We start from the raw sequence: 111,093 nt of genomic DNA, 5'->3' as shown, positions 1-111,093 counted from the left end.
TTCTAATTTCGAATTAATTTTACTTATTTTACCCCTTTCCACTAATGATTCCACTTGTTCCTATCAAAAACGGTCTTAAGCATTGGACCGACAGACGGACAACAAAGTGATCCGACATGGATTTCGTTGAGGTACGAAATCCTAAAAAAAACTTTTCTCCTCTAAATGTTGCCATATTCTGTAATAAAACAAAAAAAACCTAAAGGAAATTTATTGAAAGACAGCAATAAGTGTTCTCTTTAAATTAAGCTTTTATTTTAACTAGTGGCCCCGCAGTAGTCAAAATACGACTATAATTAATTGAAACTATAAGTTTAGATATTATTATAGTTCTATTGTCAAGCATAATTCGATAATATAATTGCAGTATAAGCCAAAAATGCACTATGGATCAATAATATTAATAACAATAATAATATTAAAGACAAACAATATTAATTTATTTTCGATTTGACCACAGACTTTAAACAATAAAAAAACTTGAGAGGCGTCAAGGCTTAGGGACACCCGGACGGAACGAAGTTCCTTTCGATTAATTAGTGAAGGAATTGTAATAAAAAATATTATTATTTATTATGTACAAAAAACCTGTATACACTCAACAAAAATAATCGTTGCGACACCATACTGTTCAATGCGAAATAGAAAGACGAAACGAAAAGTCGTCGTGGCCTAAGGGATAAGACGTCCGGTGCATTCGTGTTGAGCGATGCACCGGTGTTCGAATCCCGCAGGCGGGTACCAATTTTTGTAATAAAATACGTACTGTTATACGGAATTAACAAATTATCTTTTTAAAAAAAGATTTTATTGACGAAAATGAATATATAAAGATTTCACGACAATAATTGACGGCAACCGTGCCGTGTGGAGTTAGGAATAGGACTGACTGGATAGGGAGGGGATTGTTCTCTAATAAAGGATCATAACTGCTGATGCTGTTCGGGAAAGGTGATGATGAAAGGAAAGCTAGGAACCAGAGGGCATCATAACAGCCCCCCGACCAGGACTAAACTTACACCCTTAATGGTGAAGTTTATGTATGGATGCGGATTCTAGGATTACTAGAGATAGGAGGTGATTCTGGATCTGGAGAGGCGTTCGAGTTATGGGAAGGGTTGGATCTAGAAGGGATGCAACGGTTGCTGATCTTATAAAGTTTATAAACTAAAGCTAGACTTAAAACTATTACAATAGTGTATACAATTAGAGATAATGAATTATAATGATTATCGTCACTTATAAGTACTTGAGGTTTTTCAATGATCTTGTTAGGCTTAGTGTTAAGGGTTTCAAAGTTGTCTTTATAGGTAATTAATGAATCGAGGCTAGTATGTTTGAGATGAGTTCTAGGTAAGGGCACGGCTGAATTAGAATTATTTAGGAGGTTTGAATGGTATCTGATAATGTCGAAGTCGCTGGTAATGTGACTTATTTTTATTTTAACATTCTTTCTAGATGGTATTTGGATACCATTGCAATATCCTATACAGCCGTGCGGGATCTCAGCAATTCCGGTGCCACAAATATTAATTTCGTAAATATTTTTATCAGGACAATCGATTGACAACTTTGCAGCCCTTGACATTACAAATATCCATTTGTTTCCGCTTAGTTCCTGCCATACTTCAATATCTCTTTTGATTGTTTTAATCGAACAACTATCAGGCATGGATATTGGTGTCTTTGTAACAATTTCGCTTTCACATATAGGGTAGGTTATGCTAGACAGGATGTTAACATTTTTACAAATATAATTTTGAGATATTGATTTACATTTACTTAAATCATTAAAATGACAATATTGACTTCTGTCTCTTGAAAACGCAATATAATTAGTAGTAGGGATAATAGTAATGTAAGATTCATTTTTAAATGACAATGGGTAAGGTAATACGCGATACATACTAAATTCTAAGGAGTTAACTAAAGGTATTTTGACAACAAATATGATCTTGTTATTCTCATAAAATGTACTTAAGCTAGATACATCCATTAATATATGAATATTACTTGGGTTTAAATGTATTGGAAGTTCTCTAGAACTGGGAAGGAATCTATAATTATCCACTAAATCGTTATATAGTTGTTGAGGAGAACATATAGCAGGGTAAAGCACGTTATTCTTACTGAACATTAAACCGTTAGCAATGTCTTCTAGTTTAAATGATAAAGTGATTATATTATTTTCTAACATATAAACAACTTCCATTATTTTAATTCTAATATTTAATTCAGAAGACTCTTTAGTCAAGTTTTTTGATGTTTCCAATAACCAGTTGACAGCGCTGTTCAAAGATTTTTCGTTGGCTACGAGGTTTTTGATAGTTTCATTGAATACTTTAAGAGTGGAAGTAGAAATGACAATGTTTTGTTTCATAAGGTTTGCTAGTTCTTTTTGGTCCTTTTGTAGGGTTTGAACAGCGTTGTCGTAACGAATAGCGTCGTCTTCATCCATGGTGCCGAATAAATGCTTTAACCCGGTTCCAACAATATTAAACCATGCGGACCTTTTAGTTTTATGATTGAGGAGATGAGAAAATGAGTCGAAATCTCTGAGCATGTCTGCATATCTGACTTCAAGGGGTTGAATAATAGTTTCGCATTCATTTTGTACAAATGTTTGACTCTTGTTACATAGAGTACGTGTCAGACTTAGGAACGCGTTTATATTGTCTAGGTGAGGCTTTATAAAAGATATGTCTACAGGTATCATTATACTTAGATGTTCGTTAGTTATTTTTATTGAACCGACCGGATCAAAATATAGGCCGATGCTTGAGTTGACCCTTTTCACAAAATCGGGATCACCGTATACAAGTACGCTGCAACCAAAACATAGAAATTAAACTAACGTTTATCATTATATTTACATTCAGTTAGATGATATTGCAGGTTTAATTTGATCGAAATGGTGTGTAACATGTCTTCTGTTGATGAGTAAGGTTACAGTATTATTATTATGTATTTGTAGAATTTTATACGGGCCTTTCCATGTTGGTGAGAGTGCTTTCCTAAGGCGTAAGTGGTTCCTGAGATAGACTAGATCTCCTACTTTGTATTTCATAGGTCGTGAGTGATTATCATAATATACTTTCGATCTTTCTTTAGAAGTCTGTATGTTTTTAATCGCTTTCTCTCTTGAAAATTTTAGTCTGTGAGTTAGCATTTTGAGATACTCTGGGTATGTTGGATCGGGAGTAGATTCATAGATGGAATCAGGTAAGTAAGGTTTGTGACCGAATAACAATTCGTAAGGGGTGTTGGTAGGGGGGGGGGTGTAACAAGTTTGTCGTACTATGAACACTAGTGTTATAAGATAGCATGGCGGTGTAGACGTAGCGATGCCAGTTATCTTGATCTTCATTAACAAATGATTTCAGGTACTCCTTTAAAGTTGAATGGCTGCGTTCTAACGCGCCCTGAGTTTGTGGGTGATATGGACTCGACCAAAGCTGTTTGATTTTTAAAAAGTTGCAGGTTTTCTTGAAGAGTTCTGATGTGAAATTAGTCCCTTGGTCTGTTAAAATTGCCTTTGGTATGCCAAAGAGTGAAATAAAATGTAAGAGGCACTCACAAGTTTCCTCTGCTGTAGTGGAACGGGTCGGATAAGCTATAGAATACTTAGTGAGGTCATCTTGTAAGGTTAGAATATATTTAAGTCTCGCAGGGCCGGAATCTGGTAAGGGACCAACTATGTCCAGAGCTAGTCTTTGAAATGGAGTTGATGACGTAGTTGTGATTCGCATCGGTGCACGTGAGATTTTGCGCAGCGCCTTGTTTTCTTGGCACAATTTACACGATTTGACGTAATTTTCGACGTCACTACGCATGCCCTTCCAATAATATTTTTCTTGAATCCTTTTAAGCATTCTAGTACCGCCTAGATGACCAGCAATGGGTAAGTCGTGATTATCTTTCAAAATTTGTTTTATTTCGCGTAGAGTCGGATATCGTATATTATTATGATAAATGTGTATTTCGATGTTAGTGTTGTTAAAGAGATAAAGAATCATGTTGTAAATTTTAATGAAATGATGTTTGTCAAAGGGGGTCTTAAAATCGGAAATAGAGATAGCATTATCACTTTCGCTCAATAAGAGGATAAGTTCATTTCTGAGCGCTTTCAAGCTCTCGAATATGTCTGTGTATGAAGATTGGTCAAAATGATAAACTTTCGTAAACAAGAAATAGTAAGTTTTTTGTTGTTTAGGGTGTGTTAAAAATGAGTTTAATGTTCTTTCTTTTCTTAGAAATTGTTCTTTGTCTTCAAAGCTATCGATAATGTTTTCTGTATAAGGTATTGATTCGTCGAAGTCTATGGATGTAGGAATAATTATATGTTTGTGCGGCGAGTCTAGTAAATTTCCATTGTGTTCTATAATTTTGGTGTTAGGGTGGTAATTCCTATCAGTTATGATTTTAAGGAATTCTGAATATGTTTCTGACCTCAAGTTGGGACTATTCAGAGGATCGATTATGTCATTCGAAATATTAGGAGGGTTAGGGTCAGGTGTCGGAGGAAGATTAGGAGTTGGATTTTCATTAGGTTGATCTGGAGCATCGAGTCCTTCGAGGTTCAGATCTCTGAGGTCATCTGGTAAATCAAGTGGGTCTCCTGGATTTCCGATTAGAGAGGGTATGGCATCTGGGTTTAGGAGGTGATCGCAGTCAGGTGAATTTCCAGACTCTGGAAACAAGGGACTGTTGTCGTCGGTCACTGAGGGTCCTGGAGTAGGTTCAGGATTTATAGGGTTTACTAGTACCGCTTTTTCAGTCGGGTAACGTGAAAGAGCATCTGCAGCATTAAATTTTCCTTTCCTATATATTATTTCATACTCATATTCCTCGAGTTTCAGTCTCCATCTTTGTAACTTACTACTCGGGTCTTTGTGATTAAAAAGCCATTTTAAGGGTCGATGATCGGTTACTATTTGAAAGTGTCTGCCGTACAGGTATGGTCGAAACGTTTTGCAACCGAATAAGATGGCGAGTAATTCCTTTTCTGTAGTATTATAGTTACACTCGCTTTTATTCAGGGTTCTCGAAGCGTAGGCTATAGGTCTATCCTTGCCTAGTTCGCCCTGTGACAGAATAGCGCCGATGGCGTAATTAGATGCGTCTGTAGTTAAAATGAATGTCTTTGAGAAATCGGGGTATGCTAACAGAGGGGCTGAGATCAATTTTTGTTTTAGGGCGTCGAATGCGAGTTGTTGTTCATTTTCCCATAAGAAGGGAGTGTCCTTTTTTAGAAGGTTTGTCAAGGGTTTTGCTAACTTAGAGAAGTCTGAAATGAATCTACGATAATAAGAAACGAATCCCAAGAAGGATTTGATGTCTTTTGGAGTCTTCGGAGTGGGGAAACGTTCTACCGCTTCAATTTTATCGGGGTTTGGTTTAACACCTTGGTCAGTTATAATATGTCCTAGATAAGATACTTCTTTTCGTAAAAACTCGCATTTATCGGGTTGTAGTTTAAGGTTATACTGGCGGAGTCGTTTGAAAACATTTGATAGGTTGTAGATGTGATCATCGAGATCGACAGAATAGATAACAATGTCATCCAGATAGACGAAACATTGCATTCCTTGCAGACCCGAAAGTGCCGAATTCATTAGTCTTTGAAATGTAGATGGTGCATTTTTAAGACCAAAAGGCATACGACTGAATTCGAATTGACCTTGGGGAACAGTAAAAGCTGTCTTCGCAGAATCCTCAGGGTTCATTTGAATTTGATGAAATCCGGAAGCAAGGTCTAACGTGCTAAAGTATTTACTCTTACCAAGTTGGTCTAATATTTCAGATATGTTTGGAATGGGGTATGAGTCTCCGATGGTGATATCATTAAGTTTTCGGTAGTCTATGACTACCCTCCACTTCTTTTCACCAGAAGCGTCAGCCTTTTTAGGTACGACCCAGATTGGAGACGACCAGGGGGATGCTGAAGGTTTAATGATACCTTGTTCTAACATTTTGTGGATTTGTGTGTTGACTTCCTTCTTGTGGCACTCTGGGAAACGATACGTTTTAACGTGGATGGGAGTTGATGTTGTCGTTTTTATTTCATGTTTTATTTCATTTGTATATGTCAATAGATCGCCAGGGAGATGGAAAATATCTGAGAATTGTTCGCATACTTCGAAAAGCTGTGATTTTTCTTCGTAGTTTAGATGGGCGATACGAATTTGTTCAAGAACCCTTTTTGTTCTAAGGTATGCATTGTGATCATTAGGGTTGTTAGAATTATGTGGGTTATCCGAATCAATATTGTATATTTTTTGTATTTGTTCTATGTTATCGAGTGGTGTCAATTTTAGTTTTAGATCGGAGCTAAAAGATAGGGGTTGTTCGGATGTATTTACAACGGATATGTTGACTCTTGAATTTTCTTTGATTTTGACGATGCAGTTGGCAATGAGTAGGTTTTCAATTGGACGTTGATCTAAAATGAGGCCTTCATGGATTTCAGGGTTTAATACGGTGCATTCAATTATGGTTTCGGATCTTGGAGGAATTACGCATATAGGCTCGTTAAATTGTAGCTTAAATGGAATTTTATTTAATATTAATTGATGTTTGGTGTAATCGATTTTTCCGTGCATTACATTAAAAATGTCGTTCCCGATTATACCATCGTAAGGTAAATTCACTCCATCGACAATGTGAAAGTTGTATTTTAGTGCGTCAAATTGAACAGGGATATGCCCGAGGGTCGATTTTGTACCTGATGAGTCAATACCTTTGAATTTAATAATATGTTGAGTGATTTCAGGTAACGTTTCGATTGATGATTTTGATATTAGACTAATAGATGCACCTGTGTCGATTAGTAATGATAGTGGTTTCGAAGAAATAGAGGTAATTGTTTTTATATAAGGCAAGTATTTATGGGAGATATTTGTGCTATAATTATAAATTTTAGAATCATGTGTCGATTCATTGATAGTAATCGTTTTAGTTAGGATCTTGGGTAAGTGATGTGTGCTTAAATTTTCAGGGTCGCGACGAGACCATGTAGCGGACGTCACTGTAGGCGATGTTTGTAGGAAATTGGATTCGCAAGATTTGGTATTTTGATTTTTAAATGATTTTGTGTCGGATTTTTGAATAGGGCGGCCCGACCGACACGATCGCGGGCCTCTACTTAGTTTAAAAACGAAGGGTCACACTCGTTGACGTTGTCAACCGTGTCTTCCCCTTCTTCCACGAAATTGACACGGTTTTCATTTGGCTTGTTTTGTGGAAAATCGTACCGTTTACTGTTATTGTACTCCCTTTTTCGGCAGTTTTCGATTACATGTCCATTAATTTTACAATATCGACAGAACAGGGGATAAGTGCGTGGTTTATTTTGATAGCCGAAGTTTGGTCTAAAGTCTGGAGTTTCGTTTTTGGCCTTATAAAACGTTTTAGGCCTTGAAGTACTTGGCTCGTTAATAGCAATAGGTCTCCGATTCATGAATTGCAGAATCTTTTCTTCGGAAACTGCAGTGTTGACGGCTTCGTTAAGGTTTAGGGGATTTTTACACCGAACTATATTTGAAATGTTCGGCTTCAATCCGATTAAAAAGGTATGAAGGGCTAGGTCTTCCATAGCTGCTAAGCGACCGACTAGTTCGTTATCTTTTTTATTGCATAGCGTTATTTCCGTTAATAGTTTGGAAAGGCATGTTTCTAAGCGTAACGCGAATTGCGTAACTGATTCGTTTAATTGTTGGCGACATTCTTGTAAATCGGTTAAAAGGTGTGTGTAATGTTTTCGTTCTCCGAATTGTGTCTTGAGGAAGTCGTTTAATTGATCCCATGAGTCAAAGTCTTTAATAGAGCACGCAATTTCAGCTTTTCCCTCAAGTTGGGATAGAATAAATTTTAGTAGTATATGTTTTTGTGACTCGGAAGCAAGATCGATTGCGTTTTCGCAGTTTGTTAAAAAGGGTGTTAGTTTGTCACGTGATCCGTCAAAGGGCTTTATAAATTTGAACAATGTCCCTATTTGTATACATTCTCCCTTTTCGGTTTTTGTGGTTTGCGTTTCTTTTTTGGACATGGTTGTTAAAGTTCGAGAAATATTTAAGCAACAATGAAATTACGACACGGTGTAATAGTCGGACCAACAAGTAATTCGATAACGCTACTGTCTCGACGAGATAAGCACCGGATGGTTGACGAAGCTATTCGATGGTCTCAAGGACTAAAATTGTAACTTAAGTTATTAAAATTATATCGATGTAATTTATATAATTTGATATACGGTTTTTGAACAATTTTCTTTGCTGATTATATTAATTTATTAATAAGGAGATATCATATGCTATTATCTAATTGTGTAATGTCTATAAATTTGCAATTTCTTGACTCGAGATAGCACTGTTTCACTTACTACATAGATGAACACCACCATAGGAGGAATTTCAGGAGCATGATGCTGTGTCTTCTGTTGCTTGGCCTTGGTGTGATGGATTGTGTAGTCTCAGGATGGAGATATAGTAGGGGCTCGGCTTCACCCAATTTGAGTAGACGAACAAAAGTAGACGGGCTCGAACAGGCGAACTTGAATTTTATTTTTTATGGTAAACAAAAGTTCTCTTGTTTTCAAAGTTCACACTTTTATTTCCACTTTTCACACTTTTATTTCCACTTTTAGTATTTGTTTTGCACTTTCGTTTTGATGATTTCTGGTTTGGAGGATACCGAGGACCTTTTGTTTTGATCCCTTTACGCTGCCACCAATTTGTTATACGGAATTAACAAATTATCTTTTTAAAAAAAGATTTTATTGACGAAAATGAATATATAAAGATTTCACGACAATAATTGACGGCAACCGTGCCGTGTGGAGTTAGGAATAGGACTGACTGGATAGGGAGGGGATTGTTCTCTAATAAAGGATCATAACTGCTGATGCTGTTCGGGAAAGGTGATGATGAAAGGAAAGCTAGGAACCAGAGGGCATCATAACAGTACTAAACAAATGTTCACGATTGACTTTCACGGTGAAGGAATAACATCGTGTAATAAAAGTGAAACCCGCAAAATTATAATTTGCGTAATTAGGTACCTACCTACTGGTGGTAGGACCTCTTGTGAGTCCGCGCGGGTAGGTTCCACCGCCCTGCCTATTTCTGCCGTGAAGCAGTAATGCGTTTCGGTTTGAAGGGTGGGGCAGCCGTTGTAACTATACTGAGATCTTAGAACTTATATCTCAAGGTGGGTGGCGCATTTACGTTGTAGATGTCCATGGGCTCCAGTAACCACATAACACCAGGTGGGCTGTGAGCTCGTCCACCAATCTAAGCAATAAAAATAAAAAAAAAACACTTGCTTTCTACGAGTTTTTTTTTTCCCTACCTAAGCTGATAGCCTTGAGAGACTATTTCAGCGTAACCGTGGCTAGTAGGTGAGCTCACGGGGCTCAAACCTGATGACGTTGCTAACACGAACCCTAGCAAGAGCAGTGCTTCGCAGAAACTACCACCGGATCGGAAACGCAACTCAGTGAGAAGATCCGGCGAGAAACTCAGTGGGCTATGAGAGAGAGAGACAGACCGAGAAACACTCGCACGCCGCACGGCTTACAGCTATAGCAAAAAGTGTCGTTACAGCTTTTTGTCTTATTTTTTCCGTCTAGCCCCCTTTCGCAACGCGCATTAAGGAACTTCGTTCCAACAAAAGTTTCCCAATTGACAGTAAACAAAGAGTATATTTTTATGTATGTCTTGTGTCAAATACATGGTAGTGTGGGTAATGCTTTTTTATTTATTTAATGTGTTTTTTATGCACAATAAAAAAACAAAAATAGCATTCTGCACTTCTTCTCTATGTTTCATAAGTACAGGAAATTTCATACTCCTCGGTCCGGGCAATTTTCGTAAAAAGGGGTACAAACTTTTTGCTTCACGTATTAATATATATATTACTTGCATATGAATTTATTAGTATTCTGACAGTAATATTTTCTTTAAGGTCATTGTTAAGAGAAAGGTCCACAGTTATGAGTACTATGTTAATGACACATCGCTGAACGAGTCTACGTGTTGTCGTCGACGAATACACGAGCCATAAGTACCTAATCGAGTTTCCACGTGTTATTTATATCATACTAGCTGACCCGGCAAACGTTGTGTTGCCTTAAATAAGATTTCTAGGGTAATTCTACTGTAGAAAAAAATCCTCATTTAACAACATAATACCTCATTATAAACAAAAAAAATATATCCAAAAAATTAAAATAAAAAATAAATGTTTGGGGTGGACAACCCTTTTCACTTAGGGGTATGAAAAATAGATAGTAGCCGATTCTCAGACCTATTAACATACTATTGATACACAAATAAAACCAAAAAAACATGGCTGAAAAAGGTATAGTATTGTATAGCTCTCAAATATATTAAGTGTATAATCTATGATGAATAGTGAGTAAGTAAGACAGGAGACCGGCTTCGTCCTCATCCCTACTACGTGATGTTTGCTGGATGAGTGGTGACACCTGGCGGGGATAGCTGATCGATTGATAGTTGATCAGAAGTGGACCGGCGAGGGCGGGAGATCAAATTCAATTTAAAAAAAATCATAATTAAAGGAACTTGAAATTATAAACTCTGAATAAGAATTTATCGTACTACAATTATAATATTTGATTGCCATCTTGCAACCTTATTGCGGATCTGTGCAAAGAATAAAAAATATATTAATCGGGATGGAAAAATAGGGGTTGATCGTATAAGAGTGAAAATTGAGAGTAATATGATTTTTTTTATTTTAAGTCATGACAAAACAAAATAAAGACTTGCCAAAAAAATTAAAGTTTATAATTAACAAATAAAAAATAGGGGTTGATCATAGAGGGATGAAAAATTGAGAGTAACATCAGATTTTTTATTTTAACTCATGACAAAATAAAAATAAAAATGAAAATCTTGCCAAAAAAATTAAAGTTTATAATTAACCAATAAAAAATAGGGGTTGATCGTAGAGGGGTGAAAATTTCAGAATAATATTAATTTTTTTATTCTTCGTCATGAAAAAATAAAAACAAAATTCTCGCAAAAAAAATTTAAAGTTTTTAATTAGCAAATAAAAAATAAGGGTTGATCGTAGAAGGGTGAAAATTGAGGATTGTATGTATTTTTGTATGTTGTATCATAAAAAAATAGAAATTAAAAATTTTGTCTAAAAAATAAATAAAAAAATTTAGGGGTGGACTACCCCTAACATTTAGGGGGATGAAAAATAGATGTTGGCCGATACTCATAGATACCGGATAAGCACAAAAAATTTCATCAAAATCGGTCAAGCCGTTTCGGAGGAGTATGGCAACGAAAACTGTGACACGAGAATTTTATATATTAGATTATAATAATATATCGGCGCAACCTTGATATTTAGTTAACTAAGATTTGTGAGAGTTAACTGTTTCCTCAATGTTAAAGTTGTTGGTTACCGCTTACAGGTCTAACGGAAGTCAACAATTGTTTATTAAGACGGTACTCAGGAAAATTAGTGAACAAACTAACCTATTCTACTATATATTCTACTATATATGAGTTACTTTTGTCGCACAACACGTCACGTCATTTTGGATCCTCCCGATCCACTATCGGTGCTTTTAGGTATCTCAAGCACCGGTCACTGTTCTTGTCGAACCCGTCGCTTGCGACGAAGGAAGAACGAACCCACAGACACAGCCCATTGAGTTTCTTGCCGGATCTTCTCAATGGGTAGCGTTCCGATTCTGAGGTAGATTCTACGAAGCAATGCTCTCGTAAGGGTTAGTGCTAGCAACGTCCTCAGGTTAGAGCCCCATGAGCTCACCTACTCGGTCAGTAACGCTGTCATAGCCTAAGGCTAAGCTTAGAGCCCACTGAGCCCATGAGAGGGTTTTCGGGTCGCGCAGCTTTGTCGAAGTAGCGTTCTGACTGAATAAATAAGTAAATAAATCTTTGTAATTACGTTTTTCGAGGGTTTAGAAATGCGCTGGTTGAGTTATGTCTATGGGGAAGGCGGATCGGACTCTCCGAAGCCGCTGTCGGCATCGGGAGCGACGCGCGACCGCAGCACCGGGCGCAGCGCGCGGGGGTGGTCCCGCAAGTAGCGCGCCACCTCGCCCGCCGCCGGCCGCTCGCACGCCGCTCGGCGCCAGCATGCGCTCGCCACGCCGCGCGCCTCCGCCGCCGCGCCGAACGGCAGCTCGGGTCGTCCGCCGCTCGACACGTGTTGCAGCACGCGCAGTGGGGACCACGAGCCGTAGGGCCGATCGCCCAGCGTCACTGTCTCCAACATCAGCACTCCCAGTGACCACACGTCCGAGGCCGACGAGAACGCGCCGCGGCTCAGGCTCTCTGGCGCCATCCACAGCACCGGGAACAGGCCGCGTCGCCGGCACGCGTACTCGGCCGCTCCGTCTGCGCCCGTCGCATCGGTCTTTCGCGCCATGCCGAAGTCGCCGAGCTTCAGTCGTCGTCTAGAGTCCACTAGGCAGTTGGAGGCGCGGACGTCTCGGTGGACGACGCCGCGTCGCGCAAGGTGCTCCAGGGCGAGGGCCGCCTCCGAAGCGAGCTGGGTCAGCGCCTCGGCCGACACGTGTTCGCTCTCTTCGAAATCTTTCGAGTCTTGTGAAAGATGGTCAGATTGCTCGGCGAAGTGCCGCCTCTCGCGCAAGTATCTTCGGAGATCTCCGAAAAAGGCGTGCTCCATTAACACGAGTGGCGGCCCCTTCGCGACGCACGCGCCCACGAAGCGTATAATGTGCTCGTGATCGAGTGCCGCCATAATAACGGCTTCATTCAGAAATTCAGTTTCTTCGGCCGGAGCGGCGCCTTTCCGGAGGGACTTGACGGCGACAGGGCGAGGTGCTTTTCCTGGAACCTGTAATACGCCCAGGTGAACACGGCCGAATCTACCGGTTCCGAGGATGTCGTACGTCACGAGATGAGCGGGATCGACCAGGAAACGTGTTAGCTCCTGAGTGACGGGTGGTAGCTTAGCGGGCCGAATAACAGAAGCCAGGTGACGGTGTGCCATCAGCAACAACGGAACAGCGAGACTTAGAAGAATGCCGACCACGACGCAGAGTGCGTCCAGGCAATGCGGATGGAACGGGTCGCCTATCGGCATGCTGCACCTGCTGCGTCCGTCGTAGGGAGCCTCACCATCCCGCCCGTACGGTTCCATTTCGTTTGGTTCAGAACTGACTCGGCCGTCACGCACGATCAATATGCCTAATGTTGAATTCCCGTCGACTGAAAGCTTGTCCACGAGCACGGTCGACTTCGCCAATGCTGCCGCCTCATATTTAATACTTTCACAGAGGCCATCGACGCTGATCCTGTCCGAAATCTGCCAGAAGCGCCTGTGTGCAGAAAAACATCAATACTTTCACTTCACAGAAAATAGGAAACTAATTGATTGCTAATTTATAGGACTTGTGCATAGTATTACTCACTCCAGATTTCTTCCCGCTGGATCATCTCGAACCGAGTAATCCTGCATCAAACCAGCAGTGAATCCGTACCCAAGGGTCAGCACCGCGTCTGCGAGCGAAGCGGCGTTCGGGTGGTTAAACTGGTTTTCCGCCTTTCGACATCCGCATCTTAGATAGAACAGTGGAATGGGTGTAGGGTTCGCGGGGGCCCAGGCGCGCACCAGCCACGCCATCCCTCGCCGCTCGTCCAAGCTGCGCTGCGCGGCTTCGCGCACCACTGCCGCCGTCAGATCGGCGCCCGCGTTCACTATTATGACACGCCCGTCTAGTTCTTCCACCGTATTCAGCGCTTCGGTCACATTCTCGGTCAAGTCTATGTCTTTCGTTATCAAACTTACACTCGACCTTAGAGCCAAGACGAAAGCTTCCGCAAACTCTGTTCGCTCGGATAAGGTTACTATTCGTCGCCAACCGGTTTTGACGATGAAGTGCTCGATGGCAGTGACGAGGTCAGCGAGGCTGCAGGCGGACGAGCGCGTGCCGGGCGGGACCCGGGCCGGCGTGTCGTACAGCACGAGCGGCAGCGCGGCGTCACGGGCGACCCGCGCCACCGTCGCCGCGTCCGCCGCGCCCGCCGCCACGCCGATGCAGCGGTATATTCTGGACATGCGCGTCTTGTTGTTTAAAACTTGGTGCGGATCGTCCGCATTCGAACAGTTCACTAACTCATCTTTTATTAGTATATTGATTTTTAATTGCCCCGTATATTGTTGAAGTTTGTGTATGACAAATTGGAAGAGCGGTGTGTAATTGTAATTGTCGCGTTCATTGCACAGCAATACTAAGACATGATGGTCGTCGTCGTATTGAGGAATCCAAGACTGAAATCTGATGGGATATTCTGCAGCCCACTGACACGCCGCCTCCTCGACGTCGCCGTCGCCCCGCCGCGCGGCCATGTCTAGCACTGCGCGCACTTCCCGCGGCGTCGGGTCGAACCTTTCGGCGGCGCTGTAGAGTATCGGAGCGTACGCTTCGAGCTCTTCGTGAATGACGAACTCCGTCCGGGTACTCTCCACGTCTTCTCCGCAACTTCGGGCCGGAAAACTAACGGGGACCAGAAGTTCGTGATCGTCCCACAGCTTGTAGTCTAAGATCAGAAAAGAAGCGTTGTCGGTGGCGATGCGGTGATGCAGCTCGGCGCGGGACAGCACGTGCAGCACGCCGCGCAGCTCGGCCGCCGCGGCGCGCTGCACCACGCTGCTCAGCTCAGCGGCGTCGCGCACCTCGGCGGTCGTGTATATGTCTATTCGACCCGATCTGTCGATGAGAAACATCATGTCGTTGCCTTAGATAGGGGGTTCGGTTGGCTGACTCACGAGAAAAGGACAGCCCTGATTCGTACTTCCATCAAGTCTTTTAAGAGTTCATTTGTATCTTAGTGGTATGATCTTACTCAAATTAAATTAACTGCTTGGTACAGGATCTCATAGTTATATAACATAGGTACTAGCGGCCCGTTTCGGCTCCGCTCGGGTCTTTAACAAAAATTTCAACGATATTTGACGTTGTTTTATTTTTTTAAATAAAAGAACACTTATTGCGGCATAACTATAGTAGTTTGACATATGCTGTCGCGACATTTTTTGTAAATAATAATGTGTTCTACAAAGTCGTAGTACATTATTTTATTTTATCATCAATAGTTTAAGCAGGGCATGCGATGTAAAGAATATTTTAGGTAATTTTTTTACACCTTGAGTTACATTATTGGAGCTATAGTAACGATCCCTAATTTTTTTCAAAAAAGATTATAGCCGATGTCACTCGAGAGTAGTGTTGCTTCCAAACGGTGAAAGAATTTTTCAAATCGGCTTAGTAGTTTCGGAGCCTATTCAATACAAACAAACAAACAAATCTTTCCTCTTTATAATATTACTAGCGACCCGCCCTCGCTTCGCTTCGGAAACATTAAAACACATGAAAGCAAAAAAATAAATAAAAAAAAATTAAAAAAAGTAGCCAATGTTCATCAGGGACAATGTCGGCTTCTAATGGAAAAAGAATTTTTCAAATCGGTCCAGTAGTTTCGGAGCCTATTCGAAACAAACAAACAAACAAATCTTTCCTCTTTATAATATTAGTATAGATAGATATAGGTACTGAGCACGGTTTAACTGTCGTGTGTGGTTAATGTAGCTCATATAATATAGGTACCTATTTAGTATGGCCATAAATACTGTTACAATTAAAAATAAAAATAAATCTATTGCAAATAACATTTATTGCTTTTACAGTGTGTTAGTTTAATACATAAATATAAAACAATTTAAAGTATAAAAAGCTTATTCGAAGTGGTCTCTATTGGCTGCAATACAGTCCTTTAAACGTCGAGGCCAGTTATCAGTAGAAGCACGCACTCTTTCCAGGGGAAATTTTTTCACTGCCAATTGTACGGATTGTTTTAGGGACTCCAAATTATCATGGCGTTTAGAACAAGCCGTACTCTCTAAAACTGACCATAAATCATCATCCAGCGGATTAAGATCGGGACTAGACGACGGCCAGTCTTCAGCTCTGATGAAGTCCGAAACGTTCGTTTCCAACCAAGACTGCGTAGACTGAGCTTTATGACCTGGCGCCGAGTCTTGCTGGAAGGACGATTCTTGATTATTGAACATGGTGTTGTTAAGGGGCTTCACTACCATCTCAAGAATGGTATCTTGATACACTTGTGCGGATGTTTTGATACCTTTTTCACAAAAGTACGAGGGCTGCACTAAAAGTATCGGGAATGGAATATTTCCACTGTTCCTGTCATATTAAAATCTTTTTAATTGAAAACTCCTTGGTTTTAAAAATCGAATACCATTTATTTATTTAAAAAAAAGATTCTCGGTCTTGTCACGAGGTTTTGTCAAACTTGTTTAGTCGTTGAAACAGTGTGTTGACCGGATGATTTCTGCATTTGGTGATGAAGCCCATCCAAAACCACAATTTATCGCTGGTTTGCTGAGTTTCAACGTGGACGTGTCAAGCTCAGTGATGATCCCCGTCAAGGTCGTCCAAAAATGCAGTCACCCAAGAAAACGTTGATGCTGTGCGTAAGCTGATTGAGGAAGATCGACATGTGACATACCGCGAAATTCAGGCAACTTTAGACATTGGCATGAGTCAAATACAAATAATCTTGCATGAACAATTAGGTGTAAAAAAGTTGTTTTCCCGATGGATACCGCATTTGCTCTGTGAAGAGCAAAAAGCGCCTCGCGTTACTTGGTGCGTCAGAACTCTCGAAAGATTCCACGCAGGATCCTCAAATGCTGTACCTATACAACATTGTATCAGGTGACGAATCCTGGATATACGCGTACGAACCCGAAACAAAAAACCAGTCACGAGTTTGGGTGTTCGAAAATGAGTTAAAGCCAACAAAAATTGTTCGTTCACGGAGTGTTGCAAAAAAAATGGTGGCCACGTTTGTCTCCAAAACCGGCCATGTTACGACTATTCCTCTTGAGGGACAAAGAACGGTTAATGCAGAATGGTATGCTAGCATTTGTTTGCCACAGGACGTTTCTGAACTCCGTAAAGAGAACTGCAACCGCCGCATCATCCTCCATCACGACAATGCGAGTTCTCACACCGCCCACAGAACAAAAGAGTTTTTAGAGCAAGAAAACATAGAATTATTAGACCATCCGCCGTACAGCCCCGACCTTTTTTTTTTTATGATTGAAAGTTTACTGGTGGCCCGAAGGCCTTTCCAGTTTCACCAGGACAGGTGGGCGAGCAAAGGCTCAGCCAAGAGGGGTGGGATTTGCTAACAACTGCCCGAGCGCCTCCGAAGGAGACCTAACAACTCAAGAGCAATTGTTTCGCGAATGAATCTACTACCGGATCGGAATCGCGACCCGCTGAGAAGATCCGGCGAGAAACTCAGCGGGCTGATGCATGGGTTAAGTTGCACGTCGACCTCTTTGTCGAGTTCGACGAGTACGGTTACCGGGGTCCCTAAGCCTGCCCCTAGTATTAGAGCTGAAGGCATCTAATGCAAAGGTTATTGGATCTGATGGATCCGTAAGGACGTGTCTAGGGCGTCGACGGTGACTGGCTCCTGTATGATCAGGATTCGGGGAGTAGTCAGCGGCGGCAACGATAAGGCGATTATCATGACGCATAGCCTTATCGAAGTACCGTTCCGACGCTGACTTCATGTATTTCTGTATAGATTCGAGGCCCAGGTCGTCGTGTAGGTCAACGTTCCTCACGAACCACGGAGCTCCGACGGCTAACCTGCAAAAGCGGGATTGTAGAGATTGAAGGGTGTCTATGTGTGTGCGGGCCGCGTGAGCGAACACCACACTCGCGTAAGTCATGACGGGCCTTATGCAAGTTTTGTAAAGTGTCACCTTGTTCCGAAGGGACATTTTACTCCGCTTACAGATCATGGGGTAGAGTCTACCGAGAATAAACGCGGCACGGTCACGGACTGATTTTATATGCGGGCGGAATGTCATCGATGCATCCAGGGTAACGCCCAGGTACTTGACCTTCCTGGCCCAGGGTATGGGTTGTCTAAAGAGAGTAATCGGGGGTGTGAGATTCCTCCTCCTAATCCGGGAGGAAATCCGTGTGGAGCTTCCCCTCTGAAATAGCACCGCAGTACTTTTCGCTGGGTTGATGTCTATGCGCCATTTTCGGAACCACTGTCCTAGGGCTAGGGCTGCGCTCTGAAGCTTCTTCGCGATTAGGGACTTATTTCTACTAGAATAGTAAACAGTCGTGTCGTCGGCGAATAAAGCTAAATGGGTCGGCGGCGACCGGGGAATATCGTTGACGAATAAGCTAAATAGGAGGGGTGAGAGGACAGAGCCTTGCGGGACTCCAGCTGTGAGAGGTCGTGGGGAGGAGCGGGTTCCCTCGACTCGATATCGAAAAGAGCGGTTCGACAAAAAGTCCCGTATGATGAGCACGAGACTATCCGGCACGCCCATGTTGAATAGTTTGAAAATCAAACCGTTGTGCCAGACTTTGTCGAACGCTTTTGCGACGTCGAAGAAGAGAGCTCCCGTGTATAACGGTTTTGGTCGATTAAGCCCCACAAGAATGTGCTCCGTGAGGCGGTGCACCTGTTGAACGCATGAGTGATTTGTACGGAATCCGAATTGTTCATCGATGAGAATGCCCTTGGATGAGACGAAGTCTCTGAGGCGTTTGTAGAGCAGACGCTCATACAGCTTGCCTAGAGACATGAGGAGGCTAATCGGGCGGTAACTCGTCGGATGATTTTTTGGTTTACCGGGTTTATGTATGCCGATAACGTCCGCTTCTTTCCACACCGCGGGAAAGATACAGTTCGCCATAGCGGCATTGAAAATAGATGCCAACATCACGATGAGTTGGACGGGTAGAAGTTTAATAACGCGGTTAGATATACCGTCGGAACCGGGAGCCTTGCGAGGACGTAGGTCTTTGATCAAGTCTTTAACTTCCATCGGGGTGACGGGTGGTAACGCATCCGAGGGTGGCAAGGAGGCTCTGCGTTCTACCTCACTGTCTACTAATTCTACATGAACAGAGTCCACGGATTGAGTGCTGGGCGTGCACTGGGTTTGCAATGTATCGGCCAGCAGCTCTGCTTTTTCGTCATCATCAAAGGCCGCGAGTCGGCCTGAGGGGCCTACGAGGGGGGGCATAGTTACTACCGTATCCGATTTGAGAGTACGAGCTAAGCGGTAGTAAGATCTTTGGGAGGGCGCGAGTCCTTCTAAGAAATCAGACCATCTGGCATCTCGGACTTCGGCGATGCGAGACTTTACGTCGCGTTGTAGGGCACGCATTCGAATACGATTTTCCGCGGTAGGATACCTGTCGTAGGCGCGTATCGAGGCGTTCTTAGCTCTAAGGAGTTCCCTAATATCGTCGGACAATTTGAAGCGGTGAAGGAAGTCCTCCGCTACAACTTGTTTCAATGACCTATCTAATGTCGAGGTGATGTGTGATGTTAAGATGTCTATGGCTTCAGCGGTATCCTGAGGAGACGGGGTAGAGTCCGGGTTAAACGGGAGCGATGGTGGATCAGATTCAGCCAGGCTGATGCCCAGCGTGTGCCAATCCACCACAGTCCTCGTGACGGGAACGGAATCGGGAGCGCAACCGAGCTTCATAACGACGGGACGGTGGTCTGAATCTAACTCTGAAACTACTTCGATCGAGTGTAAGCGCAGAGTTACGTTTTTTAATAACGCTATGTCAAGTATATCCGGGCGATGCGCGATATTTAGCGGGTAGTGAGTCGGGGTTAACGGAGCGACGATATCGAAGGCGAGATCATCGACTAACGCGTCAAGCCGCCTGCCATTCGGGGTTGTGGTGTGTGAGTTCCACCTGATGTGTTTACAATTTAGGTCGCCCGCCAGAATGACAGAGCTCCCCATACCGAGCAGCGCCTCGATATCACTGCTTAGAACGATCTTATCCGGTGGAAGATAAACGGACGCGATAACGATCGGCGCGTGTCCCGTCAGTGAGATTCGGCACACTGATGCTTCGATATTAGCGAGCGCGGGAGGATCGAGCGGGACGCAATGCAGGGCTCTTCTATAGTAAATGACGGTACCACCACCACGGGCAGAGAGCCTGTCGTTCCTGACCATGTTATAGTTCGCGATTTTAGGGTCACGGCGCGCGGGCTTAAGTAGGGTCTCCTGCACTAAAAAGATATCAATTTGATGGTCACGCAAAAAGTCAGAAACCTGATCACGTTGATTTGCGAGACCGTAAGCGTTAAAAAATCCTATCGTCACGGATAGTGGCTTTATTCTACTTATATACGCCATTGATTACCGGCGGAGTGAGGGGAGGACGTACGTATTTAATGACGCGTATACGTCGGCGTATTCCTGCACAACGGCGATAAAGTGTTGTGCAGTGGAGGCAGCGCGAATGGCGTCGCCCAAAGCGTTAACGCGCTCAAAGTTGATCGACTGAAAGAAGTCGATCGCTAAAGCGAGATTTTCGGACGCGGTCGGAGGGCAAGTCGCGGGAGAGGGACGAGTCGCGGGGGCAGGACGAATCGCGGAGGAGGGAGTTGTAGCCGTGTTCGTGTACGGCAGCGGTTTCGCCCAGGCCGAGACACTGGGCACCGCCGCCGGAACGAACGCTGGCTTAGCCTGCGACGCAGAGGGTGCCGAGGCTTTGATGTCTGGGCCGGAAGCTCGGAGGCGGTTTTGGCGGGCGACGCGGCGATTTATTTTCGGGGCTCGGGGGCATCCGCGGTAATTTGCGGGGTGACCCTGTGTTCGACACAGGACGCAGCTAGGCGGTTCCGTCGCGGTTTTTTGATCGCGAGTGCATAGGGCCGTGGCGTGATCGCCTAAACATTTGACGCATCGGGGGCGCGCGTGACAGTTACGGGAAGAGTGCCCATACAATTGACAGTTATGGCACTGGCTAGGAGTGCCTTTTTTATGGGGGGCTTCGACAGCGATACCAGAGAGCCTACAGACGGTCTGTGTGTTAAAGATTTTCTTACCCTCGGGGGTAGGCTGGAGAGCGACTAGAACCATATTATATGGCTCCCTACCGCGACCGGTGTGCATACGGTGCACAGAATTCACTGGTAGGCCTTGTTCTAACAGGTCGGCTTTTACGAGCTCTACATCTAACTCTTTAGGGATTCCGCGTATTACAACGCGGAGTTCGCGCTCCTCCTGAAGCGTATAAGTGTGGAAGCTTATACGCTCCTTACGGAGATAAGAGGTGAGGGCCCTATGGTCATCAGATGAATGCACCTTTATTTGGATGCCGTTCGCGAGGTTACGGGCATTCGTGAAATTGATATTTTTGGCCTTAAGGGCCAGGGAAACTCGATCCCAAGCTGCCTTCTCTTGAAGGATTACCGGAGGAGGGGACTGGGTTTTATTTTGTGCCACCGGACGCGGCGACGGACTGGCACGGGCTGGAGGCGCAACGGGAGTCTGGGGGCGGGGGTGCGACGCGTTCGCGGCTTTGCTAATTTTAGCGGCCGCGGGAGCTCGAGACTCCGCGGCACGCTTCTTACCCTTTTGTACCAGGGTAAATCCATCCGTCGATGAGGCGGGGGCGAGGTCGACCTCCATCTCCGAGTCAGAGTCGGAGGACGAGGAGGCGGGCGCCGGTGACCTACGAGCAGGTGTTTTGGAGGGCGCGACGGAGGCCGCGGATGATCGCACAGCTGGAACGGTGGCCACGGCGGACGACGCAGCAGTTTTACTCGCCAGTATAGGCGACGCGGGAACGGCAGGCACGACGGAGGTTGCGGTGCTCGATGTAGAAGCTATGCACGCAGGTACAGGCGACGCAGGAGCAGCGAGCACGGCGGAGTCTTCGAGAGAGCTCGCAGTGTGATTGGCTTTGAAAGCCAGAAACTCTGAGGCGAGCTGTGGATGACGAAGTCGGAGGAATTCCGCGAACACAGCGTCCATGATCGCTGAGTGCCCAGGTGGGGCGGCCCCGGGTCTTGAAGACACTCGCCTTGCGGCGAGGCCCCAACTTCTCGGACCTGAGCGGTTCTATTGAACACAGGTGGCGATGCGGCACGATTACTACAGGACAAAGAAAAAACACAACAAAACGGAAATAACAAAAAGAAACAGAACAATTAAACACTTCCAGGAAAGCAGTTTGTCGGCAGATGTACCACGAACACAGAAATAACGAAAGGAAACAAAACAAATAAAAACTTCCAGGAAAAAACACTTGGTCGGCAGATGTACCACGAACACAGGCCGCGCGAACAATGGCCGCTCTAACAAAAGCCGGGCGAACAAAGGCCGGGCGATCGAGTGGTCGATGGGCACGTCCGCACGTGACGGGTGCCTCTATCGGAATGAGCCCCGACCTAAGCCCTAATGATTTCTATACTTTCCCTAAAATAAAGAATAAATTGCGTGGACAGAGATTTTCATCACCTGAAGAAGCTGTGGACGCCTACAAAACCGCCATTTTGGAGACCCCAACTTCCGAATGGAATGGTTGCTTCAATGATTGGTTCCATCGTATGGAAAAATTTGTCAAATTTCGCGGAGAATACTTCGAAAAGCAATAAATACATTTTTAAATAGTAATGTTGTGTCACTTCGTTAATTCCCGAAATTTTCAGTGCCGCCTAGGTATGGCTCAGTCACTCCTTCATAGCTAATACCCCACCAAACCATCACTGAAGTCGGATAGTCCCCACGTTGCACTCTGTCGACTAATTAGGAAGCTTCCTTAGAGCTTTGAGCATAAATAGGGTCATTTTGTTTGTTAAAATGTTGTCAATTGTAAAAATTTTCTCATCTGTAAACAAAAATTTTCTATGACCTCCCTTTGCGTACCGCTTCAGTAGTTGTTTCGATTTTACCACCCTATTCTCTTTTAAATTATCAGTTAAGAAATTACCAGTACGTCTCTTATAGGCTGCAAGTCCTAAGTCATCTTTTAAAATACGCGACATGGTTCTAGGTGCTATCTTCATCTCCCGAGATAAAATCTTTTGATTTCGGACAGGATTTCTTCGAATTCTTTCCCTTACTGCTTTGACCACCTTTTTCGTACGAACACTACGTGGACGGCCAGATCTTTTTCTGTCACAAACAGAGGAGGTCTCATTGCACCTATTAATAGCAGTGTACACAAACATTTTACTAATACCTACCAAGCGTATGGAGAGTTTTAAAAATTGCATTCGGCTCCATACCTACTTTGTGTAATGCAATCACAGCGATTCGGTTCCCTTTATCACCCCACTCCATTTTAATATCGCAAAATATTGTACAATGTATTGGCGCCAAAATGAGAAAACTCAATGAGCAATCATATTATAAAAATGACAGATTCCAAATTCAAATTTGTTTGTTTGTCCAATATTTTGTTTATTTTTAATTGTAACAGTATTTATGGCCAGACTAAGTATATAATAATAGGTATATACTAGGCGCCAGGTCATAAAGCTCGGTCTACGCAGTCTTGGACTTCATCAGAGCTGAAGACTGGCCGTCGTCTAGTCCCAATCTTAATCCGCTGGATTATGATTTATGGTCAGTTTTAGAGAGTACGGCTTGCTCTAAACGCCATGATAATTTGGAGTCCCTAAAATAATTCGTACGATTGGCAGTGAAAAATTTTCTTATGGAAAGAGTGCGTGCTTCTACTGATAACTGGCCTCAACGTTTAAAGGACTGTATTGCAGCCAATGGAGACCACTTCGAATAAGCTTTTTATATTTTAAATTGTTTTATATTTATGTAACACATTGTAAAAGTAATAAATGTTATTTGCTATAGATTTTTTTTTGTTTTTCTTTGTAACAGTATTTATGGCCAGACTAAGTATATGTATAGGTGGTGTGTTCCATAACTACCTATATATCTCTGCGATTATTTCTGTCTTGGTATCCTGAAACACAGGTTTAACACGTTCACGCTCGCGTGACCCACTGGTGGGGAACACTTGACTATTCTGTGGGGCGGCGTGCATCACAGGTGAGTCATTTGTTTTCCGACAATAAGTTAAAAACAAAAAATAAGTTTATTTCATTTTGATGTAAGAAATGTGTGCTAAAAATCACTATATCAGAACTATAGCAATCTTGCATTAAGCTCATTCGAACTCGCAACAGTGTCGCCCCGCCCCACGCAGCGTAAGGAGATACGACAGTCCCGCCTTAGACGAAAAAACGTAGATATTCGCCCCGGCGTGAACGTGTTAAATACTGGGCACATGTTCCTTTATAATACGACTACTCAGTTTCATTTTTCTCCGAAAATATGTGTCGAATAGAGGCGTGACTCACGTAAGTAGAAATTGACAAGATACAGCTTGAGCGGGGTCCGAGTAGGCAGTCCACAGACGAGCGTCGCGACACGCGGGGTCAGCGCGCGCCGCGCCGCTGAGCCGCGCGTACAGCGACGCGGAGAGCGGCGCGGTAGCGCGGCCCACGGACAGCAGCGCTCGCCGCCGCCGACACTCTGCGCCCGACGTCGCGGCGGGGACCACCTGCAAACTGCGCCCGCCTGCCGGTCTACATGTCTATTGCTCGCGAAAACTTCTGAGAGTACCTATGACACTACGGAGGGCCTTCGGTTCTCTCTGTGTTGTTTTCTACCATATAATTATGTTGTGCTCTGAGGAATTGTTTGAGATAATCTCATCATCTCGTTGATTACTGTGGCACCGCTCGCTACCGCACAGAGTTTATCCACAGTGCATTTCCATAAATATTTTTTAGCACGTAGCATCCAGCTCCGGAACGAACTTCTCCCTACTGTTTCCTGAGCGCTATGACATGTCTTTCTGCTGTTATTGTATCGCATCGATATAAGATTTTTTAATACGAAATTTCGATTTCAGGAGATAGTCATGCCAAATACAAAAGTTCTAAAACTCATAAAAATGCATTATACGTTGCCATACCTACACAGGCCAAAGAGAAAGTGTGTGTTATGTGTAGCGATCACAGACTGTGGCATTGGAAGAGTTTTGAGAAAATAAAACGAAGGGTCTTTAATTGTTCAGCACCAGGAGATTCCGTATCGAGATGCAAATCAAAAATGTCCTGGTGGTTGTGTCACCGACGTAATTATTCTCTTCCACAGAACAACAGTATCGAACCTGCGGCTACCTCGAGCAATCACAACCGCGGGCTCCCAATCATGTACAAAGAGAAGAGAAACAAGTACAAGCATTAAAATTGTAGCGTCACACTTTACAGCTAGACGAGGATAAGCCTTATTAACACCACTTCGATAAAGCGGCACGACATAGCGACACGAGAATCCTCCATCCTGCGGACCGACCGCTGCTCACCTACACGCTAGGATAACGCTGATATAGCCTCTCTAGGCTATCAGCATAGGTAGGGGGAAAAAAACAAAAAACAACACATTCCGGCTCAAACAGCCGAACGGTGTGGAGCTCTCTGTTGTTATTGTTGTAGACTTGAAATCAACAAGAGGAATTGTGTGGAAAAGTAAGTTTCCATTACTGTCACTGGAAGGCAATGACAATGATGAAAAGAATGACGACCACGTCACTGACGTCATCGTTTGTAAAAACAACACGGCACCATTCGCTCCGGAATATTTATAAAATACCAGAAAAAAATTACGAGCCTTCGCAGACTAAGCCTATGATTATGAATGTGCAGTCAAATATTTATTTATTTATTTATATTTTTTGTTTCATAACAGCAAAGTCAAAGTTCAAGTCAAGCGAGTCTACATTTTCTTTTTAATCCACACTAGCTGCGCTTGCGCCTTCGCCTGCAGCAAATTTATATTTATGTTTTTTATTTTAATTTTATGATGTAGAAAGATAACCACATAAGATAATTTAAAGTATATTCACCTTAAATTCTCACAAGGTTCTCGTGAAGAAATATGACAGAACTGGAAAGAGGCAAACTTACAGTTCAATGGAGATATAGCTGAATTACTCGCTACCGACGCGACGGAACACAATCACATTTTATTCCCACCTACAGTCTCACCTTCAGTGGACTTTGGGAAGTACATGTAAATCAATAAAATAGCATCTTTGAAAAATTTTCTCAACGAACTTTTAAAGTAAAGTAAACACTTTACTTTTTATTTACGAATAAATTATGTTACAGGATAAAATAGACCAAGTAAGGCGCGAATGTGAGTTAACATATCTGTACTGAACACTTGGGACGATTTATAGAGTAAGTAGGCCCTCGAAGCCGGGACTGACCGGTCGGGGGCGGCGTGCTGCCGACACTCGAGCTCGCACAGCGCGGGCGACGAGCGGGCCAGCCGCACGCGTCGGTAGCCCAGCGCGTGGCGCAGCACGGCGCCCAGCAGCGCGCCCGCCGCACGCGCCGGCTCCGCGCTCCACACTACCGAGACGTTCTTCAGCTGACCGACCACGCTCACCACCCGAGGGGTACGCATTGCGCCTGAAATTATATACGGGTCATTGTTTTTTTATTTTTATTTTCTTCGATACAGTTACCAGACACAGAAACTCACGGTCCATAAAAATAACCTTACTAGTGCAGTACCTACTGTAGGGCTTTGTTTTATCATTCATCATCATAATCATTCTCGCAAATTATTTTCCAAATAAAACACTGATATTCAGGCAACCTCGCGTTAGGGTTACGCGTGAACGTCTAGGGGACGTGCCAAACAACAATTAAATAAAAAGTCTTAAGTACGAATTCAAAACTATTACATTTACATTACTCTACTACATTACATTACATTTTCGACGAAGATAATTAGTAGATAAGAATGGACCTAATGCTTTTATTAGAATAGCGCGAGGGTTAAGGTCAGTAAGCTCATACCGTTGACGTACTCCGCGGCGAGGGCATCGCAGCTGCTGCCGGCGGCGGCGGGCCCCGCGCACAGCCACACTAGTAGCAGCATACGCGTCTGCATAGCGCCTTCCGTCGCTGGCAACTGCGGAGCGGGAGTAGCGGGCGAGGCCGCCGCTCCGATGGTGTGCGGTGTGCGGTGTGCAGTGTGCGGTTACAGTTCTAACTGGATGGTTTTCCTTCCTTGTAATGTTATCGTTAAAAATTATAGTGTTCTTATTATTTATAGCGTTTCGTTTTATACCTACTAGTTGAAATGTAGGGACCCATATGATTTGTAGGGACACAGCTTGTTATGTAAACAATGGGAATTCCAGATTTGGAGATGGAATTTCTGATTTTCATGTTTTGTTCTTTTTTGGAAAGTGGGATAGGGTGAGGTAGGATGTTGGAAGTGAAATCATGACAACACCTGAATAAAGCGCGGAACATAGTGTGTGGTCGATCACGGGTTGCGTGAGAGACCGACGCAGGGCATGGAAGGGTCCCCAGTCCAACCTGTGTACGATCGCCGGGATCCACTGCGGTCTCTGACTCCGGCACGACGACCGCACGACAGGATTTTACACTGGTTGGCGGGACAGCTACCCGGGGCGGAGTTTAGTAGTGACACCCAGGTTCAGGTCCCCTACTGGCCGGCGGGCGGCGGCGAAAACCGTTTCACTGGGTCTTCCTATACCCCCGTCAAACAATCACGTCCCGCAAGCTCGCACACACGTCTGCTCCACATGTTCCAGGTATCATCAAGACTCACTCCCAACAAGGAAGAGGAAAGGGAGGGAATAGAACTGGCTCTCCAACCCACACGCCGGAACACAGCTAGGCTATTTAGCGGCGGACTCTAGTTGGAGGGTGGTTGCTTGCCATTCGGACAAGTCCTACCACCGATTATGTATTCGGCTCCCGTTTAGCACCACCCAGGGGTCAATTGTAGGGAATCGCGGGTTAAACCTACGGAAGTGGGAAGTAATCAACCCCCCAATTCAGTCGCGAATAAACGCTCTCATTAACCTCTTGTGTTATTTAATTATCTCACTTCCGACAACGCTCTGAACCATTTATTGACCACTACTAAAATAATTCCTAAAGATTAAAGTTGCGTCATTCGTGGTGTGGTTTCCCGGTTTAGCGAACCCGTCGGCCGGTTTTCGGACCGTCGAAGTGATGCGCCCGGTCGCGCCTGAGGGTGTCTCACCTTCCGGTTGACGCAAGTGCTCACCATGCCATGCCATGGGTGTTCCGGCCGGTACCTGCGTTGCGTGGCCCTGAGGGAGCTGAAGATGATTTGCCACCACTGTGGCTACGATGAGGACACAGCCGAGCACACGCTCACGCACATGGCTGGGGTGGTAGAAGGCGTCCTCTCCCTCGGTGAATGTTACGGGGCGACCTAATGTGACGAGGCCGCTCGGCACGCTACCTGCCCTCTGCGCTGCATGGAAGCAGTTCTACGGAACTGCTGCGTAAGAACAGCTGGTTGGCGGTGTATCGCGTTCTGACCTGGCAGGCTGGATTTGGTCTAGAGGGGCATTACCGTATACCAGTGGTACCCCGGCTAAAAATATCTTGGACCCGCCGTCTGCTCCATGCCTCTGTAGACCCTCAAGTCCCACATACCCTGCGTGTCTCCTAGGTGTGGACACTCGTATGAGTAAAAGCGGCTACTGGAATCCCGTTTATAAACGAATTTTGTGTGCATGCGATGTTGCTTTGCTCTGTTGAACTTTTTTTATGATTTAAGGATTTCTGGTGGCCCGGAGGCTTTTTCAGTTTCACCAGGACAGGTGAGCGAGCAAAGGCTCAGCCAGTAGGGGTAGGATTCGCTAACAGCTGTCCGAGCGCCTCCGAACCCAACAACTTAAGAGCAGCTGCTTCGCGAATGAATCTACTACCGGATCGGAATCGCGATCCTCTGAGACGATCCGGCGAGAAACTCAGTGGACCGATGCATAGGTTAGGTTGCACGTCGAACTCTTTGACGAGTACGGTTACCGGGGTCCTTTAGCCTGCTCCTAGTGTTAGAGCTGAAGACATCTAATGCAAGAGTTATTGGATCTGATGGATCCGACTCTACCCCTGGCATTGCTGAAGTCCATGGGTGACGGTAACCACTTACCATCAGGTGGGCCGTGCGCTCGTCTGCCTACAAGGGCAATAAAAAAAAATATGCGTTCTTAGTACATACTGACACTACGCAATCGGCCACATTTTGTTCGTCAGAAAATACGTGACGTCTAGTGGCCCTGGGATCTTACTCTATTACCTCACTGTCTGTCTATCAATGGCATAAAACTCTCATCAACAATAAAGATTATTGGATGTATCGTTTACGATTTTATTATTGTATCGTCGACTTGATATAATAATAAAATCGTTAACTTTATAGGGTGATGCTTCAAAATAAAACTAATCAAAACTTTTAAAACAAATAGGTTTTATTTTTTATTTATAACTATTATTACTTACTTACGTAAAAATAAATGATACTAAAGTTAGACCAGAAGGTTTGACAAACCTCGTGCTGTGACTTTGAGGGCGCAGGTCAGCGCTGAGGTAGGTAGTGTGGCCCGAGAGCTTCGCGCGCGCCACCCATCCTCCAGGGACGAAGAGTCGAGGGCGGAGAGAGCGTCAGGATGGCAGGAAGGCGTCGGTATCGCGCGGCAGGTCGGCGCTGAGGTAGGTGGTGTCGGTGAGCGGTGTGGCCCACGAGCCCCGCGCGCGCCACTCGCCGTCGAAGGACAGGGCGTCGAGAGGCGCGTCGGTGCAGGGCGTCAGCAGCCGGCCCCAGTCCGCGAGGAAGGCGGCGACCTCGGCCGCGCTGGGCCGGGCGCGCCTCTCTCGCTGCCAGCACGACTTCATCAGGCCCTCCCTGCGGAATCGACTGATATTATCGATCTACTTAGTTTTTGCTAACTTAACTACTTTATAAAACTGCTGTCTGTAGTAGTCCTTTGTGATCCGTTCGTAGAGATCGTGCTACCTCGTCTTATTTATCAGTACAATTCCTATATTGTGTCCTGGATGTACTGGCGGCGAGGATTGTTATATAGTCGACGAGGCCTAAAATGGAGCCAGATTTTCTACCTACACTAATTAAAAAAAAATGGCGCATACAGGTACGACGAAAAATGAAATTGTAAGCGACCACCTCAGTGAACAAAAACAAAGCCACAAGCGAAGTATAGTTACACACACCCTTCAAACCGAAACGCATTACTGCTTCACGGCAGAAATAGGCAGGGTGGTGGTACCGACCCGTGCAGACACACAAGAGGTCCTATCACCACTAAAAATATGTATAAAATTAATAAATATAGTATATAATAGCATAGTGAATATGTATATTATATACATACTTAGTCTGGCCATAAATACTGTTACAAAGGAAAAAAAAATCTATTGCAAATAACATTTATTACTTTTACAGTGTGTTAGTTTAATACATAAATATAAAGCAATTTAAAGTATAAAAAGCTTATTCGAAGGTCTCCATTGGCTGCAATACAGTCCTTTAAACGTTGAGGCTAGTTATCAATAGAAGCACGCACTCTTTCCAGGGGAAAATTTTTCACTGCCAATCGTACGGATTGTTTTAGGGACTCCAAATTATCATGGCGTTTAGAGCAAGCCGTACTCTCTAAAACTGACCATAAATCATAATCCAGCGGATTAAGATTGGGACTAGACGACGGCCAGTCTTCAGCTCTGATGAAGTCCGAAACGTTCGTTTCCAACCAAGACTGCATAGACCGAGCTTTATGACCTGGCGCCGAGTCTTGCTGGAAGGACCATTTTTGATACATGGTGTTGTTAAGGGGCTTCACTACCTTCTCAAGAATGGTATCTTGATACACTTGTGCCGATGTTTTGATACCTTTTTTACAAAAGTATGGCTCAGTCACTCCTTCATAGCTAATACCACACCAAACCATCACTGAAGTCGGATAGTGCCCACGTTGCACTCTGTCGACTAATTAGGAAGCTTCCTTAGAGCTTTGAACATAAATACGGTCATTTTGTTTGTTAAAATGTTGTCAATTGTAAAAAGATTCTCATCCGTAAACAAAATTTTTCTATGACCTCCTTTTGCGTACCGTTTCAGTAGTTGTTTCGATTTTACCACCCTATTCTCTTTTAAATTATCAGTTAAGAAATGACCAGTACGTCTCTTATAGGCTGCAAGTCCTAAGTCATCTTTTAAAATACGCGACATGGTTCTAGGTGCTATCTTCATCTCCGGAGATAAAATCTTTTGCTTTCGGACAGGATTTCTTCGAATTCTTTCCCTTACTGCTTTGACCACCTTTTTCGTACGAACACTACGTGGACGGCCAGATCTTTTTCTGTCACAAACAGAGGAAGTCTCATTACACCTATTAATAGCCCGGTACACAAACATTTTACTAATACCAAGCGTATGAAGAGTTTTAAAAATTGCATTCGGCTCCATACCTACTTTGTGTAATGCAATCACAGCGATTCGGTTCCCTTTATCACCCCACTCCATTTTAATATCGCAAAATATTGTACAATGTATTGGCGCCAAAATGAGAAAACTCAATGAGCAATCATATAAAAATGACAGATTCCAAATTCAAATGTAATATTTTGTTTATTTTTAATTGTAACAGTATTTATGGCCAGACTAAGTATAGTATACAAAATGAATATAGTATGTGTATGTCGGATGACTAAGAATAGGTATTTATTACATATAAAGTTGCCGTATTACATTATTGGTTATTTGAAATGTAGTTTATGTAGGGCTGGCAAAACATTCAAAATTCAAATGAGTTTTATTTTCAAAATCTACTCATTAGTTTACTGACTAGTGTTTGTTTTCACTGCATGTGTATCATTTTGATCATTATGGACACGATAAAAATACTATTAATTAAGGAGTCCGCGCGGGTGGGTACCACCACCCTGGCTATTTCTGCCGTGAAGCAGTAATGCGTCTCGGTTTGAAGGGTGGGGCAGCCGTTATAACTATACTTGAGACCTTAGAACTTGTATCTCAAGGTGGGTGGCGCATTTACGTTGTGGATGTCTATGGGCTCCAGTAACCACTTAACACCAGGTGGGCTGTGAGCTCGTCCACCCATCTAAGCAATAAAAAAAAATGTTCATATGGCTTGGATTGATTATAAGAAAGCGTATGACTCTGTGCCTCATACATGGCTAATGAGAGTTTTAGAGCTATATAAAATAAATCCCATACTATGCTTCTTTCTTAGCTCATGCATGGGTCAATGGTTTACGTTTCTTAGTCAACCAGGTCAGATGACTTCTTCTGCTGCCTCGAATTTAATAAGGATTAAGCGGAGTATCTTTCAGGGCGACAGTCTGAGTCCTTTGTGGTTTTGTTTGGCGCTTAATCCTTTAAGTACATTACTTAAAGATTCTACGCTAGGCTATCGACTTCGCAGAGGAGCTGAGCTTATATCACATCTCTTGTTCATGGATGATCTCAAATTATTTGCTTCTCAAAAAACCAGACATAATGAGTTTACTTAAAATAACCGACAGTTTTAGTAAAGCCATTGGGATGGAATTTGGTGTTGATAAATGTGCGTTCATAGATGTACAGAGAGGTAAAGTTGTAAGCTCAGATTGCTTACTACTTAACCATACTACTTAACCAGGCTTTAACGGCCGTCTGGTGTAGTGGTAAGTGACATGGTCACTACACAAGGGGGTCGCGGTTTCGAATCCCGCCAAGGAAAGATATTTGTATGATAAATATAAATGTCTTTCCAGGGTTATGGATGTATATAAAATATATTATGTATGTGTATAATAAAAATCTTACAATTATTTCCGTTAGCTGGTACCTGTAACACAAGTTCTTTACGAACTTATCACGGGACCAGTTAACATGGCGTGATTGTTAGTAAATATTTATATTTATTTATTTATTTATAGTGTGGTCCTCAAGTCTCTTTGTGAATCGGAAACTTACAAGTACCTTGGTATGTTTGAAGTGCTGAATATTGTTGACGCAGATATGAAACAATCGTTTAGAGATCGGTTCTTTGGTCGTCTTATAAAGGTCTTAAAAAGCCATTTAACAGGCGGAAACAAAATCCGAACGTTTAATGGTTGGGTCATGCCTATGTTAACATATTCCTTTGGCATATTAAGGTGGACGCAATCAGCTGGACGTACTGGACAGAAAAGTCAGGCGATTCTTAACGGCATGTAATGAGGTTGTATATTCCTCGGAAATGTGGGGGTCGTGGTATTTTGAATGCCAAGGATCTACATAACCGAGAGATATACAACCTTAGGGAATATTTCGCTAAGATGAACGTGAATATGTATCGGGATGTGGTTGCAGTCGATAAGGGGCTAACTACACTATCCTTAGCTAACGGGAATTGGAAGAGACCGAAGGTAGAGAGTATGTCAGATCGCATAACCGTATGGAGGAGCAAGGAGTTACACGGTAGGTTCTACCGGGCTTTTACAGGGCCTGATGTAGACCAATTAGCTTCCGTGGCCTGGTTACGATTCAGTACCCTTTTTGGGGAAACTGAAGGTTTTATCTTTGCAATTATGGACGGAGTTATCATGACGAACAACTACCGGAAATATATACTAAAGGATGGGACGGCCGACATTTGTCGGGCATGCCACCGTCCGGGAGAGTCTATTAGACATATTGTTTCTGGCTGTTCTCGGTTTACCAACGGCGAGTACTTGCAGAGACAACCAAGTGGCTAGGATTATCCATCAACAACTTGCTCTTAAATATGGTTTTCTTGATTCTGCTGTACCTTAATACCAATTCCAACCTCAAACAGTTCTTGATAAAGGTCATGTTACGCTCTACTGGGACCGATCTATTATCACGGATAGGTATATTGTTGCCAATAAGCCTGATATTGTGATAATAGATCGATCTGCGCGTCGAGCAGTGTTGGTTGATGTCACCGTTCCTCATGACGAGAACCTCGTGAAAGCAGAAAAGGACAAATTAATAACATATTTAGACCTGGCCCACAAGACTACCGCCATGTGGCATGTTGATTCAACCATCATTGTTCCAATAGTTGTGTCGGTACACGGCTTGATAGCGAAAAGTTTCGATCAACATCTTAAGAAACTTTCGTTATCCAGCTGGGTTAAGGGCCTAATACAGAAAGCAGTTATCCTTGATACTGCACGCATTGTGAGGAGGTTTCTCACTCTGGAGTCCTAACTACTGATGGCTTGTGTCGTAGACACCGCCATCAGCGGCAATCTATTTTTATAGTGATTTTTAAAATTGTATTTTTAATATCTTTTTAAAAAATATGATGTATTTAATAAGATTTTAAATAAATAGTAATATAAGAGTACATACTTTACTTTCAAATATGAGTCGACTATTATCAAAGCCGGCAATCTGACTTTTGGATAATTATTGGTAAATCAGAAAAACGAATTATTGACTTTGTATTCCATTGGCAGTCACAAAACTCTTCGGAACGACATCTTAGATAAATAACAGGTTAACTATTAACCTTTATTTAATGCAGGTTTTGAACCGTATTCTTTAAAGGAGACGATTATATTCAAATAAATCTGTATTGACATATCAATAATTTTTTTTTGTACAAATACACAGATTGCCACCTTTGATAATAGACGACTCATATAACGTTTACTCCTAGTTCTAATTTACAAAAACAGCTTCATGCTGGCATAGCATCTCAATGCTACCAGCTTAGGTAGGATAAAAAAAACTTAAGTTGTAATACAGTTCATTAATTTTAATTTAAGCGCCATCTATAAAATCGATCGGTAACTATATTATTATGTAGACAAACTTAATAGATGGCCTTGATTTATTAGTTGCTAAAATTAAAATACGGCGTTTTATTTAAGCAAAGCAAAGACAATTAGTTTTTATTTTTTGTATTCACCATAGACAGCACAGTGAATGTCTTCTTACGGTAGGCAGAGGATTGCTCTGCCCCTGGCATTGCTGGAGTCCTCGGGCGATGGTAACCTCTCACCATCAGGTGGGCCGTATGCTCATTTACCTAGAGGGGCAATAAAAATTTAAGGGCTTGCTTCGGGATTTGAGCAAACACACCGCTAACAACAGAAGCGGTGCCTCCTCTACGACGACGCGGGACCCGCGTGCGCCTAGTGCTGCCAACTCAGTGGAATTTCCATTAGATTTAGTGGTTTGGACTTGCCTTTCAGCGGACAAATTTTGATTTTAGTGGCGAGACTTTTTTTGTTGGTGAGGTACGAACATCAACCACTAGGACAATTTAAATATTAATTCAGAAATCTCGAATTCATTGTTAAAGAAACATATGACTGTTTCAGCCGTTCTTCTTGAAGACAAGCTGACGGTCATGATCCGTTAAAAATTGTGCAATCTTGCCAAACATATAATAATATACATAATGGTCGGAGCTGAAAATACACTTCAATGACGCCGAATTAAAAGAAAGATGTTACACAACAGAATTGCTGCATGGAATGTATTCAGATGACGTCAATTATGCATTTATGTATCTGATGTTAACAGAGTTCATAAATTATTTGAGTCAAAAGAAACAGATTATTCAAAACCATATGATGAATTGATAAATTTGATTGATACACTTAGTGCCAAAATAATATTGCCTACGCAGAAAGTAGATATTTTTACGCCAAATATTCAAGATTTTGTAAGCAATAAATTTTATTTGGGGTACAGATTCGAGTCTCATGTGCTAACGATCAAAGAAAAAGGGCTTCTACCGAATGAAGAGTAGGTGTATCTAGTTCATTGTACATTTGATTCGTGAACTGAAAAACAGGTTATCCGAAAACTTGAAGCTCATGAAAGATATTCAAATAATTAGTATAGATTATAGATCATGCACTATGCGCTATCTCACAATCAAGAGCCGATCGCTGACCTGATGCTGTATTTTAATAAAAAGTAAGATGTCGCGAAAGTTGACGAGCAGTGGCGTCAAATCCTAAAATTTACTCACTTGGAAAAATATAATACCCAAAAGACAAAGGAATTTTGGTACGAGGTACTGAATTTCAAAGATACGGCTGGAGAAAACCGATTTCAAGATTTAGACACATTTCATTCTAACGTTGACGTAGAGGGATTATTTAGCATGATGAACGTGTTCAAGACAAATCACAGAAACCGAATGAAGTTAGTTTTCTTATCTTCAATTCTATTTAATTAATTGTCTTTATTATTAATATTGTAATATTGATAATTGTCTTTATTAATTTAGTACTTCATGTATTATCTGTCTGGTAAAATATGTTATTGTTTTTGTGGTGGTTTGAGGGTTGGTTTGTAACATTAAGAAGCCTCGTCAACACACATGTCAGTTTTTATCAGGTTTTTCATTATGTCGATGGTGTAGTTACGGAAACCTTCACTACAGTTACATGTTGCACCACAAATATTTCACAAAAAAAAAAAAAACAAAATAATATAGCACTAACTAGGTTCCGTGTTCGTGGAAGACCGCTTTCCACCCAATCCCCAAGAAGGGTGACCGGTCGAACTCCTCGAGTTGCCGATCTATCGCGATAACTTCCTTGCTCTCCAAGGTGTATCTTTAGAATCGCCAGCTGATCAGTGACCGTCAGTACGGTTTCTGACCATGAGCACTGGCGCTCCACAAGACTTTGTGCTCTCCCCCACGCTCTCATCCTTTATATCGATGACATGGCATGCATTGTTATGCGGATGACGGCACAGGGAATCCGCGATATATCGGCCATCAGTCTTTCTCGGAGCGTCGTCCAGGAGTGACGATCAAAGATATTGCAAAGAGTACGTTGATGTTATGAAGTCTTTGTGGCCTAAAGGATAAGAGGTCGGTGCATTCGTATCTTGCAATGCACCGGTGTTCGAATCTCGCAGGCAAGTACCAATTTTGGTAATGAAATACGTACTTAACAAATGTTCACGATGGACTTCCACGGTGAAGGCATAACATCGTGTAATAAAAAAGAAACCCGCAAAATTACAATTTGCGTAATTACTGGTGATAGGACGTCCTGTGAGTCCGCACGGGTAGGTACCCCCACCCCGCCTATTTCTGCCGTGAAGCAGGAATGCGTTTCGGTCTGAAGGGTGAGGCAGCCGTTGTATTGCAAAAACAGACCTTAGAACTCACATCTTCATGAACGACGGTAACCACTTACCATCAGTTGGGCCGCATGCTTGTCTGTCTACCAGGGCCATTAAAAACGAAAAAACGGCGACTTAATGAGCACGAGTAAATAAATTTACGTAATTTGAGTTCACAACAGCGCTGACTTCATCTGGTCGCCGTCAGCTAGTTGGGTTATTCCATGGTCATCGCAGCCGGTTGGACAGTCTGCTACCTGAATACTTACAGCTGCGGCTTCAGTCCCGCGGGGAGGTCGAGCGTATGGCCCGCCTTCACGCGCGCCAGCACCTCTGAGTTGCTGAGCCCTTGGAACGGCAGCGCGCCGAAAGTCACTATTTCGTAGAGCAGAACGCCGAATGACCACACGTCAGAGGCGGGGGAGAACACGCCCAGCGCGAGACTCTCCGGCGCCATCCAGCGCACCGGCAGCATCCCCTTGCGGCTGAACCTGTAGTAGTCGTTCTCGAACACAAGTCGAGTCATTCCAAAATCTGCCAGCTTCACGACGCGGTTAGCGCTGATGAGACAGTTCCTGGCGGCGACGTCGCGGTGCACATAGCGCAGCTGCGCCAGGTACGACAGCGCGCGAGCCACGTCCAGCGCCATCGCAGTGAGGCGCTGCGGGGACACCTCCTCGGCCGCCGCGCCGCCCGCGCCCGCCAGGTGGCGCCGCGCCAACAAGTAGTTCTTCAGGTCCCCGTATAGCATGAATTCCATCACTGTGCACACGGGTTCCGTTTTCGTGACGACACCGAGGAGACGGACCACATTCTTATGTTCGAACCGTTTCATAGCCTCCGCTTCCGAGAGGAAGTCTAGTTTTTCTTCCGTTGTCGCACCCGCTTTCAAGGTTTTTACGGCAACCGCGCTCCATCCTCTATCTTCGGCGAGCAGCGCGTGACCTCCGTAGACCATGCCGAAGGCACCAGTTCCAAGCTTCCTGTTAATTACGACACGTTCGCGGGGAACTTCCCACTTGTCGAGGCCGCCCGGCTCGGGCACCAGCGCACGCAGGCCTAACTCGGCGAGGCGGGCGCGGTATTCCCGCTCGGCGCGTCGCTTGCAGAGCCAGGCACCAGCCGCCAGCGCGCTCACCGCCAGCGCGAGGGCGAGCGTGGCCACGGTCACGAAAGCCACGCGACAGTCAGCCCGCAGGAGGTCCGCGAGCGGCTGCAGCGCGCATCGCTCGGCGCCGTCGTCGGGCGCGCGGCCGTCTGTCGTGTTCCACCGTATCGCACCGTCGTCGAGCACGAGGACGCCGTCGTGCCAGCGCCCTACGCGACGTGCTGTCCCGTTGTTCCACTGAAGCAATAACAAATCCGCGACGCGGGCTTTCGACTCATCTGCTGTCGTCCACTTGAATACCCCAGTGAGTCCACTGTAATTGGCTTTCGTTGCGTCTTCGACGAGAAACCTGTTATGAAAACGAAATACAACAATATTTTTGCCAATGTGAAATAAAATATTCTATACCATACATTTTGTGCCAAAAATGCGCTTACTCACTGAACTATATCTTTGCGGTGCAGATCGTCGAGGGAGGCCGGGCGCGAGGTTAGCAGTCGGCGCAACGCGGCCGCCCAGAGCTGAAGCACATCGTACAGCAAGGCCGCGGTCGCCGGTGGAGAGAGGCACGCGCCGCCACCCCTCGGGCCCCGCGCACATAGCTCGTTCCAACGCGACGTCCATCGGCGACGCTCAGTCGTAGAGTCCGGTTTCCAGTCGAGGAACCAGCTTGGGACGAAGCTGAAATGTCCGTCGGCGAGCGACCCGAGCGGCTCCAGCGCGGGCAGCAGCCACACGCAGGCCGCGAGCCCGGCGCGCCGTCCCGCGGTCAGCGCCGCCCGCACCACGCGCGCGTCCTCTGCACTCACCAGCAGCACGCGCGCGTTCTCTCGTGCTGCTCGCTCCGCCCACTGTGAACAGACAAGCAGATCAACTTGAACCTTCATGGTAATTAATGTGTGTGACTCATGACAATCACGCCTGTGCTCTTTTAGATTAAAAGTTTAAAATTATAATATTTACAGGTTTTGTTTGTGTTTTTTATTTATTTATTACTAAGATATTGCCATTTCGTACAAACCTGAATTTTTGGGAAGTTATATGGATAGTTATAGGTACATATCTACTCGACAAACCGCGGAAAACCTAGAAATATATCCTAGGGCTAGATCGGCTCGAAACTGTACTGAAGATATCCCGGGCGCCAATTTGTGCGAGTTTAAAATGGCTTTCAAACAGCTTAAGAACAACAGATCACTGGGTAATGATGGAATGTACCCCAGACATGGACCAGAAATGTCGTAAAACTATTCTTTAAAAAAGACTGATAATACCCGTTTGAAGAATTGTTTGTTATTTGAATAACTGAAGACCAAACTCACTTCTGAGCCATGTATATAAATTATCCTCGGGAGTCATTAGAACCCGTCTCGCGCTTTGGTTTGAGAATTGTTAGTCACCCGAACTAGCCGGATTCCGAAAAGGCTACAGTACCGTAGACCACATTTATTTGCTGGGGCAGGTTGTACAAAAGACCGGAGAATATAACAAGCTGCTTTGCTTAGCATTTGTGGACTTGAAAAAGCCTTCCATTCGATCGAGACCTGGGCTGTAGTGCAGTCTCTCCAACGATGCCAAGTTCATCTCCGGCACATCGAAATGTTGAAGTGTTTGTTCAAAATGCCATTTTGTTAGTCCGATTACAGGACCGGGCTTCGGAACCCATCCTATTGCAGTGTGGCGTAAAGCAGGGAGATGTTATTTCTCCTAAACTGTTCACCGCTGCATTAGAGGATGTTTCAAGCCCTTGGACTGGGAAAGGCCCAGGTGGCTGTGCTGTTGTGCTTTCCTACATCAGCTTTTTGGTCTTATTTATTAGTGTGAGTAGTTGCAGGGGTTAGTCATCTAGAAAACACAATGCGAATGCTATCCTTTTGGTATCGCCGATCGTCAATAGACGAGCATGCGTCCTACTCGATGGTGAGTGATCACCGGCTCATGGACATCGGTATTCCCAGGGGCACAGCCATGACAATTTCTACCATGAGACCTGAGGCCCAACTCTCAATCAATACAGGAAGGCGGAAGATATGTCTGCTTTGAGATACAAGTAGGCAGCATGATTTTGTAGAAATTGTTATCACTTGGTTTTGAAACTTCAAGAATATAGTCGATAGGAATACGTACTATAAATAGGTACTGCAATCAGCGGGCGTTTATTTTTTGGAATAGGTATTTCGTTTAGATTATTATTTATAAACTCACGCCGTTGATAAGTTCCAAGTTCACTTCTTCTGCGTCTGTGGTGAGTTCGACGTGCACCAATATGTTGTCGACGCGCAGACGTGAAACTTCAAGTGCAGGTCGCATAGAAAGCTCGCTGAGAACTGCTAGTCGCCGCCACCCGAAGTGATTCAGTAGAGTCGCCCAGGCGTCCGTGTAGAGCCGCGCGTCGCCCCCCGTTAGGAGCGCCAGGTGCCCCCCCCCGTCCGATGGAGGAGCTTGTGGTGTGTACGCGAGCAACGGCAAGGCCAGCGTTGGACTTTGCCGAGCAACGTCCGCGAATGCGGCCCCGCACGCCGGTCCAGCCACGGCTGACAGAGCGCCGTACTCCGTGCCCAGCGCGTCTGTGAGGTATTTAAAAGCAGGCGTTGCGGCGCATCCGCCATCGACGAGTTCTACTTTGAAACGCAGCGTTCCCTTGGTCTCAAGGATGTCCTTCTCCGCGAGCTCGGCGGCGGCTCGCAGGGCACGCGCGTCCTGCACCTGGCGGGGCGAGGTGGCGGGCACGATCACGGCGACGCGCACCTCGGCCGGGGGCGATGCCCAGCGCGGCCGAGACTCCACGAATTCACGAGCCGCCATCTCAGGCCCGACCGTATGGGATCGTTCGGCGAGCTCGACCAATTCCTGTTCCTCAAAAACGATCCGACCTAGGATCCTGTAAGCGCTGGGTGAGCGAGTCAGCTGGCGAGCGTTGACGAGTTTGACGAGTCGCCGTGACTCGAAGGGACAGTGAGTCTCAGTGCAAGGCGGCGGTGCCAGAGGTCTATAGCCGGCGGTAGTGAAGTGACGGAGACGGCGTAGGGCGGTGGTGGTGCAGCGCAGGGCGGGAGGAGGCAGAGCGGTGTTGTGAGCGTTGCTGGTTACCACTCGTGCCCTCAGTCCCCACTGGGCCACCACTTCAGTCAACAGCGCCGCTTCGTCAGGGTCGTCTGAGAGAATAGTTGCAAAGCCGGTTTCTTGAGTGCAGCTCTGGTTAGCATTGGAACGAGTTCCGATCTTGCAAGTTGAACTGTGGACATGATAGTTAGTGTACATGAGTTTTTTTAGTATAAACTTAATGTTGATTGGTTTTGCGTACACAGTACTAATATACTCGTAATATGACTAATAAATAAAATGGTATAGTTCGAGACAAAGTAGTAGGCAACGAAATGATCTCACTTTATCCATTTCAAGGGCCACTGGAAACTGCGCTATTTTAATTAAAGAAAAATTGAAATTGTGAAAAGTTAATTTCATATGGAGTTGTAAAATAGTGCTTAATTTACAAATGATTATGGATGTCCTTGGTGCCAATATACAAAGCTTGCCAGTTTTTTAACGTATATAAATGAAATGTGGCGCACTCACTTAGGAAACGTTAACACCCTGGTATAATTGTGTTCGCCCAGGACGTCGGGCGCGACGTAGTAGAGACGAGCGATTTCCTCGTCGGCGAGGTCGAGCAGGGATCGGGCAGGAGGGGAGGAGAGGCAGGTGCGTCGGGAGGGGGAGGCCGCATCGCCTAGCTCTTCTAGCCCCGCGTCTCGCAGCTGCAGCGCGGGCGGGAGCTGCGCGCCCACGGGCAGCAATGCCGCCGTCACCGAGCCGCGCACGAGGTCTCGCAGCGTAGCGTATAGGCAGGCGCTGGAGTCAGGCCGCGAGCAGACGGGCGCCGGCGGAGACACCCGGGCGTGGACTCCGGCTCGGCTGAGGGCGGCGCGGACCACCTCCGCCAGCACCGCTCCGTCTCTCTCCAGCGTCACAGCACTCACTACTACTTCGGGGACGTCATCACTGTCTACACGATACATACATTATAAGTTTTCACGCGTTGATCCATACCTACTGATAGGATACATTTGAAAGTGTGTTTGTTTGTGCTTCTTTCATGTTGAACCGAAGCAACGGACTGACTGACATGACATCAAGTGACAGTATTAAGTGAGGAGAGTGACATAGACCACCTTTTATCTCAAAAACCTATTTTATTCACACGGACACTTTCCGTCAATCACGCGAAGCGAAATCGTGGATAACAGCTAGTAATTTGTAATGCTGATTTATAATTTATAATACTTTACTGGTGGCAGGACGTTTTGTGAGTCCTCACGGGTATGTACCCTCCCCATTTCTGCCGTGAAGCAGTAATGCGATTCGGTTTGAAGGGCAGGGCTGCCATTGTACTGTTAAAAGTGAGACTCTTACAGCTCATGTCTCGAGGTTGGTGGCGACATTTCCGTTGTAGTTGTCTATGGGCCCGTCCACACATCTAAGCCATAAAAAAACTTAAAAAAATACGGCGTATGTTTCAAATGGTTGAATAAGTAGAATAAGTACCTGTGTGTGCGATCACAGCCAGCAAACTCAGCGCGCTCCAGAGACAGAGCGCCCTCGGCCACCACCTGTCGGACGCCGGACCGGAATTAGATATTATAGATAGGTATTATTGTTAGTAGCCCGCCGTTCGGACCGGTTGCGGGGTCGCTCTGCCATTACACACGATGCATTAGAGACTTCCACATCGTTTCTCAGGGTGGCTGGTGGCATTCACCTTGCGATGTCTATGGCTCCGGTAATGACAGCACCAGGCGGTGGACCTAGCTCTGGGAGAGTAAGCTCGCCCATTAATGATGTAAAAAGTGGTGTTGCTGACCACCAGCATATCCTTCGGAGTCTTCTGGAGGAATTATGTAATATCAAAATGCCTATTCACTAAACCATATAATATCTTTAGCATCATCATCCCATAAGCCTACGTTCTGATTATGTAGATATGTCTTTTTTTTATTCCTGTGGATAAAGTCAAACAATATCTGAAATCTCTTGATATTCGTAGGGTTCTGGCTGGGATGGTATTTCAGCTGTTTCTCTGCGACAATGTTACGTTCACTTCTGTTATCCACTGCACTCTCTTTTCAATCTCTCGCTATCAACTGTCTGTATGCCCCTTATTTGGAGAGGATCATTCGTTGTACCAGTATTAAAAAAATTAGATAAACATAATGCAGCGAGCAAACTAAAGGGCGATATCTAGAACTAATGCGATATCTAGAACTAATGCCATTCCTGTTAACGTTTGTACGCATAATTTACAATTTCTTATTTCCGATGATAAGGGTTCATTATATAGAGCAACAGCATGGGCTTATAAGCTAGGAGCAATCTCTGGTGCGTTATTCGATTATATATTAAACACCACGGAGGATGGTCATAAGGTTGACGTGATCTGGTACACCGATTATTCTTGATTTAAATTTTTATATTTCAATTGAGAAGCTGCGCAAACTTGAAGTCCAGGGTGATTTGCTGCGATATCTCTGTGATAGCTCACGTGGATCGTAGCTATCACATAGATTGTAGTTAGGGTGTCACAGATAAAGGTTTTCGTTCATTTGTACTTGTCCCTTCAGGAGGTTGAAAGGGTTCTTATCTCGGTCCTATGCTATTTAATATAGATATATTACGGGGTTGTGATCATCAGATATTCCGCCATCTTCATTTATTTTGTTGAGATGTAAAATAATACCACAGGTAGCAAATCAATAGTGTTTTAATGATTTTATGACAACAAATTACAACTAATCACATATGAATAGGATGGGGACGGATGTCTGTTGTGAGATGAGTCCCCCTGCTCATACCCATTCAATGGAGTTTATCAACATTGTCTCCCCGCGTGACAATGACGACAACAAATAGCAACCTTCATTGACTTTGATATTCGATTCATGTAATATTTTACTATGTAGGTACATAGGTGGCGCGTCGCGACATATACCATAATGATGTTTCACATGTTGAAAAAAAAAAGGATGCGTGTACTTACTTACGCGCGTAAGAAGTTATACTTTATTTTTATTAAATTTATATATTTATTTTTTATTTAAATTTTAATCAATTTCAAAAAAAAAACGATTATACAACATCCTCAAACACGCACATTGGACATCCCTTTTCTTGACATCGTATAAATTCGATAATTCTCGGTACGGTTCGGAAAGTTCACCTGCGGCTATATTCAGACTCGCCAAGCTACGTCGGTCGTATTGTAATGAGCGATTTAGTGGGCAACTTCATTCTGTTCTTTTTGTGTCACGGTCAACGCGCCTAAAGAAGTACCTATAACTTCAAAAATCGAAATTCATTATATTGTATGCTCATGATAAGAGTGTCGTAAAGTACTTTGACGACGGTTTAGAGCTGCAGGATCTGAATGATTTATTTATTTGTTGACCATTAATACTAAATACTATCTATATATTAATACGTGATATAGAACGTATATAGAATATACAGAAGGAGTGCAGAATGTTAATATTTTTTTAAATTATGCATAAAAAACACTATAAATCAATAAAAAAAACATTACACACACTGCCATCTATTTGACAAACACACACTTAAATATGACGGCGTTAACGATATTTATGTTATATAGCACGTGCAATAGGAGTGACTCACACAAGCCAGGTGCGCCGGCCGTGTCGTTCCACTCGTAAACAACAGCTGCAACAGAAGTGACTCATAAGCCAGCTGCGCCGGCTAGTATAAAAAGGCGGAACGTGCCTTGAAATGAACATTCGTTGGACTGCGCTTGCCTGGTGCACTTACTATATCCTTGTTACGTTGTGAGATTCAGTGACTGTTGTACGTACTGGTTAAAGTTGGACAAGTGTTAAAGTGAATTGTTAAGATAACATATTGTTGATTAAATCAGGAATCAAAAGTGACATCGTTTTACTTGGTGTTCAACAAGATAATGTCTACCCTCAAGCTTACATCAGAAGTGGGATCAGGACTCTACTCTCACTGGCGTGACGTGTTTGAACATGTTCGAAGTACAGCAAAAAAAACATGATGCAGATCAGAATACTAGTAGTGGTACGCCACAAGAGCGTGAATGCAGCATACGTAAGTCGTGTAATAACGTCTCTGTTACCTCGATGGAAGATCTGAGCCACGAAGAAATCGTCACATCTTACGTTCTGGCTCATGTTGCCCAGTTTGACTGTCGACTTCATCACATGGCATTTACTAACGGAAATACAACACGTAACAAGCTATTGCAAGAAATTAAGGCAAGTGCAAATCTCAAGTGAAACTTCGATCGCAATAATGGATCTGTCATGACGAGTGGGTAGTTCCGACACGAATCGTTTTTAAGCCAATGACTACTGCTAGAGTTACATGGCACTAGTACAGTAAACCAGGACATGAGACTGTGAATTGTCGCTGAAATTTTGGAATCTACTCGATTCAATACCAATAACACTACACGTTCGATGACTTCGGGCTCCAGCAAGCAAGCAAACAAGAAAGCAAGGAAGTTTCCGTGGGGAAGAAAAATTGACACATCTGAAGTCGTCGTGACCTGTAAGATAAGACGTCCGGTGCGTTCGTGTCTGGCGATGCGGCGGTGTTCGGGTTCCGCTGGCGGATGCAGGTTTTTCCGGTGAAGTGCGTGCTTGTGCGTGCTTGACAAGTGTTCGCGGTTGGCTTCCTCAGTGTGGGAGTAACATCGTGTAAGAGAGGTGGAACCCGTAAAATTGTAGTTTGCGTGGTGGCTGGTAAGATTTGTTGCGGTAAGAAGTTTGCATGGTGGTAAAATGTCTTGTGAGTCTGCACAGGTAGCCGGAGGTGAGACTTCCGCGGTCGCGGCCCACCCAGTCCGCGAGAACCGGGCAGATCGCCTCGACGGTACGGAGGCCGGCCGACGGGTCCGCCAAACGACGAGACCACGCCTCCAGCATGGACTGCCGATATTGGAGCCCCCGCGCTCCGGCTGCACTTGCGCTAGAGCGCGCCGCCTCGTAGGAGACTGTGAGGTATCATTGAATAACTCTGACTGCGATCGCGCGCTGCCGGCGTCGCAGCGCGGCGACGTTCTCGTGGGTAAGGACGTGGCACCAGACGGGTGCTCCGTATAGTGCCATCGACCGCACGGGTACCATCACCCTGCCTATTTCTGCCGTGAAGCAGTGGTGTATTTCGGTTTGAAGAGTGGGGCAGCGGTTGTAACTATACTGAGACCTTAGAACTTCTATCTCAAGGTGTGTGGTGCGTTTACGCTGTGGATGTCTATGGGTTCCAGTAACCACTTAACACAAGGTGGGCTGTGAGCTCGTCCACACATTAATACGAAGAGCATAATCAAACGAAATTAGATACGAAGCTTAAAGGGCCGTTTAAAGTAGTTGAAGTATTGGATGGTGTCGATTTAATTTTGACTCTCACACATTCGCTTAAGGCTCGAGCTGCTACTTGCCTCACAAAAATACAGCCTGGTAAGATATCCTGGCCTACTATTAAAGAGATGCTGACAAAATTATCTAATGATGCAAGACCACTTCAACCTGGTTATTAAATTTGAAATGGAAAGCAAAAAGGGACCAGCTGAAGCCGGTATCCGGCTATGGCAACTTATAAAGAAGATTCCCGACGCTAATGTGCCAGAACAAATAGCCACCGGATTTGTTATATCAATACTGTCGCAGTGTGATGAAAGAATCCGTCGGGAATTGAACTCTGTCGTTATTACCACAAAAAATCGTCTATTTCACACATTACGTGGCTTTACCCTCAAAAGAAAAAACGAAGATCCTGATAAAGAACCAAAACGCTCTCGAAGTTTTTTTCCGTGGAAGCTCCCATTTCTGCGGAAAACCTGGGCATCGTGCCGAAGGGTGTTGCGACAGATACTGCTCTCAAACTTTTTTCGATATTCCAGCAAAACCTGAACAACCTCCTCATCCGTGGGCGCCCGGCTCTCGCCTGCAAGTCAGCTGTTACGTGTGCGGTGATGCGAGTCATGTAGCTTCTGGGTGTTCCATGCGCTACAAGAAGAAAAACGACACTGCTCCAGGTGCTGTGGCAGGTGCAACCAGAGACGTCAACGTGTGTTCCAGAGCTTCAGATAAGTGGTTTTGGCTTCCCCTTTATGTTCCATTCAGGGTCAGAAGGTAGTCTTATAAAACAAAGTCATAGTAATTTATTCAATGGTAAGCGGTTTCATGAACAAGTCACTCTTTGATCTGAAAGTAACTTAGATCAATCATGATGGCAAGAGCACTTAGGGGATATTCAACTTGCCCTTAATAGTGCACGTTGTCGAGTAACAGGGTTTACTCCAATAGAATAGACGTTTGCCGTTCAGGGTAGTTCACTTGAAATATCTTAAAGTTTCAACAAAGTGATAATCCCTCTAGATTAGATCTTGATTTAGCACGGTCGAAGGCCAGCGAAAACATAAAAAAAAAAGGGCACAAACAGAAGCTTGATTTAGTCGAGGCAAAGCTAAAGTCAAACTCTTTTCCGCTGGGGATTTTGTTTTCGTAAGTTGACCGAAAATGTAAAGGTCCCTTCAACATTACTGCAGTTTTGGAAAACGATAGGTATAAATTGAGACATGTAAATGGTTCTAATAGAGTGTACAAATTTCCCCATGAAAACTTACGTGAAATACCTCGAGGCCCGTCAGGCCTACTAGAAATTTCTGAAAATTATAGTGACGATGACGTGACGGCGTACACAGATGGGTTAATTAATCTCGTTCATGAAACTGATCTTAATGATGAGACGACTCTATCACTGACAATAGAAGCGACATTTTTGTCCGCAAATAGCGATACAGCAAACATAGTCTTTGGGTAGTGATACAATGTCTGTAAGCTCAGGCACCTCAGGTGCAGGTGTTGGAAATGTAGAAAACGATGGTCGGTCTCGCACTATTTCTGAAGAAATTCCGTATAAATGTCCTGGTTTAAGAAATGTTTTAACAAAGGCTACCGTACACGCAGATTAAAAAAAAAAGAAAAAAAAAAGAGAATTGTATGTGGCTAGAGAGATGTTAATCCGGACTAGCAAAAAAAAAGAGAAAAAAAAAAAAAAAAAAGAAAGTGTGAAGTCATTGAAGGGTCTGTCCGGTCCAATGGCTTGGCTATAGGGATTTTCATCCAGATTAGCCACAACAATTAGCTACAGGGATTGCGATTCGGTCTAGCATTATCCGGTCCAGTTCGAAAAACTGAAGGGATAACAATTCCGGTTTAAGTTAAAAGGGACATACTTACATACCTGAAGAGTTTTAAATGAACTGGCCCAGGTATGTAAGCAGTCTGAAGGTTATTTATAGCCAGTATAGGATTTTCTGAAGAATTATGCGAACCGAACCGTACTAGATTGTTAATATCATAGACCACGTTTTAAGTTGCATCCGTTAATGTCAGGATGAACGAACACGTTTGTTGTTCACAGACATACCATAAGAATGCGCGCACGAGGACGAGCGCACGTCAGTATGGCCGTGACGGCGTTAACGATATTTATGTTATATAGCACGTGCAATAGGAGTGACTCACACAAGCCAGGTGCGCCGGCCGTGTCGTTCCACTCGTAAACAACAGCTGCAACAGAAGTGACTCATAAGCCAGCTGCGCCGGCTAGTATAAAAAGGCGGAACGTGCCTTGAAATGAACATTCGTTGGACTGCGCTTGCCTGGTGCACTTACTATATCCTTGTTACGTTGTGAGATTCAGTGACTGTTGTACGTACTGGTTAAAGTTGGACAAGTGTTAAAGTGAATTGTTAAGATAACATATTGTTGATTAAATCAGGAATCAAAAGTGACATCGTTTTACTTGGTGTTCAACAAGATAATGTCTACCCTCAAGCTTACAAATACATGTATACTTTGTTTGTTGTTAAACTTTTATTATTTTAAAGTCTGTGGTCAAATAGAGAATAGATTAGTATTGTTTGTCTTTAATAATATTTGTCTATTATATGTCTTGGCGAAATCTGTGAATAATTATGTATAAGTCTTTGAGAATAGAACCATAATAATGTTCAAATTTATAATTTAAATTAATTATAGTCGAATTTCGACAATTGCGGGAGCACTAGTACACTATTAATGAATATATTACTAAACAGTGTAATATTGTTATAGCTTTCTCGCTTAGAAAGATCCAATATTTAGTATAATGACTATTAGGTAAATTTTGAAATGTTGTTGTTTTTTTTTTATTGCTTAGATGGTTGGACGAGCTCACAGCCCACCTGGTGTTAAGTGGTTACTGGAGCCCATAGACATTTACCACGTGAATGCGCCACCCACCTTGAGATATAAGTTCTAAGATGTCAGTATAGTTACAACGGTGTATATGTTTATTTGTATTCGAGATTGATCGAAAAAACGTGAATAATATTTGTGTGATTTCTAATGTAGTAATAAATACGCAAGAAGTATCCGAAAGCAATGAATGAGTGATTGAAGTCATTTGTGATGCGCAGGCGTACCTGCATAATACGTGTAGATACTAAAACGATTGAAGGAATCAGTGGTGCGAGACGTGGGTGATTTAAATATCGGAGAACGTTGGGCTGGACGACGCCGCGACGGGCCAGGGACGGAGACGCATGAGACAGAAATAAAAGCTCCGTATTAGTTAGGAATTCCGTTTCCGGTACTCGTGTCGTAAACATCGCTGTGTATCTGTTCGTTATTAACAACATAAAAGTGTATACTTGGAGGTGAAATCCCGCAGGCAAGCTGCATCCCAGTATTAAGGAAAGTGACACTGAGTATTTCTAAACTAAATTCGTGGCACAAAACCTGGAATTAACGATATTGTGAACAAAACCTAGATATTTAGAGGGTTTTTTTTTTTCTCCCATTTCTTGGCCTGCACGGTTTGTGCGTCAGCCATGCAAAAAGGTTAGGAAGTGTGTTAATGGATTTATTTTTTGGATTTGAAATTGGAACGGAATTTGGAAAAAAGATCAGGTATATATATTATATAAACTAAGTACATAAATGGTTACAATTTTATATTATTATGAAAAATGAAACTAGCTAAAATTCTATGTACATCAATATTGATATTAGATAAAAGGATAGAAATTGAAGTAGGAAAAGGAATTTTAATAGACAAAAGTGAGGAAATAAAAGCGGAACGGTCATTTCGAGGACAGGCAAAGAATATATGATTAAAATCCCCAACGTCATTGCCACACTCACATATATCGCTAGGCAAAAGGTTAAGCCTTGCCAAATGCAAGGGAATGCATGCATGGCCCAACCTCATGCGAATAAGGGTCGATGTGATAGCTTTACCAAACGTTAGATTTGAATACCACGGTTTAGGAAGTATATCCACCTGGATCGTGCTGTAATATCGACCTTTAGTCTGACTTGAAGAACGCCAAATGTGTGTCCAAGAATTCAATAACTGGGATTTAGGAAGCAGAGCCAAATCACAACAAAAGTTTTTGTACGGAACCAAATCTCCATCATTGACCGCAGCTTTGGCAAGGCTATCGGCCTTGGCATTGCCAAAGATACCCGAGTGCCCCGGAATCCAAGCAAAAGAAACTGTGTAATTTTTGATGCAACATTGATACAATAAATCACGACATGCAATAATCACAGGATGATTATTTCGGTTACTGTTAAAAGGAAAACTTTCCAAGGCTTGGAGGGCACTTTTAGCGTCAGTTAAAATTATTGACTTTTTAAGCTTCATCATTAAAATGTACTCCAGAGAGAGACTTCAGCAGACCAAAATATTCTCCAGTAAATACTGAAGTCTCTGGAGGCAATTTTATTTTCAGAACAATGCCAAACTGTTGATGGAAAATGCCGACCCCCACACACTCCTCGGGATCAGGTTTGGAGGAATCGCTAAAAATTAAATGACAATTTTTCCATCGGCTGTCACTGTCAATAATATCAACAAATTTGGCTAATTAGAAAGATCTTGTTTACTTAGGCCGAAATCAAACATAATAGATGGATTTAAAGTTAGGGCATCATAGTTAACACAAAATATTGGAAGGAATTGTGATCTATGTGTAGGAGCTTGAAGAGCTAAGTACTTTTGGAGACTAACAATAAGGCATGGCGGCGATTTATGAGCCCAGTACGGATAATCCATACATTCCAGCAGAGACCGTAACTTAGTGTAAAGAGGATGATTATAAACTTGGAATGCTCTGAACAGAAACCGGTCACAAAGAAATTGTCGTCTGAGGTGCAGGGGGGCTTCAGAACATTCGACCTGCAAAGCGTTAATAGGGCTCGAACGCATAGCCCCAGCAATTATTCTCAGAGCCTTAGACTGGATAATGTCTAACTTATGGAGGGCTACTGCATTACAGGGTTCAAGTATAAATGTTCCATAGTCTAAAATACTCCTTATTAGGGCATTATACAAAAGCTTTAGAGAGAAAGGGTGGGCTCCCCACCAAACTCCAGAGAGGCAACGCAATATATTTAGAATCTTCACACATTTAGCACTTATATAGTAGCAATGAGGGCTTCCTGTAAGTCTTGAGTCTAAAATTACCCCAAGAAATGTTGCTTCACTTTTAACGGGAACTCTAATGTTATTATAAAATACAGACACTGATGGAGGAAGCCTCATACGTGAAAATAAGACTATAATACTTTTAGGAACTGAAAGGCTTAGAGAGTTATTGTCAAGCCAAACTTTTAGCAACTTAAGAGAATATGTGACAGTATCAGACATGTTGTCAACAGAATCACCAGAGACATAGAGGAGTAAATCATCTGCATATTGGAGTGTGTTAACTTTACCCCTAAGGGAGGCTTCCAGATCATGAGAATATATATTGTAAAGTAAGGGACTTAAAACTGAGCCCTGGGGTAAACCTTTCCAGGCAATACGGGATTGATAAGAGTCTTCTGATATTACTTTAAGCATTCTACCAGAGAGAAGATTGATTATGAAACTTATGAAAATTTGTGGGATATTCAAATTAATAATTTTTTGTTTCAGAATCTAAAGGTTGACATTATCATAGGCTGCAGACACATCTAAGAATGCTGCTAACACAGACTTATTGTATGAAATGAAATCTTATGTCTGTCATAAAAATGCTGAGACTATCCATCGTACTCCTACCTTTCCTAAATTCAAACTGGTTAGGAGATAGTAACCCCTTACTCTCAATAAATCATTCTAGTCTATTTTTAACTAGATGTTCGCAAATTTTGGAAATCACTGAAGCTAATGCAATTGGTCTGTATGATGATGGATTATTAATGGGTTTGTTGGGTTTATGTATTGGGATAACTTCATGGATTTTCCATGATGGAGGAATATTACCTGATGTTAAGATTGAATTAATTAAACTGAGAAAATAAGAAAGGCAGGAGTCGTTCAGGTTTTGAAGAAAAGAATATGGAATTCCATCACAACCCGGGGCTGAGTCCCTAAGCCCTGAAAGAACCCCTTTGAGTTCTGAAAGGCTAAAGGAAATGAATGAATCGCTACTATCATGCTGGGAGAGGAGAGAAGGCTGTGAGTCAGAAGAAATATTATCTATAGACGGGACAAATGGTGGAGCTAATTTGTCCAGAAATAAATCAACTGTACTACTATCCATGAAAGGAGACCTTTTTTTTTTTTTTTTTTCGCGTAGATGGCCGAACCTCCTACGAGGTCGCCGCGCAAAAGGGGCACGCGGGGTATGTGAGACTCAACGATCTGCATGGTGTTGTGAGCAGACCGCGGGCCCAAGGATTTTAGGACCCACCCACTAAACGACTCCCCTGCACTCTTACACCCGACGTCCGATCCCCTCCGAGGTCAGAACGCGGATGAGGTAGGGGGGCTACCGCGGTCAACACTACAACCAGACGGCGCGGCTCACCCCAAGGACGCCCAGCCGACGGAGCCTTCGAGGCGAATCGAAGGCTCTGAAACGTCAGCCGTCTCGGTACGGCTGCCCGTCGGGCCGCCCAGACGGTGCCGCTGGTGTCCCGGAATACCCCGCTGGACCAGAACCAGCCTGCCGGGTCGGGACGCGATACACCGTTGACCGGTCGCTCTATTCACTCCACGGCAGCGCGCTAGAGTGCTGGTAGCGCGCCGCGCGGCTTCACCCCCTCAGGTCGCCCCTTGACCTTCACCGAGGGGAGGCCGCTACCTACAGGGGCCGGGACGTACGGGCGTATTCCCGCCTCCGGCCCCCGGCTCGACGGCGACGGATCGGTGCGGAAAGGGAAGAGCTCTCCCTCTCTCGCTCCGCCGCCTCCTTCTGCGATATGGTGGACTCGCAGAAGTCGAGCATCGCCTTCCAGGACGCGTCGCTGCCGAGCATCGTAACCACGACGCGCGGCAGCGAGAGGTCCTCTCTTATGACCACGACGAGGGCGGCGCGTTGCTCATGGAATCCAGAGCAACGCGCCAATGTATGTTCCGCTGTGTCTTCCTCGTCGCGGTCCGCGCAGTGGTGGCACTGCGCCGTCGGTTCCCTTCCGGCTTTCTTGAAGAGGTACCGGCCAAAAAAAGGAGGTTTGAAAGCGAATCTGAATCTACGAATATTTTGCCAAACTTGAGATGGAGTAATTTTGGTGAAATTGAGGCACAAAAAGATTTCCAGCTATTGAATCTTTTTTGTTTTAATAATTTACGAGTTTTAGTTATAAGATTACTAAGAATATTAAAATTTTGTGTAGAATTTTCTCTGTAATTTTCTTCAGATATCTTTCTCTCAGCTATCGCAGCAGAACACTCACTGTCCCACCAAGGAGGTGATGAAATATACCCATTTCCACTATTGTTTTTTATAGGAAAAACTTCCTCAGCAGCTTGTAGTAGAGCCCGTGTAAAAGCTTCAGCACAAAGATCATTACTGCTGTCATTTAGTGGAGGTATGGTTGATAAATTTTGTTGAACTTTATCTCCAAATAATGGCCAGTTGGCATCCTTAAGTCTATATTTTAGCCGGGGAGGGGCCTTTGATGTCTTTTCACCAATTTTTTGAGGAAATGATACCATTAGCGGAAAGCGATCGCTTCCATATGAAGACGATAGAGGCCACCAGTTTAATGTAGGAGCAAGTGAGGGACTACAAAGGGTAAGATCTGGTGCACTAATACCCTCATGGGGCTGTGTTCTTCTAGTAGGACAACCAGAGTTTAAAAGACATAAATTATTATCATCTAAGATATCTAAGATTCTAGCCCCATAATGATCAGACTTAGAACTTCCCCACATAGAATGATGTGCATTGAAATCTCCCATAACCAAAATAGGGCGCGGGAGGGAAGATAGGATGCTACGAATATCGTCAAAGACTTCATTGGAAGGGTGAGGTATATACATATTTACAAAACAGATATTATTTACACTAGCAGCAATAATAGAAAATTTATCACTGTGATTAGGGATGGGTATGTGGACAAAGGGCACACCTCCCCTAAGAATTAGTGCCACTCCTCCATACCCATCTGTTCTGTCTTCTCTAAGAGAGACATGTCCTGGAATTCTAAAATTGAATCCGGGACGAAGCCAAGTCTCTTGAAGAGAGACTGCAAATGGTTTGTAACTATTCAATAAAAAAATTAAGTCACTTTTTTTACTATTAATACTCCGGCAATTCCATTGAATCACCAGAGACAGGTTTCGTGGATGGTCCTGACTGTCCATTAGTTACAAAACTTTTTGAAGAAACGGCATCGTTGGACGGTATTTTAATTATGTTCGATTGTGAAAGGTACTGAATTATAGAAATGATGAGATCATTTGTTATTATTTCTGACAAATCATTGTAATTTTTGAGACAACCTGTAGAAAAGGAAGGAATGTTGCTGTAATCTTGGATAAGCTCTGCATGCGCTTTTTGATCATATCCCTTACTAGAATTTCTGGGACGAGCTTTGGGTTTCAAGAATACTGTTTTCTTATATGATTGAGTCGGACTCTTAAAAGGGCTTGTTAAATTATAGGGACTTGAATAAGTCATAGTTGGACCAGAAGGGGCTGATGAAGCAGAAGCAACAATGTCAGCATAAGATTTTGAAACTGGTGGATAGACTTTACTTGCTTCTGAATAGGATATAGAGTTTCTAGCCATTGTTTCTTTTATAGCTTTCTGCCTAGCATACTCCGGGCATTTTTTATCTGTTGCGAAATGGGAACCAGAACATAAAATACACACAGCATCATCTCTTTCCGTCTCGCAACTTATACCTGAATGGTTGTCACCACATTTGTAACACCTTGGAGTGCCTCTGCATTGCATTTTGGTGTGGCCAAAACGGCAGCAATTAAAGCATTGCAGCGTGGGGTAAATATAAAGCTCTACAGGTAGGGAGTTGAAACATATAAAGACCTTGGGAGGTAACACCTTCCCATCAAAGGTCAAAACTACGGTCTCAGTTGGAACAAACTTGGGTGTCTCGCCGTCATATACATTTCTGTTTAGTCTCCGAACTTTCAGAATGCTTCCACAGTTCTGCGGAAGCTCTATATTTTCTATAACATCTTTCTCGTCCCAGTCACATGGAACACCTCTCACTATTCCCATGCGGGTGATAGTGAAGGCCGGAATAAATGCTTTGTATTTATTAGCATCAAGCGATTTGTGATTTAGAAATGTGTTAGCGTCCTGGAATGTTTTAAATTGTAAGGACAACCTATTCCTTCAAATTTTTTTATGCCTCCCTCTACAATGCTTTTTATTGATTTTTTTTTAAGAAAAAAATCCAAATTGTCCTGGATGAATAGATCCGGTTTGATTAGGTTGTAAAATTTTTCGAATATGTACATCATAAGGTGCAGGGTCTGACGCCTGGTAAAGCAGCCTAGCAGTGCGAGGGTTACTCGTAATGTTTTTAGAGAGAGCAACCTCATTATGATGGATTTCAGTGATTTTGTCATCTGACTCAAGCACTTTAGGTATAACATTATCCTTTATATCATTAGGGGAAAGTTGGCAATCTGGTAGATCTGTATGTTTGTGATTCCTTCTCTTTTTTTGGTTTCTAGTTGAGATTCTCTTTCTTTTAACGGATTTAATGTTTTCCGAACAGTCTGTATCTATAATGGAACCTTCCGTTTCCATTCCCGAAGCATCTATTGTAACTACATGAGACACCTGGAGGGATGTCCCTCCAGGGTCTTCGGGCTCCAACATGGAGGCCAAGAGAAAAATACTATTTACATATAATACAATAAGATGACTTACCAGGCGAAGAAAACAAACTAAAACTATAAATAATCAATACTACTAATATATATACACTTTACAACTTAACTGATCCTGTAATATTAAATTAATTTAATTTTCAAAAGTTTAGCCAAAAAAAGACGCCCGCCTAATTCAACACTTCCCGCGCTTTCTCTATTTAGAGGTTAAAACTTATAAAGATTTTATGTTGGCACTACAGATTTCGTTGTCAAACTGTCTGCTGTCAAATACGAAATTCGATAGTGACAGTTAGTATAGAGTTGCCAGGATATCATTTTGATTGTAAAAGTTTACGTTAATTCCATTACGTTCCATTACACGTATAAATATGGAAGAACAATTTCAACTCTTATTCGATAAAATGAAAATTGAGATGAAAAATCAATCTGAATCCATAACCAAAACCATAATGAACAAAATGGATGAGAAATTAAAACCTATTTTAGAGGAAAATAAACACTTAAAACTAAAAGTAGAGAACCTGGAAAAGAAAATCGAAATTTTAGAGAGAGATAAGAAAACTAACAATATAATAATCCATGGATTGACAGAAGACGAGAAATCGACACCCAAGCTTATCGACAAGGTCAAAGATACAACAACAAAAGAATTAGGCATAGTAATCAAAAGTAATGAATTCAACAAAATATATCGTATTGGTAAAACAAACAAAGGTAATCCGACCTATACTATATACTTTACTACTAGATAGTAAAAAGCGGAAATATTGAAAAATAAGAGAAAGTTACAAGACCTGCATATCACGGAAGATTACTCTAAAGAAACCTTAGAAAAACGTAAGGCTTTACTACCACAACTCATGGAAGAACGGAGAAAAGGTAATTTCGCCTATTTAAAATATGATAAACTAATAATTAAAGAAAATAAATACGCCAAGGACTCGAGGAAGAGAGAACTCTTAATTTCGCCACAAACAAACTCTCAATCCAAAAAAGTTCAAACTTCAACTTCAGCCAAGAATAACAGAACGAATGCATTCGATTTGATGAGAGGTCGATCTAACTCTTTCACAACATTGACGACAGGTCAAAAACAATAGCAACGAATTATCGACGGACGGAAAAAGGAACTAACACATGAATATAAAAGAAAAACAATAGAAACAAAAACAACTCTCCCAAGCCGATTGGTCTTCGTGGGGGAGAATGACCAACACCCTCTAATGGAAAAGAAGAGATTTTTAGATATACACATAGCCACTTTTAACGCAAGATCATTAAGAACTCCTGAAAAACTTCAAGAACTTGAATTAACTTTATTAGATATAAAATGGGATATAATAGGAATAAGTGAAATGAGAAGATATGGAGAAGGAATTGAAGACTATGAAAACTTTATTTTACACTATAAAGGCGAGACCCCAGGGCTCTACGGAGTCGGCTTTCTTGTAAAAAAAGGACTTGCCGAGAAAATAGGAGAAATCAAAGGTGTCTCAGAGTGAATAGCAGTTTTAAACATTGAGTTACCAGTCAAAAATGCTGAAAAATGGTCTATAATTCAAGCTTATTCTCCAACAGAATCAAACACGAAAGATGACATAAGGAAAATAGAAAAATTCTATGAAGATAGATATCTTACCATTGAAAATTCGCATAAAAATATAATTGTCATGGGAGATTTTAACGGTCAGATAGGAAAGCGCAATAACATTGGAGAAGAATACACTATAGAACTGTATGGCTCAGGCAAAATAACTAATAACGGAGAGAGATTAGTGACTTTTGCCTTACAACATAAACTCAGTATTCTTATAAGTTTTTTCAAAAAGAAGGAAAACAAAAAATGGACTTGGACATCCCCAAATGGCATTCATAAAAACGAAATCGATTTTGTCATGTCAAATAATCCTAAGTTTTTCAAGGATGTGTCAATTATCCACAACTTAAATTTCCACTCTGATCATAAAATGGTCCGTGCTGTATTGACTGGGAAACCTATGAAAAGGACAAGGAAGTATCATAACAATAATTCAAGGGTAGTGTGTACGGGAGAAAACGAAGCACTCTCAGCTAATCTCAAATTATTGGCAAAGAAACAACACTTGGATAAAGATTTATCCATTGAAGAAAAATACAATAAGTTCATACAAATATTAAAAGAAGCGACAAGAAAGACTAATACAGAAGATAATAGAGCGATTTCAAAACAAACACAGGAACTACTTCAAGAAAGGAAAAACCTCATTAAAGGAAAGGAGGATAAATATAAAATATCAGAAATTAGTAAGAAGATAAATGAACAAATTAGAAAAGATAGAAAAATTAAACGGAACAGCACTATGGAAAAACACATAGAGAAGACAGGTGGAATTAAAAAGGCTATAAAAGAACTAACAGTAAAAAAGGACTGGATGCCAAAAGTAAAGACTGACAAAAATAACTACACCTGTAAACGACCAGAAATACTGGAGTTGGCTACAGATTATTACAAGAAACTATATAAAAGCAACAAGAGTGGAAGAGCTCAAATAAATGAACTAGAATCTGTAGGAACTAATATCACACCTACAATTTTGACGGAGGAAACATGTATAGCTGCTGGTCGGTAAAATGTTGTTGTATCGTGTTGAATATCTGCGAGCGGCGGAGCGCGGAGCGACGTGCGTTCGTCTTGGTGTGGTTGCCTCGACTGGCGACCGGTTTCGGTCACCGCAGCATTCACTGTACATTCGTTTGAATGGCGAGATGTACAGAGCTGCACTAAGGAGACGCTGCCATCCCGGGATTCTGCGATTGTGTTTCACATAGGGCAGCACGCCACATCACCCCCCTCCAGAGACCGAGTAGGGCGATTAAGTTTGGAGGTCCCAGAGATGTGCAGGAAATCTAACAGATCTTCTTTCAGGAAGTGTGTATGCTGGCTTAAGGCGATCAGCAGTTACTGTCACCGTTTTGCCTTTTATCAGTAGTTTAAAATATTTATCATTTCTTTCTATAACAGGATGTGGTCCAGTGTACGCTGGCTGTAAAGAGGCTCTCAGCGCATCTTCTCTCAAGAACACATGACTGGTGGTAGCTAGATCTTTATAGACGAAGATGGATTGTCGTGTGTGTCTTGAAGCAGGTACTGGTTTAAGGTTGTTGGCGAATTGACGAAGGCGTGCTGTATATTCCGTGACGTCGGTTGTTCCTGCAGTACCCGGATCGAAAAATTCACCAGGTAGCCGAAGTGGCTCTCCATATACTAGTTCGGCTGCACTTGTTTTCAAGTCATCTTTGTAGGCACTTCTTATCCCGAGTAGGACGAATGGCAGCACTTCCATCCAGTTTTCATTACCGTGACAAGTGATAGCGGTTTTTAGTTGACGATGGAATCTTTCTATGGCGCCATTACATTGCGGGTGGTAAGCAGTGGTCTTCTTATGATGGAATCCTATTGATTTCGACAGGTGTTGGAAGAGAGCGGACTCAAATTGACGGCCGCGGTCGGTGACTATTGAAGACGGACATCCAAACCGCGATACCCAGCCAGTGAGTAAAGCTTTTGCTACTGTTTCAGCTGTAGCATTAGGTATGGGTATAACCTCAGGCCATCTCGTGAAACGATCGATTGCTGTTAGGCAAAAACGGTTTCCTCCGCATATGGGTAGCGGTCCGATGAGGTCGATGTGAATATCCATGAAGCGTGCATTTGGAAGCTTGTACGTTCCAAGAGGAGTAGAAACGTGTCGGTTTATCTTAGACCGTTGGCATGCTAGACAAGCTCTTGTCCATTCTCTGCAGTCTTTGTTGATTCCGGGCCAAATGTACCTTTCAGTTATCAGTTTGATCGTGGCATTAGTACCAGGGTGACTGAGTCCATGCAGGTTTTCGAAAACTTGTTTTCGCATCATTGGCGTAATGTAAGGCCTTGGAGTCTGGGTGCTGGTATCGCAGTAGAGCTCTGTTCGACATTCCCGTATCTTGATCTTTTCTAAGCGTAGTGATGTGCCATTGTCTAATAGCTGTTTTAGTTCTGGATCAGTGTTTTGGGATTGGGCTAACCTTGCGAAGTCTAAGGAAAACTCTACTTCTTCTACTCGTGAGAGTGCGTCTGCAACCACGTTGTCCTTACCAGCAATGTGCTGTATGTCTGTGGTAAATTGTGATATAAGATCGAGGTGTCGGAATTGTCTGGGTGAACATTTGTCTTTGCGAGTGTGGAAGGCGAAGCATAACGGTTTATGATCTGTGTAGATAGTAAAATCCTTGGCCTCTAACATGTGTCTAAAATATTTGATAGCTTCGTATATAGCCAGTAGCTCTCTGTCATAGGGCGAGTATTTCATCTGAGCTGGAGAAAGTTTCCGGGAGAAGAATGCAAGTGGCTGCCACGCAGAGTTCTTCTGCTGTTGTAGAGCGGCTCCGATCGCAGTATCTGATGCGTCAGTGACTAGGGCCAGCTTGCATTGGCTGTCAGGGTGCGCAAGGAGTGTGGCGCGACATAAGCTATCTTTGCATTCTTGAAAAGCTTTCAAGGTGTCACCCGATAGGTGCACTGGGTGAGACCCTTTAACAGATCCCGTCAGAAGAGCATTTAGGGGAGTCTGATATTTAGCGGCGCCTGGTATGAACCTACGGTAGAAGTTGATCATTCCTAAGAATCTTCGCAGTGATCTGATGGTCTTTGGTTCTGGAAATGACTTTATGGCTTCTACCTTTGTATCCAGTGGCTTTACTCCTTTGGCTGAGATGGAATAGCCGAGAAATGAGACTTCAGATACCCCGAAGCGACATTTGGCGGTGTTGATGATGACACCGTAGTCTCTGAGTCTGCTAAATAGTTGTCGGAGATGGTCTTCGTGTTCCTCTTCGTTTCTAGAAAAGCACAGAAAGTCGTCGACGTAAGGATAAACAAAGTCTAGTCCACGTGTCATTTCATCGACGAAGCGTTGAAACGTCTGGCAAGCGTTGCGAAGTCCAAACGTCATATGTGGGAACTCATATAAGCCGAACGGGGTAATTATGGCACTCTTCTGTATGTCCTCGTGAAAGATAGGAATCTGGTTAAAAGCTTTTACCAAATCAATGGTGGAAAAAATTTTGCAACCAGTTATATTGTAGGTGCAGTCGTGCACATGTCTCACTGGATATTTGTCCGGAATAGTCCTGGCGTTCAGAGAGCGATAATCGCCGCAAGGCCTCCACTCGTTGTCCTTTTTCGGGGCTAGATGGAGTGGAGAGGCCCAAGGGCTTTCAGATGGGCGGGCAGTTCCTGATGCAAGCATCGACTCAAATTCCTTTTTGGCTATCTGTAGTTTGTCAGGTGCAAGTCGACGGGGAGAAGATGAGACTGGTGGGCCTGGCGTTGTCCTGATGTAATGAACTGTATTGTGCTTGATTTCTTGATGGTGTCCGGATGGGTGTGCTACTTCTGGGAACTCGGTGAGTAACTTGTGGTATCTGCTGGACCCGCCGAGTGGTATCTTTATAGATGATATCGTGTTCGACGAGTTTACAGGTTTACCTATAGCATACAGTGTTGTAAGGCTATCCAGAAGACACTTGTTGCGGATGTCGACTATTAGGCCGTAATGTTTGAGGAAATCGGCTCCAATGATGGCTCTGGTTACATCTCCGACGATGAACCGCCAGGGAAAATCGCGTCGTAATCCTAGGTCTAACTCTAGATTGGCATATCCGTACGTGTTGATTGGTGTACCATTAGCGGCGGATAGCTGGAAGTTTGTTTTAGGACGTCGCCCCGATAAAGCGGATCGTGGATACACGCAGACGTCGCTTCCCGTATCTACGAGGAATTGTACCTTGGTCCGACGATCTACTACGAACAGGCGACCAGAGGAGCGAGGGCAGTCGTCAGTCGCCATTACTGACCACCCCTGGAGTTTTCCGAATTTTTCCCGGGATCCCGGGATTTTCCCGGGATTCTTCTTGGACTACTATCTCGAGATTCCGGCTCGAAGTCGCATGGTTTTATGCAGTTTCTTGCGTTGCTACCGAATTTGAAATGATAATAACATTCCGGGAATCTGCGGTAGTTGGATACGGACCTGGTCATTGATCGGCTACGGTCACGGCGTTGTGTGGAGCGAGACCGCCGGTCCTGCGAGTTTAACTGCGATGATAAATTTTGTAACTGTTTACGTAACTCAGCGATTTCTCGTGCCATAGCGTCCATGGTGGACCCGGGTCCTGCTTGAGCTGCTGCGACTTGAGGTGCAGGAGTGGCGATGTCTTGTATCTTGTCGGCCAAATCAGCAAGTACCTCTAGCGACGAGGTAGGTTGAGCGGCGATCACGGTCTGGATGTTGCGCGGCAGACGGCTGGTCCAGATAGTCTTCACAAACTCTTCGGGCACAGTGGGCCCAGCTAAGCTTTGTAGGTGGCGAAGGAACTGTGATGGCCTTCGTTCGCCTAACTCTTCGTGCATTAGCAGCTGTTTCACCTTCTTGTCGTGCGAAGCGCTAAGCCGTTTGATAAGTTCTAACTTTAGCTTCTCGTACTTATCTGTGGCTGGTGGTGAGATGATAATGTCTTTCACTTCCTTCGAGAACTGATGGTCAAGTTGTCCAATCACGTAGTTGAACTTCGTGGTGTCTGATGTAATGCCGGATATCGCGAATTGTCCTTCTACTTGCGCGAACCATATCTCCGGCTCCTCGGGCCAAAATGGCGGCACTCTAACTCCGACCCGAAACAACTCTGCAGGCCTCTGATCTTCTACGTGCTCTTTCTCCGTTACGGTTGTCATCGTGCGTGTTCAAATCACGTCGGGGTCACCAATATAGCTGCTGGTCGGTAAAATGTTGTTGTATCGTGTTGAATATCTGCGAGCGGCGGAGCGCGGAGCGACGTGCGTTCGTCTCGGTGTGGTTGCCTCGACTGGCGACCGGTTTCGGTCACCGCAGCATTCACTGTACATTCGTTTGAATGGCGAGATGTACAGAGCTGCACTAAGGAGACGCTGCCATCCCGGGATTCTGCGATTGTGTTTCACATAGGGCAGCACGCCACACATGAAAGCAATCAATTCTCGAAAAATAGACAAAACTCCTGGATCTGACCAAATAGCCAACGAACTACTAAAATCGGTTGCATCGACCATTGCCCCGATATTGACTGAACTATTTAGTGAAATTATTGAGACTGAAGATATGCCCACCGATTGGACAAAATCAACTATAATTTTATTACACAAAAAGGGAGACAAAGGAGACATTGGGAATTATCGCCCAATTAGTTTGATGTCCAATGTGTATAAAGTATTTTCTAAAATTATACTCTCGCGAATTACAACTACACTTGATGAAAACCAACCAAAGGAACAAGCCGGCTTTAGAAGCAAATTTTCAACGATAGATCACATACACGTTGTAAGACAAATCATACAAAAATACAAAGAATACAATAAATCCTTTTATATAGGATTCGTTGATTTTAATAAAGCCGATTCTCTAGAACATTCATATATTTGGCAAGCACTACAGAGTCAAGGAGTGGAGGCCAAATTCATAAAAATTCTTCAAAACATATATTGTGGAAGTGTAGCACAAGTGCGGCTTGAAAAGATTGGTAGACAATTCCCAATAGAACGAGGGGTTCGTCAAGGAGACCCTATATCGCCTAAGCTATTTACGGCTGTTTTGGAGAACATATTCCGGAATATAAATTGGGAAAAAAATGGCATTAACATAAACGGTGAAAATCTCAACCACTTAAGATTTGCGGACGATCTGGTCCTCTTTTCTGAATGCCCAGAAAAACTGCAGCATATGCTACAAGAACTGTCAGATCAAAGTGCAAAAGCAGGGCTATCGATGAATACCTCTAAGACCAAAATTATTACCAATTCTACGAAGACCTATAATATCACCGTTAACAATGAAAAAATCGGATATGTGGAAGAGTATGTTTACCTGGGGCAGTTAATATCGCCAAGTGACACTATGCAAAAAGAGATCGATCGGAGAATAGCCAATACTTGGAAGAGATGCTGGTCCCTCAGTGAAATAATGAAAAATAAAGATATGCCTATGAAAGACAAACGAAAAGTATATAATACGTGCATTCTACCATGCCTGATCTATGGATGCCAAAACTGGGCATTGACAAAAAAACAATTAAATAAAATAAACATATGTCAGAACAATATAGAAAGAAGTATCACTGGAATTAAGAGAAAAGATAAAATTAGACTAACATACGTTAAAAATATAACAAAATTAAAAAGCGTCGAAAAGGTTCATAAAATTCAAAAGTGGAGATGGGCAGGACATATGTTAAGAGAGACACAAGACAAGTGGACAAAGAATGTAACGGAATGGTACCCAAGAGATGGCCATAGAAGTAAAGGCAGAAAAAATCAAAGATGGGAAGATGATTTCAAAAGAATAGCTGGCGGAGAGTGGCTGAGAAAGTCAAAGGACAGGACCTTGTGGAAAATATTAGAGGAGGCCTATGTCGAGAGATAAGCTGTTTCCTAGCATTAAAATATATATATAATATTTGGATATAAGCATTGTAAATTTTTAACAGCAATAAAGGCTTATTATTATTATATTAGTTTGATTCGCACTCCCCTGGATTCCTACAGCCTTATTTTAATTAGCTTTATCAAACGTTAGGTTTCACGCTTATAGGTAGTTGGTAACTGATTTAAAGGCTGTCCGCTCTCCACCTCTTGGAATTGGAATATGGCTCGGTCGCTTGGAATCCCGAATATTGTATTTATATTGAGCCACTGGAAAATAGTTAAAAAAAGGTTTTGAAACTTCTTCTGTATCGTTGTCGTCATTTGATTTCACCGAACCGATCACGATTATCTCTCTGCTCGATCGCAGACCACTGACGAATCTAATGTTTTTATATAAGACTAGCGACCTGCCCTAGCTTCGCTTCGGAAACATTAAAACACACATGAAACCAAAAAAAAAAAAAAGTAGCCTATGTTCATCAGGGACAATGTCGGCTTCTAATGGAAAAAGAATTTTTCAAATCGGTCCAGTAGTTTCGGAGCCTATTCGAAACAAACAAACAAACAAATCTTTCCTCTTTATAATATTAGTATAGACTAGCGGGCCGCCCTCGCCTCGCTTTGGAACTGTAATTTATTATTGATACTCTTATTGAATATTCTATTATACAAATCTGGTCCTGACAGTAAAAACACAATAAAAGAACACAACAAACAAAAAATCTTGTCTTTCCTCTTATTATATTAATGGTTCACTATTTTGGTGATAATGCAAATTACAAATAAAAGATATATATATGCTGTCATGGGCTTTTTTGTAGCACCATTTGAGATAAAGATTTCCATTTTACATTATATACCTGTAAACCCAACGGTTTTTGCGGAGCGCACGCAACAACAGCTCGCAGATACCATAATTTTTTCCTTCTTACACTAACACTTACTTTATACTTATCTTTATATTTTGGGTAATTCACATTTCAGCCTGTGTGTTATTCTGATGTATAAAATTAGTGTCATATTTATTTATATCGAATCCACAGCCAAAAAAATTAGTTTCAAGCTTTTAGACGATACTTTCATACAACTTTTCATCCCCCTTTTAATCCTTTATAATCCTTTTTTCACATTAAAATGTAACCTATGTCCTTTCTCAGACTCTAGACTATCTGCGTACCATTTCATTTAAATCGGTTCAGTAATGTTGGAGTGAAAGTGCGACAGACAAACAAACACACAGAGCTACTTTCGCATTTATAGTATTAGTATAGATTGTATTGATAACAAATAGTGAGATTGAATTTAGTTATCTTCTTATCAAACTCTCGTTTAAATGTTGTTATATTGCAGAACTTCCCGCTGTCGACGGATGCAACGGAATATGATTCCTACATATTTGTCTTTAGATAATGTACAATTTTCAGGCTTTAAAATAATTAATTCTATGTTGACAGAAACTTATTTCTTACAAGAGGGGCAATTTTTTAATTCTTCAAATCTATGTTTTTAGATGCCAAGAGAAATATTCTAAAGCTTTGCAAGCTAAAGGAAGCGTTGTGATACTTACTTCATCTGTGGCGAGCGCTACATCCCGGCGCGACTCCCTCGTCTCCTGCACAGAGCAGCCGTCATTACCGAACTGTGGGAGTTGTTCTAGACCGTTAATAGACGCCATATTTTTTTTAATTTTTACATTACATTACATCATAATTTAATTAAGAATTAATATAAATTATTGTAGTTTAGTTTGAAGTCGTCGTGGCTTAAAGGATAAAGCGCCCGATTCAGTGGTACCACGCGATGCAACGGAACGTTGTTCGGATCCCGCAGGCAGGTCGCAATTTTGCTAATGAAATAGGTTCTTAACAAATTTTGCGTAATTACTGGTGGTAGGATGTTTTGTGAGATCGCACGGGTAGTTAGTTATCTGTCAGATTCATCTTGAATGAGTTAAGTGAAGAGAATTAGTTAAGTGAATGGAATTCTGTCATTTATTTTTATTACTTAGATGGGTGGAAGGGCTCATGTCCCACCTGGGGTTAAGTGATTACGTGAATCCATAGACATCGATAACACAAATGCTGCCAGCCACCTCGAGACATCAGTTCTTAGTCTCATGTTTACAGTACAACGGCTGCTTCACTCTTCAAGCCGAAACGCATTCCTGCTTCACGGCAGAAATAGGCAAGTTGGGGGAACCTGCCTTACAGGCTCATAGGAGTCTCTAGCAGTTCTAGCACCAGTCAACAGTCACAGCTTAATCTCGCGTATATTTTTTCATCATACTATTTCCGACATTGGGATTACTTTACAGTTGTTTGGGCGTGACCACGAGACCTGCAGAGTATTCGAAACGTCGAAATAACAGTTTGAATGATATCTGCAGTCGCGAAAACCTAAGACAATACTATAAAAAGATAATCAAAATGATAACAATAATGAGAATTCGGATCTCAGCAAACAAATGAAAACAATCACTGAGATTTATTGTGTTTATGAATAGTGTACCTAGTCAGGTCATAAATTCTGTCACATGTTTAATGTAAAATAATTGAAACAAGTTTATTCATTATGTAACCATTCATATACCAAAATGAACTTAACAAAATATAGATTCTTATGACACTAAAGTTTATTCAAAATGACCTCCGTGATTTTGAATACAGGCCTTCAATCTGCGCGGCCAGTCGTCTATCGCAGCACGAACGAGGTCCATGTCAATATCGGCGGCTGCCTTAATCAAGGATGTCTTGAGTGACTCCAAATTGGGATGAGGCTTTGAGCACGCCTTTTCCTCCAAGTGTTGCCATATCTTGTAATCTAACGGATTCAAATCTGGACTGGAGGAGGGCCAGTCTTCGTGCCGGATGAAGTCGATTTCACGCGCCGCCAGCCAGTCTTGTGTGCTCTTCGCTCTATGAGCTGGCGCCGAATCTTGTTGGAATACCCAGTGCCTGTTATTGAACATGCTATGAGAAACAGGTTCCACAAGGTTCGTCAGGACTGTATTTTGATACACAACTGCATTCGTTTTTACACCTTTCTCACAAAAATGTACCTCTGTTAAGCCCCAATAAGAAACTCCCAACCATACCATGAGCGAAGATGGAAAATGACCTCGTTGGACACGCGGAATACGGTTGCTCGCTTCTTCACTACTGTGTGCGTACACCTTATCATTTTGTTTGTTGTAGCTCTCTTCTACGGTAAAAATTTTTTCATCCGAAAAAAGTATTTCCCGATATTTTTTTCCCGCGTACCGCTTCAACAAAGCGCGGCATCTCTTCAGTCTCAGGTCCATTAGACGAGCATTCAAACGATGTCCTGTTTTTCTTCGATATGCCCGAAGCCCTAAGTCTTCATTTAAAACCCTTTTCACCGTGGTTCTGCTTAACCACATCTGAAGGGCCAACAGTTTCTGCTTACGTTTGGGATTTCTTTGAATTCGCGCCTTCACAGCTTTATCACTGCTGGAGTCCTAACAGACCGAGGGCGACCACTTCTTGACCTGTCATCTATACTAGAGTCTTCATTGTATCGTTTGATGGTACGATAAACGAATCTTTTGGTTATATTCAAATTTTTCAGTATGTTAAAAATTTGAATTGGCGCGTAACCGCAACGATGCAACGCAATAACTGCAACACGGTCTTCTTTAAGCGTCCACTCCGTATTTAAAAATCAGTAAAATTCTAAAAGTATACATTTTTATTTTCATGAACAATTCGAAATTCGAATTCAATAAACTTTTTTGTGGCCAGCATTCTAAAAGAAGAGTTTTTACTGTGTGACAATACTTATGACCTGACTAGGTATATACGTCGTAATCTGCTCTCAGACCAACTAGGTATTTTCTATTTGTATTCGATCGATATTTATTAACATTGCATAATAATTAAAACGCAGTAATGTAAGTAAGTCGCTTACTGTCAAGCTCTGGCCTGTTTCAAGTCTTTCCAATAGCTAGTTCGTTTGAACTCATATTGTTGAGACGCACGTCGGCGCGGTGGCGGGGCGGCGGCGGCTCACGAACTTGTTGACTTTTCTGTATTGTAAATAAACAAACGAGTGGCGAATAGTGAGGATACTCGACGACACTGACACGACAGTCCACGGGCCTCTGTCACACCACACTATCACTTGTTGTTGTTCGCACGAATGTGTATATTATGAATATTATTATAAATTATATGAATATTAGACCATAGACGGTCCCAAAGTTCTTTCACTAAATGTTTATACGTGGAAGTTACGGCACGATGTCAGGGACAGCGCACCGCGAGGTTCGAGTCTGGTTATATTTTGTAATGAAAGTCGCTGGAAGCACTACGAGTACATTATCTATCGTAAACACGTACGTATTTCGTAATCAGCTTGTTTTGATCGCGTCGTGAACTGTTGTGCGCCTCTATGTGTCCACGCACACACGACAACGCACACCGCGGCCCGGGACCATACTGATACGAACTGTGTTATCTATGGCGCATCGCGCGCCGCCTCACTCGCACTCACCCGGTACATACACATCACTACTGGCCCCCAGGGATACAACACTACACTATACCCTAGTCTGTACTTACTGCACACATTTCGACTGTGTGTTCGTTGCTGGTGTCCATGGGCGGCAGAAACGAGTGTCTTCATGAGTACCGTATGCTGCTCTCTCTCAGGGAACAACATATATAATTTCTAGGTAATTTTGGGGTATGTCAGGTGACTACAAGAGTGCGAGTAGGTATATCGAGTGTGCTCTTGTGCTAACAAATTGTTTTCATTATAGTTGTTCATCATAAGGAACGAAATTCTTGATAAAACAGTTTGATGAAAAAGTTATAAATTGAAAATAAATGTACGACATTTGCATCGTCAACGTCGAGGACACGTCCGCGCGTCCCCCTAAGCTTGTTGCATCGCAGGCGCGGTGTGTGCCGGGCGAGGAGCGTACATTGGTGATGTGTCCATCACTGGTCCAGGCACAAGACGTGACCCCGCATCGGCCGGGCCTGAATCGTCACGAGACGTGGACACTGAATTAATCGTTTGCACCATGTATTATCGGGTTCAAGTATGAAATTATCGATTTGTACTAAAAAATAGATTTTTTTTTCATTTAACACATTTATTTTATCAAAATATCTACTATTATTATCTATACATTGCTGCCATATAATAGGAAGGTTATTTATGCCTTTGCGATAGAACTCTGGTGATCTAGATTCTACAAGCTGTGTGAAAGCATTTTATCACGTAGAAAATTATCCAAATCACGAAAGAAATGGTAGTCCGCTGGAGCAAGGTCTGGCAAATACGGAGGGTGACGAATAGTTTCTAATTGCATTTCCTGTAGAGTTAAAACGGTTTCTCGTGCTGTATGAGGTCTCGCGTTATCATGGAGCAATAATTTATGATTATTATGATTTATGAGTCGGGGCTGTTTCACTGGAAGTTTTGCTATCATTGCTTGGAGTTTGGCACAGTAGACATGTGCCGTTATTGCTTGAAGCTTTACTTTAGGACACTGTTGCGGCGTTTGACCTGGGGTCAGCTATTGCATTTTTCAATTACGGTTATCGTAAAGAATCCACTTTTCATCACATGTCACAATTCGATCCGATGAGTCATTATTGTTGGTAAGGTAACGTTAAACCATGCCGCTAACTCCTGGGCAATTTGGCTTGGATCGGCTTCCACCATCTCTTTCAATTCATGTTATTCACATGTGTGGGCGGCCTTCCACGTGGTTCATTCTTCTAATCAAAATTTCCGTCACGAAAGCGTTTAAACCAAAATCGCACGGCGCCTTCATTAGCAGTCCTCTCTCCAAACGCAACATTGATATTGCGAGCTGTTTCTGCAGCGTTAGTTCCGCGTCGGAACTCGTATTAAAAAATCACTCGAATTTTCAAAGTATTCATCTTTCTTGTCTAAGCTGAATAAAAAAACCATCTGGAAGTCGATAATAGAATGTTGCATATTTTTTAAAAAAATAACCTCATAGGTACCATTTGAAAATAGTTGCACTCAAAAATCTCAAACCATGAAGGTTCTATGTGAATTCGAAGTACCTATTACAATAAAACGGAAATTTCATACTTTAACCCCTAGTATTTGCCTCTAGATTAATCTGGTGAGACTCGGTGTTGTCTAGTGAGTGTCAATATTACACACGCCACTTGTCGTCATCGGAGGAGGAGGCGCCACGTCGTCATACCGTCTATGTTATTTTATTTTTGTCTTTCTATTTTTGTTTTGCTCAGTATTTTCATTTTGGTGTAGCTCTCTGGCGTATCGTCCAGTTCTGAATTGAAATTCGCGGAGGGATTCCTGAGTGCCATGATATGCTCTCCAGACGAGAGTTGGGGCTTCGCGGTAGACAGTAGCTTGTGTGCCTCTGGTACGGCTGAGGTCAATTAATATCTACGATTAATGACCGTCAGGTGGGTCGCACGATCGTCTGAGCACTGGTGTTTTTCTTTTAAAGCAACAACTTAAGAGTGTGAATAGTCGCTCGATGCTCGCGGCCTGAGTCCACTGTGAACGAAGACATCTCAGTTTCCGGCCCACGCAGGTGCTGACTGGACACTTGCTTCGAAGGGAGTCAACAAGAGAGTGCCACCACAGCAGCTGTGGTTGGGGGGAGCGAAGAGGTCGAGATCGTGTGCATGCCACCAGTACCAGCATGCCGTGCAGCCGGAGAGTTGAGATCAAGAAAGAGCAATTAGTTGGCGATGTATCGCGTTCTGACCCGATAAGCTGGTTGTGAGATGTCAAACCAATTCTAAAACACATTCGACATCTGTTATTCAAAAATGTAGCTATCTCGCTCTTTACTTAGCTTCCTTCTTGTCTTTTCCTAACAGTGTTCGGTCAAGTGCGTGTTCATATTAAATGATAATATAAAATGCTTTAATACATATATGAAAGTGGTCCTGGTCCAGCGGGGTGTTGCGGCACACTGCAGATGGACAGGGATGGCAGATGTAGAGCCGCTGCCTGCTTGCGCCGGCCCGTCCTCCAAAGAGGAGTAAGCCGCACGTCTCATTGCAGTGGTCGTTTACTAGGGCACTCCCACATACTTTTTATTATTGCTTGATGGGTGAATGAGCTCACAGCCCACCTGGTGTTAAGTGGTTACTGGAGCCCATAGACATCTACAACGTAAATGCACTACACGCCTTGAGATATAAGTTCTAAGGTATGAGTATAGTTACAATGGCTGCCCCACCCTTCAAACCAAAACGCATTACTGCTTCACGGCAGAATTAGGCAAGGTGGTGGTACCTACCCGTGCGGACTCACAAGAGGTCCTACCACCAGTAAGACATTTCTGTGACATTTCTATACAAGTGGCTGGTGGCTACATTTAGTTCTTCTTTTACTTTTATACGCGTTCTTGCTTTTTATCATTTTTTGTTTTTCTAATAATTGAACTTGTTTTCATTGATGAGAACTTTTAATTTGTCCTCTTTGAAATAAATAAATGATATGCCTTGATGATATGTCTTGCGTGCATCCTGCAGGAGCAGACTAGAGAGTGGTACCCTGAAATATGTTGCTGAGACAAACGGAAATTAGACTTATATAGAAAATTAATTTGAACAATACAATATCATCACAATATATATCATTATGTTGACAGCCTTGGTTAATGGCTTGTCCCCTCTGCACCTACACGACTAGGCTCGACCTCTTACGGCGCAACAGGTGCTATCTAAGTTACAAAAGATAGGGTTGGACGTTTTCCATAATCCAACGCAATCATTAGGTTAGACAACTTGAAGAACGGCATTGAAAAATTAGCAGTACGCTGGCAAGAGGCATCAATACCGGCCCACTGAGTTTTTCGCCGGATCTTCTCAGTGGGTCGCGTTTCCGTACCGATCCGGTAGTAGATTCTGCGAAGCACGGCTCTTGCTGGGGTTCATATGGGGCTCAAACCTGACGATCACGTTCGTTCGACACGTTCGTGTTAGCAACATCGTCAGGTTTGAGCCCTGTGAGCTCACCTACTAGCTCGGTGACGCTGAATGGTCCCCTAGACCATCAACTTAGGTAGGAAAAAAGAAATCAATACCAGGGGCGCATATATTGATTGTTTTGTAGTAGGTACTGTTTTTTTTACAGATAGACAAACACAAGATATTTAACAGATGCCTGAATCTCACTAACCACATTTTCACGAACACCTTGAATAAGTAGGTATATACATATACGTTCCGAACATGGGGACCGCCGCGGCGCCGGCGCCGGCCCACTGAGCAATTAGGTACTCCCGCTCATTGGAAAATCTTCTCTTTGTACTTACTTCCAAAATAGTAATAAAATGTTAATAACAATATGACTAACTTTATGTATATTAAACTACAGTTTGGTACGTAAATATCTTGATATATTACTATAGGTATACCGTAGAGTTAAGTGAGGTCTGCTTTATTCTTTCGCTTAAGTCAAATGATGAAGTTCCCTAAAGTCACATTGACGCTGATCTTCGCAACAATCATGCTATGCTCCCATTTCATTAATTAAATAATAATTTCACAACAAATTATGATTGCAAAGGAAATTAAAACAAGGTGCGTTGCCACGTCATGTTATACAACGAATGTGAAATTTAGTTGTTTACCAAACGGCGCGGCCCCGCCCACCTGGCTGCGACTCGACCGACCTACTCTGCGGTGCGAGTGCGCCGCGCCGAGTCCGACTCACGACCGACGAGTCTGCCCTGTCCTCGTTGTTCCAATCATTTATACAAACTTAAGCACGTTAATTTCGATGAAGTACTTTGGAAGTTTCGGAAGCCGCTGGATAAATTATTCACATCTTTGATGGCCTAAGAAGTCGAACAAGTCGACTATCATTTATTAGGAGATTTGGGATTATTAAGGTCCAAGTTGGCTTTTAAAGTGTTGGGAGTTCTCAACAAAGCGAGGCATGAGTTCAGCCTTATATGGAGTACTGTTACCGTCTCTGGGGCTATTCTAGATTCATCGAACTAGTAGGTGAGCTCGCGGAGCTCAAACCGACATTGTTGCTAACACGAACCCTAGCAAGAACCGTGCTTCGCAGAATCTGCACTAGGAAGATCCGGCGAGAAACTCAGTGGGCTGTGTCTGTGAGTTAATTTACCTTTTAGCCCTTCGTCGCAAGCGACAGGTTCGACGAGAACAATGACCAGTGCTTGGGGTACCTAAAAGCACCGTTAGTGGATCGGGAGGATCCGAAATGACGTATTTTGGGCGACGTCGACTGTTTTCCATTCTGTTAGCAGGATCGGGAATATAGTTACCGGCGGCCACGGTGAGAGGGTTCTCGTGTCGTGCCGCTTTCGCGAAATGATGATGTTGACTGCATATGCTTACTGATGGACTCTAGATCCAGGTCCTCGTGGAGGTCGATGTTTCTGTCGTGGTACACAGCGGCTTGGTTGTGCGTAAAAAGACAATGAATATGTCAATATAGTATATTATAATGATATAAGAAATTATGAGTTTCGAACCCAAAAGTATACTTCTATTCAGTTTCATTCTGATTTTATAACTGAACTTTTGATATCTGTTAGTTATTAGCGATAGTGTATAAAAGTAGTACGTGAGTATTATCCTAACGTTACCCAATTAGATATTTGGTAAGATATCTGTCAAGCAGCCTACCTAGAGCGACTTGTAGCTTAGTGCGGTACTGTATTGTAGCTCATAGACTACACACAGATGAGTTTGAATAAGTTGTGATACAATTAGTGCTCGGTTGCGTGTTCATGTAGTTCTGAGTATCGTGATTGCGAAACCAAAGCATTACATTCCATAGGTTAGGTATTTCGGCTTGTATTCGACATTGCAATGTCATGACAACGTGCGTTATACCTACGAGTACATGTCGTCGGTCGTCGGTCGTCGATTGCGTTGTGTCAGCAGCGCTGGGGACTATTTTATTTTATATATATTTTTTCTCTAATATTACACAGCTGATTAAAACCTTAATTGTGGAAGCTGGGAATTAATCTGTTTTTGAACTACACCTCGACCCACTCGTCCGTGAGATGCGACATTTTGTACACTGGTCAAGGCCTATTTAGTGTTAAGAGATTACCGGAGCCCATAGACGTAAACATAAACACTGCCACCCACCTTGAAGCATAAGCTATACGTAATGCTTTCTACAACGACCAACACTAAAGCGGTTCCATCCGCCTTCATCACGCGCTACACTCACAGTCGCGCACGTGTGTGTAAGGGTACTGAGGGGAAGATTTGAAACTGTGCGAATAATATTATTTACTATTTGACTACGGAGTCGACCAGTGCCTGGGATTTCTCGAGCGCTATCTCGAGGCCCAATCTTCGGATCGGCAATATTCAAGGACACTGCCAGGGTCGCCATCCCGGGCGAGAGCCTCATCAGAGAGGGCACGCACGTGCATAATCGCATCGATGGTAGAGCGGCCCTCTCTGAAGCCGTACTGTTCTACTGATCTCGTCTCGTCTCGTTCAGGGCGAACGATGTGGGTGGAACAACTCGGTACAACAATTTTCCCGCCTCATCCAACAACACGATGGGGCGGTAGCCTAAGGGTGAGTCCGCGAGGCGCCTATCCTCCTCAGAAGGACGAGTCAGTCCTTTCCCGCAGGGTCGGAAACCGTCCCGACTCGAGGCAGGTTCGAAAATCCGCACGAGCCGATCCTCCAGAGCACCGAAGGCCAACTCTCAGCTCCGGCCATGAACACATTCAGGGACAGCGCCCTTCCTCCTCATCTTTGACACGGCCGCACGAATCGCCGCCCTCGAAAGTTCTAGAAGTGCCCCTCCCCGTGCGGTACCACCACGGAAACTAGTTCCCGCAGCTGTCGAGGTTGGAGTGGCTCAGCCGCCGGGGGCGCCCACGGCCACAATCCCTTGCGGACCGTTGCGGACGTTCGAATAGTGGTTCCTACCGGTTGGGGCCCACGACTCCAGCCCGCTGCACCACTCTGCACAATTAGCAACGCGTTACGTTGGCGACAAACGCTAATGAACAATGGTAATCTTTACACTGACTTATTTATTTTAATTTATTCAAATATATTTTCGTTTCGTGATCATTTCAATTTTACAACAGTTCTACATTTTAACGTCTTTCTAATATGATTTTTTTTATTGCCCTTGTAGGCAGACGAGCATACGGCCCACCTGATGGTGAGTGGTTACCGTCGCCCATGGACTTCAGCAATGCCAAGGACAGAGCCAAGCCGCTGCCTACCGAAAATTGTTTAAGCTCAAACCTACTCATATGTATGTTCGTAGAGTTTTCTCTCTCGCCACACACAAATCTCGCCACTTCTATAATATTATCATTACAATTTACGATGCTTCGAATACCTCGCAGTTTCATAGCTGCGGAGCACAGGGGCGCGGCGGCGCGGCGGCGGCGACGCTCTAGCTGCGGACATATCACATTTATACAATTAAATCATGTACAATCATTAACAAAAATTCCGAATAGAAGCCAAAACGTAACCGTTAGTGTGGTCAATTGCGTAATTATGATAATGAGAACACGTTGTGTGGTTTTAAGATTCAACTTCGAGTAATAACTTGTTGTCGCTTCTGTTTGATCAGCTGGACAGGTAAAAGGGACACAATACAAGCCAAACCTTGTAATCATATATAAAGTATTTAGGTGTTCAGTTTATTTGTTTGTTTGTTTGTCGCGGTGAGTGAATGCATCCTGTCGAAATTACGTTAGTTAACTAATTTTTTTAATTATAGAAAATTGAATATAATTATAGAAATTGATTTTTGAATGAAAAGACAAAGGGTCGATCTTCCAGTGGGTTCTGCTCGGTGGTTTCTGCTCGGTGGACCGATAGTCTAAACTCGGCACTGTTCGGAACTTGCAAAAATGCTAACTTATGTTGAAAATGTCTCAATAAATAACTGAGTATTTGTCAAATATCTTGTATTATTTCTTAGATGATCCAAGATCACTGATGCCTTCTGTTTCCCAGGCGTCCGTTCATCTGAGCATCACCTGCGGCAGACAGCTTCGTGTCGTTACAATGCCGAGAATTATTCAGTTGTAATCGGCTGCCAACAACGGTACGACAGCAACACCGCCTTCCCGAGTCTCGCAGGCTTATCGCATCATGTATTTTAATGTGTTTTAAACAGAATTGGAGACCACAAGCTGTTGTAGTGAACTCCTTTTTAAAATCTGATCCGTTGGGAAATAACTATATCCACCCTGTGACTTCTTGGTCGTTGACAAATAGTTTATGTATTGAAGCAATAACATATGGTAGGCGCCTTGCGAGCCCACTTTCCTTTACGACGTGACATTCTTCTTAGACATTATTTATGTTAGGATTTAGCTTGCTGAGCAAATTATTTTAGTCTCCTCAATAATAATGTACATTGTTTCAAACTCGATCGACCACATGACGTCGGCCCGTCCCCGTCGCGTCGGGGCGATTCGCTGCTGGCTCTTCCAAGAATTCAAATTATAACATTTATTTTTACTTAAGTGTCATTAAAACGACTTGTTGAGTGTTAAAATATGCTGTCTGTACTACCGGTTCCAAAGAAAATCCAAATTATCTTCTATTTTATTATGATGCGTGTTATATAATAATTATATTACTGTTATTTCTTAATTGTCAATATTTCTCTAGAAACATTTGCGCGTTTTGGTTCTCCGTCCTTGTACCTACATTTGAATATTCACCAACAGAATTATACGTGAGCAAAATTTTAAAATAATATAAAAATTTCAACAAAAGTGAGAGGAATGGTCTAAATTGTGTTTTCATTCAAGGCTAATGCGATTCGAAACAAATTTTGTAGGTTTTTATAAACGACGCCGCGGCGGAGCCAATCACTAACGTTCAGTTGAATGATGACCAACTTTATGTAAGTATCTACAACATCAATATATTACAACACATCCCCGTTTATTTTTATATCTATCAGCACATTCTCTGTTGCATCCTGCATATTATTATATGTATTAAGGTAAGTATTACTTTTCGTTTTTAGTGCGTCGTTTCTATTCGGCTCGTCTCGTGACTCGGCGACCTGAACTGTGTGTGTCGATGCTGAGTGTCCACCACTTGTCCTGGTCTCCAACGTATGTGGAATCATAAAAAGTGTAACGTCCATTTCGTTCTATTATTTTAACATTCAGATAGAAGTTTGTCTTTTTTTTGTTGATTGATTCACAACACAAATCGTATCGTATTAATAGAAATAAAATTAAGAGTAAATTTTGGAAGAGTCCGCGGGGGACCCCGGCCGGGCAGGAGTCGCCGGTCGGTCGAGCCATCGGTTCGAGCCGACGCCGCGGGCCGACAGCCGCGCGAGCACAGAACGGCCTCGATTGTTATAAAAGTATTTCGATCCGAATCCCCGGTATTTTATTAATAAAGCGGTGACATCGGTTCAAGGCCTCCAATTAACGAAAATATATCGAAGCGGGGCGCCTCTGGGTTCCGACTCATGTTGTTGTTTGCGGCGATACATTGTTAGGATTCATTCTGTTCAGTTTGCTCTCTCTTAAATAATCGCGAGTCTCATTGTCGCTGGGGGAGCGGTCGTCTGCAGTGGTCACCGGAGTTCATGGTCATCAGCACGAGAATGCTACCTCAGCTACCTAGAAACGTGCGACGAAGTCTTAGTTGTATGATCCTTTACATTAAAACCAATGGCTGCTTCGCACCACAAGTATATGTATAGTATTAGCGATCGTGTTATGCTGGTAAAATAGACCGAGGACGCTGCTGTTCATTCGCCTTTTGCGATACCGACCGTCAGGTGAGCCGCGTAACGAGTGGCAAAATAAAATCGCTCGTTACCGCGTGCGGCGCGGCGGCGCGGCGGTGGTGGTAGTGGTGAGGCGCCGCGCCGGGGACTACTTGCCCAGCTACTGCACTGCGCGCAGCTTGGGGGAGCTGGACTTTTGCTTGGCACGACTACTAAATTATAAATAATAAGAAATGGAGGAGACGCCGTAAGTTGTACGTGATGTACCTATCAGCTGGCGTTTCAATACGAGACTGATGTGATGTCTAAGATTTGTTAGCGCAAATCGTGAAACGTGATGTTAGTATGTGACACGCGTCGGCAGTGACGGGGCCAGCGACACGCGAGCATGTTTCTACGATAACCTTGAATCCATCGCGATATATTACTAAACAGTTTTGTTTTTATTAGTAACACGTATTTAATTACGTACTTAATTAATATTTCGCATGAACTAAGTGATAAGGAATTCCGGTGGATAGTGAAACAATATTATTTTGACCTATCAAATTCATTTACTTAACTTAAAAGTATCTAGCTGGGCTCTCGACTTTGCCCGCGTGCACTTCAGTGGGATTTTTAGGTGCTGTTAACCCGGTGGCTCTTCCTGCCTGACCCGTCCCGTCACCAAGGAGACTGAAATTGTTTTCTATCTATTCAGTTTGTTGTTAATTTTGAGAATATCCATATACATTTTATATACCTAATTTTGCCATAAATACTGAGAAAAAGGAAAAAAAAATTCTATTGCAAATAACATTTATTACTTTTACAGTGTGTTAGTTTAATACATAAATATAAAATAATTTAAAGTATAAAAATCTTATTCGAAGAGGTCTCCACTGGCTGCAATACAGTCCTTTAAACGTTGAGGCCAGTTATCAACAGAAGCACGCACTCTTTCCATGGGAAAATTTTTCACTACCAATCGTACGGATTGTTTTAGGGACTCCAAATTATCATGGCGTTTAGAGCAAGCCGTACTCTCTAAAACTGACTATAAATCATAATCCAGCGGATTAAGATCGGGACTAGACGACGGCCAGTCTTCAGCTCTGATGAAGTCCAAGACTGCGTAGACCGAGCTTTATGACCTGGCGCCGAGTCTTGCTGGAAGGACCATTTTTTATTATTGAACATGGTGTTGTTAAGGGGCTTCACTTCTTTCTCAAGAATGGTATCTTGATACACTTGTGCCAATGTTTTGATACCATTTTCACAAAAGTATGGCTCACTCACTCCTCCATAGCTAATACCCCACCAAACCATCACTGAAGTCGGATAGTGCCCACGTTGCACTCTGTCGACTGATTGGGAAGCTTCCTTAGAGCTTTGAGCATAAATACGGTCATTTTGTTTGTTTAAATGTTGCTCGAATGTAAAAAATTTCTCATCCGTAAACAAAATTTTTCTATGACCTCCCTTTGCGTACCGCTTCAGTAGTTGTTTCGATTTTACCACCCTATTCTCTTTTAAATTATCAGTTAAGAAATGACCAGTACGTCTCTTATAGGCTGCAAGTCCTAAGTCATCTTTTAAAATACGCGACATGGTTCTAGGTGCTATCTTCATCTCCCGAGATAAAATCTTTTGCTTTCGGACAGGATTTCTTCGAATTCTTTCCCTTACTGCTTTGACCACCTTTTTCGTACGAACACTACGTGGACGGCCAGATCTTTTTCTGTCACAAACAGAGGAGGTCTCATTGCATCTATTAATAGCCCGGTACACAAACATTTTACTAATACCAAGCGTATGAAGAGTTTTAAAAATTGCATTCGGCTCCTACTTTGTGTAATGCAATCACAGCGATTCGGTTCCCTTTATCACCCCACTCCATTTTAATATCGCAAAATATTGTACAATGTATTGGCGCCAAAATGAGAAAACTCAATGAGCAATCATATACAAATGACAGATTCCAAATTCAAATGTAATATTTTGTTTATTTTTCATTGTAACAGTGTTTATGGCCAGACTAAGTATATATAAAAATGAATTGCTGTTCGTTAGTCTCACTAAAACTCGAGAATGGCTGAACCGATTTGGCTAATTTTGGTCTTGAATTATTTGTGGAAGTCCAGAGAAGGCTCTAAAAGGTAGATAAATTTTAAAATGCTCGGAATTAAATAAAAATAACAATTTAGTTTTTCTTTTGATGTGTCCCCCGTCGGACCGATTCCTTGTGTTTGTTTTAAGTTTATTTTATACAAAAGTTTAGGTCTTTTATTTATCAATTAAGGCACTACGAAGTCTGCTGGAGCAGCTAGTTTATAATATAAAATAATAATAAAACGATATAGTTTTCTAATATCCCAGACAATTAATTATCTGCGATACCAACTTTATTCAAAATTATTCACTTTTTATGATTCGTTTACTTATTTTATACCTGACCCTTTATTTTTTATTTATTCATTACTTAATGCAAAAACAGAAACGATATAGCAAAAAGAACTAATTACCAAGCGTATGTCCATAAGAAACTTCTCTCTTTTTATAATTGTGTCTATGACATAAAAGAACCGGCGCAATACTACACCTACATACGTACTTCGAGTATACATGTAGGCACATACAATATTATTCATCGCGAGAACAAACATATTTGACTTTCGTTTTCCAATTCTGAAAGTCAAGAAGTGTGACAAATAGCAGAACACTAGACCTAGGTGACGTCAGTGATGCTGTTATCAGTTCAATTGTAGCGTGAATCATTAAGGAGATAAACATGTTATTGTTGTTCGGAGATGTTGAGCGTCGCGTTCTGGTCGAGGTCTGGTCGCGCTGCGCTCGCTCGCAGACACAATGCGCGTTCATTGTTCAGGTGCAGCCGCTAACTTCAATATTGTCTCAGCGCGCGACCTACCTACGACCTACCTGCGACCTACCTGCGACCGCCCAACTTTGCTTATTGTTCGTGTGCAGAAATTATGTAAATTATGATGAGTGTCGAGACTGGGGGATAAGAGGAGGAACGTGTTGCACGAAGAAACTTCTGACGCTGTCTTCGGATACTTACTGATCGGTTCTAACTCTGAGCCGTCATAAAAATCCACATATTGATATGGCATGTTTTGAGCCCACACGCGTAGGCACCACCACCCCTCCTATTTTTGTCGTGAAGCAGAAAGCCGTTGTACTATAAAACTGAGAGTTAATGTGTCAAAGTGGGTGGCGGCATTTACGTTGTTGATGTCTATGGGCTCCGATAATCAACACCAGATGGGCCGTGAGCCCGAAAAAGCAATAAAGCAATAAATTAATAAAACATACATGGTGCTTCGACGGCTATACTGCAAAAGAGCTTTATTAGTTGTGGGGTGCTCGTGTTGATGCGGGCCGCGTGAGCCAACACTACACTTGTAAGTCAGGATTGTACCCATGCAAGATTTGTAGTGTCACGTTATTACGAATGGTCAGTTTAGTTCACTTGTCCATCACTGGATAGAGTGAGCGGAGTGTGAACGCGGCTCGGACGCGGGCTGGTGCGGGGCGGCAGCTGTGACGACAGCCGACGAGCGACCCCCGTATCCACAGCGCGGCAACATGAGGTGCAGATGATCATCGCTCCCCAGATACATTGTACTGTAGTGTCCAACGAGTAGTCCTCCCACAATAACACGAGTTTAATATAGATAACGCAGAAACAAAACTACTTCTTAAATTTCTCATCAGCTTAATTTTATTGAAAATAAATAATATTAACATTTGTTTGTCATACATTAAATTTGCTCTCCGAGTCGAACGAATACAGAATAAGTACACAAGCAGATCTATATCCTCGCAATCCCAGGACCTTGCACTGCTCGTCCTTTATACTCGTAATCAATTATAATAAATATATCTTACGTTTACGACACAGAAATTACGAAATGCAACAATCGACGCGGATCAGCTCTGAGCAGAATCTGCGCGGCCCTCTACTGAGATATAGGTACTTATTATGTACTACGTCGATGGATATACGACACACGATAAGCCCTGTTATTGAACTGTAAAATCTTATATGTTAAGTGCTTATTGTGGTAAGTAAGTATTAACTATTCTGTAAAGCGCCAAGTGCTTGTCGGAAATATCAGAAACTTATTAAAAGTGAAAATCGTGGTAAGAGCCCGTTAAGCGTAGGATTATAATGTACGAGTAGACAGCCGCCAGACCTTCAACAATGTTAATCATCATATTGTTTTCACAATACTTTTTCATGAGCCCCCTCCGGACAGCTAGCACAGATTACTTAACAAACCTTCTGAAATCCGTCTAGTAGATGCTAATAGTCTCCGAATAACATGTTGTGACACATCACTTGGAGACCAACTTATAGGAATTTACACGGAATAACAATGAACACATCCATTTAGACAAAATACTGTAAAATGCGTAGTTCGATGACGTGTTATATATTGAGATCAGAACCGCGATGCGAGGCCGCCACCGCGACTGTCCGCGTGCGACGCCAGCGCGTCCCCTCGCTGCTGCACCACGTTAACAGCGGGCGCGGGATCGGACGCGGGCGCGGGGTCGGACGCGGACGCGGGCGTGGTGTCGGACGCGCGGCCTCGCTCGACGGCGGAGGGGACGCCGGTCACCGCGAGCGCCGCTGCCGCCTGCGCGACCGCTGCCGCCGAGGACCCGCCCAGCACGTATCGTGTACCTAAGACAAACGGTCATGCTGTGTGGCGCCATCTCCAGTCAATTAACGATGAAAATGTGAGAAGGCACTGTATCTCCATCCTCTGATCCACCAACTGTATAATTTTATTTTGTACTTCAAAAGTCACAATATAAATCATCCGTAGCAATGTAGTCGTATCTGAATTTTGGCTCGAATACTTTATCTATAATAAATTTGTGTGCAGTTTTAATTATTTTCTTTTGATCTCGACCTCATGTTTTTATTTATTTATTGCCTTTGTAGGCAGACGACCATATGGCCCACCTGATGGTAAGTGGTTATCGTTGCACATGGACGTCAGCAATACCAGGGGCACAGTCAAGTCGCTGCCTACAATGTTAAGGAATATGCTCAGATATCATGTCCGAAATAGAAATTCAGATATTATGTATAGAGAGATAGTTTTCAAAAGCTCGGCAGTAATTCCCGAACTACCCTTGAACTGGAGTAAATTCGAACACTGATATTGACACAGAAGTAATAAGTGTTTGTGTTGGCCTACTTGCTCTCACAGCTGTAGGGGCAGTGTTACATACCACAGACGAACTGGTCCACAAGTATAGCTGGGGTGAGATCGAGTGGAGCGGTGGGAGAGTCCTGGCTCCAACCGGATGACGTCACCGGACCCGACCCGAACGGCACCGACAGGCCCCTGCAGGTCAGTCATGCACTTTCGAATATTACTTCGACTGGTCAGAATTTCTGCTAATAGTATTTATGACGCTGATGATGTTGTTATGCCGGTACGAGTAACGCCAACTGCACCCAAATACGTAGCAGAAACGGACATCGAAACGACCAGTACTTACTTCGGAAATGTTCTGGAATTTTTTAAATTTGCAGTGTCGATTTTAACAGAGTTGCAAAGACTACATGAAGCTAGTTAACAATCAGTTCTATTCGAAGCGAAACAACGAACGGATCACTTGAAGCGAAGCGAATGAAATAAATTGTGATATTGAAGACTGACTACCTTAGGTGTCGTAATAATGAAATAGGTCTTATTTGTATTTTGGTGAGACTTTTTATTTATTCCGAGCCTCAGAATTTAATAAAATTATATCTCACGATGAGAAGTAGGAGATTTTGTTTAATGATAATTTAGTAAAAAAATAATCTGATACTCATATCAAACTAAAACTTGGAAAAATAAAAGAATGATACGAGATGTGCAGAGTGTTCATCTAGGGACACAAGCCCGAATGGCATCTCACGTGACGAGCGCGAGGTAGGTGTCCTGCGCGTCGACCACCGCCAGCCCGGAGGACACGCCGCCCGGGGACAGCGCGTCCGACGCGGCCTCCTGCTGTAATGCGGCTACCACTCTGTAATGTGTTGAAATTTATTCATAGAGTATCTTTATGAGTAAATTAATGTCTATAGCACGCAAAATCCGACATAAGAATGATATTACAGAACCATGTTAGGAAAGAGAATAAGTTGCTTATGCTATCGGGGATACAGTAATGTTTTCGTTCTTTTTACCAGTATCTGATCCACACATGCAGATACGACTATTAAATGTCTATAATACTGCAAACCTCCTTAAATATTTCCCTTTATCAAAAATTTGTAGTGAATATAACCAAATATGTGCATTAATTGACGGCATCGCCATTTTTAACGACACGTCTCCTGGTCTCAAAAACAAACTATAAGTATCCAAGTTCCTTTGTTTATAATTGATGAGAGAATGTTAAGTAGTTAACTCTTGTTTTCATGTTCTTTACAATTTTTTTTTATGTCATGTTGTTAACACTAAAATTTAACGTATTTTCCCGTTTTTTGTAAAATAAGAGATTGCTCTACATGCCTGTAACTGGCTTACATACCAGTACTTAATTTTATACTTGTTAATTTTAAGCTTGAATGTTTTGTGTGTATTGCTGTTGGTGTGTTTGATTAAATAAATAAAAATAAATAAAGAAAAAGTCCCATCGAGTGTCAGCGGGGATCTCCTCCTGGCCCTGGTAGTAGCAGATTGCGTATACAGACAACACAATAACAAGTAACGCCATCGAGCAGGAATCAGACCAATATTCAGGGGCGTGACAGTTTTGTTCCGTTTAGGCGCTACCATCGAAGTGGGTCCCATGTGACCAACCATGTACTCCTTTTTTTATGATTGAAGGATTACTGGTGGTCTTTCCAGCTTCCCCAGAACAGGTGGACGAGCAAAGGTTCAGCAAAGGGTGGGATTTGCTAACAGCTGCCCGAGCGCTTCCGAAGGAGACCTAACGACTCATGAGCAATTGCTTCGCGGATGAATCTACTACCGGATCGGAATCGCGACCCGCTGAGAAGATCCGGCGAGAAACTCAGTGGGCTTGATGCGTGGGTTAGTTTGCACGTCGACCTCTTTGTCGAGTTCGACGAGTACGGTTACCGGGGTCTCTAAGCATGCTCCTAGTGTTAGAGCTGAAGGCGTCTAATGTAAAGGTTATTGGATCTGATTGATCCGTAAGGACGTGTTTAAGGCGTCAGGATTCGGGGAGTAGTCAGCGGCGGCAACGTAAGGCGATTATCATAATGCATAGCCTTTTCGAAGTACCGTTCCGACGCTGACTTCATGTATTTCTGGATTGATTAGAGGCCCAGGTCGTCGTGTAGGTCAACGTTCTTCACGAACCACGGAGCTCAGACGGCTAACCTGCAAAAGCGGGATTGTAGAGATTGGAGGGTGCCTATGTGTGTGCGGGCCGCGTGAGCGAACACCACACTCGCGTAAGTCATGACTGGCCTTATACATATTTTGTAAAGTGTCATCTTATTCCGAAGGGACATTTTACTCCGCTTACAGATCATGGGGTAGAGTCTCCCGAGAACAATCGCGGCACGATTGCGGACTGATTTTATATGCGGGCGGCATGTCATGGATACATCCAGGGTGACCCTGGATACTTGATCTTTCTGTATTCGAGTGTTCGATGTTCTGTATTCGATGTATACACTCTTTGTGGGACACCCTGTCTACCCATAAGCAGCACCACACAGTGTCAGCAGGGTGAAATTCGGTTAGAACTCTTCAACTCACCGGCGCGTCGCGTCGTCAACATCTGCGGGCGGCGGGGAGAGTCCCGCGACGAGCGCGCGTGCGACTGTCCCCGCGCCCGCACCCCCCACCCACACCCGCCAGCCCCCCGCGCGCACCGCTGCCGGACTCGACACTCGCAGGTCGCTCTCACTCGACCACGCGCTCGATAACTCTGCAGGATTACATTATTACTTCATTTAACATTTTTTGGTCGATTTGTATGTAATCTATATATTTTATTTGTCTAGCTTTCAGATACTTGATTTAATAAAGGTAGTTTAAAGTGCGGCGTCCGCTAAAAACTCAATACTTTGATCAAAATAATAAAAATGGCGTCGTTAAAAAAGATGTTTTTGGATGAAACAGGCTCTATAATGAAATGAAATCACGACAGTAAACCTGCACTAGTGTTGTGCTGCAGTGACTCGAGGTAGTCGGCGAGAAGCGCGCGCGCGGGGGCGCCCGGGCCGCCGCCCCGCGCCGCCCCCACCCCGACCGACGCGTCGGGTCCGCGTCTGTGAGGCAGCGCCAACATGGAATAGTCACGACGGATACTAAAATTCGAGTTGGAACTTAAACAGCACTGTCAGGCTCCGGGCTGGACATCGGTCTCTCCCGCGGTGTGAGGCAAGCGCGCTGACCGACCGTACATAGATGCGGAATAAATTATATATTGTTTGGAAATGTTAGGCCTTGGTCGAAACCCATTGCTTCTTGATGATTTTGGGAAACGTAATTGATATTATACCTAATACAAACGAAAAATCTTCCAACGGGAGTTACGCCCATTGGAAGATTTGTCTATTCTTCTATTATCTATTATTATTATATAGTTTATTGTTTTTCTTCCTCGACTTGTGTCGGTTTTGATAAATATCCCGTCCCGTTTCCCACAGGAAAAAAGATAATAATACCTATACCCCAAAATTTTAATGATATTTTATGAGAAAAAAAAAAGAATAGAAAATGACTAAATGATGGAGAGAACCCCAGCGTGTGTTGCTGTGCGTGAGTAGTGCCTCTTCTTCTTCCTCGTCGTCCTCCTCGCTGCGTTATTGGCTGTTGTGTTGCCGTTGTATGTATGAGTGGTGTCTGTTGGATTTGGTGTGTTTGATGAATGTTGTGTGTCGAGTGGCTGTTGTATGTCTGACAGTCGTGGCGTGTTTTGTGTGTAGTGTTCTTGTGTGTTATGTACGAATACTGTGTCTCCAAGCAACTTACTAAGTATAATTGATGTGTGAATAGCTGCCTGTTTCTGTAGGATACCAACATTAATGTTGCTGTCCAATTTATTTAGGTATCTTGTAATACTTTTAGCTACTACCCCGGTAGCGCCAACGACTATTGGGATGACAGTCGTTTGTGTATGTGTACAAACGATAATTATATAATATATAATAATTTATTATTGCATAGACGGGCGAACGAGTTCATGATACGCATGGGGTTAAGTAGAATCTAGAGAAATCACAGGATGAGAGTCGCGAAACATGAGTCTTTGTCTCAATTGTATTGTATACAACCTGAACTTACTACGAGTTGTAACCTTCAAACGGCCAATGCTGCTGTTGTGCGGGAGACGCTTAGGGTAATAGTACCGGGTAAGTATATTGCTCTACCACTAGTACAATAACTTTTTTATATACAATATCAAGAGTCTATTTTAAAAGAGGCAAGACAAGCTTCCAAATTATTCTTATACTTCAGTGTCCCCGCCCCGTTGTTTGAGCAGTACTGCGACAACCCACCTGGCGAGGTCGACGGCGGGCTGCAACAGCTGCGACCAGGGCAGGCGTCCGTACTGCGCGTGCAGCGCGGCGAGCGCGACCAGCAGACGCGGAGCCGCCCCGCGCCGCACCCCCGTCCCGCCCCACTCCGCCAGCCACGCCGCCGACCTCCGCCACTCTCTGTACTCCCAGTACAGCAGTGTGCCACTCCTGGAAATGTTGAATAAATTCTGCGAGCTTAGTACCATTACAATTTGTAATAAAAGCTTACGTTCTAAATTTAGAATCTCCACCGCTGAACTTAAAAATAGGATATAACTTTTGAAATGCGTGTCTGCATCGATGTATTCACAGTTCACAGATCACTGAGGAGACGAGCGGCGCGCGGGCGGCGGAGCACGTTCAGCGTCGACTCGCCGGGGTCGCCGGGGCACACTGAACTGATGAGACGAGCGTCTTGCTGTCTACGTGGGTCGTGGTGCATTATTGTTATTTAGGGGAAAGTCACCAAATGTTGGACACCCAACGTTTTTTTTGGAAACAAAATAAAACTATATTCAAATTTTAGACTTTATTAATTAAGTAATTCAATAAACTTTATTAGCAATATAAATTAACAAAACTGCTTCTTCTGCATAACTGTAATTAGAATCAAACATTAAACTTCGGCAAAAATAAATGCAACATCTCGAAGTAACCCCTAGTACCGAACAGTTTTACAAACATACTCCATCGATCACATATTATGTAGATGTCTGAACACTCATGAATATCTGCAAATGCCGTTCATGAGTCGATTTGAAATAGTGGAATTTTTAAGAATATTCTTTTTTTTTCTTCTGAGACTATATTGTTCATTTCATCATCCGCCATGTTCATGGGGAGATTATCAGCTATGGCTAAATCAATAACAGGCTGACGCTCAGTCTGTTTGATAAAATTTCTGGCTCATTCAGATATATTAGTTATGTCAGCAGGATAATAATCTAGATTATTATGCGAATTTGACTATTGCGAATATGTGAATTTGACCGACATTTGTGTTCGGATCTAGATCCCCCATGGACAAATATTTTACGTGATATATTACAATCTGTTCACACTCTAGTAAGAAAGTGTAGTAAATGTACTCAAGTTTGGTTGCAACGTAACTTCTTCTCCACGATTCAATGCGCAATGTGCCTTGTCATGCAAAGTGCTTTTTGGGATCCTATGACGCAACGAAGCTTCTCTCGGACTCCATTTTTTTGACAAAACTATATCTACCGCACCTTGTAATTTTGTTGGCTCCCATTTTCCTTTATTATTCTTCTCTCCCATTTCAATTTCTGTATATTCTTCTTTTATCTGAAATAACACAAATAATTTTTACTGTCTGGTAGTAAGGGACATATTTGTGTCCGGCACTATGGGACAGGGTACAATATATCAAGCTCAGCTGATTTTTACCTAATTTTTATTGAAAATCAACAAAAAAATGCAAATCATTAGTAGATACATTGAAGGCTTAAACACAGAAAAGTAATAAGACTTACCTGGATACTATGAGATGCAATGTGCTTCTGAGAGAAACGGGGTTTGACCGCTCCTTATACTGTAAGTATAAGTAAGTGTCACCGGCAAATGGTGTCGCGGGATCCTGTACCGATACTTGCCGCCGCAACTCTTCCAGCAACGTTTGAATTGTTCACGATAGTACTTGTCGAAACAATAAGAGGGTCCGGCGCTAAGGGGTTTTCCCTGCGTGGTGCCGGGGTTACTGCAATGAGCTGAAGATCGAGCGAAGGTGCGGGGGGTGCAGCTGCTATCGAACGACCAGCTGAATGAAACTGTTTTTAGGATTCCCGAGGTCGCGCCGCGTCGACGAGGAATCGGAACCGGTTTTGCATGTCTGCTTGAAACTCACGCGTCGAGTGAGGTCCGATGCGGCGCGACCGCGGCGAGGCACAGCGCGGCGGCGACGGCGGCGTCCATGGAGCGCCCGCCCGCCTTCAGCGTCTCCGTGCCCGCACCGGAACACGACTTCGCGTCTGAAGACACACTGCCGTGAGGGACCACCTGACGTACAAACATTTGTATTGCACTTAGTATGTTTATAATTGGGGCCAAGCAGTAGTAAGTTTGGTTAATGTTAGACAACCTCATAATCTCCGTAGTATATCTGCGTGAGGAGCGCGAGGGTGGTGGCGGCGGTGAGGGCTGCGAAAGACGCCACGATGAACCGCGGCCCCCCCGCGCACAGGCGCGCCCCGCCCCCCGACCCGCTCGGCGTCAGCGGCACATCCTCGCGGAGCTCCACCCCTCCTATGATGGGACTATATGCTTATTTATCCAGTATTTTGTTACTTCATTATGAACTTGTGTCGCGCATTGCTATGCGACTAATGTTGAGCTACCAATTTTTCTAAGGAAATACGTAGATTTAATACATGTTAATGAATCATTTTCATGGTGAAGGAAAAACATGGTTTATTAAAACTTAAATCCGAAAAATTTATGCACAATTACTGGTGATAGAGCGAAATGTCGGCTCGCACGAGTTGGTCTCACCGTCCTGCCTACTTCTGTCAGCGGCTGTGACTTCTACTTTACATTTCCTGGCGGGCGGCGGTCGACTCGTACTGTGTCTATGGTCTCCGGTAACTGCTTAACATCAGGCGGCCTGTTGCGCGTTCACTAATTGACTCAATAAAAATATATTGATGTCAGTCTGCCTGAATGTATACACAAGTATAATGTCATTGTAATTTGTCATTAGATAAAGTTAAAGTTTCTAGAATATAAAAATACATGTAATGGTTTGGTTTGAAAACGGAGAATAATTCGACTATTATTCTTAAAGACATGTCCGTCTTCTGCTAATCAAAATATGTCATCAAAAAGGTTATAAATCTATATTATTTATAATGAATGACATATTATAGTAAAGCGTAGTACACCTGGAGGAGATTGTGAGTCGGGACTGCCCCGGGTGCTCGGGCTCGCGGCTTGCATCTTCTACTGCTCTGAAGTGCTCTGTGTGTATACAAACGGGTTATTGCGGCATATTCAAATAAATGTGCATACTTGTTAAATTAATAAAATAAACAATATCAATATGTTCTTTTTAAGTATCATCGTTAAATAAAAACATATTTGTGAAAAATAGAAAACTTAAAGCGATAATAGTTAATGCCAAAAATTTAAATCAACGACATCTGTTGAGAAAGTATTTTAAACTCGCCAATAGTAATTGTAACAGTGCAACATTTGTGATAACACGAGTTCCCTAGAATCCATGTTACCCTTTTGTTAACTCAACACTGTTTTGTGAATAGATATTGTTATTTTGTAAATTTACTTCCAGGCGTATGTATACCTAGAAATAAGTTAGAAATGGACACGTGCACGAAATCACTGGATACTGCACGGTACAATGTACTTATTGTAATTACAAACACACACAACTCATAGCACTGGACACATTGAGTTTTACGTTTTTAACAACGTTCGCGTTAATAAAATGTTTGTAAATAACGCAGACGAGAGAGAGCAACTGTGCGTGAGGCCGGCGCCGGAGTCACTCGCTCAACACTGGAAAGTAGGCGAGGCAGCGACCCGGCACCCGGTGACGTCACTCCGCCGCGCCTCACCGCAGACTTCACTCACAAGAATGTACGCTGATCATAAATTTATGTAAATGCATTACTTGAAAACGGACTGCTTAACTGTACTTACTGCACGTTATCGGAGTAGTTTTATTGTGTTAGGTTAGACGGCAAAAATACAAGCGTCATTACCGCGGCCCAACTTGAGACCTGTGCTCAGCAGCAGAGAGAGTACGCGCGCGCCGCCCGGGTCGGGGTCGTCGACCTGTTGTTAGACTGTTAGTGCATGTGACGACGAAAGCGATGATCGCTGCGATTGTTATTATGCACTTCCATACGCTTAGGGCTCAGGGTCCTGTTGTCTAGATCAGTGGTGCACAAACTAGGGGTCGCCACCTCTGTGAGAGTTTTTATTTTCCGACCTTTTTTTTTTTTTTTTTTTTTTTTTTTTTTTTTTTTTTTTTTTTTTTTTTTTCCTACCTAAGCTGATAGCCCTAGCGGCTATTTCAGCGTAGCCTTAACTTTAGTAGGTGAGCTCACGGGGCTCAAACCTGACGATGTTGCTAACACGAACCCTAGCAAGAGTCGTGCTTCGCAGAATCTACCACCGGATCGGAAACGCGACCCACTGAGAAGATCCGGCGAGAAACTCAGTGGGCTGTGTCTGAGAGTTAATTTACTCGTCGAGCCCTTCGTCGCAAGCGACGGGTTCGACGAGAACGGTGACCGGTGCTTGAAGTACCTAAGAGCACCGTTAGTGGATCAGGAGGATCCGAGATGACGTGTTTAGGGCGACGTCGACTGCTTTCCATTCTGTCCGCAGGATCGGGAATGTAGTTACCGGCGGCCACGATGAGAGGGTTCTCGTGTCGTGCCGCTTTATCGAAGTGGCGCATGGACGCCGACTGAAGATACTTACTGATGGACTCTAAGTCCAGGTCGTCATGGAGGTCGACGTTCCTGACGAACCACGGGGCTCCGACGGCTATCCTGCAAAAACGGGATTGAATAATTTGAAAGGATTTTAAGTGTATGCGGGCCGCGTGAGCGAACACTACACTTGCATAGGTCATGACGGGGCGTATGCAAGTTTTGTAGAGTGTCACCTTATTTCTAAGGGACATTTTACTTCGCCTACATATCATCGGGTAGAGACGTCCTAGAATGAAGGCGGCACGGTCGCGTACCGTCTTGATGTGGGGGCGGAATGTCATCCTACTGTCGAGGGTGACGCCTAAATATTTGACCTTCGGGGCCCACGGTATGGGCTGGTCGAACATCGTGATTGGGCGAACGGCGGGGGCGGGGTTATTGACGCGCCTAGTCGGGAGAGGGATGCTCAGCGTGGTGTTCGGAGGGCGACCCCTTTTGAAGAGCACCGCTGTGCTTTTCGTGGGGTTAATGTCGATTTTCCGACCAATTTAGCACAGGGCTTCCTAAACTTATTTTGTCTACTGCCCACTTTGACAATAAATTATTTTTTAGCGCCCCCGTTTTTTCACCTACTCAAAAACCAATAACTGTAGCGAGAGCTCAGTCGGTGTCTAAGAGCCCTTCTAAATGAAATTACAAATCACCTCCCAAGCCCCTACACAACGCCCCCCTTTGGGCCTGCAGCGCCCACAGCAGGCGTTATCGCCCATTTTGGGAAAGGTTGATTTAGCAGCTCGTAATTTACCAATCCTAATCCCTTCAAATACAGAGCATAACTGTCGAGCCATAGATATTTTGCTTTGGAGTCGATTTTGACGTCTATAGCACCGGTTGACCAAGCCCAGCGTGTATTTTTCTCCTCGAAATTATCGTAATATATGGATATTAGATTACATAGATAGATTTGATTAGTGATGGTATTCTTCAAATTTATGACTCAGTCTTCCCAATATGACAATTTGTGGTGTTGACAATTTTTTTTCTCTCCACTGTAAGGGTCGCCGTTGAAATAAATTAGCGCACCGCTGGTCTATATTGCACACGAGGTGGTAGGCGATTATTTCATAAATGTAAAAACGCACGAGTAGGTGATATGGATATTACAATAAAATGATTTACATGACTTCGATTAGCAGTCATTGATCCAAGATCCTAGGACAACACAAGCCTAATTAAACCACAGGTATTCAGCCATGTCCAAGTAATGACGTCAGACGTTTCTCTTCTTACGTTTAACAAATGCATAAGATTAAAGTTGAGAGAAGATAAAAGTATTGAATTTATTATCGATGTTTTGGTTGTTCGAAGCCACTACTTGTCACTATTAGCCGCTTAATAATTTAAAGAGACATTGTCTGATTTAGGTAATAGTGTATGTCTCTCTGTCACACTAGTTCACATTAGGACACTAGATTTGAAATAGGGTGAACATGGATAGGAGCAGCTACAATTTATTTTTTACGTTGGGGCATCCAATTTACGAATACCCGGCTGATGAGATATCAGACCGGGCTATGACGGACTCTAAGAAGACTACCGAGATAGAACTCCGATAAATCAGCCAGCGGAGGTACGCGGAGACCCGTGATATTTGAGCGCCACCGCGACCACTGACCAAGGCAACATGTTGAGAGTGTTGGCAATGTGTTGGCAAGGACACCGGCAAAGCCACCCCGCCCCGGGCGATAGACTCATCAGAGAGGGCTCACGCGAGCATGATCGTGTCGATGGTAGAGCGGCTGAAATGACAGAAATTGTGAATATTTAATATTAGAGATTAGATTTTGTAATAAACTGTTTCACTAAATTAATTCCATCTTAAATAATTGATAGCCGTATTAGGAGGTGTTGTGAATTCAATTGCAGCAGAAATATTTGAAGGGTTGGAGAACAATGGTTCTCTCGGTAATAACTGAGAATGCAGCTTCATATCACATAGAGTCGCACTACGCACTACGCACTACGCACGCTCACTATTCAACTTGTAGTTGCAAGCTCTGGCATCCGCTGCATCGTCGGTCGCCTGCTCGCCTGCGCGCCTGCTCGCCTGCTCGCCTGCCCGTCATCAATACACAATACATCGTCTTGTGTCTCAGAACGAGTAAATACGACAAGCGGATACGCACACGAGTTACATTTCACTGCCGAGTTAATGTTCTCCATAAAACTGGCTTTAACTGATCTATCCCAGTTCGTACGGATCACGTCCAATCTCAACCACGCGACGGAACGTCACGGGTTTTTCAATTTACAGTTAAGTCCGCAGCTCGAGCCACAAGGGAGCACAGGACTTTATGTCCTCTGCCGTCATTGGTGGGCACTGTCACTCGTGAAATGTTATCTTGTTTATTGCTCATTACATCCTTTGAAATATCAGGGCGGTGGGAGCGAGCGCCCATAAACTAAGCAGTAATTACGTGTTTGATCTTTGTTTGGTTTCCCTATCTGAATAAATGTCAGATTCGTCATCACCAATCGCGAGTACTTCGGTGTAGCGTTCTATGCTCTAGAAAGAATATTATAATTCAAAGCAGTCACAGTACAGAATCAGATTATACCTTATTCATGGGACATCAATGCTGCAGAAACCATATTATGCAATAGAATAATTCTAACTGTAATAACTTTATGCACACAAAAGTTTATTTCATTAATTATTGTTATACAAGAGCACGCGGCGGGCTCCACGTGAGCTCGCCTGAAGTTCCGTACTCACTCACGCAGTACGTCCCTGAGCAGCTGTAGCACGCCCGCGGCCGCCAGTGACCTCGGATTAAACCTTCAATCTTGTTACAAGTGATCATAGACGAACTCCTCTGTCTCGGCGCCACGCACTGCCCTGTCTCACGCTACGCGTAATGCGACAAACTGGATTATCGCTACGAGAAGCTTTACAAGTTTCAAGAGATTATTTTATAAGAGAGTCGCGGGGCGGTGCGCTGGTAGTCTAGCCGCAGAGCTGGTAGTGTACACGCCGGGTCAGATAAACGAGGACATCGGAAACTAAAATGGTTTACAATTTCAAAGTGTTCAAGAAGTGCGCGCCCAACGGCAAGCTGACGCTGTACGTCGCCAAGCGGGACTTCGTGGACCACATCACGACGGTGGAGCCGATCGGTATAGCTCCCCGTGAATTTATTTCTCGCAGAGTCAACGTCAGATCGTAGTCGTGACATTGCCTGTCTGCTCCAACTGCTCGTCGGTCTACTGATGAGTGTGACACCGACTGTAACTGTTGTTAAGGTTGCTTGTTTCCAGAAAATGTCACAAAGTGCGGTATTCCATCAACAACATTTTTACACCATCATTAGTAAATTTTCTTTTCTTCTTGGACACGTTTTTGACAAAACTAGTCATTAAATAATTAAATTCCTTATTTCAGTTTGAACAGCTGAGTAGTTAAAAATTTATTTAAATATTTTTTAATTTAAATAGTGAATCAATTATTATTTCTGTAACTTTATAAATTATTACAATCTACTTACAGATAATAAATCGTAGTAAGTAACACGTGTATACAGCGGAATCTTTAACTCGAATTTTGTTAAGTCGAAATCCTTTGTAAGTCGACATCCTTTTTAGCTGTTCCCTACCTCTAAACCCCCAAATACTCAGTAATATTTCGAATTATTTAGACTTTGTATTTCGAACAAAATGTTATTTCCCAATGTTTTTTTTTCCCTACCTATGCTGATAGCTTTGAGAGGCTATTTCAGCTTCGCCCTAACGTGTGTAGGTGAGCTCACAGGGCTCAAACCGGAGTGTTGTTAACACTAACCCTAGCAAGAGCAGTGCTTCGCAGAATCTACCACTAGATCCGAAACGCGACCCACTGCGAAGATCCGGCGAGAAACTCAGTGGGCTGTGTTTATAGGTTAACTCGCTCGTCGAGCCCTTCGTCGCAAGTGACGGGTTTGACGAGGACGGTGACCGGTGCTTGTGGTACCTAAAAGCACCGTTAATGGATCGGGAGGATACGTCATGACGTGTTAAACGATGACTGTTTACCATTCGGTCTACAGGATCGGGTAGTAGTTTCCAGCGGCCACGACAAGAGTGTTTTCATGTCGTGCCGCCTTCTCGAAATGGCGCAATAATGCCGACTGTAGATACTCACTGACAGAGTCGAGCGCCAGGTCATCGTGGAGATCCACGCTCCTCAGGAACCATGGTACTCCGACGGCCATCCTGCAGAACCGGGATTGAATAACCTAAAGGGGCTTCAAGTTAGAGCGGGCCGCGTGAGCGAACACTACGTTTGCATACGTCATGACGAGGCGTATGCAAGTTTGCTAGAGTGTCACCATTTTTCGAAGAGATAATTTGCTTCGCTTGCAAAGCACAGGGTAGAGACGCCCTAATATGAAGGCTTCCCAATGTGTGTGTTTTAGTGTACTTATACTCGATAACTCAAATTTAAAAAATCAGACTCTGTAAGTCCTGATAGATGGAGCGACGACCTGCGCAAGGCTAGCTGGCAGTAACTGGATGCGTAGAACCGAATATCGGGTTCAGTGGCGAGCTTTGGGGGAGGCCTATGTCCAGCAGTGGACTGCCGCAGGCTGATGATTATGAAGTCGATGACGTCATACTTGGAATTCCCCGAGCTCGAATAAGTAATTGATTCCAATAAATATACGTCAGAGACGGTCATTAGTTTGGTAGATAAACGAAATGCAGCACGATTGCAGTATCCTCGGAACTCGGCTAACCTCGTGCTACGATAGAGCCTAGCCGCTGGAGGCGCGTAGAGGCCATCACACCTACCAACCAGCCTTCTTGAAGAGCGGCGCTTCTGTCCTAAGAACGGTCATTCGTTTTCGTCGTTAAGAGAAGATTTCTAAATTGTTCTAAGACAGCAAACGTGATCGGTGTACTCAATATTCCCCTTGCGATGTCTGCCGATGGTGTTGATAATTGTGATTTCTCAATTATCAATGTGATTTATCAATTTCGTCAAATATTAAAAAGAGTAGTTAAAGCGACTTCTACTAATCCATATTTCAATAAAAATCATTCGTTGTTAATCAAATAAATCATTAATTTCTCCAACTCGCTACCCGACTGCATGCTGTATGCATCCCAAAGCGAAAGCGTACAAAATGAGAATTGAAAATAAAATCAAGTAATGTTTAACTTCGATATTATTGTTACAAATAAAATGTAAGTATAATGTACGTTTAATGTGTAAGTGTGACACCCCTGGCGCGGCGGGTCGCGTCGTGTGAGCTTCCCGCACGAGGCCGGTGAGGTGTCCGCTCTAATGCCATGGATCTCCACACCCGCCTGATCGCCTGCCTCACTAGCACATCATTGTTTCCGGATTAGTTTTGTCATTATTACCGCACCGCAATTGCAGTCAGCGGTTGGAGGCACCTTCTCTACTATATACGAGCGTCACGTTGTTTAACTAAGCTCCATGAATCTTGTGTAAATGCTTGAGACTATTTTCAGTTGTCGACCCAATCGATGCGACCCACTTTGAAACATGAGCTCGAAGTTGCAATTTTATTGTATACCGGCTATCCCACCATTTAAACTGGAATGCAAGACTGCGTCGCGGCAGATGAAGGTGGGATGGTGGTATCTACTCGACGGGTCACACAATACACTCTACCATCAGCAAATGGCTATTTGCCGTCGCAGGACGTCGATCTAATATCCAGAGGAAGCTGTTGCTCATACTCCTGTGAATCTCTTAGTCACTTTCAACGGCACCCCCGGGTAGGGGTGGGGTAGTGCTAGGTAGGTCTAAGTAGGTAGTTAGTACGTCTTATTTTTATGTTTCAGTCGCCCGCCGGCAGCCGAACAGAGCGGACGGGTATTTGGACGTATAACGTATATCTATCTGAATACGCGAGTGATTGCGCACGTGTCTATAATTTGGTTTTTGTTTTATTCAAATATTGTTTTGGGTTACCTTCAATCGAGGACGGGATTATTGACTAAATCGGGACTGCGCTCGGGCGCAGTCCGTCCGTATTCTGGTCAATGAGGTGTACGACTATAATCCTAGTGCACTATGAGTGAAAAAGCAAACGAGACTGTTGAGAGCAACAAGATGGAAGCTAATATGAGTAGACAAAATATGGAAGATGAACGAATACAATCAAGAAGGAATGAAGACGAAGAAAGTATTGATGAACAGCACAATAAATCTGGAGAAGTAGAAGAAGAAGACTTGATGGAGACTGAGTACAATATTAGACAAAATGAAGAGAATGAAGAAGATTGGACAGTAGTAAAGAGGTCCAAGGCAAAACGCTGGAAACCGAACTCCGTTGATGTTTGCATCTCGAGCAAAAATCAGCTACCAAAACAATTCGCATTGGCCAAATTATTTCATCGACTTAATATTGGTGGTATAACTCGTGTGAAATATATTAATGCTTTTAAAGTCCTTCTAGCATTTGAGGACATAGCTTTTTCCGAAAAATTCGCGGCATGTCCTGAAATTCAAGAACAAGGCTGGAGGATTCAAAATTCATGGGAAGTAAATATCTCTTATGGAATTGTCAAAAACATGGAAATAGGCATATCTGAGGATGACCTTATGGAAAACATTAAGACCAGCAATAATTGCGAAATAGTAGCGATCAAACGATTGAATAAACGGAACCCGGCTTCGCCAGGATGGATAGACAGTGAAACCATTCGCCTCAGCTTCAAGGGTAACTCACTTCCGGAATATGTATATTTATTCAATACAAGGGTAAAAGTCGAAGCATATATTTTCCCCGTAACACAATGCTCAAATTGCTGGCGTTTTGGTCATAGTACCAAATATTGCCCTTCTACAAAAATATTCTGCCCTAAATGTGGGAAACATCACCCTAATTGCGAGACCAATTCCTTCAAATGTATAAATTGTAAAGGTAACCATATGGCCCTAGCTAAGACCTGCCCAATATATTTGAAGGAAAGAAGAATAAGAGAAATCATGTCGGAATTTAACTGTACGTACCGCAAGGCTTCATTGATGTACGTACCACCTTTTTCACCAGCTGTTCACAGAGAAACGAGTGAGAATATCACTTATACAATGCAGAACACTACCTTTCCTACTGACCCACGTAATAAGAATTCATATGCATCCGTCGTGTCTAAGATAACTCAAGATGAAAATAATACACTTTTTTCTAACGAACATTTGAAGAGTTCCAAAAAAAATAAAAGAAAATCTAAAAAAAGGAAGCAACGTTTTTCGTCGGATCAGTCCATTCATGATTGGGACGCGTCATCACAAGCGTCGGAGACCAGCTCTGATACTAGTGGACCTATCAAGGAGGGAAATCAAGACGCGGGGCAGGGGGGGTCCTGTCACCCGCATATACCTTCTACTTCAACGACGCAAGATCCTAAACCACAAACGACACTACACGATACATCTAAATATTTTCGACGTGACCGTACTAGGAAGATTCACTCGGGGTCTGATATTTCAATTATGGAGGTTCTGTACAAACTTAAAGAGGTAGTATTTTGCAGTAATAAGCCTTGGAGTGTTAAATTCAAACTATGTATCAATTATCTATTAGACTGGACGATTAATGTAATGTTAATTAATTTACCAGATGCATCAACTTTTAAAAAGTGGTTTACTTTAATTTTCGATTCTATCAATGGCTAACGGATCTGACAAAATAATTTATTTTAAACTAATTCAGTGGAATGCACAAAGTTTGAGGCCCAAGCTTCTAGATTTCAAACATCTTTTAAATCAAGAAAAAATTCATGTCGCTGTTGTTAGTGAGTGTTGGTTGGAGCCACAAAGCGAATTAAGAGTTAGTGGTTACAATATTTTTAGAAAAGATCGGTGCGATGGTTACGGCGGTGTCTCAATTTTTTGTCACAAATCCATTAAGTCACAATTAATACAAACTAACATAAATTCTGGGATAGAAATTATTTCTGTTAGGCTATTTAATTGTAATTATCTAGAAAGTATTATTGGAATTTACTGCCCACAATCGGTACGTACAACCCGTAGAGATTGGGAAGCTATCTTTTCCCAATTTACCAGTAACACTTTAATTTTGGGGGACTTTAATGCCCACCACCTGACCTGGTCATATAAGACAGATAGCAGAGGGTCTCAACTGTTTGACATTGTAAACGAATGCAATTTAATTTCTCTAAATGATGGTAGTCACACACGCATTAAATTGGTAGCTGGAAATTTACAGTGTAGTAGCCCTGATATATCTTTCGCCTCTCCAGATATAGCTTTCAAATTTAATTGGCAAGTATCAAATGAGACTTTAGGAAGCGACCACCTGTGTATTAAAATTTCATCAGCATTTCGTTGTTCTTCAAATTCTTTTAAAAAACGAAATTTTAAAGCAGCCAATTGGACAGAATATAGTAGCCTGTTAACGGACTCTTTCGCTGAATTTACTCTTCCGGATGATCCTTTTACTGGTTATAATTTATTTATTGACACGATCAATAAAGCGGCAGATAAGTGTATCCCATCTATTAAGTTTTGCACAGATCCTTGTGCTAAGTTTGCCCCAAAACCTTATTGGAATCCAAATCTATCTAAATCTATTGCTTTACGTAGACGCGCGCTTGCTACTTTTAGGAAAAATCCTATTCCGTCAAATTTGATCATTTTAAATGACTGTATTAGGGAATCACAAAAACTTTTAAGGAAAGCTTCTGGAGAACATTGGCACGAATTCTGTGATTCCTTAAATGAAGTTTCACATACGAGTGAGTTGTGGAGCAAAATGAAATGGCTGAAGGGATACAAATCAGAGAGAGCTTACATTGACCCAACTAAAGCCGAAATGCTACTTAATAATTTGTGTCCTCTGTTTGTTCAATCATGTCAACCTATATTCGTTTCATCGAATCCTTTCTTAGAGGCTCCAATTACTTTAAATGAGTTAGAGGTAAATATAAAATCAAAAGATACCGCCCCTGGATGGGATGATATATCATTTTCTATGATTAAGCGATTACCTCTTAAAGGCAAACAAATACTGCTCTCTTTGTACAATAGCTTTATCTTTGGAGGCATTATTCCTGATCAATGGCGTGAGATTTATATTTTTCCGATTCCAAAACCAGGTCGTGATCCGTCCTCCGCTTCTTCTTTGCGACCTATTTCTCTTATGTCATGCGTGTGCAAAGTGTTTCATCTAATTTTATGTAGAAGATTGGAATGGTTTCTGGAAAAAAATAACATTTTCTCTAATGAAACAGTAGGTTTTCGTAAATCAAGGTCTTGTCTAGATGTTTTAAGCCGAATGGTTTCAAGAGTTCAGATTGGTTTTTCTAGAGACAATTTCACCATGGCTTGTTTTCTCGACCTGGATAACGCTTATAATAATGTGGAAATCAATGCTTTACTTAATAAACTAGATGGTCTTGGGGTAGGGGCAAAATTCTGTTTATATTTGTGGAAATTTCTAAGCCTACGGGTTTTAAAAATCAAAACTGATGACTCGTACATTAGCAGACATACAGGACGAGGTTTAGCTCAAGGCGACCCTTTATCACCTCTATTGTTTAACGTAGCAACTTACAAAATTTGTCATATTATCAAAGATATATGTGTAGCCCAATATGCTGATGACTTTGTCCTCTATGTAACAGACAGCGATATGAATACGGCTAGAAACCGTCTGCAAAGATCTCTCAACCTTGTAATAAAAAATCTAGATGAATTGGGCCTTAACATTTCTGCTACAAAAAGTAAAATATGTGTTTTTAGAAAAGGCCGGAAGGTATTACAAGCAAATATTTTAGTAAACGGTACACCACTGAGCGAAGTAGATAGTTTTAAATACCTTGGTCTGTGGATGGATAGATCTCTGAGATGGAATAAGCACATAAATGAACTTTATCAAAATGTTTGTAAATTTCTTAACGTTTTTAAAGTGTTGGCGGGGTCGGGATGGGGAGTCCACCCTGCTCATCTTCGCAGGCTATATATATCAATCATACGAAGCCGTCTAGATTATGCAAGTTGTTTCTATGATAACAGCTGTGATTCAAATTTAGTTAAACTCAGTAAAATTCAAAATCAGGCAATGCGCATTATAGGAGGCTTTGTTAAGAGTACTCCAATACATGTTATGGAGAGCGAACTTTGTTTACCACCTCTTCAGACTCGTAGAAGATATCTAGCTGGAAAATTATGGCTTAAATCTAAATCAATAACAGGCAACACCTCTATTGTACTATTAGACCAACTCAATTCCCTTATGTCTTCTAGATATTGGAAAGACAAAAAGACACCACTGCTAGTTTGTATTCATAACAGTTTCCGCAACATAGTCATCCACTGTAGAGATCAGTTAGGAATGTTCGCTTTAAGATTATGGATCAGTGCATACAATCTATGCGACCTAATTAAACTTAACATTGAAGGAATGAATGAACCTAAGCGTAGTTATAACCATTTTATGTTACGTAACAGCTGCGTACGTCATCTAGAGAACCACTATTCATCCTACTACCATTTGTATACAGATGGATCAATAGAAAATAATCTAAATATGGGAGCTGCTATATTTGACCCACAAACCAGAAATTGTATGAAATTCAATATTATCTCAGATGTACGAGTGTCAATTATGCACATAGAACTACTAGCCATTTTAGAATCTATATCATATGCTAGCTCAGTGGACTCTGATAAGTTTGTAATACTTACTGATTCTCGTAGTTCGCTGCAACACTTAAACCGATGCGTTTATGGTGTTAGGGGCAATCCAGTTGCTTATACAATTATTGAGCAGATATATAACTTAAAAGCGAACGGTAAAGAAGTGATATTGCAATGGATACCTTCTCACATCGGTTTGTGTGGTAACGAAAGGGTGGATAAGTTAGCTAAGGAAGCGTCTAGTGATGGTGTACCATTGAACATAGTTCCTAATTATACCGATTGTGTCAACTTAGTAAGAGAGGAATGTTATCGTCTATGGAAGGTATATTTCGATGAAAGGTCTTTGGAAAAAGGCGTGTGGTACAAAACAATTCAAAGTCTACCATGGAAAACGCCATGGTTTGATTCTTGTAACCTTAATAGAACCACCCTAGTGACTGTTTTCAGACTTCGTTCCGGGCACATCCCACTCAATAAATTTGCTCATTTAATGGGGAAGGCTCCTGATCCCAAATGTTCAGTTTGTGATGTAGTGGAAGACGCTTTTCACATTATGATGGAGTGTGCGCGGAATGATGATTTGAGACAACAATTCTTTGCAAAACATACAGATTTCCGACAAGTTGGAGGTGTAAATTGCGTATTAGCCTTTCCGGAGTCCGAAATGGCTAAGTCACTTTATAAAATAGTGTTGGTGGGCCTTCAGAGACGATAACAGTTTTCTTTATTTTTTATATAATTTTTTGTTACTATCTTTTGTTGCACAATGGAGTGACATATTCACTAGGTGAATAATCTCCTTAAATAAAGATTTAAAAAAAAAAAAAAAAATTTTTATGTTTCCTACGAAGTACGATAATTTAGCTACTAAATAGTACAAACACCATCTAGAATAACATTAGATTATTTCTCGTTTCCCAATAATGTGAGTTGTCTCTTTCAGACGGCGTGGTGTTGCTGGACGAGGAGTACGTCCGCGGGCGCAAGGTGTTCGGTCAGGTGGTGTGTACGTTTCGCTACGGGCGCGAGGAGGATGAGGTGATGGGGCTCAACTTCTACAAGGAGCTGTTCCTCGCCTCCGAACAGATCTACCCGCCGCCCGAGAAGCGATCCTATGAACTGACTCGCACGCAGGTACTGAGGACTGTCGTTAATACATATGTTCTTTAGTATTATAGTTGTTGCATTAGGCACGAAGGTGAACGAGTCCACGGCCCTTCTGATGTTGTTACGGAAGCCCATAGCCATTACATGGTTCAATGCGGCCATCCACTTTAAGACATCACTATAAAGTAAATTTCATTGTATCACGGTTGCCTCATCTTTGAAATCTGGACCGCCACCGCTTCATTTAAGGAATAGGCAAGGTGGCGCCTAACCGCACGGACTCACAATGTATGCTGAGTAACACTATAGATGAAACCTTCTCGATTCAATGACCGACTAAAGGCTAGTAACAATAAACGCGTTGTGGTCCGTACGGCTGGGTCGCGCCGAGCTCATCTACTACCTCTCGACATCTCCAGCTCGTTCACTCTCGCTATGTGCGTAACATACAGTCGTTTTTTCTAGAGATAGATAGCCTAAGCCGGGCCCGATTTCAATGATCTTTCCGTACCGGCTGATTGATTGCCTTAGGTTTTATTTTCCGAAAGTTTGTAGCCCTGGCTCTGATGTGACTGAAAATGTCAAAAACTGCTGACCGAGGTTGGCTATACCTTTTAAACCGACTTAAAAAAATGAGGAGATTAACAATTGGACTGTATTTTTTATGCGTGTTACCGCAGAACTTGTTTGTGAGTGAACTGAGTCTGATGATTATTTTTTATTTGGAAGCAGGTGCTTCTCACATGGTCCTATTTAAATTTTGTCCATATCTGAAAAAGGTGGAAACAACTGCAATTTTATGAAATGTTAGAATTTTTCAAGAAAAATTACTGCAGGAATATAGGATATGGATACAGAATATAGATGGTACCTACCTAAGGTGTACAGTTTTTTTTCTAGAAAGAAACAGAACAGAGTACTACTAAGTTGGTGTGGCCTGAGCGTCATCCCTGTTTCCTTTTAAAGACTATCATTAATCCATTGTAAACTGATCACGAGCGTCAGTTCCTCACGCCCAGTCACGCAGTGCATTCCACTGTCAGTGATCATTTTGTACTATTTATTTCCATCATTCCACATGATCGAAAGCATATATAAACCTCCTACCTAGATGATTTCTGGGCCGCGTGTGGCGACAGAGCCATCCTTTCCTCAGAGTCCATTGTTTAGTTGCATCTTGGTTCTTCTATTGAGATGAGCGGAGCTACAAGAATAAAAAATAAAATATAATATAAAAATATGGTGCACAAAGGAGCGACTGATGAAGAAACTGGGAGAGACGGCGCACCCGTTCCACCTGACGGTGCCGGCCGGCGCGCCCGGCTCCGTGACGCTGCAGCCCGGCCTGGAGGACGAGGGCGAGCCTTGCGGGGTGCACTACTACATCAAGCTCTTCGTAGGAGATTCCGAGATAGACAGGTCCCACCGCAGGTAGGTGAAGCGAGATTAGAGCAGCTTTATTCAAAGATACGTCACCTTTTGTAAAGCACTGACGAACGTTTTCCATCCACCAGTCGCGAAGTTATACTTTTCGTTAAGTACACTTCATGAGATTGAGCCCGCTCGAGATCTTCACCACATTTCCACTTGACCTATAGCTGTAGAAAGTTGTGAAAATATCAACACAACTAGAAGTTCAAGCACAGCTACAGTACTGCTGGTAGTTCATAGTACAAACTATACATACCTAGAGTATATATGTACCCATAGTACCAACATTAAATGATATTACAGTACATTTTGGTTGAATCGTCATAACTTAATGTAGTTAGGTTACAGTTACGGTCAACTGAAAATGAGCGAATTCGGATTAGTTTGTTTACTATACAAATTTATTTATTTAAAGATGTATGTAAATGAAGCTATTTAAATATTATATAATAAATTTAATAAATAAAAATATTTCAATTAAAGAATAATAAAATTAATTTCATATTGTTTTTTACTCACTATTTAAATAAGTAAATTTACTGACTGATATTAACATATTTTGAAACAGAACTAACATGTGGCAGTACAGTGATAGCCCGCGGCTGTATACTATACTGCCAATGTTTTTTTATTGAACGTACTCACGTATGACACATCTAGTGGTAAAAGGTCACCAGAGCCCATAGATATTAACCACGTCAATCGTCAATGCCACTGCCCATCTTGACACATGAGTTCTAAGTCTCAGTTTTACAGTACAATGGTTGTTCCACCCTTCAAACCGAAACGCATTACTGCTTCACAGTAGAAATAGGCAGGGTGATGTTACCTACCCGTGTGGACTCAAAGATGAAGGGTGGGGCAGCCGTTTTACACTAAAACGTAGAATTAAGGAGGAATAAAAAGAGGAAAAATATTCTACTGTTCTTGTTGCAATTTTTGTTTGCAAATGCAAGTAGAGCATATACACAGTTCCGTACTTAACTGACTGGATGTGTTTGTCAGGAGTACAATAGCGCTGGGCATCCGCAAAGTGCAGTACGCGCCTTCGAAGCCCGGCCCGCAGCCCTGCACCGTCGTGCGGAAGGACTTCGTGCTCTCTCCGGGACAACTAGAGCTCGAACTTACTTTGGATAAGCAGGCGGGTACACTGAGATGCACCTTACAATCCGGGTCTACGATAAGCGCTGACATGCAAGCTTCTTCCATTCCACATCTACGAAATAAGCGAATAAGAAATAAGTATTTTTTAAATTGAACATTAAGGTAGGGTGGTAGTCTGGTGGGAATGAGTTATGACGTGTGTCCGCAGCTGTACATGCACGGCGAGACGGTGGCCGTGAACATGAGCGTCCGCAACCACAGCAACAAGGTCGTGAAGAAGATCAAAGCGAACGTGGTCCAGAGCGTCGACGTGGTGCTCTTCCAGAACGGCCAGTACAGGAACGTGGTCGCCAGCATCGAGACCCAGTGAGTAGCTCAGTGACTAGCGCTCGTGAACCGGGAGGCGATGCGCACTGGCTCCTGTGCGTCGCGGCGACTGTGTATTATAATTCACATGCCTTAAGTGTAAAATTACTTGACGCAGTGAGATTTTGAATCTTATCTTGAACGGTTTTAAAATAAAAGCAAAAATGACTAATAAGTCTATAAGACTAAATGAAGTCGTCGTGGCTGGTGCGGGTCTGCGTCAATACAAAAACTTTTGGAGTCGTTCATGTAGTACACGACACCAAGTACAAACAATTTGTGAAATAATCTTAAGTATTCTTAGATGATATACGGGCTTTCACAGGAACAGCTCCGAAGCAGTGTTAACAATATATCAGTCGAGTTACCTTAAGTTTGATTTCAAGTATAACCATATAAGAATTGAGAATGAAGAGTTCAGAATTAGACTCAATGGCACCGGTTACAATATGTACGATTATACTGTGAGGGGTTCTGTCGTGGTCGCAGGGACGGGTGTCCGCTGCAGCCGGGCTCCAGCCTGCAGAAGGTGCTGCACCTGTCGCCGACGCTGGCCTCCAACAGGGACAAGCGCGGCGTCGCCCTCGACGGACAGCTGAAGCGCGCCGACACCACGCTCGCCTCCACCACTCTGTGAGCAACACTCATTCATAACTACTAGTGGTCCCGCACTTGTCGAAATTAGACTATAATTAATTGAAATTATACTTTTGAACATTAATATGGTTCTTTTGTCAAATACTACACTATAGACAAATCATATTAAAGATAAACTATAATAACCTATTCTCAATTTAACACACAGACTCTAAGCAATAACAAAAAATTGACAGTAAACGAAGAGTATTTATATGTGTGTGTGTCAAATACATGGTAGTTTGTGTAATGTTTTTTATTGATTTAATGAACCTATTATTAATGCATAATTTAAATGAAATATTAGCATTATGTACTCCTTCTCTATATTCTCTTGGGAAATTTCATACTCCTCCGTCCGCGCATTTTTCGTAAAAAAGGGTAGGTACAAAGTTTTTGCTTCACGTATTAATATATAGATAATTAAGCTTGTATATCAGTTATCACAGATTTGACTGTTTTAACTCTTTTGTATAAACGATGTAGATGTTTTGTAATACACCTCTTTAAAATCAGAACAATAAAGTGATCTCATGCATTTTGTGTCCTTTGTGCGGTAAATTAACAATAAACAATAAATTATAGAAGACAGTAAACAAATTTAATTTAAAGCAAATAATTACTGAAACAACAAAATAGAATATGTTGTGGTTTGAAATATATAATATGTATATTTTTTTTATTGCTTAGATGGATGGACGAGCTTAAGGCCCACCTGGTGCTAAGTGATTACCGGAGCCCATAGACATCTATATATACAACGTGAATGTTGCTAGCTACCTTGAAACATGAGTTCTAAGGTCTCAGGTTTTACAGAACAATAGCTGCCCCACCCTTCAAACTAAAATGTATTACTGCTCCACGGCAGAAATAGGCGGGGTGGTGGTACCTACCCGTGCGGACTCACAAAACATCCTACCACTAGTAATTTCGCAAATTATAATTTTGGAAATCAATCGTGAGTATTTGTTAAGGACGTACATATGTATAGGTATATCATTGCGACAATTGGAACCTGCCAGCGGGGTACGTATGCGCCGGGCGTCTTATCCTTTAAGCCACGACGACTTGCAAATGGAAAGGAGTTTGTTAAATTGTTAAGAAAAATAAAGACAACAGAATATTAGGAGGTTTGCCAAATTTTACACCTAATTTACAGTGTTAAAAGTGAAGCCCTTCTTTCAAAAACTTTAAGGAGCCAACCTTCGTACAGTAAATCGTGTTGTATGTAATACCTACCTACATATTGCACAGGCTGCTGGAGCCGGAGCAGCGTGACGCGTTCGGCATCGTGGTGAGCTACAGCGTGAAGGTGAAGCTGTACCTGGGCGCGCTCAGCGGGGAGCTCGTCGCGGAGCTGCCCTTCATCCTCATGCACCCTAAGGTCTGGACGCGAGGCGCCACTACTTTAACAATCATTAGTAGATTCTGTAACTCTTTTTATGACATCAATCAATATAATATACTTAGCTTCTTTCTAATAGAGTCATGTTTCATTATTTTGGCAAGCGCTTAAAGCACTACTCAGCTTAAAGATTTTTTTCGATCTCAATTTACATACACCGTTATTACAACTGTCTTTTCTCACTCCGAGAAGGCTGCACGACATGAAGACGTTGCCCTAAAGACGTCATTACGGATCCCGATACATTAACGGGGCTTTCAGGAACCACAAGCACCAGTCACCGTCCTCCTCGAACCCGTCGAAGAGCTTGACGGGCGAATTAACCCATAGACACAGCCGATTTAGTTTCTCGCCGGATCTTCTCAGTGGGTCGCGTTTCCAATCCGGTGGTAGATTCTGCGAAGCACTGCTCTTATTAGGGCCAGTACTAGCAACACTTCCAGTTTGAGCCCCGTGAGCTCACCAACATACGTTAGGGTGAAGCTGAAATAGCCTCTAAAGGCTATCAGCATAGGTAGGAAAAAGTCTTTATTTTACCTGACCACACCGCTTAGCAACATTCTCCACTGACGCACCGTTTGATAGCCGCAGGAGCAACATCGGTCTCATTAAAAATTACAACATTATTCAAGTCGCAAACCAAGAAATAAGAGCTTCCACTATATGTTCACACACGGACCATAAAGTTTAAATTTTTAAATATTCTATTTTTAACGTCTTTTTCTTGTGAAAAACGATATTTGCGATGAGAAGCGAACTTCCGTGGACGGGGCGCACAGTCAAGAGCAGCGACGGTGATGATGTCCCTCCGACCCCGGGACCCCTCCATCTCCTCCAATTCCTCCACCCGTCTCTCATCATAGCTCTTAACTTGATATTTTATCTTCATTGTGAAGTGCATGTGGTTACCGTTCTGTTATAGTTTACATTCATTTTGTATACTTTTGTTATTCAGGAGGGACGGGCCAAGGTGATCCACGCTGACAGCCAGGCCGACGTGGAGATGTTCCGCCAGGACACCGTGCACCATCAGGAGAGCATCGAGGTCTATTAGACGTGTCTCTTCCTACGTGAATCAAAGAGAAATAGTTCTACTGCATCAGTGAAAATGATGTATTTTTATTGTAAGAATTTGCATTATTTTTGTGATGCGTTGTTTGAACCAGTCGCTCTTTTAGGCTGCAGATTGTAGCCGGTTTGTTAAAACCATAATCATATGCGTTTGAGAAATGTATTTGTTACACCTGATTGCAATCTATATTTTAAGATATTTAAAGGATCTCATAAGTATATTGTAATAATATCAGTATTTATAAGTATAATAATAATAATAATGATAAAAATGCAATATTGTGTCAAAGTAAGTAATATAAAAACATTACTTAAATACATTGTTTGCGTTCTGTTTTCTTATAGATCCCCGCACTCCTGCGACAAAGAAACTTACATTTCGAGTAGGCAGATTACCGATCTGTAGCAAACAAGTCGCATGTTGACCTTGGGCTACCCCCTCCCTCCCCCCACCACCCCGCTCCTCCGTGTTGGAAGCGTGCGTGTGTGTGGTGGGTGCGGGGACGCGACGCGCGGATAACGCCGGCCAGATTACATCGCAGCTCGCGGATCTTCTGGTTGTAATCGACGCATAATATATTGTTGAACGTTGATTGGAAACATTCGTGACTCGGTTATCATTGTGGGATCCAGGCTCGGGGCTGTCGCGCGCCGGAGATATCGGCTCGTATTCACAGGGCTGTCAGGGAATTCTCTTACCAAACAATTGATCGTACATTTCAGTATTGCAGTATTGCAGTATTGCAGTATTTACTCGTAACTGCTAAAAATATTAAGATTTTTTGATTTTCAAATTTTATTATTAACGAAAGTTAAGGATAAGCGAGCGATTTACGGACAGCATTTTGTATGCTCATATCCTTTTGGGCAATATGGGATGCACCGCGGAGGACACTTCGCTTACCGCCCAATTAGCCTCCTCACGTCTCTAGGCAAACTGTACGAGCGTCTTCAGAGACATCGTCTCATCCAAGGGCATTCTGATCAATGAACAA

At 42.9% G+C, this 111,093-nt stretch overlaps 4 protein-coding genes and 1 long non-coding RNA gene across 12 annotated transcripts; 1 reads left to right on the top strand and 4 right to left on the bottom strand.

Annotated features, from left to right (window-relative positions):
- Positions 1–8,752: 8,752 nt before the first annotated feature.
- LOC101742154 (uncharacterized) lies at positions 8,753–28,786 on the bottom strand. 2 transcript variants are annotated; one of them, XM_004925794.5, is made up of 5 exons: positions 26,757–28,786; positions 26,159–26,363; positions 24,240–24,449; positions 13,442–14,740; positions 8,753–13,348 (listed from the first exon to the last, which is right to left on the bottom strand). In XM_004925794.5, the coding sequence occupies exons 1-5, from the start codon at positions 26,848–26,850 to the stop codon at positions 11,989–11,991; spliced, it is 3,168 nt and encodes a 1,055-aa protein (XP_004925851.3). In that variant the 5' UTR covers positions 26,851–28,786; the 3' UTR covers positions 8,753–11,988. The 2 variants fall into 2 exon arrangements, with proteins under 2 accessions (XP_004925851.3, XP_037877801.1); XM_038021873.2 differs by lacking the exon at positions 24,240–24,449.
- LOC134198833 (uncharacterized) lies at positions 15,691–22,641 on the bottom strand. Its single transcript, XR_009973078.1, has 2 exons — positions 22,305–22,641; positions 15,691–17,139 (listed from the first exon to the last, which is right to left on the bottom strand). It is a non-coding gene; the product is annotated as an uncharacterized LOC134198833 (long non-coding RNA).
- A 414-nt stretch (positions 28,787–29,200) lies between the features above and the next one.
- LOC101741863 (uncharacterized) lies at positions 29,201–69,095 on the bottom strand. 2 transcript variants are annotated; one of them, XM_038021870.2, is made up of 8 exons: positions 68,559–69,095; positions 66,199–66,243; positions 42,536–42,600; positions 41,567–41,996; positions 40,196–41,225; positions 38,432–38,841; positions 37,152–38,339; positions 29,201–29,655 (listed from the first exon to the last, which is right to left on the bottom strand). In XM_038021870.2, the coding sequence occupies exons 2-8, from the start codon at positions 66,201–66,203 to the stop codon at positions 29,415–29,417; spliced, it is 3,369 nt and encodes a 1,122-aa protein (XP_037877798.1). In that variant the 5' UTR covers positions 66,204–66,243; positions 68,559–69,095; the 3' UTR covers positions 29,201–29,414. The 2 variants fall into 2 exon arrangements, with proteins under 2 accessions (XP_037877798.1, XP_037877799.1); XM_038021871.2 differs by having other exon boundaries at positions 66,199–66,270; positions 68,559–69,089.
- A 12,965-nt stretch (positions 69,096–82,060) lies between these two features.
- LOC101741715 (glutathione hydrolase 7) lies at positions 82,061–91,791 on the bottom strand. 4 transcript variants are annotated; one of them, XM_038021866.2, is made up of 10 exons: positions 91,555–91,791; positions 90,777–90,852; positions 89,978–90,141; positions 89,744–89,895; positions 87,859–88,047; positions 86,510–86,664; positions 86,111–86,282; positions 84,291–84,401; positions 83,613–83,728; positions 82,061–83,055 (listed from the first exon to the last, which is right to left on the bottom strand). In XM_038021866.2, exons 2-10 carry the CDS (start codon positions 90,829–90,831, stop codon positions 82,811–82,813), a joined length of 1,359 nt encoding a protein of 452 aa, XP_037877794.1. In that variant the 5' UTR covers positions 90,832–90,852; positions 91,555–91,791; the 3' UTR covers positions 82,061–82,810. The 4 variants fall into 4 exon arrangements, with proteins under 4 accessions (XP_037877794.1, XP_062524387.1, XP_037877792.1 ...); XM_062668403.1 differs by having other exon boundaries at positions 86,510–86,625; positions 91,555–91,788; XM_038021864.2 differs by lacking the exon at positions 91,555–91,791 and adding an exon at positions 91,196–91,412.
- On the top strand, positions 88,042–110,418 carry LOC101739637 (arrestin homolog). 3 transcript variants are annotated; one of them, XM_062668404.1, is made up of 8 exons: positions 88,042–88,305; positions 103,922–104,112; positions 105,338–105,516; positions 106,522–106,657; positions 106,829–106,986; positions 107,476–107,619; positions 108,877–109,006; positions 109,983–110,418. In XM_062668404.1, the coding sequence occupies exons 1-8, from the start codon at positions 88,164–88,166 to the stop codon at positions 110,079–110,081; spliced, it is 1,179 nt and encodes a 392-aa protein (XP_062524388.1). In that variant the 5' UTR covers positions 88,042–88,163; the 3' UTR covers positions 110,082–110,418. The 3 variants fall into 3 exon arrangements, with proteins under 3 accessions (XP_062524388.1, XP_062524389.1, XP_004925833.2); XM_062668405.1 differs by lacking the exon at positions 88,042–88,305 and adding an exon at positions 91,350–91,491; XM_004925776.5 differs by lacking the exon at positions 88,042–88,305 and adding an exon at positions 94,988–95,474.
- Positions 110,419–111,093: the final 675 nt, after the last annotated feature.

This window comes from Bombyx mori, chromosome 4 (assembly GCF_030269925.1).
Source record: "Bombyx mori chromosome 4, ASM3026992v2".
Lineage (NCBI taxonomy): Eukaryota > Metazoa > Arthropoda > Insecta > Lepidoptera > Bombycidae > Bombyx > Bombyx mori.
Note: the sequence above shows the minus strand (reverse complement) of the source record. Positions and strands in the feature narration are given on the sequence as shown.

Bases quoted from the DNA above. Each gene is read 5' to 3' on its own strand.
- LOC101742154 (XM_004925794.5), bottom strand. From the start codon at position 26,850: ATGCAGACGCGTATGCTGCTACTAGTGTGGCTGTGCGCGGGGCCCGCC. The intron at 26,364-26,756 runs GTATGAGCTTAC...ATATAATTTCAG, and splicing joins CGCCGCGGAGTACGTCAACG to GCGCAATGCGTACCCCTCGG. The intron at 14,741-24,239 runs GTGAGTCACGCC...TCTCATCGACAG, and splicing joins TCTTGTCAATTTCTACTTAC to ATCGGGTCGAATAGACATAT.
- LOC101741863 (XM_038021870.2), bottom strand. The intron at 41,226-41,566 runs GTGAGTGCGCCA...TCATGTCCACAG, and splicing joins AGGGTGTTAACGTTTCCTAA to TTCAACTTGCAAGATCGGAA. The intron at 38,340-38,431 runs GTGAGTAAGCGC...TTTTCATAACAG, and splicing joins CACCGCAAAGATATAGTTCA to GTTTCTCGTCGAAGACGCAA.
- LOC101739637 (XM_062668404.1), top strand. From the start codon at position 88,164: ATGCGTGTCTGCATCGATGTATTCACAGTTCACAGATCACTGAGGAGA. The intron at 106,987-107,475 runs GTGAGTAGCTCA...TCGTGGTCGCAG, and splicing joins GTCGCCAGCATCGAGACCCA to GGACGGGTGTCCGCTGCAGC. The intron at 109,007-109,982 runs GTCTGGACGCGA...TTTGTTATTCAG, and splicing joins TCATCCTCATGCACCCTAAG to GAGGGACGGGCCAAGGTGAT.
- LOC101741715 (XM_038021866.2), bottom strand. From the start codon at position 90,831: ATGCAAGCCGCGAGCCCGAGCACCCGGGGCAGTCCCGACTCACAATCT. The intron at 90,142-90,776 runs GTGTACTACGCT...GTCCCATCATAG, and splicing joins CGACTCACAATCTCCTCCAG to GAGGGGTGGAGCTCCGCGAG. The intron at 88,048-89,743 runs GTGAGTTTCAAG...CAACATTTCCAG, and splicing joins CATCGGACCTCACTCGACGC to GAGTGGCACACTGCTGTACT.